Source organism: Kryptolebias marmoratus, linkage group LG4 (assembly GCF_001649575.2).
Source record: "Kryptolebias marmoratus isolate JLee-2015 linkage group LG4, ASM164957v2, whole genome shotgun sequence".
Lineage (NCBI taxonomy): Eukaryota > Metazoa > Chordata > Actinopteri > Cyprinodontiformes > Rivulidae > Kryptolebias > Kryptolebias marmoratus.
Genome location: NC_051433.1, coordinates 9,475,013 through 9,617,457, shown reverse-complemented (window position 1 = coordinate 9,617,457; position 142,445 = coordinate 9,475,013). Strand labels below are relative to the sequence as shown.

General features: G+C 39.7%; 9 protein-coding genes across 15 annotated transcripts in view; 6 read left to right on the top strand and 3 right to left on the bottom strand.

Moving 5' to 3' along the window:
* Positions 1–3,931: 3,931 nt before the first annotated feature.
* On the bottom strand, positions 3,932–13,241 carry dusp7 (dual specificity phosphatase 7). Its single transcript, XM_017408890.3, has 3 exons — positions 12,723–13,241; positions 10,300–10,728; positions 3,932–6,405 (listed from the first exon to the last, which is right to left on the bottom strand). The coding sequence occupies exons 1-3, from the start codon at positions 13,120–13,122 to the stop codon at positions 6,089–6,091; spliced, it is 1,146 nt and encodes a 381-aa protein (XP_017264379.1). The 5' UTR covers positions 13,123–13,241; the 3' UTR covers positions 3,932–6,088.
* Positions 13,242–24,370: 11,129 nt separating this feature from the next.
* On the bottom strand, positions 24,371–48,724 carry poc1a (POC1 centriolar protein A). Its single transcript, XM_017408614.3, has 11 exons — positions 48,432–48,724; positions 45,892–45,976; positions 45,602–45,773; positions 45,247–45,426; positions 44,965–45,072; positions 44,390–44,505; positions 42,586–42,719; positions 38,668–38,736; positions 38,378–38,506; positions 30,314–30,592; positions 24,371–25,419 (listed from the first exon to the last, which is right to left on the bottom strand). The coding sequence occupies exons 1-11, from the start codon at positions 48,435–48,437 to the stop codon at positions 25,309–25,311; spliced, it is 1,389 nt and encodes a 462-aa protein (XP_017264103.1). The 5' UTR covers positions 48,438–48,724; the 3' UTR covers positions 24,371–25,308.
* b9d2 (B9 domain containing 2) lies at positions 46,838–47,654 on the top strand. Its single transcript, XM_017408615.3, has one exon. It carries the CDS (start codon positions 46,957–46,959, stop codon positions 47,482–47,484), a length of 528 nt encoding a protein of 175 aa, XP_017264104.1. The 5' UTR covers positions 46,838–46,956; the 3' UTR covers positions 47,485–47,654.
* Positions 48,725–62,813: 14,089 nt separating the features above from the next.
* alas1 (aminolevulinate, delta-, synthase 1) lies at positions 62,814–67,893 on the bottom strand. The gene is made up of 11 exons (XM_017408532.3): positions 67,711–67,893; positions 66,468–66,702; positions 66,126–66,308; positions 65,901–66,041; positions 65,552–65,771; positions 65,002–65,186; positions 64,731–64,910; positions 64,431–64,595; positions 63,635–63,903; positions 63,353–63,515; positions 62,814–63,141 (listed from the first exon to the last, which is right to left on the bottom strand). Exons 2-11 carry the CDS (start codon positions 66,670–66,672, stop codon positions 62,981–62,983), a joined length of 1,872 nt encoding a protein of 623 aa, XP_017264021.1. The 5' UTR covers positions 66,673–66,702; positions 67,711–67,893; the 3' UTR covers positions 62,814–62,980.
* Positions 67,894–71,881: 3,988 nt separating this feature from the next.
* LOC108231464 (protein shisa-5-like) lies at positions 71,882–79,308 on the top strand. Of its 2 annotated transcripts, none has more exons than XM_017408525.3 (5): positions 71,882–72,008; positions 73,596–73,749; positions 74,371–74,492; positions 77,780–78,007; positions 78,231–79,308. In XM_017408525.3, the coding sequence occupies exons 1-5, from the start codon at positions 71,942–71,944 to the stop codon at positions 78,410–78,412; spliced, it is 753 nt and encodes a 250-aa protein (XP_017264014.1). In that variant the 5' UTR covers positions 71,882–71,941; the 3' UTR covers positions 78,413–79,308. The 2 variants fall into 2 exon arrangements, with proteins under 2 accessions (XP_017264014.1, XP_017264013.1); XM_017408524.3 differs by having other exon boundaries at positions 74,368–74,492.
* A 673-nt stretch (positions 79,309–79,981) lies between these two features.
* On the top strand, positions 79,982–85,465 carry LOC108231528 (protein shisa-5-like). The gene is made up of 5 exons (XM_017408613.3): positions 79,982–81,529; positions 81,806–81,959; positions 82,093–82,364; positions 83,175–83,318; positions 84,664–85,465. Exons 1-5 carry the CDS (start codon positions 81,397–81,399, stop codon positions 84,798–84,800), a joined length of 840 nt encoding a protein of 279 aa, XP_017264102.1. The 5' UTR covers positions 79,982–81,396; the 3' UTR covers positions 84,801–85,465.
* A 3,254-nt stretch (positions 85,466–88,719) lies between these two features.
* Positions 88,720–122,596, top strand: itga7 (integrin, alpha 7). 6 transcript variants are annotated; one of them, XR_005233087.1, is made up of 26 exons: positions 88,721–89,243; positions 103,391–103,518; positions 103,982–104,061; positions 104,190–104,445; positions 106,145–106,252; positions 109,576–109,783; positions 110,874–111,070; positions 111,275–111,363; positions 111,444–111,571; positions 111,772–111,867; positions 111,973–112,034; positions 112,298–112,467; positions 112,589–112,735; positions 113,019–113,134; positions 113,680–113,866; positions 113,961–114,035; positions 114,535–114,614; positions 114,743–114,820; positions 115,183–115,285; positions 115,505–115,720; positions 115,956–116,075; positions 116,227–116,340; positions 117,628–117,726; positions 117,847–117,972; positions 118,717–118,881; positions 120,950–121,085. XR_005233087.1 is itself a non-coding variant. In XM_017408807.3 (25 exons), exons 1-25 carry the CDS (start codon positions 89,026–89,028, stop codon positions 121,103–121,105), a joined length of 3,381 nt encoding a protein of 1,126 aa, XP_017264296.1. In that variant the 5' UTR covers positions 88,720–89,025; the 3' UTR covers positions 121,106–122,596. The 6 variants fall into 6 exon arrangements, 4 of the variants coding, with proteins under 4 accessions (XP_017264296.1, XP_017264300.1, XP_017264298.1 ...); XR_001808424.3 differs by lacking the exon at positions 106,145–106,252 and adding an exon at positions 105,372–105,503; XM_017408807.3 differs by lacking the exons at positions 106,145–106,252; positions 118,717–118,881 and adding an exon at positions 105,372–105,503 and having other exon boundaries at positions 88,720–89,243; positions 120,950–122,596.
* Positions 122,597–123,128: 532 nt separating this feature from the next.
* npffl (neuropeptide FF-amide peptide precursor like) lies at positions 123,129–127,375 on the top strand. Its single transcript, XM_017408813.3, has 3 exons — positions 123,129–125,113; positions 125,875–125,984; positions 126,898–127,375. Exons 1-3 carry the CDS (start codon positions 124,838–124,840, stop codon positions 127,016–127,018), a joined length of 507 nt encoding a protein of 168 aa, XP_017264302.1. The 5' UTR covers positions 123,129–124,837; the 3' UTR covers positions 127,019–127,375.
* Positions 127,376–132,837: 5,462 nt separating this feature from the next.
* LOC108231657 (protein phosphatase 1 regulatory subunit 1A) overlaps positions 132,838–142,445 on the top strand; it is a 27,941-nt gene continuing 18,333 nt past the window's right edge. The window contains exon 1 of the mRNA XM_017408864.3: positions 132,838–133,280. Within this exon, the coding sequence (XP_017264353.1) occupies positions 133,200–133,280 (81 nt within the window). The 5' untranslated portion in view covers positions 132,838–133,199. The remainder of the gene's footprint in view (positions 133,281–142,445) is intronic.

Genomic DNA, 142,445 nt, shown 5'->3' with positions numbered 1-142,445 from the left:
CTGAGCACAGCAGCAGCAGCTCCTCGCCGGGAGCGTTTGAACCCGTTGAAGGAGTCGGCGGCAGCTTTGTTCCAGCATCAGGAGCCGAGCGCATCCGTTTGTCACAGCAGAGGTCATTTATATGTAACTGCTTCAGATACGTCTCTCAGACAGAGGGCAAGGAGAATTTAATTAAAAGGAGTCGGGAAGGGCCTTAGTGAAAGTCTGAAGGGGGCGGTAATAAAATCATGTCATGAAGCAGCTTCATTACACTTTTAAAACTCCGTGTGATAGGTTAAAACTTTAAAACTCTGTTTAATATTGAATATGTTTTATTTAAAACTTACACTCAGCACTGTTTGAACCGTCGACATTAATAACGATGGTTCCGACTTCTCCTGAATCTTTCTTTGGAGCAAAACTCTTCACACTTTAGGGACGTGGGGCTGTACCTTTTAATACAAAAGTCTCACCGACACGCCTCGGTTGTCATATTTTCAGTCAGAGTGTAACCTGACACCTAATGTATTTAAAAAAAAATGCACATTTGAACACTTTTTAGCAAGGCAAGGTAGTAAGGTAGGTATTAAGGTAAGAACTACTTGAGCGCCTGATCTGAAATGTATTTTTATTCTTTTAGAGAGCAAAAAAGGTCCCGTTAGTTTACACGGAGGGGGCGGGACTTAAACACTGCACTGCAGCCAGCCGCATCCTTCCAGGCTTCAACTTCCAGGTTCCAGTCTTAACTTTAGTTTGAATACATCTCTATGGTTTGAACTGAAAACCCTCCTGTTTCACACACACACACACACACACAAAAAGGTTTTCCGTCATTACATTCAAGCGGCGTTTCAAACACTGTATTTTACTGGCCGTCTTTGTGCTGCCAATACGAATGACCCATTTCAAAATGGGGCCTACTAAGTGCAGGGCCTCATTACTGTAGGAATATGACTCAAACTGAGACTTCATCCCCTTTCAGGAGGTGTAATTACATCGTGAAATCATCACATCCAAATCTGCGGTGCTCCTCCATCTTCCTGTAATTAGCTGTCCCGAACTCGATTACTTTGCTGGGAGCAGTAACCTCCTGAAGAAAAGCGTGGACTTTCTCTGGACACCAGCCTGAGAAGCGTTCATTAGACACGAGACTTATTGGGACGGCGGAAATGTTTCAGGTGAAAATGAAATGTTTCATTGAAGACGAAGATGGCAGGAAACCCTGGGTTGCCAGGAAACTGATTGTCACCTTCTGGGTGTCTGTGCTGTTCAAACAGGGTGGGGTTTTCATTTCCTTCATTTCACCGCCGCTGTCGATTTAATTTCCTGTGTGAATTACTATGAATCGAATGGCTGGCTTGATTGTACCACGGCAGAGGAAGATCCTCACTAAACCGAAGGAGAGCCGCAGCCGGGGGAAGAAGAGACGAGGACAGAAAAGCGGAGATATTTATAGTCTCACAGCGATGCCGCTAAAAAGCTCCTCTCCTCCGTCTCCTCCTCACTGCCTCACCTCCATCTTTAAACGGACACATTATTTATAAGCCAACTGAAACAAGAGAAAAGGAAGAAAAAAGTTATAATTAGGCTCGTAAAGCAGAAACATTAGCTTACGTAACGCAGTGTTTTGCTGCTGCACAGATTCTTAAGTGCTGATACATATTTTAGCGGGAAAAAACTGAACTTGTATTTTTCTAAAATAATAAAAATAAATGTTAGAGGAAACAGCTTCTCTTCCCTGGAGACACCATAAATACACAACGGACCTGGTTACACAGCAAACAGGTTCACTTAGCATCAGCCTAGTTCAGTGGTTCCCAAAGTTGGGGTCGGGACCCCTCTTTGGGTCATGAAACATCAACTGAGGGTCCCCAGATAATCTCCAGAAACTAAGTCAAATGTAAAAAAAAACAAGCTTTTTACAAAAATATTCTAAAAAATTTTTTTTTTAAATGTATAAATGATTGAAAATAGAATTGTATTGAATTGTTTTATATTGTCATTATACCCTTTTGAAATAAGGTTATGATAAGATTTGTTTACTTAAGCCAGTTATATTTGGGGTCACAAGCCTCTGAAACTGTTACTTTTTGGGTCGTAAGCTGCAAAGTTTAGGAACCACTGGCCTAGACGGCAAAACTGCTTGCAGGAAAAGAAGTCACTTGATTTATGTAATTAATTATTATATACATTCACAAGATTATATTGTGATCAAAGCAGTAAAAAATATCTTTAATTTTCTTTTTTCCCCATTTTACTTTGTTCTTCTGCCACTTATAAAACGACAAGCGGGGAGGGTGGGGTTAAAAAGGGACGTTTTGGAGTTTCGGTTCTGATAATCACTTGTTGAGAACGTGACTGAGGGTCCAACTATTTAGGAAAAAACCAAAAACCAAACAGGAAACGGATCTAAACCCGTAAGACTTAGGACAGGAAATCCTTCTAAAAAATAACCAGGAGACGCGTTAAAAGGGAAAAAGAAAATATGTCAATATTTATTTGCGGTACAAACATGTCTGGTGTTGTTTCACTGTACAATCCGATTCCTCTCAGCAGACAGAAAGGTTGAAACTGCCCCGGCTTACATGCCCCTCCGTTTTATACAGACAAGATTGCATCTTTTTTTAAAAAAAAAAAAAAAACAACAAAAAACTGTTTACAGCACAATAAAAAACAGCTATTCAACGTGACTTCCAAGCTGTAACACGATGCAAGATGCATTGTCAAAAAAAGAAAATAAAATCCCTGAAGAATCCCTCACTGAGGTAACGTTTTTTTTGTTTTTGTTTTATTTATTTTTTTAAATCATTCAGTTTTCCCACCACTTCTCTGCGCTCCCCTGTCCTCACTTACACACACGTTTCTCCTTTTCCTTCCTCCTCCTCATGAACACATTCTTACCAAGAAAAAAAAAAAGTACTGTAGCTACAGGTTTAAGGACAGAAACATCCGTTCCTGGCAAAATTTTACAAACAGAGAAAAAGACTTCATTTCTCTTTCGTGGTTAGAAAGACACCGAAACGTAAGAAAGCAGCTCGAAATCAACTTTTTTTTGGTCTTCTTTTCTTCTTTAAATAGAAAAGTTGCATCCCCAAAATATGCTCCACCCTTGGGTGCGGGGGGGTCGAGTCCTCGCCGTTGAGCCGTTTGCTTCTCTTATTGTGAGGTGGGACGCGACTCCAGACAAGAAAAGTCGGTGTAAGCACGCTGAAGTCGGATTATTTTCAGAGAGGAACTTTGCATATAAATTCAAAACGTATACATATACTGAGATATACAGTATATTCATATTGAAAGGCCACAGGAATAGCATAGAGCACATTATATCAAAACATGATGGAAAAAAAAAACAAACCTAAAAGGTTTAAACCGGGCGGTAGAAGCTGTGTGTTGTGTAAAGCGGAGGCATGCTGGACCGCGGCTCCGGGTTGCGTTTCTGACGGCAGACGCACACGCCTGCGAGCTCCCGTCTCCTGCAGTCCTTCGGAGCACACGTATTTGTACAAAAGTAGATGATTTTAAAAACGCTGAGGTCTCGGATGTACAAAAGACTGCAAGATACGGTTGTTCTGTCGTATTGCAGGGGTAACAAAGAGGACCTCGTGCGACCGGCGACGGCGAGAAGGCGACCCTCGCCGTCTCTCGTTGCCGTCTCCTTGTTCAAACGACACGGAGACACTTCGAAAGTGAGATACAAAGATATCGAACAGTCAGCGTTAGAAACGAGTTAGAAAGATTTACGTAAGGCCAGCTAAAGACCAACTGGAACCCGGTTCTCTGTTTCTGCTCAGACTCTGTCCACATCTGCACTCTGGAAACCCGTTTTTTTAGGCGCGCGTCGACGCCAAGCCTCGTGCTCGTTAAAGTTCTTTAACTTTAATTAAAAGACGCTTTTGTTTTTTTATCTTTCAGCTCATAATAACTAAAAAGAAATGAAAGTAAAAGCAGGAGGAATTCCTTTTCACCTTTGGCCTCGCCGTCTTTGACATTCTAGGACTGACTTGCTTTTTTGCAAGTTGTTTTTTTGTTTTTTTTTTGGAACATCTAGCTTTATTTCTGTTACAAAACATCGTCAGGATCACACAAAATATTATTTCTTCATCTGTGATGCAAATACTGGACACTGAAAGCTCAGCGGGCAGGCAGCTTTGTTGGATTGGTTTTTTTTTGGGAGGGTTTAGCTTTGGATTTGTGACCTTAAACTGAGTGATATGAAGTACGTTTTTAGATGGAAAAAAAAGGAAAAGTTTCAGTCGTGAAGCCCAAAGCACCAACAGATGTCACCTTATGTCCAATTAAGAGTTCTGCTCATTAAAAAAAAAAAAAAAAATGCTGCAGAAGTGCTGAATTTAATCACATTTTTTGGACTCTTAAAAATCACATATAAAATACTTTAAAAACCTCTTCTTTTTTTTTTTAAGTGCTGCAGATGTGGACGTCGTCTCACAAAATGCCTCGACCACGTAACGTGCGCCGATCTGATCAGCAGCAACAGCAAGTAAAAAAAAACAAAAAACAAAACTAAATCAGGCCTTATTGTTTGTCTTCCTACACGGTAAAGCAACATCCAACCCATGGTTATATCTACGGTTACAGCACCACAGCATGCTCAGGTATACAAAATTATATCAGTTCCTTCAATATTAGCTCTGTGTTCCATAAATCAGAAAGTCTTCTTTTTGTTTATTAATATATCTATTTAATAAAGCCAAGGCTTCAGGGTGAATCAACCCAGACAAAAGTTTCTTTGATGAGATGGGTGCTCCCGACTCTTCCTCTGACGCAGCCGAGGGACATGAAGCGACTGAAGTCGGGCCCACCGGCTTTCACCCGCAGACCCCTGTCCTGGTTTCCCCGTTTGGCAACGAGAAGAGGCAGGGCGCTTCAAAAGGTAACGCTCGGTCGGTCTCAGGCTGACAGAAACCTGCGTCGGCGCAGCGCTAAAAGGAAGTACAGAGTTTGGTTTCTAAGTGAAATGAAACGAATGACTAAAAAGAGCTGGTGAAAACGGCCGGTGCTTCTCTGGCAGCTGAACGAACAGCGACACGGAGGAGGAAAGGAAGAACTAAGAGTGTCCACGCCACGATTCGCCACCCTCCCGGTTTGGTTCCTACCTGCCCGCTCTCACCTGGGCCCGCCCTGAGCCCAGTTCTCGCTCCCTCCCCATGGCGCCGAGCGGCTGTCGGGGCTCGCCGCAGCCTGGGACCGGCCTAACCCTCCGAGTGTCTCTTTATCTGCCTGCTTCCAGCTCCGGCTTCGAGCGCCAGCACGGAAATGGCTACCCCGCTGTGCAAACTGCATTACGTCATAAAAAAAATAGATCGAAACGAAACGACAAAAAAAAACAACAACCATTCCCTTTCTTTAGTTTTACAATCTCCTAAACAAGTCTAAGATTGAATTACTTTGTTTTTGGACAAAGATAAAGAGTATATACTTATATAAGGTATAGATCTGTGCGTAAATGTACATAAAAATATACAAAAATGCATATAGACATACTGAATTTGTTAAGGACTGCTCATACATGTTCTGCTATGTACGGTAACATACATACAGTACAAACATACATACTTTAAGTGTGTGTGAGTGTGTGTGTGTGTGTTAATTCCTTGGTTTTTAAAAGCTCTACATTCAGTAGAGCGAAGTTTCTGACGAGTACCTCCCAGATCCTCCATCTAACACAACGCAGCTCAGGCAGGAAGCTGCCAACGCTTGGCGTTTCCATCTTTGTACGAAGCTGTCTGTTCAGTTTCTCATTCAGTCAACCCTTGTTCGTTTGTTGTTACGGGACGAGTTGATCGGGGCCTTTAATCCTCGATTTCGATCGCGTTGCCCCCCCCGCCCTCTGGGGGTTAAAAAGAAAATCCCCCGCTCGCCTCCTTAAACGTGGCCTTCACGACCCCTCCCGTTGCTCCAGTGCCGCTCCGTGGCCAGGCCTCTCGGACGAGGCTGAAACATTCAATTAAAACCGGCCGCTCTCCTCCGGTGCAGCCGCTCGTTACCATGGTAACCACACCACCTCGATCCCCCCCCCTCGTGCCTCTTGAAAGAAAGGGGGGCGGTTAAGAGTTGCTGTTTGGTTTATTTTTTTTTTGGAGCGTTACTTTCAAGTGGACTCCAGCGTGTCCAGCTGAAACACGTTGTGGTTGGTGGGGGTGGTGAAGAAGAGCTGCTCGTGCTGCGGGGAGCTGGCGTGGTTGTCGCAGGGGCTGTTCAGGCCCAGCGTCCGCTCAAAGTCCAGCAGCTGGCCCATGAAGTTGAAGTTGGGGGAGATGTTGGACTTCTTCCGCTTGACGAAGTCGTAGGCGTCGTTGAGCGACAGGTTGAGCTTCTGCATCAGGTAGGCCACGGTGACGGTGACCGAGCGGCTGATCCCGGCCAGGCAGTGCACCAGGATGCCACACTTCTTGGATCGCGCCTCGTCTGAGGAAGAGGACAAGAGAGGAGAGAGGGAAAACCATGAAGCAGATGACGAGATCACGTTAAAACCCAGGTTTCACCCATCAGGGTCCAACTTACTCGCAGGTTCATGTGGATACACACAGCAGAGTGTTTATTTTAAAGCACAATGATCGTTTTTAACACCAAAAAAAATGAAAACTGTTGAAGTTTAGTATAAATTAGCTTGCCCCAAATGTTTTGACTGTTGCCATGGCAATCAGAAGTTGAGTAATCACATTTAAATTACATACAAACAGCCACACAAATCCCAAACAGTAAAATAAATACAGCATTTCTTTGTTTGTTCGCTTTGCATTAGAATAAAATCTTCTCTGAGAGAAACACTTATAATCTCAGAGCAACAAGATTAAAACTGAAAATCACACCATTAACAAGTCAAAAAGAAAAAGAAGAAATCTGTACAGAGTCTGTTGTTTGCAACAAATCTAATTTAGTAGTGAAGTTGTAATAACATAAAATAATCACTAATATCATCATTAATAAAAACCCTCTAAGAGCCATTTCTTTTAATTGTACCTGCTTTTTAAAAAAATTGAAGATTTGAGCTGCACAAACCCCAAACGTTTCCTGCCTTCAGCTCCTCAAAGCGTGATTTCCTGCTCTGTGTGAATTTATTTACATTTTTCTAATTGTTCTCAAAAACACCAACAGCCTCTGCAGAAATAAATCACCCGCAGATTAATCGTTTATCGCGTTCAGCTGAACTAAAACCTAATCGGACGTTTGTTCCGTCTTTATTAGGTGCACTTTAGGTTTACGACTGTTACGTAATTGCAGGAGAAGCACGAAACGTGGGAGCGTTTAAAGTGATCAATAAAACTGTATCGTGTGTGTTCATAACAGCCTTTTCTCAATGACAGGGGACGGCACCATTTCACTCCGCTTTCCAGCTTTCTGTGAATTAAAAAAAAAAACGCCTCCTGCATTATTCAGCTGCTGCGTCCAGCCACCTATCAGCTTCGAGCCCCCTGCACTCCTGCATCCAGAGGCCACTGGAGCGAGAGTTAAGTGCTTCTTTCCTTCCTTTCTTTCATCCTCGCTCTCTCCTTCGCCTGCATCTCTTGTTGGAAGATTGAGGTCAGCTGGCTCACGAGCTCAGCCTGCCGAGCCGTGGCCAAATTCAATTTAGACGGGATGTGTGCTCGCATTCCACGATGGAAGAAGGAAAAAAAAAAAAAAAAAAAACCCTGACGAGGAGAATTTCGCCAAACTCCACGAGGCTCGGAAGTGGAATAAATAACCGGTTAGTTAATCTGCCGGAACTGATCGTTAGGCTGAGGAGCTTTAAATACACAATAATCCAACACGAATCAAGCAGATTAGAAGGCAGAAAAATCAAACTTATCCCTCGTTTTTTTTTTTTGTACATAAAATACATTTTTAAATCTTTGAAGAGTTATCCGCTCACATCTGTGTTAGTTATCCTGCTGTAACCAAAAGGATGAAAAAGGTGTAATCCCCGACTAATAAACCCTATTTAAGCATCCAGCATGACACTCCCACGTCACGCTCATCCTACCTGAGCAGAATCGATACATCTCTGAAGGATCTAAGACAAAGACTCTGAGACAAGCTCCTCAGAGAGGGGCGTCACTCATTCTCTGAGAATTAGGTCAGGAAAAAATAAAGGGAAATGCTAAAAACGAAAGCTAAAATGTCTTGTTTTCAAAACATGTGCTTCCATGTTTTCTTGTCTTTTAAACTCCATCACCAAGATGGCGCATGAATTTAAACATTTCCACAAAACTAGAAACAATTTTCATGAATATTTTCCATCTTTAAAAGTAGCCAGGGGTCAAAGGGAATACAGTGGTTCAGTTGGAGCTCTAAAAAAAGCCAGACTTAAAGCAATAAACAGATTTTAAATCTCGCCTTGACAACATCAACAACAACAAAAAAGGATCATTATTTGGCGCTTATATGTTTACTTCTTTTCACGTTTGTTGGTTTCACTTCTTCAAGGTGTCCACGTGTGGCGCCGGAACGAAAACTGGACGTTTGAGGAGCTTCATCAAAGCTTCATTCAGTAAATTATAATCAGATTGAGCTGCAGTTCTAAAAAAACGTTATTTTATATGAGACTCCGACACGCTTCCCTGAGGCCATAATGTAATGTTTGGGACGTGATTCGATAAGAATACAACAGGAATAAAAAACAAAAATGTGTTTTATAGTCAGTCATTGGAGCTCTTTTCTTTGAATCTGATTTTCGGGGGCAAACGGTCAGCTCTAGTCCTCGGCTTTCTTCTGCAGGAGGGGTTTGTTTTTAGAGATGGGTGCAGAAACCCAAACTCACCTTAATAACCCTTGGAAGGAGCCCAAAGAACTCAGTCTGACCGCTAACACCGGGTGTTTCTGGACCGAACGGTTTCAAAGGACTCTCTGAGGGTTATAAAGACCGTTAGTCCCACTGCGGGGCGGCCATGTGTTGGCCTTCGCACCACCTTGGGAACTCTCGTGATTGTGAAAAACAAAACGCAGCTCGGTCAGTGCAGCCACATCCCTGCGTGTGACATTCGCCATCAATAGCAACAATAATGGAGGACGGAGCGGCGGGAGGGAACGCGTTTGATGTTTGTCTTTGGGTTATTGATTACAGCGGCGCTGGATAATGTGACACAAAGGTTACGAGACGAGCGCTCGTATGGCAGATCAGTCAACCTTGTGCTGCACATTTCCAAAAGGAGAAAACTGCAACAGGTAAGCAGCGTCTTCTCTGAGGACATAATAAAGATGGCTGAGCGTCACTTCAACAAGTCTGTTCGCCATCGGTGCTCAGTACAGCCTGGACTTCCGCATCTGCTCATCCTGCAGGTGACGTTCCAAATAATGCCATAATAATGCTGGAAGAGCTCTAAAGTTGCGCAGCCAACCAACGTGGACGTTCCTTTACGTCACTCAGCCCCCACTGAGCTCAGAAAGCGCCTACTGTACAACAGAGCTGATAAATGTAGTCACAAGGACGGCGAACAGCCACGGTACCACCAGTGTGAGAACAACAAAAAGAAACTGCTCATAAGAACTGTAAACTAGTCCCCTGTGGTCTGAAAGCACTTATCAGCGCTCACAAAGTCAGACCAGCACAGCTTAAAACTCAAATGCTTAAATTTCCCCTGCCGGCCGGCAGTTTGTGCCTGGTTAGTTGGTAATATTTAATCTTTTACACAATATATTGTCATGAGTCACATGTTAAACTGAGCCAAGTTATTGAAACACCACAAACATTGAGAAACCTTAACTGCCAGTTGATACAAAGGTTGTGCTCCAATCAGAATTATCCATTTTCTATAACCGCCTGGTTTGTGTTCGGGGTCGCAGGAAGCTGGTTTGAGTTCAGGGGTCACAGGAAGCTGGTTTGAGTTCAGGGGTCACAGGAAGCCGGTTTGTGTTCAGGGGTCACAGGAAGATGGTTTGAGTTCAGGGGTCACAGGAAGCCGGTTTGTGTTCAGGGGTCACAGGAAGGTGGTTTGTGTTCGGGGTCACAGGAAGCTGGTGCCCATCTGCGGCGGTTGTTGGACAGGTCGCCAGCCCATCCCAGGGCCACGTGGAGTCAAACAACCATAATGCTCTCCCTCACACCCACATAAATGTCGTATTCAATTGAATCTATAGATTTTGAAGTTTTTTTTAACAAGATTCAAAGTTAAAACTATAAAAACAGAGGATGGTTGGGTTCAGACACCTAAATATATGCTCTTTAGAACAGAAAAACTCCTCTGATAAGTTCCTGTAAATCTGATGTACAGCAACAACCAAACACTTGTATCCACCAAATTTTGAATAAATAAATTACTGTTCTGTTTTTCTCATGTGCTCCACCAGTTCATAGTCAGAAGTACCTCCACCTGTACTCACCAATAAATGAGATGGCCTCGGGGAAAAACTGCGAGAGGTTCTGGCTCCAGTGATCGGAGATGGGGATCTGTTTGTACTTGAAGTCCCCCTCGTGCTCAAACATGTTGGGCAGGTTGGGCGTCACGTTGAGGATGTACTTGATGTTGTACTTGCTGAGCACGTCCAGGTTGGCGGAGTCTTTGGCACAGCCCAGGTAAAGGTACGGCAGGATCTGGACGGGGAACGCTGGCTGGTTGTTGGGGAGCGGGCTGCCCTCCGACTCGGTGGCGCTGCCCGGCTCGCGGTCAGACTCTCCGTCCGAGCAGTCGGAGCTGATGCGGAGCCCTCCCAGGCCGAGGACGGAGGCTGGCGGGGAGCTGCTGGGACACGAGCAGTCCAGATTGGTCTCACAGTGATCAGGATACTCCGACTGGAACTTACTGAAGCCTCCTGGAAGACACGTAAAAAAATACATCACTGGGTGATACTAAAACGTTCATCCATTCATTTATTTTCTTTGTCTGTGAAGGGTTGTAGGTCCAGCAGTCATTAGATGAAAGACGGGGGACACCTTGGACAGATCGTCAGTCCGTCATAAAACCACACACAGGAGGGGTTCCCAAAGCTTGGGTTGGGACCCCAGTGCAGGTCACCAAACACAAAATGAGGCTCCATTTGAAAATGATTGATTATGGCAGATTTTCACCATAACTGTGATAATAATAGTAGTAATAAGTAAAAAAAAAAAAACAATATATGTGACCCGTGTTGAGTCACAACGAGAAGGTTATTGTTTTCAAATTCTGCATCGCAAAAGCTTCAAAACGAGGCGTAGTTTGTTGAAGTCTGGCGCCGTTTCACCTAAGGACAAGCTAGTTTTGTTTAACGGTTTGAAAACTGGGTTCTTATTGGTCTGGAGTGACGTCATCAGAAAGGGGAATCCTCAAGCTTCAATGAAAACATTATATGAAGGGATTTCCCAGCCCAAAGGCTCAATTTTAAAGGAAATGAAAAGGAGACATACTAATTAGAAAGCTTTAAGGGAAGATCAGAGAGATTATCGGCTATTTTAGTGATGGGGATGATGTCTTTATGGACTGATTAAATAAATATTTTGGACGTTTTTGGCGCTGCAGCCTGCGCTCATTCTGACTCACTTTGCCAGCACTTACACCGCGGATGATAAGACTGTTTATGTCGACGTTACGCCCATGTTTGATGAGGTTTTTAGCAGTTAAACCAGAAGCAGGCGAGTCGCGGTAATAATAACTTTGTGGATCGGGAGGTACGAAGTCTAGGAACCACTGACATGGGGACAAACAGGACAGGAAGACGGACAACTACAGCCGCTCTCACGGTTGACCTGACATGATGGTTTGGGTCTGAGGCAGGAAACCAGAGCCCGGTTTCGAACCCGGAGCCTCCTGGCTGTGAGGCGGCAGACCTGCCCGCCGCTCCACCAAACAACAAAAATCAAACCAATTCAACTTTTACACAGGTTGGAAAACTTTAGGTAATAAGAAATGACTCGTTTTGAAGCAGAACTCTATCAAATAAAACACACTCTTACATTTAACCCTCTTTTTTACATCATAAAACAGAAGCAGAGGAACTTGAAGCGGTAACAGGTAAAGGGCTGAACATTATAAGGCGGATGGAGGGGTAATAATGGCTGGTTTGGGACGGGATGAGGAGGAGGACAGGCAGGAGGACGCGCTCCATTGATAAAGACGGACTTTTTGTGAATGGCAGCGAGGATTGGGACTCCCGTCCTCCGCGGCTCGGATTGGCTCGTGTCCGCCGTGAACGACGAGCTAAACTCTGCCTCTGTGCCTGGTGTTTGGAAGCAAACCGGCTTTTAATCTCCGCGTTGTTTAAAAACACGTCGTTTCTCTGTTCATTCATGAAAAAATAAACTAAAAAAAAACGACTCTTTCACCCACCGCCGCCGCCGCCGAAGGAGCACAACATGGCGGGGCCGTCTCAGCAGCATTTTTATTAAAAAATAAATAATACTCCACTTGGCTAACTAAACAGAGGGGATTAAAAATATTAGATAAATAAAAACACAGCTTCCCATCGAGTTTTGGCTCTTGTTAGAACTAATTGTGGAGCCGTTTTGGTCTGTGAAGGAGTCGCGTCCGGAGCGAGAAACATCTGGCGAACATGGAAGTTGAAACACTTTAAGCTAACAGTTAAAAAATGTGGAGTCATTTATATAAACTTTAGCTTGTAGATAAATGATTAGTTACTAAATATGACAGGTGCCACGATTCAAACACCTATTATATTAAAGATTAGTGTTTTGGTTTGCCACGAGTGGCTGTAAGCGGACTTTGTTTTTAAAATGGCGATTTTTTTTTTCTTTAATCGAGTCCGACTGAAATGAAACGACTCGCTTCCCTCCCTCTGGGAGGTGAAGTGTGTCTCCCCCCGGAGCTCACCTTCCAGGTAGAAAGCCTTGCAGCCGTCGTCCCGGAGCTTCTGGAGGAGCAGCCCCATCACGGAGCTCCCCAGCCCGGACTCCTGGCGCTCCGGCGCCGCCTCGTCGTACAGGAGCACCACGTCCGTCTTGCACCGCTTGACGAACTTCTCCTTGTCCTCGTTGTTGGGGATGATGGAGCGGATGGGGAGGTTGCCCTTCTTCAGCCTCCGCAGCATGAGGCCCGGGATGGCCAGGTTGATGGCCGACTCGATGTGCGACGACTCGTACAGCTCGTGGGGTCTGCAGTCCAGCAGCAGCAGCGAGCCGGCCCCGGACTCCAGCTCGTCCTGCAGCCACTCCGCGCTCTTGCTCGACATCGTCACGATCGCTGAGCCTCCGCGCGCGTGGGTAACTCTCATCAGGGAGGCGTTAATCCACCCGCGCCTGGTCGCGACATGATGGCGAAACAGAAGTGGGGCGAAAAGAGCAAAAATCACGGCGCTCCACTTGGCTTCCCGCGGCCACCTCCACCTCCTCCTCCACCACCACCTCCACCACCTCCTCCGCCGCTCCTCCTCCTGCTGCTGCTGCTGCTGCTGCTGCTCCCGCGGACGCGACACACACCTCCGCGCGCGCGCACGCACATCCAACACACCGAACCGCGCGGATGCCCCTCTGGTCGGAGCGGGAGACTGGAACATGCAGAGCTGCGCCTTCGCTGACGGGACCGGAGGTCAGTCCAGTCCATCGACGTCCATCAAGGGGGGAGCCCGGGTCCGGGTCCAAGTCGGAGCTCGGCCCCCCTCACCCCCGCGGACGCCTCGCGGCTGGTCCCGAAGCCCGCGGTCGCTGGTGTTATTGTCGGGCACGCCGCCGGCCCACGGAGCGCCTCTGGTTTGTCATTTCCTCTGGACGCGTTAAAGACAGTCTGCGGGCTGCGGACGGGAGGACGGGAGGACGGAGGGAGGAGCGCAGGAGCGCAGGAGCCCAGGAGCTTAAAGGCGCAGAGCTCCGGCAGCTCACGTGACAGGAGCCATTCATTCAGACACGAAGCGAACACACATGAATTCATGAATTCATCCACCCGGGTTCCAGCTGCAGGTTCTCCTCAGGTTCTCTGTCCCGAGCGCCAACATCGGCTCTGCAGTCACACGAGCTGCAGATAAAACACCAGGAAAAAAGCTGCTCCCAGCGGCGCATTGTGGTCACCATGGTAACCACGCACCGGGTGTCTCACTCCCTGACAGCAAACTGAAACCTAGAGGGATTGCAGTTTCAGTAAAGGCTGAGAGCTAAATGACAAACGAAGCCGAAGCGGTGCTGTTAAAGTCTTAAAAGAAGCACAACATGAGCTAAAACCTAACATAAACTAAAGGCGAGCTACAAGACAAAAGTGGCAAAACACAATCCCAGAGCTCAAAGTAGCTAGCTTAAATTTAAAAGTAGCAAAACAGTAGCTAGAAGCTAAACTCACAAAAGGCTCACTAGAAGCTAAAAGTAACAAATTGTTAGCTATTAGCGAAAAGTTGCAAAATGTCAGCTAAAAGTAGAAAAAAGCGAGCTAAAAGTTAAGTATGTAAAGGCTAGCTAGAAGCTAATAGTAGTAAAAAAGAAAGGCTAGATAAAAGCATCAAAATGCTAGCAAAAGCTAAAATTAGCCGAAAGGTAGCTAAAATCCTAATATGGCAAAAGGCTAGGTAAAAGCTAACATTAGCAGAATGGTAGCTAAAAGTGAAATGTAGCAAAAGGCTAGCTTAAAGCTAACAGCAGAACGGTAGCTTAAAGCTAAATATAGCAAAAGGCTAGCTAAAAGCTAACATTAGCAGAATGGTAGCTAAAATCTTAATATGTCAAAAGGTTAGCTAAAAGCTCAAAGTAGCAGAATGGTAGCTACAGCTTGTAAAGTAAACAAACAAACAAACAGTATATATTACATTAGTTTTACACATAGAGCCACTGAGCTCAGGCTGCTGGAATAAACTGACTCAACTCTGACTCTGAGTGTCCGACTGAACTTATTCACAGTAAAGATAAACATAAAGATCCAATCAACACAGCAGGAGTGTAAGCTGAGGGCATCGCTCCTGCTGACAACATCGAGAGAATCCGTTCTGTGCTAAATAAATGTAAGAAGTTTAACACCTGAACTCTCTGACGACAGATCCACACCGGTGCACTTGTTGTTCAGCGTCGTCTTCCAAATATCTCAGATTTAAAATTAAATATTGAGTTTACACATCTGAAGATTTAGTTTAAATGTTATCTGGCATATATAATCTTTTTAATTCACTTTAAAATGCTTTTTTCCCATATTAAATGAGATTAAGGGGGAGAACAGTGTACCTCATGGACATATAGATACTCTGATCTCAGTATTTGCTTTTCTTTAGCCTTTTCAAACCGCTCACTCCACCCACCTCCAACCATTACACCCAAACTACTTTAGTCCTCTACATGGATGGAAGCAAACATGGAATAAAATGACAGTTTTTACTGTGAGACAGGATCACGACCAGCTTAAAAATCAAAACGGCTTATATTGAGGTGTATTCAAAGGTTTTTACACAGAAAATGAGCCGTACAGGAACATTAAAGATTTTAAAACTTCCTTTTGAGAAACAGAAAAGGAAGTTTTAAACCTTTATGTGCGTTTCCTCAGTAAGAACTCAGACTTTTTGAATCGTTCTGGATGCTGTACAGTCGGATTGTTCTTGGAGTTTTTGTCTTTATTGAACATTCAACGTGTCCTAAATGAAAAGGATCAATTAGAGCACCCTGCGACCTTTTTAATATATTATATTATTGTGCAAATATTGAAGCAATGAGCAATTACGAACACACAGTGCCAAAAAGTTGATGATTTTTGTCTGAAACGCAAAAGATATTTTTTGACAATTTAAAAAAAAAACTCCAACAATGTTGGAGTCAAATACCCGTTTCAAACGATGCAGCTCCTATACAACATTAACTTTAAATTAAACGCCGGTTTACTAAACATGGCGGCGTGTTTGAAGCCCTGTCAATCACTGCTGATGGTGAATAATATCAGCTCTATTTTTACTCTTCCCATCAAAGTGGGCTGTCACGGTGGTGTTATGTCTGATAGTCCACCGTACGCAACAGCTCGGCAGTATGCCCACTACTCCAAACAAGCCATCGCTGCACATCGCCGCGGATGACCTAATAAGGCGTCAGCAGGTTGGGACAGAGGCGGCGAGGAGGAAAAAAGAGGAGCGTTTGATTTCCTCACAGCTGCACAGAGGAGGAGTGGGGGACGAACCAGCTGCAGACAATGGCTCTTTATCCCCTCCAGTGACTTACACACCAACACACACACACACTTCAACTTTAGGGCTCTTGTGTTTCCACTCCCTTCATGGACAACAACAGGCTCTCTGAGAGAGGACGGGTTTGTTTGTCAACAACCGCACTCCATTACTAAACAAAACCAGGAAATCTAATCTGGAACTTCTACGCCTCGCTCAGGTTTTATTCTTTTGTTTCCTTGATCGTACACCAAGTATGTAAAACAAGATACAACACTTTGTCTAAATATTGCTGCTCCTTTTATTTAAAAAAAAACATGCTGTAAGTGTCTGAGTGTTTGATTCTGGACACATTTTAATGAAACTATAAAACCACTGTGTGTACATCTACAGCTGATTCACTTTTAGAGTCGACCTGATTCAAGATGGCCACCAAAGCTAACCAAACTTAAACTAAAATCTGGTGTGATGGGAGTTGAGAGTCATCCCCATCACACGCTCCAGGCGTCATCAGATCACGAGATCTTCGCTTAAAAAACTTTGGCAGGCGACTCACATTCCTTCATGGAACAGTAGTTTTTATTTAAATTAAGACTTTTATAAGAAAATCTCTACTTTTTAAGCATGTAAGCAACGTTTAGTCGGTATTTCTACGTTTTCCTCCTGACTGGTGTGAGCATGTAGCTGCTGTGTAGCTCTCCTCTCTGTACGCCACTTTTTTCACCACGTTTCACAAAGTATGAGTTTGTTTTTTCTCTCTGGGGGTAAAAGGTTGATATGCGGATGGAGTGAAGTGTATATCGTTCATGTAAATCCTCATTTTAGAGCAGTGGAAATAGTTAAACAGCAAATACACTCGTGAGCTGGGAATGGAAGTCCAGCTAAGCTAATTAGCCTAGCTTCCTATGCTAACCTAGTTAGCTTAGCTTGCTATCTAGGCTAAGCTACTCCAAGACTAAAAATGTCAATGTACAACCATTAGATAATGCTTTCAATTTGTTTTTTTTGCTGAGAGTTGGGGATGTATGTGTAATGACTGCAATGAGAATCATTTTCTCACTTTAACTTAAAAACAGAAAAAGTAGTGCATATTTTTCTCTGAACAAAAAGCTAATCGGCCTGAGCTCAGCTAGATTTCCCTACCCGTGGATAGTATTAAACGGATGATTTCCAAAGCAGAAAACCTGCTCATATCTCTGGAAAAATCGCTCTCTGTTCTACAAAATATTCAGAAAAGACAGTGAGACATCCCCCGGGGATTTAAAATTTATGTTCTCGAGCCTGAAAAGTACTTGTTCATTAAAAAAGCAGATGTAGACAGAATTCATCTTTGTTCCAGGGTTTGCAGGACTACTTCGTCATGATTAAATGTACAATAATAATCAAATACGTTTTCATCTTTTGCTTTGAGTTGCATGCAGATCATTTGTTCTCTAAAGTAAACAAGGTTAGAAAAAAAAAGGATGAATGAAGTGACTTGTTTCTTGTTTGGGGTTGTGGTTTCTTTAAAGCAGCACACTGTGGTTTAAACCCGCTCACCTCAGCGGTGGGGAGACGAGACCACCTCACTCCCACGCCATCGCTGGCATTTCCTCCGCCGTTTCCTTCGCCCCCAAACACACAGAGGTCATCACTGCAGAAAAACACAGGCCTGGAAAACCAATCAGGGAACCGGCTCTCTCCTCGTCCTTTAATTTAAATCCATTTGACAACAAAACAGAACCAGACGGAAGCAGAGGCATGCTCACGGTTTCAGGTAAAAATGTAACCTGCGCATTTTTCATTTGGTAATTCTTTAAACGCCTAGTTTACACAGTCATTCAGATGTAACGGATGTACTCCTCCACGGAACATGTTAGCAGTTTTAGTTAAAAACAAACGTCAACATGTACAGCAGAGTGGTGTTTAATGGTTAATAAAATGGCAAACAATTACATGAAGCTGCACAAAAAGACGTTAGTCACTATTCAGGACTTTAACGCCTTGGTCTCCCACCTTCCTCTGAACTTATCAGTCCAAATTGGGCATATCTTGTCGCAGAGTTGACTGCGACAGATTATATTCTTCATTTTTAACCTGCTCCTGGGAAATATTATCAGAAGATCAGCTGTTCAGAGACTGACCCATTCCCTGACGCGATCCACGTTCAGATGTATAAACAGCCAGTGTCAAAGTGTTGAAACTGACATTATGCATGGCTGTGGCTTGTACTGGGGCTACTGACACAAACACAAATAAGGTGCTGCAAATAAAATCATGAGAGAAACATGACCTGAATATAAAAATATACGTATATGTGTTAAAAATAACACTAAAATCTCAGTTTTTCTGAACACTTTCTATCATTTTGCCTGATTTTACGAAAGCTGCGATACAGAACCTAACAGTAATTAGGATTTCCAGAGGCTGAAGAACCAAAGAGGCTGAACATGAATGGGCTTTAACCTCAGACAGTAGATGAAAAATGTCAGAATGTTCCATCAAAGACAAACAAACCGTGGAGCAAAGACAAATCTGGCGTTCATGCTGACGACCTTGGTCAGTAAAAGACGACGTGAAGCTGTGTGGTTTTCAGTGTTAATTCTTTATATGTACTGTATCTCAACTTACTTGCATCTCAAACGCAAAGAAAAAAAAAACATTTCAGATTTATTCATTATTAACAAACGGAGAGCCAAATGGGCACAAAGATTGACGAAAACCTAAAAAGTGCACTTGAGAGAACAAACAATAATCACACAAAATAAGTCTTTAAAAGCAAAAAAACCTCGATGATAACATGAATAAAAATCATTTTTTAATCTTGAGATTTACTTAAGCAAAAACCCACGGGTAAGGAGTTACTTAAACCTTACACCTCACCGGTACGTTCTTTGAAACGAGCACTAAATTAAAGATAAGGGGTCATCGCTGTCAGATGCAAACTTTGTTGAATTAAAACTGAAGTGAAATCTTCTAATAATTCTGTTTTAAATAAGAGAAAAGCTCCTTTTTGTGCCAGTAGTATTGACAGAGCAAAAATTACAAGGCAAACGCAGCCCCTTAGGTGGATTTATGATTTATAAATCCCAGATTTCTGAGTCACAAAATAGCTCGACAGGCTGCTTAAAAACAGGACTTTACTGTCAACATACTCTAGAAATCGCACAACAAAGTCAAGCGCACACTCTTATAAAACGTCACAATAACGAGGCCCCTGCTTCCTGTAGGTGGCTCTAGGCTTCACGGTGCTGTCAGTGCTGAGTAAACCTACGGACACGTTGACCTGACGGGTCCCACCAGGTTAAAGCTCAGAGTTTGGAGCTCACAGAGAACTGAAACCATCTGGGCGCAGGAGTCCCACCTTCACCGGACTGAAGTGGTGCTTCAGTCTACAAACCAGGTCGGTCGGAGAAAACCCAGAGTAATCAGAGTCACCCAACCGGTCCTTAAAGTCACCAAACTGCTCCCAGTTTAGATCGCCTCCACAAAACACATCTGACTGATTCGAACCGACACAAGACTCTCCTTAGATCTGTTACTTTTGTTTTTGTAGAGCTCATCCATAACTGTTTCAAATCCACAAACACCGTAAAGGACCTGCAGTGACTCACAAGTCACCTCAGACTTCACCTCCCCATCGTTTTCCCTTTTCACACTCAAGCCTCCATCCTGGCCGTGACGGCTCAAAGGCAGGACCATAAAGACAGGCGGTCAAAGGTGGACAAATCCCACTCAGCGGAGACAGAACAATCGGTCCTGTCTCCTGCCTCCGTTTCACTTCAGATTATTCCTGACCAGGGCGCGTCGTCTGACCAACCATCAGCGCATTTATTCAACACAACAATCACAAGAATCAACTCGGCTGAGTTGTGCCGAGACAAAATATGGACCCGAACGTGGACAAGGCCCAGGAGGCTTTACAGCATAACTCTCTTCTGCAGGACAAACACATTTATTTGAATCCAATAGGCTGAATGTTTCTGACCAGTGCCAGCAGAATAAACAGCTCACTCACAGTTAATATCATTTTATCACAGCTCCACGTCCTAATAAATTGTAACAGAGTATGGATATATGATCTGGATATGAACAACATCTAAAATAAAAGCCTAAACAAAAAGTTATCTGGCTTGTATTGTCAGGAGTATCTCAGCAGATCTCATCATGAAAGCAAAAAAGCAAAACAGACGAATATTTCAGGCCTTGGGGACAGTTTTATCCTTAGTTGTGGACAAATGTTTTTCCAGTTTGTTCCAGTTAACGTCAGACATTAAAGATTGTACAGCTGCCGTCACATTATTTAGTTTGTGTAAACACCTTAAATTTGGCGTCTGGTCGCCGCTAACTTCATTTGTTTTCAAAGATAGGAGAAATAAATCTGACACCGCGCTAATCAGGCACGTCTGAACAACAAAAAAAGAATAACTTTATGTCTTAAAATAAATAAATTGTGGGTTTTGTGAAGTAAAAAGACACGGCACAGACTGCCTTATCAGTAAATTTGTATTTAAAGATACAAACATGAGTCACCAGTGGGGTGAAAACCATGAATATTTTTAATAGTTGAATTATTTTATGTTTAAAATAAATGACATTGGTTTAAAAAAAAAAAAACAACAACAAAGATCTGTTTTGGTTTTAGGTTCAATTAAAACTTTCTGTTGATACTTTCTGTATTTTTTATGATTATACACTTCAATAAAGGAACAGCTACAGAAACTGTTACAGCTATATAAATGAAAAAGATGGAGATGGAAAGACAAATATTCAGGAAAACGTTGACTGATATTTGTGTGTGTGAGTCGGGAACAGATTATTTCTGAATTTGCTGCAGCCAGAGTCATCCTGTTTGATTGGTGGATGTTAGACAGTGACAAACGTTTCCTCAGGAGCTCAACATAAACTCTGGTTTATTGTTAACTTCAGTTCTAGGTGTGCGTCACACCTTGGGAGAATCGGGCGAGGCGAGGCTCTGAGGAGGCGGCGGCGTGTGGGGGAGGATGAGTTCTCCGACTTATCACCGGGTTTGTTTTATGGGCTTGCCCGCAGTAAAGTAGGCCATTATTTTAAACGCTTAGCACACACCTACACACCTTAAAGCATGTGCAAGCTGTGTCTTTGTTTGCGTTACCTGGGCAGCAACCACACACGTCATGTCAACGAGTGCAAAGGTTTCATGTGGAAGTAAAACTGGAGCAGCGGCGATGATGTCTGTAACATATCTGAATGTGTGGACAGAGTGAAAGCCTTTGTCGAGCAGCAGATGAGGAAGATCCAGACCCTTTAGGGCCTCCGGTGGTGGTGGAATAAAAGAAAAAAGGGGGGTGAACCAGGAAATGAGGATTCGAGGAGTTTTGCCAAAATAAAGCACTGGTTGGAAACACAGCCGGACCAGTTTGTGTGAAGTGCTACACCTGTTACAAGGCTGCCCTGTTTACATGACTTCATTTATCTTTTAGCACTTTTAGCTACAGGCAGCTAGAAGGCTGACGAAGATGATAAAATAACAGGACAAACAGTTGGTGTGTCATGGAAGAAGTCTGTGAATTAGCAGTCGTAAAGGTTTACCAACGGAAAAAATGTCAGGGGTGAGAAGGGAAGGAACGGGACATCTTTCTACAACAAACACGTCTAAACCAGCGGTGTCAAACCCTGGGCCTGGAGGGCCACTGTCCTGCAGGTTTTAGATGTTTCCCTGCTCCTCAGCAGGTCTTCAAGCTCAGCAGAAGCCTGTTAATCTGTCAGAGAAAGGCCTAAAACATGCAGGATAGTGGCCCTCCAGGACCAGGACTGGACACCACTCGGCTGAACTGGTAAAAAATACGGGAAGTCCCTTCTCATCAACTAGAAGACAGCCAAAGAGATAAGAACTCAACATTACCTTTCACTGGTCTTCTGTAAAATGATGCGTTTTATCGTTTCGCCTTTTTAAGGTAACTGTGTGTGTCAGTTTGCTTGAGTGTTGTGAGAGGAAAAAATGTCTCATGAACTCCTGGACGGATTTTATCGAGACTCTTAGCTGGAGGTCACCAGTGATGAACGTTTGGAGTCAACTCGGTTCAAGATGGCCTCCGCAGCTGATCGGCTTCAGAACGAGGAGCGACTGTGTCACAGTTAGTTTTACAGATGTCGAGCTAAAGCTCGGGGCGGTAGTAGCCGAGAGTCATCCCCGACACGCTGTAATACTTACTGCGTGCGGTCAAGCTTCGTGTCGTTTTCAAGATTTGACCAAGAAGGCTCAGGTTTGGTCCGTTTTCAAGAGAAGATGAGATGCTAAGACTTTAATTATGTTTGCGATCAGCCACAGTAAGATCCGTCTTTAAAGCGGACAGAATGGAAGTCGTGGGAATGACGAGCTCTCGTTTTAGCCACGTTTGTCATTTTCATTTAATTGCAGAAAATCCTTTAAAAAGGGGTTGTGGCATTACTCGGTCAAACTCTTTTCAAACACCTCTTTAATGCTCTCCCTGCTTGTGCCGTGCCTTACATTACAACCAGCCCTTCCCGGGACTTTGACTTAGTTTCTCTTCATTTCTTAGTTTCTGAGAAATGCAGATGATTTCATATCAGACTATCTTACATGTTTGTTTTTTTTTTTTTTTTTTTATCTCGGACCTACAAAACCGCAAGTTTCTTGTCAGTTATTAGGAAATGTCCACCACAGTGATGAAATGTCTATTTCAGTCTTTTAGGCAGAAACGCTGCTTCACGGTAAAATCGCTTCAACTTGTAGTTCTAAGAATACAAACGGCCTACAAATACATAAAACCTTTGAGTGAGTCACCACTTCCTGCATATGGACGGGCAGCTCGTATCATTTCTGTTGCATAAGAACGTCAGAATCTAACATAAGGTTTGAGGAAACACGATACAAAGAAGAGAGGGCAACAGAAACCAACACACACACACACACACACACAAAGACAAACAGCAGCGCCAGCCGCAGCACACCAGTAAAAACATATCCAGATGTTCTCCTCATAGGGTCACCAACCCCCTCTTACACACACACATGTGGTCACACATGGCCTACACATTACAGCGGCTCGCTCCTCAGCTCTTCTCATACACAGGCTGCTGCGAGGAGCTCTCCTTTTTGATTTTGTTTTGTTTTTTTGGACACTGTGTGTCCCTGAAGGCCCTGCGACCAGGAGGAACATCTACATCCCCAATAAGTCACAGCCGTGTTCCTTCAGGTACAATCATAGAAGACCGGTTAGTAGACTTATTAAGAGACAGTTGTAGCTTCCTCTAAGAGAAGACCTTGCTGCTCTGGGAAGTTCTAACTAAATAAATAAATAAAGGTGTTTGAGTTGAAAATATACGAACAGACTGACCATCAAGAGGCCGATTTAATCAGCTGAAGGTTTCACCTCAAAGCTGGACCCCGAATTAACTTCAACTATAAAAGTCTAAACAGCCCAGTGAAAATATTCCTCACTTCACTACAACAACCTCTAACATGTTCTGAAAGGAAACCTGGTCCTCATAAAGGCCGGTATTAAAGAGTGCTCCCACAAACACACACCAGTGACTGAGCCTCCTCTTTCAGCTCCTCCTCTCCTTCACTGCAGCTCCTGGCAGGCCGTCTGCTTGAGGCCCATAGTAAAGGGAGCTGTTTTCTCTGGCTGGACTGTGTGTGTGTGTGTGTGTCTGTGTGTGTTCGTGGGCCCCAGACAGGAAGGAAAAGAGTGGGCCCGGCAGCACAGCTCCAGAATTCCGGTTTAGTTTTCCTTCTTTTTCCATCAGCGCAGAGGCAGAATGGGGTCTTAAAGAAACAGTCGGTGTTTTCTCCTCTCCGACGCACACACACACACACACACACACACACACGGCCCTCTGAGACCTTCAGCCCACGCCTCCCTGTGACTCACCGCTGTAGTACATATATAAAACCATATTACCAGCTCTTGAAAGGAAAAAAAACCCCGAAAAGATGAACACTTATGGTTTGGCTCAACAAGCTCACTGAGAAAGTACAGTAAGCGTCAGAGCGCAGCCTCTGGCTCATTTTCATTGAAGCTTCTAAAAATAAAAGTTCCTGATCCAGCATCAGCGGTCAGGTTACGTAAATTACTCCGGGGGTGAAACATAAGGATTTTGGCTACAAAACAGGCCGGGGGTATTTTGCTTCCACCCACATGCTTTTCCAATAAATCATCCCACAAAATCTGGCAGAGAAAGGGTTGAAAATGACTCGCTGTGAGCAAAGGATGACACAACTCACAGCTCATGGTCCAAACATCTCTTCTACGGACAATAAAGACAGGAAGGTCGTTATTTCGCGGGAAATGCTGGGGCTCAGGCGGTCCAAATGTAAAAATAAATAAACAAATAACCCGTGACATCATTAATTTGGCAGTTCTGAAAAACAAACGTTCATCCACTCGACACACAGACTGCGCTCGTTGCTACGAAAAACAGAATCTCGAACATTTTTATTGACTAGTTTCACATCGAGGTTAGGAGCGTAAAACATTTATAAGCAATAACCTACTTCAGAGCATAAAAAGTTTTAGAAACAGTAAAATTGGGGTGGTAAAAACAAAAAAAACAACTAATAATCCAAACTACAACAAAGTCGGAGGAAGATGTCATTTAAAGTGTTCTTGTTGTCAACAGTTCCCCTGAAGATAAACAACTTACTTCATCCTGTTCTGTCTGCAGCACAAAGCCCAAAGCTCAGCGGAAACACAAGTAAGTTGGTAAGTAATCGAGAGTTTAAGAAGCGTTAAAGAAAAACCGTGTAGATAAATAACTCTGGGGCAGCACTATCCATGTTGGAGTAACAACTAAAGATTTATACCGTTACAAGAATCATCAGGGATTGTTGGTGGCATCAATAAATGACAAAAGCTGCCATGTTTTCATGGGATCTCTTGACAATAAAAACAGAAATCGTCACCAGATTTATAAAAAAATAAAGGCACTGCAGCGGCTCTGCTGGGTGTTATTTATCAGCTGGTATACTATTTATACTACAGTAATACTTCCAGCGATCCCGTACCTGGCTCTGTTTACTGTATACTGCATCTGGACTTTGCGATAACCAAGAACATCCGATCTCGCTCCGCTTGTGACGAGCTGAGATCAAACTGAAACGTGAACTCGTGGAGGCCCTCGCACGCGTTGACGCCTGTGCAGGCACACATCCAGCGTGTGCACGCATCCAAGCAGGCTAGTCCTCTGTCAGCAGAACGTGGGCTGCAAACTCAGCACTACTGAGGAGGAACTTCTCTAATATTCAGCTCCTTCAGCCCCGATATCTCTGTGTGAAATAAGCAGGCCGCTTATTTTCGGTGCGTTAAATGTAATGTTCTTATAATGCGACCACCTTTGTCAACTTCTCCTCCGTCGTCAGGCGTCCGCCTTTCTCTGGAGATGCAGTCCGATCTCCATCTGGTTCTCCAAGCACTCCTTGAGTTTGTCTTCGGTCAGCGTCAGCCGCTGCTCGAGGATCGAAACCGTCTGGATGGAGGGAAACAAAGAGATGGGGAGGGCGCAGCGGGAACAAAGGGCACAGAAAGCAGGGAAGGAAGAAGATGAGTAAGAGATAAAAATGTGTGTTCGATGGGGCCTGTGTGGAATTAGCGTTCCAGTAATGAGTTCATGATGGCGGAGGTTGTGCGTGCAAAAGCAACACAGCCAGTTATTGTTGAGAAATTTACTGCTTTGAACGAAAAACACCAGAGCCAGTGTGTCTGGCGCGCACCCTTTTCTTGTTTTCCTCCTCGCGCAGTTGCATGAAGACACCCGTGCACGCAGGCGACACAAGAAAGTTTGTTTTCTGAAAAGAAAAAGAAGGGCCCAGCATGTGTGGGCAGTGAGATCACAGCACAACATACTTTCCCTCTGAGCACCATCCAGCACTGACGGTGTTCGTTGAGTGTTCGAACCCGGCGCCCCACGAGCCCGGCGAGCAGAGGTGCGTCCAGGTGAAGTTTCCACATCAGACACAAATCACCAACTTTTACTCTTCATGTAGTCTGAGCTTCAGGAGCCACCCAGAAACAGCTACTTCATAAAATTCCTTTCACTTAAAAGAAGGAGAAGGTGGAAAAACACCAGGCTTAAATCATGAAAAACAAGTTTGTTTTCCGGTTTCCAAACAGGAGTTTGGGCTCCTGACATCTTAGGAACTTAAATATATAACATAAAGATTATTATAGGCACTGAAACGAGTGTGTGGATGCAGCTCTGGGAAAATTTACCAATATAAAATTTATGGAACAGGGTCAAGATTTCACTTACTTTGGCTTCCTTGCGCTAATCCTATTTTTAAAAGGTGTCTTCTGAATTTTATTTTATTTATTTAATGTTTTGTCAATTCAGTGAACTCTAAATGGTATAGTCATAACACTTCCAAGAATTAAATGCAAGAAATCTGAAAATTTATGTCAAAACTATAAATGACTAACAGATTTTCTGCTTTAAATGCTAAAAATCTGCTCATTTGTTGTTTATGGTACCCTTCTGTTCCTGATATTTATGCCGAATTAGTTCAAACAAACACCAACATCAGCCACAAATAAAACCAGGTCCAATACTTTCAGCGCTCAATCAATAAAAGTTTGGGTCATCTCTGGATTTCAATCATCAATTTAAAAGTTTCTACGACTCAAAACTTCCTGTGCCTAAGATCCATCACAATGTTACATTTTTTAAACTTCTTTCTATGAATATGATCTTACTTTAGATTTGGATTACTAAGTTGCCTACATAACAGTGCGTTATTAGTTATAAGATCCTGATTGGGTTATTTTTGTCAATATGATTCAGAAATCTTGTGATTTTGGCTTTTTAATCGAGAGAACAGAAACAAGGTGAAGCGTCTCTGAATCCACTGTTCACGTCAGTAAACAGGTAACGTTCTGGTAAAGACAGACCTGCTCATCCTGCAGTGGAGAGCCGGACTTCTTTTGTCAACAATCCCCTCTGCATCACTGCAGAAACTATTTCCCTGAGCTAATGAGACACAAAGTCCAACTACTGCTGCGGGCTGTTGATGGAACCAAGTCACAAAATGCAGATTAAAAAAAGGGAGCAAACAACGTCCCCGGGTGGATGAAGCTCTCCGGCTTTAGTGCGGCAGAACTGGAAGAATGTCAGCTTGTGTTGACCTGTAATCCTACGATATGTGGCAGCGATTAGAATCGTGACATTCCTTAGTCCTAGAAAGCAGCTCGGAGATGAGTCACAGACAAATCACAAAAACAAAAACAAGTTTTATCATTTTTCCACTGCTGTTTGAGATAAATATATATATATATATATATATATATATATATATATATATATATATATGTATAGATGTATAGATTTTATGTATTGGTTTAACAGAAGCAGAGAACCTTAACGCTGAAGCAAACAACACTTTGTTACAAATTCACTCCAAACAGGAAACAAAATTTTAACTAATTACACCTAATTTTACAAACATATGAAACTAGCAACTGAAAATACAAAGTTAAAGGGACAGCATTCACCTGGAGAATAAATGAAGTGAGAAACTCGATAATCTTCACACAGACTTTTAAAAAGTCTGACTCATTTCTTTGCAACAAAAGGATCGCCCCTTCTGGACCGCCAGGAAGAATCCAGGTTTTGAGACGCAAGAATGGCTTCATTTTTCAGACCCTGAGGCTGAAGCCGCCTTTTTCATCCAACACGTCTTTCACCCGCCTTTCTGAAAATCCAATACGCATATCTAGGATTTGCTTTCAAAATGTTAAGACAAAAAGTCCGTCCTCCAAGTATTTTAAAGACTGACTTCTGTAATGACATTCAGTGTGGAAATGTGCAGGCCTTTTAAAACGCTAACTGTAATAAAACAGTAATGTTGCTCCAAGCAACAAGTGGGTGGCTTCTGAGAGACGAGAAATGTAATGAAGTGGATTTCGAAGGAAATCGTCTTTGTCTTGAGACTAAACAAAATAAAACGCAAACAATACAAGTTTATCAAGCAAATCAGTCTGAGTCAGACTGTCACAGAAATCCCAGCAAATCGTTTCAATATATAAATAAAATATATATATATTTTAAGCCTGGAGTGGAACACATACATTAACACAAAAGGCAGGATTTTATTTCACATGTAATAAATGATATTAGAGTGTTTATTAGCAGAATAAACTCACTTTATAATCAAATAATATAACATTCCAGAGCATTGGTTGAATAATGTGTGTATGAGGGATGGTTGTCTGAAAGGATAAGATCTTCTGCCATTTCACGCTTAACGTGAGCGCTTGTATTTTCACTCCGCCCGTCTCCATTTTCAGATCAATATGACCCCGTTTATCTCACCAGCCTGATGCAGAGAGCTATTCCTCAGCACAGCCAGCGACTGGTGCCTGTGTGTGTGTGTGTGTGTGATGCTGGATGAATCCCCCAGGCAGCAGCAGCAACAATATACAGGCCGATGGTTTTCATCTGGAGTGGAAACCAAATCTTTATGCTCCTAAAATTAGAGCGAGTCGGTTTTGTTTTCTCTCCAGAACAACATTCCACCCCTTTGCCCTCAGAATTACTGCCCTCTGGTACAAAGTCACACGACTTAGGTAAGAGCTGGGCTCCAAGAAAGTCTGCGAGTCAAAGGAAAACCAATCGGACGGTGAGACGCAGGGTGAGAACAAAACGTGGTCGGTTGATTCGACAACAGGACAGAAGAGCGAACGGGAAAACAGGAACGGACCCAAAGAGCTGGTGTTAATGTAAAACCTCCGCAAGCTTGATCAAACAATGAAACAAAACGCTGACTGACGCCAGGACAAGGAACGTCTCAACTCCTAATGTCTGCAGTTTTATGTTGTAAAAATGGTGGTTCTGCAGAGTTATGCCAGGAGCTTGTTGGCACGTCTGCTGTGTCGAGGACTGTAAACACAGTATGTCCTTAGATTGCTTCTGTTGGGAGCATAAAATCTATTGAGGCAGCGAAAGGTGTTACAACACTTTATGTAATATACTTTGCACACAAGGCAATATTTTTACACTGGAAGGAGAGACAGATGGATGCTGTTTCTTTAAAAGAAACTCTGAGAAAAGGATGAATGATGCTGCGAGTTTACTGGAACGAGGTGGACCGCACAGACACACTATGACCAGGTAGATGTTTACACCTGCTATCTATCTATCTATCTATCTATCTAGATGACCTACAGGGTAACTAACTACTGTCATTAACTGTGTTCAGTAGTTATGTCAAAATTTGACGATGTATCAAGAAAAAAATAACTAAAGTTTATAAAAACTTTTCAGTTTTTGTCAGTAAATCCTACACTAAGGTCCAACTTTAGTTTTACAAATGAAAAATAATTAGAAATAAACAGTAAATCAGCCCTGATATATGATCAGCTATTTTTACATTTTACCTTTTTTTATTAAGATGATTCAAAGTAAACCTGGTGGTAAGATTATGCATTAAAAAAGGTTGACATTAGAAACAAATGAGAGCCTAATTAATATTAAGAGTAAGTTTCCATCATTATACAATAACTACAAACAGTAAGAAGTGTCAGTATATTGTGTCAATGTTAGGAAAGGAGTAACAAAGAGGGGCAGTTTGGTGCAAAGTCGCCACAAAAACGATTGGAGCAACACCAGTGAAATGGGATCAGGTATTTAGATTCAAAGGGCAAAATTTAGCCTCCAAACAGGAAACGGTGTTTCTGTCTTTAGGTTTTTAGGAGTTGAAGCCTCAAATGTTCTCCAGCACTTCTTCCACGGGCACTAAAACCATTTATCGATGCACCAAAAACGTTATGATTTACAAAGGGACGTAAATTGATAAGAAGCAGAGCTTTTCGGGTTTAAAGTCGTCGCTGGTCCTTTTCTGCTCTGTTCAATAATCTATTTTTAGTTCAGCAGAGTCTGGCTTCAAACTGCATCTGGCCTTCACCAGATACTCACACTGAGAGCAGAAACCAAGTCAACACGCAAGCAGGGGACAGGGAAATTAAAAATAAATGTGTAAAGGGGTGATTACAGAACTGTCAAAATGGGGAGAATTAAAAGATGGGAATGAAGAAGAAATGCAGATCTTTAAAACATTGTTGAATTTTCGGTGTGTGTATTTTTTTTTTCGTTCTATGTTGCCTTAAAGATCTAAAACTTGACGTAATTTACTTTGTGATGATTTCAGCAATAAAACGACAGCCAACACGTCACACCGTCTGCAGAACGGCTGGTGGGGCAACTGAAATAAACACATGAGTTATATTTCCAGCGGTGGTTTTTGAACTCGAGAGCCTGTGTTGGTGAACCATCTCCGACCAGAGGCTTCTAAAGAAGAGGAAACCTCTTGTTGTGAACCGTGTGGGCGTGACGCTGTTTGTCGTTACAGACCAGCACATCTTCTGCTTACCTGGGTGAGAATGTCCAGCTGACCCATGATGTGCTCCAGGGTGTTTGTTAGACCAGAGGGAACCCTGCCGTCCGAGGCGGGGGGCCGAGCTTGATCCTGGTGCGACGGCTGCGGTAAACTCTGGCTCCGGTTCTGCTGGGTGGAGGACGAAGTGGTGGTGGGGTCTCTGTGGGCATGAGAGTGGGCCGCCCTGCTGTGGCTGCTGTGATGACTAAAACTCTGAGAGCGGGCGGTGGTTTGAGAGTCCTTTCTGTTCGTCACATCTGCTGATTCAAAGGTCTGCGGGGGAAAAAAAATGGAGGTGAGGAGGCTGTTAGAAACTCAGAACCTCTCACTGATATATAAAGACACATACTTAAGCCCCCTTCACACTTAATTAGGACCCCACTGTGCTCCACATGATCCGCATGACCTATTAGATCCGTGTGGATTCTGAAGATTTGGAAGTCATACCACATAAGACCATGATCGTGCCAAGAACAAGGCTCCATCCTCTCCCAGATGATGATACGCCACACACGTAAGACGCCGATGTTACAACGGGGTTATAGTCCAGGCATGAGGCCAGCGTGGGCAGTTCTGTGGTCCCCTTCACACTGCATGGCCACCCACTATCATGTAAAAACATAAATGTCTGCCAGAACATTCACGGCCCTTGCTTTCTACACTTACAATGTCTTGACCATAGTTATGGAACAAGAGCCTTTAAAATTGCCCTTTGAAAGAATGGAGCTATTAAAGGATGTTTCAGTGGACGCACACACACACACACACACAATCAGTCTTTCTGATGTGATCGACCACATGAAGGTCAGCAGCTTCGCACATCTGTAGGTTTGATCCTACCTCCGTCTGTCTCTGAAGGCCTGTGTGTGTTTCTCTAATGCATCTTAGCGAGAGAAAGGGTGGTTCCAATCTTCCCTACACAACAGGAAGCCTATTTTCACTCATCTGAACACATCAAACCCCATCGCTCCTAAATGAAGGCAGCTGTCCCCGGGCTCGTCACGTTTACCACACACTGAAATAACACTTTCTGTCACAAAGAGGTTCGCGCATTTTCCTAGAAACAGCATCTCATTTATTCCCGCTCCACGTGTTAGAAGCTCCGACTCTAAAAGCGGCGCAGACAGAAACCTCAGTGCCGTAGATCTGGTGACACGATGCACATTAACAATGACTAATAGCGTCTTAGCATTGGTAATTTGCACTTACTCCAGATAAAAGCAATAAATCATTACAATAAAGTCTGGTCATTTATCACACACACGGTTACTGTCGGGACAAGTTCCTGGTGTGGCCAGAGAGCGGCAGAGACAACAGAGCCGTTCTGCTGCACCTTCATCAAGACTGAAACTATCGATCTGTGCGCAGCAATTAATCACACCGCTCACAAATCACTAATTCATAAAAATGCAACTCAAGGAGACTAAATTAGGTCATGACAAAGATTCATGACATGTTTTAGACAGTTAAAGTAAAACTTTCTTGCAGTAAAATGGTTTAGACTTTATGATTGGGGCTTTCGTGGGTAACTTTAGGTGAACAATGTAATACCAAAACTAAAACGATATACTGTTCTGTGATGTCAGTCAGTGCTAACGTAAACTAGCGTGGGTCAGGGGAAACCCTGTCACACAAAAATGCACACACATGTGCAGACAAAGGACCAGGCGAACACAGTAACCTCCCATTTAATGAATCATTTGGAGTGGAAAAACCAACAGTGGAAAATTTCTTGAGGCACAAGTTAAACTCCGACACAGTCAGCCATCGATACACCCGGCGAGCCGCATACGGAACCACTCATCAGAGACACGCTCGCACAGCCGAGTCTCCGAACTGAACCGGTCCAATCCCTTCCTGCAGGAGCGACTGGCTCCAAAATCAACCTCGGTCCTAATTGGACGACATTCAGACTGAACCCGATCAAAAATAACTGACAAAGGTAAAAATAAGTAAGTACATCCTCTTCCCGTTCTACGGTCATGATGTAAAAATAATATCTGGTCCTTGTCAGGTCTTATAATTGAGTAAATACGACCTGAATAGAAGAATAACACAAATCAATAATAAAATGGTATAATATGCCATAACTCAATCAAGACAAAAAAAAGACAGATAAATAGCATGTTAGTGCTGCTAACTGAATAATGGATCATTATCTAATGTCAGCACTTCTATAAAAGCAGAATTTTTAGTAGTTTGTTAGTCTTAGGTCCATGTTAACACCAATTAGGAAAAACTTCAAGAAAATCTTCAAGAAGGAATCGTTGCTTCTCACTCAGTGAAAACGGGTTATAAGCTATAAGGTATAATTTTAAAAAAGTCAGATTATTCACAACTATGGGTTTGTTTAAAAGGGTTGCCAAAAGAAAAGCCTCTTAAAATAAAAAAAAAAACACAAGAGCAAACTGAGAGCGTCGAGCCATAATGCGCAGCACAATGTTTGTTTAAAACGCCTCCCTCTAACTGTCAGCCACGGTGGTGGAGGGATGATGGGCAGCAACGAGAGCTGGACACTTTTACCAAAGGTTACGCAGAGTAAAAGAGCCGCCATGGAGTAAAGAAGGCTTCCAGCACGAGTTGTCGTTATGATAGTCACGAGTATGGCCGCCGTTTATCAATTCACCAAACGCAACACACGCCAGACTACGGCCAAGCCGAGACAAAATCAGACTAAGTGTTTTTATTTTACATAAAGTTTAAGGCCAAAGTTGGAGTTCACGATCAGCTTTAAAAGGCTTTTCATTTGCAGAACTCTGCTCAAATCGTTAAAGTAATATGCCTCTGGAAATTCATAAATTATACAATCTGAATTTTTAGAAAAGAAGTCAACATTTCAGAACCGAAGGAGGCACAGAGTGTTACTCGGCAGGGGAGTTGTGAAGTAATATAGATGAGTTGTGTTGGACATCTCTCATTTTACATCCTATAGCTGCCTGGTGGCACAGATGACATCATCATCATCCTCACCTTCAATATGCATCCAGTACTGACCGTAAAGGCTCAGAGGTGTAACAGAGGGGGGGTTGACTTTACCCGCCATGCTGCCAGACCCCGCTTGAAGTGTTTCGTAAAAGGAGCTAATGTTTGTGGGAGAGGTTTTAGAAATATTGTGTTGACTGTAAAAAGAGACACTTCATGCCCTCCCTGCTGGACTGGCTGCCACAGGACAACCACCAGTTTCCAGCCTTCCTATTGGACAGTACTTTCTTTTTCTTGATTAAATAAGGGAGGCCGGCAGGTGTGTGCGTTTCCTAATACAACCACAAGCGAAGACAAACAGCCTCACCAGCTGCTTATATCTCAGCGGCTGTAAATACAGCACAGCAAACATTTGATGAAAAACTGTTAGTGATGTTCTTTATTCAATGAAGCCTGGGACGAGGGGCGTCTGTGTCGTTTGCCTCACCGTTGCTTTTCTCTCTTTCTCCTGCAGATCTTTTAAAAAAAAAGGGTTTCTCTGCCACCCGTTCGCTTCCTTGTGTGAGCGGCGTGACGGGGTGCGTCTTGCCAGTGATCAGGATGTTTTTTCGTTACCGTCTTTGCCTGGCTTGTAAATTTGGTCTCGGGTGTGCTCATGTTGTCTCACGTGCCCGCCTCTGTTCTCCCCGTTTCTCTCTGCCTTTAACTTCCCGCCTCACGCTGATGCTCGTGCGCTCCACTAGCCCATCAGGCTCTTTAACTCCACCACTCTCTTGTCTTCAGCAGTCCCTTGTCACACCGCTTCCCTTTCTCTTCACCCCCCGCCCGCTGTCAAACGCATTCAGCTCCTGCTGTCAGAGTAATGCCGCCTGTCTTTAAATACTCGCACAGAAACAATCACAAACGCTGTACCTGAATAAATGGCGGATATGTCCTGATTGCACTGTGGTTCACAACTTCAAAAAATAAGAATGTAACGGTTCAAGAGGAGAAACTTCAGACAGCCACTGTAGTCTATGAACCCCGCTCTCTCCATTCTGTCTGATGCTCATCCTGAAGCTGTGCTGAGCAGTGCAGAGTGTGTGTGTGTGTGTGTGTGTTGAGCTGTGAAGGGAAGCCTGCTGCGAGAGCACTGCTCGTCTGTCAGCGCACGTGAGCCGGAGAAAGACCCAGATGTGAAGCTGGAGACGGAACAAGAAGAGAGGGGTGGTGGGGGTGGTGGAGGTGGTGGGGGTTGGAGCCAATGTGATCAGAGAGAGCTGCCCGGCACTCACATCCATCCATCGATGCACGTCTGCGCTCACACGAGAAGGAAAGCTGCAGCGAAGGCGAATTAAGATGTGCTCAGCTGCTGTAAGCAGAAGGACGACCAAACTGAAGCAAACCGAGGATTTATTTTATCTTCCTTTTATTGTGTTTAGCAGCGAGGACAACACGTTTCTGATATAGTGCCCGTATCCCACGAATAAACATGAAACTTCACATCCGAGTATAGGATGAAGGATGAGCCGATAAAACTGTACATATAAAAATATGATGTTATTTTTAGATGTAGAGTTTCTTTAAGCACCACTTTAACAGGAACCCAGTTTTAAAAAGGGGCTAAATTATTTCCATGATATTAACAACTACTGATTCAAAAACAGTTTGTTTGTTTTTTTACTTCAAGTTTTCTGCTCAAACAGGCCTCCATGACTAACGTCTTATTCATCTCTTTAATTAAGTTGCAGCTAATTATTTGGATGCACGACTGGCAGAAGTGCTCCAAAGACGCCGTCATGGCTGCTCTCAGCCGAGAACATCCTGTTTACCCGAATTCTCTGAAAATAAATAAGTGCAGAAAAGCACACTGCATGCACTTTTTTTTTTTTTCCTACATCAGCGTGAGCGTCTGTTTCTTCTCTCTCTTTTAACTCGCGGAGGCTTCGGGTTCCTCACTCCAAAAAAAACGCAGCAAAGCGTCACGTTTAGGTGAGAGGGTGACATTTTCCCTCCTCTCCGCTTCCTCTCAAGCGACACGTGAAGACTTGCAGCAGTACATGAGATAAAAGGGATAGTATTAATAATAAATTATGAATGGCTAAATTATGCATGAAAAGAAAAACCTAGGAAGCACGAGCTTCCAGGTACAGATCCTGCTGTTACTTTAATTGAAGCATCTGGCAGCTGTCAATAAGAAAAAAAAGGGAAAAGTCTGGTCCAAAAGGTATTTTATGTTAACGATGTTAATGTGCCTGCCTGTTCTTGGTTGGCCACTTTTATTATCATTCCTGTTTTAGTCACAAACCTTGTTGGGACTACAAATCTTTATTGGGATCTAAGCCAGGTCGTGAAAAAGCAGAACATCATTTCTGGGGTCCTGGTTCAGGTGAAGGTTAGAGGTTGTTGTTTTCTCAGTCACCTTTTCTTTCCTGGTTCTTAAAAGCCTTTCTTGCCTCATTCATTTAGGACCAACGGAAGGAAAACCAGTTGCTCTCTTTTCAGGGTGACATTAAAGTAATTACATAGTTGTAATTACAGGATTTGCATTTCTTGAAGGAATGCAAATCGCCTGTCGCCTTTCACGTCAGCCTTTTGGACTCCGATCATCTTGATGAGCTGGAGCTGATTTGGTCAAACCTTAAAAATAAAGCTTTACACAATCTTATGCAAGATGTCACGCTAGGAATGATTCTGAGTCATTACCGCATCCAATTTAAGCTAAATGTCTGTAAAACTGACTGAGTTAGGAGTCACTGTTGGCTAATGTCGATTAGCTGTGGTGGCCATCTTCACTTGGGCTGACTCCAAAAAGGTAACCAGTCGTAGATGTACGTTCAGTGAATATTTCCTGAATGTTTCGTTAAAATCTGTCCAGTGGTTGCTCCTTTTTTTATGCTAACAGACAGGGTTGAGGCAACAGAATAATGGTGGACAACAAAATAATGTGCACGGCCAAGAATGCAGTTCTGCAGGCCTTGCACCCAGAAATCAGCCGTGATCTTCATAAACCGGTCGTTCCGAATGAGGCCAAGCGGCACGCTGGTCACAAAAACTATTTACTGAGTCGCCAACTACTGTCCAACCATTTCAGCCCAATGAGACACCAGATTTACAGGATCTCTAGAAGGAAGAGCTGAACAAGAATAACCCGAGCTCCACTGTTCTCACTACAAAAACCCCACTTTGGCTGCTGAAATCACTGTGAAACTTTAACTGAAAGAACCATAAAGATTTTAGTCTTATTCACATAATTTATCTGAGATTACACTAACACTGAATCTGTCTACCATGAGTTTACGTTACAGTACAGAACACATTTCGATGCTTTATGAAATATAGGTTGGACGTAGACACAACCGACTAAAATTTGAAAACTTTCAAAATAAAAGTTTTGAGGGGTGACACTCCTTACGTGTTCGTGTTTCCAAAGTTCTCAAATCTGCAGCTGAAGCGCAAACTGACTCTGTACCTGAATGAGATAAAAATCAAATACGTCTAACAGAACTACTACAGTGTAAAGATGTGTCATAAAAAGGCGTGTTTGTTTAAAGACAGACAGCTAACAAATAAGAGGCGAAGTCCTTTTCTAATCAAGTGAAAGTGAAGTGGTTCCACACTAAAGCTAAAGCTTCAGATTCGTTTGGAAAACCATCGAAACAAGTTTGTTTGGGCTGGAAAAGAACAAGATTTCTCAGAATTAGAGAATATGTTTGGTGCGCCGTACTTATCCCCTTTCTCCACGCGGTCCATCTAACACCCCTTTCAGACTCATCTGTAATAATAGCTGTAATAATCAAGCAGAGGATCTATTAAAATCCATTTGCAGTCCTCTCCTCGCAGCACAAAGAAAACGAGTCAGAGAAGAACAAAAACAAATGTCTTGAGGGTTCCAGGAATATTCATGTGTAATCAAGTGTTAAAAAAGACATTACAAGCTGTGTCCTCACACTGTTAAAGGCCCTTTTAGGTCAGTGCTAGGAGTAATTAGCCTCTTACAGCTGGTTCATCTTAAAACGCCGGCTCCATAACACTGTTCTCCACAGCTGGAGCCGCCCGATAAATATCTTCTGTTCTCAAAACTCGCCTTCAGGCCTGACAGAAATGATTAGAATAATGAACTCTGAAATTGTAATGTTGCAATCAAACTGCAGAAAATCAAATCAGTTTCATTTGTCCCTAAATTTAGCTGATTCTTTGAGTGTTATTAGCATCAAAGATGAAACTGCTGGATATTATTGCTATCAGATCACAGAGAAAGTGATTTACTCGTAATTAAATAAGTAATAGTTTGATCAAAAAGGTTCATAAGATTATAGAATCAACATGTCAGATATGGAAATATGCACACATTTCTTCAAGTGCAGCTTATGTCGTCCCACAGACGGTAAAAAACAAAGCTGCAAGCATTTGTAAAAGTTCCTTTATGTTTAATTTTCTTCCGTTGAACCCAAGCGTGCACGCGAACACGGGTGTGAAGGGGTGTGAATGACTGACGCATCGTTTCCAGGACGAATCTCCAGGCAGGCGGCCAAAAATAACAACAAGTTCTGCCATAAAACAAAACAAAACAAAAAAGGCCTGAAGAAAAATGGCACAAAAGTCCCGACCTAATGAGCTCTGAAGCTCCTGTGCTTCTCGACAACAACCTTTCGTAAAAGGTTTTTTTTTATTATTTTGTAATAAGTGAAATGGAATTTCCTTGATTTTACAGGTGCAGCACTTTCGTTAAAGTGCTTTAAAAGTAAAAGTTGTATCGTAAAAACATCAAACCACATGATGTTGAATCAAAACTTATATTGAACCGCATGTTTGTTGTGATTTTGGGATGACGTTTTGCTGCTTTTTGTATTTGTGAGTATTTGTGTATTTGTCAGATTGGTGGCTGTTCTTTGAAAAACGAAAAAAAAGAGACGTCAAACCCTCATTTAATGGGAATCGCCGCTGTATATCTGAGCTGCCTGGGATACACATGATGTGAGTTTAAATAAGACGTAGGAGTAAAACTGCTGTCAGGTGGCAAAACCCAGAGCTCCAGCCGTAAGGCCGAACACCACAAAGGGTTAAAACTCAACACTGGCCGACTGGACGTTTAACTGCAACAGTTATATTTCTATAATGTGTAGCAGCTGAATAACACGGAGAGCCTGAACGTACCTGGCTGCGGAGAACAGAGGGATGCGAACTAAGCGGCAGGTGACCCACGGAGCTGGCGGCACTTTTCTGCTCCAGCCTGACGCCGTCACTACGTTCAACACAGTCGAAGTTGCTCTTCCAGACCATAACCTGTTGAAAGATGAGTGTTTTTATTTATTTCTGAAGCAATATACCAACGTCAAGTTAAAGAGTCTCTAAAGTGTTGTGAGAATATTACATGTGAACTTAAACTGCTAATTCATTCGTTTAGTTTGATGTTTTTTTTTATGTTAAATGAAATAAGTCATCACCTGCTCATCAGAACCTCCGGAGGAGAAGTGCTCCCCTGTCCGGGAGAAAGCCACACAGGTGACCGGACCCTGGAGAGTAGGACATTGAAGCGGAAAGAAGTCAAATCAAGATGACAGTTTAATCAAATCGTGTCCTGGCTTTGTACCGCCGCAGCATTCCTAACTTCCTAGGAATAAATATAATCATTAGGCGGATAATTGCTTGGCTGAGCGACAAAACGGCAAGAACCCCGGAGTGAAGGAAATTGAAACAAAACAATGATGAGTCATTGTGATGATTCGGTGAAATGATTTCCTAACATCGTAGCATCTAGGTTCCAGTTTTAATAACTTTCTTGCAATGAAACTTAGATAGTGGCTAAAACAAATGTATTAATTGTGTGATAAAGCAGTCCGTATCAAGGGCTTATCCATAACATAAACATTCACAGGTGCCTCCAGTTGCCACCAGAAATCGCTCGGACTTCCCACGACATGAACAAAGAACAACCGAGTAAACAGAAATAACATTAGCCATAGATTCTTTGGCCCCTGTGGGCTGTGGCTGGAAATGTGTAGCTTTCAGGCCATTCATTCATTCATCCTTCAACATTATGCACAGCAACTTTGAATATGAATAATTAAATGCATCTCCTCTGCCAAGAAATGCAGTCAGTGTGTAGGTGTTATTTAAATAAGTGGGAGTGAACAATGTCATTTAACACATTACAAAACACGAGTTGTTTCTAATATAAAAAGACAACCAAAGGATGTAGATAAAGAGTAATGCGTGTCGCTCGTGAAGTCCATGAACGTCCCATCCAAAGAGCATGTCACAGAAACCTGTACCGAAGCCAGGAAATGTTTTTGCATTGGATGTCTTTAATCCATTCAAGGAAACAAAATCGTGATGAGAACAAAAGCTTCTGAGTGTGTGGGTGTGTGTGTGTGGGTGATTGTGGAGGACGGGTCGGTGTGTCAGGCTGCAGCTGAGCAATCGATAAAATCAACAAAAGGCTTAGACAAAGGTTGAGTGAGGTCGCACATGGTAAGAGCCAAGAAAAAAAAAATCACCTGGGGATGTAAGGGCTGTGTGTGTGTGTGTGTGTGTGTGTGTGTGTGTGTGTGCGTGCGCATGAGCCGGGAGAACAGTTCAAAACCTGAGAAATCACACTTTAAAGTTGTTTTTCCACTTCTGAGCCTACTGGCTGTGCTCAAAGGAAATGAGGGGGAAAAAAAAAAAAACTAAAGAAAAGGAGGAAAGAAAATAAAAAGGCAGGCTGCTGACACACACACACACACACATAAAAAAAAAAGGGAGAACCGGGTCCAGCGGCTGGCACCCAGACAGGTTGGTTTGAGTGAGGATGGTTTCCCAGAAGCACCTGAGAGAAGCAGACAGTGTCACCATGGCAACGGCGGTCTGACAGACAACATGTTCTGTCTCTGCTCTGACTAATATGAGCTGCCAGGCTGGCACTTGCTATTAGCGCACACACACACACACAGTCATATACCTAACTGGCACATTTTGTCTTCTGAAAAATGAACAATGATTGCAGAAAGCAGCAGACAGAAGCAGTTTGGTCCTGCCTAAAAATTACCCAAAAAATCATTATATATTCTGTTTTTCTCTCTAAAATCTGCCACCGTTTGAAGTGACGAAACTCTGCATTTCTTACTGATCCACATTAATACTGTTTTGTTGTCTCTGTTGCTCTGAAAGGAACAAAGCAGGGTAGTAAAGCTCGTGCAGCGATTATTTACTTCCCACAAGCCGAAACATCTTGATGTCAGTCCTGCATCTTAACTTCCTTTCAAGCAGTTCCCCCATCAGCTTTCCTGAATTAATAAAAATGGGACCTTTTCTGATCCATTCAGGTGCCTGAGGTCAACGTGATGTTGCCATTATCTGCCACTCAGGCCAGATGACTCTACACACACACCAAACCTGGTCCAAGACGGTCTTCGGTGTAAATAATATAAAAGTGACACAGTGCCAAAAATTACAACATGTATTGTTTTTTTTAACACTGGGCTGCTGTGGCTCAGTGGTTAGAGTGGTCATCCTCCAATGAGAGTTGGAGGTTCGATTCCAGCAGTATGCCACATGTTGAAGAGTCCCTGGGCGAGACCCTGAACCCCTCCCGTCATGTATGAATGCAATCTGAAGCACTGATTAGACTCCATAGGATGATGTATTCAGGTTAGCTTTGTAGCGATGCAGCAGAGTGCTGTGTGGATGTGTGCAGATGGATGGGTGAATGAGGGCACAGATTGGGTTGTAAAGTGCTTCGAGTGGCCTGGTTGCCTAGAAAAGCGCTCTACGAGTACAGTCCATTTACCGACTCGTCCATTTTCTGCTGCTTGTCCAGACTTTCTGAGCTGTTTGAAAGCAGCAGACCACAACCTTTGCTGCAGCACGGACCGGTTTCACACAAGACAACAGTCCTACAAACTAGCGTGGAAAAAGAAGTTTGTGTTTTTTTACTCATTTTTGCTGGATTTTTGCTAGATTTGTAGGTTTATGTGGAACATAACTGATTGAGTCAAATGCAGAAAAGAAGCAACAGAAGTGATCATACTCAGCAAGCCAATGTATATAAATTTTTGTATTTGTTTTTTCACCCTTGTACTAATGTGACAGTACTGATCCATGACCAGGTAGTTGGACACCTCCATTAAAAAAAAAAAAATAGAAATTTGCTCCTAAATAGGTGCTGCTCTGAGTAGCGGTTAGCTTGACTCCCCTGTGAGAATTCCTCCCCGATTCTCCGACCTGAAATCGCTCTGACTCCAGCTTACCGCACACAACCCCACTTACAAAAAAAAAAGGCTGAACTACTCCTTTGATTAGCATAATTTAACCCCAGCCAGTTAATGGCCTCTCGAGGCTTGGTAAACAACACATTTGTCAGATCCAACAACAAAACACTTTACATGTTTTCATATAAAGTACCCGGCACATGGGCCAACGCATAAACACAACACAACACATGTGAAGAGACGCACAAACACGTTAACCTACACACTCACACTGAACAGATGGGGGTCTCTCCCATCTCGAGATCTGCGACAGGAGAGCCAATTAGCACTCCGAGTGGTCCCAGCACCAGCAGATTGGTGGTGTCGCCACAGAGCCAAAAGAAACAGAAACTGAGACAAAGTATAGAAAATGACAAATCTGCAGGTGGAGAGAGAGAGAAGAGGGAGAAAAAAATGTGCTTTTTTTAGCTCCACAAAGAGAGGATTTTTGGCAACTGGATGGAGAGAAACACAGGTGACAAAGACAAAAGGCAGAAATGAAAGACAGGCAACGCATGCAGGGGGATGGATAAACAGACGGACCACATGTGGTACTGGCAAGCCACTGATTTCCACAACTAGCCAGCAAGCCAGTCCATCAGCTGTTCAAATAAACAGACACAGTCAGCGCGCCGTCCGGACAGCAAGTCCAGCCAGCAATGGGAGTCCATCAGATGTGGGACAAGAAGAGGTGAAGGAGGGAAAGATGGACTGAGAGAGAGAGAGAGAGAGAGAGGGAGGACTGTGCTGAGGAAAATGGCGAGACAAAAACCAGAGAAGCAAAAAGGAGGAAGAGAGATGTTCCACAGAAACATAGTTCTGTTTCCTTCCAACAATCCTAAAATGAGTCATCGTGAGTGGGCTGCCCGCTCGCCAGGCAAGTACTAAAATACACCAAATACAAAAACCCGGCACGATACGCACACACACACACACACTTAAGAGTGTCAAACATGGATAAAGAAGGTGTCAAACACTCACAGTTCACACCAACACACCTCCTCTATGTGCATGAAAAGCTGAACAGACTTGACCTATGCTGGTCATGACCACATAAACGAAACCACAAGGAGCTTAGGATATAAAAATAGAGCCTACAGTATATGTTGTGGGTTTGTGTATGTGTGTGGATACCTGATGTCCATGCAGCGTATACAATAATTTGCCCTCCACAAGGTCCAGGATTTTCATTGTAGAATCGCTTGATGCAGTGATTAGAAAATTACCAGCAGGGTGGAAAGACAAACCATTCACCACGCCGCTGTGGACTGAAAAAAGAAAACAATTAGTTATCTTATTTAATGTGAAACTCTCATTTTATTCCGTGTTTATCTCCAACTGTTAAATGACAAACAGTGAGATTACTTTGACAAAAAAAAAAAAACAGGACAAAGACAATCTTCAAATCACTGTTCAGATTGGGACATGGAGTTCTCAGCCTTCCCGAGACATCAGCGTTTACCAAACGTTCACCTTGTAAAGAACATATTATTAGGTTCAGGTTTGAGTTTTCTTTCAAGAATCATTCGGAGGAAAAACAAAGTGCAAAGTAAACTTAAATTTAACAAATGTAGACTTTAGGATTATTAAGACTCTTAGACAAAAGGGCATTCAATTATATGAACAATATTAAAATTATAAACAATAATTCCTAAAAGATTTGGAGTGACTAGAGGGAAACATGATAATAAACGGTCCGTTTTTTTTTCTGACATCTTTATTTAACGCAGTAAAAACTAATTGTACTGGATAATGGGGACGTGTTAATAAAATTATTTAATTAATCCAAATGACTAAATAATGTAAACAAGTGAATTTACTGTCTTTTGAATTAAATGTGTAATAAAAATCATCACAACTGATAATGTGGAAGAATATATGACTGATAATTCTGAGCACAAACAAATGATCAGATTGGTTGATTTTTACATTTCAGCTCAGTGCAGAGATACATCCCACTGTTACAGCTACTGTTTATGAGAGTGGCTTAACAACTACTTTATATTACAACAAACCATATAAGTATAGCATAGTAGCCTTTAGTAATCAATCAGACCATTCCCTAGCTTGAAATCTTGAATCAATAAAAAGAGAAGTTATGTAATAGCAATAGGTCCCTCTGCTGGCTGAAAGGTGCTACAACATTCCATTATGTGAAACTGAAAAAAAAAAGAGGTATATGTGAATGAGAACAAGAAAAGCCATAAATGGACTCTTTACAATAACAGAGGTTCATTCAAGTGCAGAGAGCTTGAGTTAGAACTGAAAAAGGCAACAAAAACAAAAGTTAGACTACCATTCTACCTTCACACTACCCCTCAAAAAGCAAGACATACCTGTAAGTTATTTTAATGCAGCAGCTTTCATCAAACTTACAGTTCTCTGCTAATGTATATGATTTATGATTACTATAATTCCCATGTGCATCTAATAGTAACTGCACAACATTTCAACAGTTCGTCACATCAAGCAGACTAAACTGGTAGATACAGGAGGAGGAGGAGGAGCGTTTATCTCCACGCTCAGTTTCCTCGGGCAGATGTGATTATCCATTATTAGATCTCCCAACTAAAATCCTTTTAGGAGAAATGATTCGAACAATCAGCCTGAGTGGCAGGCTAACAAAAAGGCATCAACGTTCTGCGTATTGATTTAGTGAGAAATGATTCATCTGGATTGATACTCTCATTAGAACATTTCGGTCTTAGATGTAACTGAAGGTTTATTTAGTTTAATTCTGTTGTCAGCCTAAACTGCATTAAAAGAAGGAGATTTTCTTGGGTGTGTTGTATTCCCCAAGTATAAATTTATTCTGGTTTAATAAGTAAAAGGTGTTGGATGGAGATGAACTGATTGACCAAAGGTTATTCTCTAAACATTAAAGTTTGCCTTTATGTCTTGTTATGCAAACTCCAGTTTGTGTTTTAGGTGTTTTTACCAGGGTAGTGTTGAAGCATCTTATGGGATCTGATGTCCCACACCTTAACAGAGTGGTCAGTACTAGCTGCAGCAATACAGGTTCCGCTGGGATGAAAGTCCACATAGTTTGCAAAACTGGAAAAAAATAAATAAATAAACACATGGTGAGGCAGTTTTCCACATTAAATTCATGTTAACTCATGTAATGAAGCATCTGAACACACGTTCTCTTGAAATCAGTTACTCCAGCTTACTCTGTGACTTCAAATATCAGTTGAAAAGACAAGATCTTCGCTTTAATATGCTTCAAAAATCAATTACTATTAAAATAAGATAAAATCTTTAAGAAGAACATATAATGACAGAATTTAGGGAGTAAACGAAAAAACATTTTTAATAGAACAACTCAAGACAAAGGAATAAAAGTCTCATTTTTCTGTACTCATTGTTGTCGTATACAAGTATTCATATTACAACAATACATAAAAACTATATTTTAAAAAAACCCCAGATGATTTCTTATTTCTTTAGCACTCATCAATACATGTCCTATACATGTTTCTCTAATTCATCGTTCTGGCTTCAAGAGCTTACCCAGCATGTTCAAAGAAAGAATGAATGCACTCTCTGCTGTTCTTGTCCCACAGTTTTATGGTCTTATCATCGCTGCACGACACAATCAGACGATCATCTGGAGAAAACCTGATTTAGAAACAAAAAGCAGCCTTTTTAAGCAACAAATTAGTTGGGCGGCAAATGCACAGAAAGGATGAGACGTAACTGAAACATAATGTAACAGGCCACACGCAAGTTCAAAGTACTGTAAAGAATACCAGATTCTACGGGAATAAATAACGATGAATGTGTGTGTCATACTTGGCACAGCGGACCCAGTTGATGTGCTGGTTGAGAGAGAAGAGAAACTTCTGTCTGTGGACTGTCCACACTTTGATGGTTTTGTCATCAGATGCCGTGACCAGAGCCTGTCCATCAGCAGAGAAGTTAACGGAGCGCACAGTGGCAGTGTGAGCCCTGAACACTGTGGAATCAGCCTTCCTGTAAACACACAAGACATTGCTAATGTGTAAAGCAAACACCCACCCAACCCCACTGTGTATTCATAGTGCCTTCTGCTGGTGAGAGGAAATGAGGAGTAATCAGCAGATCGTGTTTATAGACAACGGGATAGTCTTCTGTAGTGATCTTAGGATGAATGAAGTTATGAACGTACATGCTGGGCACCCAAAGGCGCACGGTCTTATCTCTGGAGGCTGAGGCCACCAGGTGGCCCGATGGAGAAAACTGAACACAATTTACAGCTTCTTTATGTCCATCAAAGCGATAGGCTCTCATCTGAGGCTTCATGTTCCAGATCATCACACAAGAGTCCCTGGAGCCCGTGGCTGGAAGAGGAGGAGGAGGACGAGGAGGAGACACAGCTCATTATGACCACAGAGAACACAACAAAATGAAAGACGACAAATACAGACACACAGATGATTACATAAATGAGACGGTTACCAATCTGTTTCATGTTGCAGCTGAAGTCCACACTCGTTACGGTGTCTCTATGACCCTTGAAATGTCTCTCTAGGGTTGGATCAGACTATGTGGACAGAGACAGAGACTCGTTATAACAAAAACAAAGTCAAAATAAAAACGCTGAAAGGAAAGTTTGACACGTTTACAGAAAATAATAGAGATGCACACCAACAACTCTGCTCTCTCCAGCCAACAATGTGCATAACAAAGACATACAACCTCAAAAAGTAGGGAGGCCGCATATTATGAGTATTTAAAAGCGGGAATTGTGAAACCTGAGGAAATGTCCATGCAGGTGATTATAAAATAAGTTACTGATTCAGGTCTGTCAACTAGCAGTTCAGTTGTCTTCATCATAGCTGTATTTACTACAGGGTATATGTATGGTAACTACGAGTGTCCTCATTGATAGCGTAAATAAAATAAAATAAAATGAAGAACAACTACCCTGAAACTGTAAGTATTAAGTAAGCACCCTGAGTGGAAAAAACCAACAGGTTTCTGCTGCAAAATTACTCAATATCTGGACTTTTAAGTAAGAAAACCATCAAGTCACACTTTCACATTGCAAAAATAATCAAATAAATGATGTTATTACAGTTGATTGTGTAGAAAGGTTATTAGGAGTGAACTATTTATCAGCTATCAGCAAATATCCAAATATTTTTATAAAATTAAACCCTGTGTTTAGTCTGTCAGGTAGAAAAATCTAACTTATGTAAGAGCTGCCAGACGTCACAAGTGAAATTAGCTACAGTTCGTGTATATTTTTACTGACTGACAAACAAAACATAATTGACACTAGATTAATAATTAGCTAGAGACGGTTTGAGTGTTTTATTTGTATCTGGCGTTGACAGGAAGTGTTGCCTGTCAGACCACGCTCAGGGTGTAATACCACAGGGACGGGGCGGGGTCAGGCTGGGTTGCCAAGGAGACGGGAGCTGTGTTGCTGTGTAGCCGTTAAATTAGCCGTTAGCTCGGAGGACGAAAAGAAGAGAGCTACTACCGCCGTATGTTCAGGTCAAAGCGGACAGCTGTGACATGGCGGAGCTTCACATTATAGGGCAGATAATCGGGGCCAGTGGTTTTCCGCAAAACAGTCTATTTTGCAAATGGGGGATTCACACGGGAGGAGCATGGCGCCTTCTCTCGGGACTGAAGGAGGGTCAGACCCAGGTGGACATCCCCCAGATCGGAGAAATGGCTTACTGGAGTCACCCGATTGATCTTCACTACGCGACCAAGGGGCTCCAAGGCTGGCCGAAGATCCACGTGCAAGTGTGGCACCAGGACTCGTTCGGCCGCTGCCAGCTGTACGGATACGGGTACTGCCACGTCCCCTCCAGCCCCGGACAGCACCGGATAAGCTGCGTGACCTGGAGGCCGCTCGGCTCCTGGCAGGAGCAGCTGGGACAAATGTTTGTCGGCGGAGGTCCCCAGCTTCGCAACCCGGACCTGATATACGGCGGGGCGGACAGATACAGACTGCACACCGAAGCCATGGGGACCGTGGAGCTGGAGCTGGGGGTTATCATGAGACACTTCGACAAATATGGCGTCGACAGCTGAGACAGCATGGATTTTATATATATATTTATATATTTATGTTGTCAAGGCAAAGACCATGTAAAAATTACATAAACGCCAAACTTTTGTACATTTTTCTAAACTTTTTACGTTTTTACACTTGAAAACACACCAATTTGTAAATAAATCAATATCAACGAAGTTGGCTTCTTTTTTGATATGTTCCACATATTCTCAAGTTATATTTATTTACATTTCAGTACCATTTTCAGTTCATGTTTAAGTACTTTATTGTACATATTTGAATCCTGACCTCAGCAAAGATTTACCAGTTCACTAATACAATTCAAAAACACTTAGATAAGATTACTTATTAAAAGGTTCTCATTGCAAACTATGAAATCAAACAGGAAAAAAGATCACCCTGAACTTTGTTAAATGGTGCAGTTTAAATGAGTTTACTCAAGTGGCTTTCCAGATAGACTCGGGTACGCAATCAATGTAAACAAAACCCATTTCACCTGCATACTTCACTTTGATAATCTGAGGGTAAATATGTATAAATACATCAAAACTTGTCTGCCCATGTGGACATAATGATTAATAACAAACTCACTATGGATGTTATATGCATGAACAGGTTGCACAGAAAGATTAGCTTCAGTAGCCATGGGATTTTTAAGATACTAGGATGAAAATGAACTTCATTAGACCTGGAAGCTGATTAATAAATCACATAAAGTTAAACAACAACTCCTCAATCATGACCATAGCTATTGTAGTATTGCATAAAAATGCAATTAAGTCGTCCTTGTTAAAACCTTGTATTAAAGATGAAGAATGCTAATGTAAAGAGTATCAATCAGATGGTCATATTAGCATTTAAAGCTGCTAAATCAATGAAAAGTGAGATTTCACTCAAAACAAGTAACACACTGCGAATAAGAAACGTACTTCAGTCGCTCCAACAAGTGTTTAGCCAAACTCACCATCATTTTTCCTGATTTTTAACTTTTTATACGCGGCGGGGAAGAGGCTCGTTGCTGCTGCGACCGCTATGACCGAAACGCAGCCGTCGTTAGGGGAGAAATCCGCTTCAGTTAGCTCACCGGTTAGCTGTAGCGTTAGCTCGAAGCTAGCCGGTAGCTGCTAACAACAACCCGAGTTCAGTTTACGCGCCGCGATTGGGCGCTGAGCCGTTGGTCGGAGCTCTTAAAGGGGACGTCGGACCGCAAGCGACTTTTGAGTCGGAGCGAAACGTAGTTTCAAACTGGCAAATGATGTCAAATCACATATAAATGAATTTAGAATAGGAAAGCGAATTGCTCTTTTTTTTTAAATTTCCAACAAACTGAAGTGTAGTAACCCGACGCCGCCACAAGGTGTCAGCAGCGGAGCAGTTTTTAGATCAGACTCATGCTGCCTTTGACGGCAGTTTTGCAGAAGCTTTTATTTAAAAACATTGGTTTAACCATGAATTTGTGTGTAGAGGAGTATACTGTACACACTTACAAATTTATCAATGTAAAATAAACATGCATGTGACAAATATAAAAGTCCTTTACAACATGGAAACATTCTCAAAAGAGATTGCCAAGAGGATGTATTGAAGCAACTCTTGAAGGCCCTTAATCACATCTGGTAAAGCTTAAAACAGGCTATATCTTCACTTGATTTAATGTGCACGGTTCAGCAGGAAACCCTCTAAGTCGTAAGGCTCTCTAGGTCACCTGGCTCTGTTGTTTAGCTGTGAGACAGAGATAACCTGGCTGAATGTAGGTCAGATTATCTGAACTAGAAAATGTTTGGTAACATGTTCTCCAGCTTGGAATAAAAATGGTGATTCTTAGAAACCAACAGGCTGGAGATGTCTCTGCTGACCTTAGCTCAAACATATACTTTAGCTATATCCTCTTTTAGACTATTCCATCTGTAAGGTTAAATATGTCAAACAGCAAACAAGTCGAACCACAACACTTTCATAAGTCACCTTTCTTAGGCCATGTTTGTGTGAGTTCACCGGCTGTAATCATGCTGGTTCAATCATCATTTGCTGTGTATGTTGTCATAGGTCTGGTTTTAGACTCTAATCACAAAAGCAACCAGTACTTCGTCCACCAACCCAGGAGGCATTTCGCCGAAATGGTAATTAAATACTTAAAAACAACAGAATTATGTAAAGCAGAACTCATTACATTGTGCAAATGTGTTCTCAAGAGTTGATAAACTTGTTCAGATGTGAGGCGTTTTCTAATCGTAATCAGTAATCAAATGTTTGAACATTCTGTAAGTACTCTTTTTGCTCCGTATTAAATGTGTCCAAAGATGATTTTTGTCGCTCATTCATTCAGATAATGTCCCAGTATATTCCCTCATGCCTTCTGTGCTCAGTTCCAATCAGATGATGAAAGCGTTTCTAAGCAAATGTGAAACCTCTTGAATAGGAAGTTGGAAGAGAATGATCTGGACTTCTTCCTCGTTTCGTAGCTGCAAATGTCAAATGTCTTCTTCACACAGAGCTAATTTTATTCTTTACAACGATCATCACTTCAGCTGCATTTAAAGATCAACAAGCAGAAAAAGAAGAAGGTTGGAAATCATCTGGACCTGCATGGACTTGTTTGCCTTCTTGATAAAAAAAGGATGTTTTTATTTTATTTGAGGAAGTTCTCGATTCATTTATGGCTTTCAGTTACTGACATTTTTGTATTTTTTGTGTTTCATGTTTGTCCTGCTGCACTGAGAATACCTGCTTACCGCAATTCACACCTTATTGTGAAACCGTGCACATTTTAACCCTGAGTAAATAGCAAGCAGCGCATTCTTTTAGCACAAAAACAAAAAAACTTTGCTGCATTGTTTGTGTCGCGTGAGCGTTTCACAGCAGCATCCTTCTTCCTTCGAGAAATGCGAAACGGGCACGCCTCAACTTCTGTCAGTTCCTTCAGGGTCAACGAGCTTTGAAAGAGGAAGATTTCCTCATTGTTCTCCAGCTGTAAGGTGCTGGACAGGAGAGCTGGTTTATATTTAGATCAAACAATGAGTTTGATGAATGAGGAAATGCTGACCTCTTGTATATTCACTGAGCAGGGACAGATTGTACAGTCTGCAATGGTCAGAGTGGGTTAATAGCAACAACCTAATTTGAAAATACATAAAGACTGACAGCTTTAGTCAGAGATAATCATCTTTTTAAAATCACATTTTTATTTGAGGGGCTTTAAACAAAATAGGGTATAAATATTGTCTTTCTAAAATGAGCTTTTTGTTTGAGTTTTTATTGTAACTCAGTCATTGAACATTTAACTTGTTTACTTCTGAAGTCAGCCTCATTTAAGATGGCTTCCAACATATTAGCTAAGACTAAACTCAAAATTTGGTGTGGTAGTAGCTGACAGTCATCCTCAACACATGCTCCCAGCATTAACATATCTAATGAGATCTTGAAAGACATATTTTACAAAGTTTGACTTCATCACTTCTCAAAATAAGATGCTTTGAGTTTAAAACTCTGGCATGAAAGGAAGCGGGCGATGTGCATCTTTTTTTTGTTATTATATTTTTAGCTAAAATCAGGATGGGGCTTTCTGGTTCATGTCACTAAGACTCTGCTCTGTTCTGTATTTTCCCATTTTCAGTCTGTCATGAGTGCACTCACCTGCCTTGTTACGCAATATTGGAATTCCCTCCAAGAACAAATGTGAATCTGAAAGATCCACTTACACAACAGTGTGTTTGTAGCATAACTTCATCGCTTTTGTATTTTTGTCCTGCGTCTTGGACAAGCCAGTGCAAATGAGCTATCTATTCTGTTTATTTTAATATGCTAACCTGTAAAAGCAAACATAGTTTGACCTGCGTCTGTTTTAAGGGGGACCAGATTCCAGCCATTTCTGTGTCAAAGAGACAAACGGTGGACAAAAGCTGATTTTATTATACTACATGTGTAGTACTATGTGTTACTACATGTTACACATCAGACCTTTAACAGTGGACTGATCAGACAACACTGTTTTATCTGTGTGCAACTTTCTCAACAGCAGAAAAGCGCTAGTTGTTATTGTTGTAGTTTCAGTGATGCTCCGTCCAGGGCTCATTTTGTGTTTTTTTTTTTTAAGTGCACCTGACCCACTTACAGTACTTACAGTTTGACTGATGCTCGATAAGGCCCCTCTGCTTTCTTCACAGCCATCAGATGAAAACAAGAGCTTAGAAAACCATCTGTCTCTGCGGTGCCTGACTTCTGCAGAGAGTCCACAAGCAGGACGGGGAGGGGGGGTGAAAATGTTGTGCAGTTGTTCACATAAAATGGTCACTCTAAATATGAACTGGCCTTGAAATTCACAGCTAAAAAAAGGGTTTAGTCACACTGACTCATCAAGCTTTGGAAATCTGGCAGGAGAACATTAGAAAGTGCAAAGTCATCGTAGTCTGGGATTTTCTGGCACAACTTTAATTATTGCAAGGTACACAGAGATAAAAAAACAACAACCCAACAACAACTGAGCAGGTAAAGACTCCTGCAACACTTGTACGGACGACACAAGTCGAAACACGTTGGTCAGTCATTACGAAGCGTTGCTGAAGTCTTCACCTGCCCGAAGTGAGAACTCCTGACTCAAAATAACGACTCTCTGTAGAAGGAGCCGCGTCCGACAGCCATGAGAACAGATTTCTTTAAACCCATTAGTTTCAGCAGCTCACAGACACAGAAGATTTCATTATGAAAGCTGGAACAACACAAACACTCATATAGAAAACCCATCTGTTGCACTTCCTTCTTTTATCTTGTAATATTGTTAAATTAAGAGAGATTTTTCTGTGTATTTTTCACTTCTTTGCTGGACTCGTGTTTTATCAGTGAGCTCTAATGTCTCTGATCTAAAATTTAAAGCTTTAAAGAGAATTAGGTTTGGGTTAGATTATAGGTTATCTTCACTTGCTTTGTTTAAAATCGAGAACAGAATTGTAACAAATAAAGCTCCTGCTCGACTGTATATGAAAACCAAACATAGCATTTTACTTTCACAATGAAAGCAGTTTGAGTGATAAAATCTGTAATAATTTAAAGAAGAAATGAAACACTGTCCTTGTTTTGACAGAGATGACAGCTGTTTTTGTCTCAGGTGTTTTTCTGCTGCTGGATGTTTCTTATTCATGTCACTGTTATGGGCCATTAACTTTACAAACTGTAGTAGTACTAGTTTCGTTTTAACGCTGTAATTTTCTTCAAGTATTTCCAGTTCAGGATCAGACTTTTGATCTTCAGTTCATAATCAAGCTGCCCTGTGCTTATTTTATTTTATTTTTTTATTATCCTCTCTTTGCCTCACCTTTTTTCCACTTTTAGCTCCTCTTCTCTGCTCTCTGCCAGAATTAAATTTTTGTTTCGCCTCTCCACTGGCACGAGAAGTATTTAAATTCCCCTCTCTGTTAGGTGCCTTAAATGTAACTCGTTTTTTTTCCTGCAAATCAGTGGTATGTTGTAAAAAAACAAAACAAAGCAAAAAAAAAACCCATAAGAGCCTCGATCTGCAGCTCTTGTTTTCACATAATTTTCACGAATTAGGGAAGCCCGCTTGCTTAATATCTGGGATCCTCATATTTGTGAATCAGAAAATGTTGACCAAGATTATTACTAACACAGATTAGACATTCAGTAAATTATTCACAATAACTATATCTAGAAGTGTCACAAAGGTAGTCATAAACAGGTGGTTATCATCTCTTTTATGACTTTAACCCCATGTGTTTGAGCCTAAACACTTTTATTGTCCGATACCCTTTTACCTGCTTGGAGTGGAGACTGCAGGACAGCCTTTACTCTAAAATTAAAGTGAAATCTTTATGTCACTGACCTCTTTGATGCCTCTTCACCTACAAAGTTATCAGAAGGCTTACACACACACAGAGCACAAAGGGTTTCGTCTGAAAGAATGTTTTGTCGATTGTAAAATTATTCAAAGCGCTCACAATTACGATTTGTTGTTGTAATGGTTTTAGCAGCAGGGAATGAGCTGTGTTTTCTTTTGTTATCAGCAGCCCTACAAAAATAAAGGAAGGCTGCTGTGTTTGTTGGCCCACGGAGAGGAAAAGGAAAGACACCCCGGAGCGGCCGCTATCTGTTTATCAGCGTCACGTACGCTCAAACACAGAATGTACTTCAAATAAAACAATCCTTTTGCCCCTATCTGACACATGCAGTCAAACATACAGCAACAGTTTTTACGACTTTAAAGCTCAGAAAATGGAATCAGCTGCTCATGTTTGAGTTCAAGATGTTTTTTTTTTTCTTGTTCTCCGCTCTCAGTCTGAAAACATAAAAAGGGAGAGGTCAGGGAAACTCCACCGAAGCCTGCCAAGTTAATCGCTGCCGTGGAAAGACCGAACTCTATCAGTGGTATGCTGCTTGACATCCTTGTTCCTCGTCTGACCTCGCATTAGACTCTGAGTCACATTTTTTTTTTCATTTACAAACCAGATGTTGCAACATGCATCAAACATTAGGAGGTAAAACCCTTAATCCGAGCTACAAAGATTAAACCAAATAAAGCAGCTGAAATCATTTTAATAAAAAATGACTTTTAAATAAGATTGCCATCCTCTGTTTAAACCTCTAAAGTCAATAATATGGGGAAGTCTTTAAAATGTGCTTTAATAAAGTGAAGCTGCGCAGCTGCAGCTTCTGTATCAATGGGTAAACTCTAATTATATCATATATTTATAATGTGATGTCAGTGGGTTCCCTTATCTGTCTGTGCAGGTGTTTCTAACTGAGGGAAGTGGACATGAAGGGCTGCAGAGGAGCAGGAATGCCCAGCTGCTTCAAAGTTTTTTGTCCTTCATCAACATCAGTGCGGTCCAGAAACCTCGGACTCCTCATGCTTTGCAGCCAACTCATTTTCATCCACCGGGTTTTAAGGGTTTTTGAATGTCGAACAAGAAACCCGTCATAAGTCTCAGGTCTTGTCATCACTTTCTTATGACAAGAACAGGACTGCTTAAAAATAAAAAAAAAGAATTTTTGTTATCAGTAACTGTTGGATAACAAAACCATTATATTCTATAAACTCAGAGTATTTAATGCTGCAGTATTGTTGAATATCACTTGAATAAATATGGCATTATAAATTGTTTAATCTGTCCTAGAGGGACAATATGAAGCAAAAACAAAACTGGCCCCAACATAAAACCTAAGCAACACCACAGGTTAGCAGGATTTAATCTGTTAGAAAGGCTGTTTATTATAGTTAGGTAATAAAGAGTCCTTTATTAAAATTTGTGAGTTTGTAAAGTAATGTTTTTAAGGTACTTTCATGAAAACAAACATACTGTACACGTCAGCCTCAGTGATTTGTCTCACAAGTATGGCTGTGGCTTTCACAACTTGTATTTACTGTCATAACATCAGCCACCATGCGGGAATGAGTGTTTTTATTTCCTCTAACAATGCGGTCAGGGAGGTGAGCTGGGAGCAGCGTGCCAGCCCTTATGCTCCGGTAAGCTCTAAAGGAAGCGTTTGGAGTTATTCATAGGCTATCAGTAGACCGGTGTGGTTGCCAGTCACTGGAATGCACGAGTGGCATTTTCTTTGCAGGGCAAGTCACTAACAAATTACTCGACACAAAACAAAGACTCACGTCAGTGTAGGTGATGCAAAAAGACAACAAACAAGCGTTTCAGTTCAAAGGTCTACCTATCAAAGCTTCACAAATAACTAGAATAATGAAAGAAATATCTCAGCAAGTCTAAAATAACATTTAGTGCATTACAATGTGCCTTTATTTACTTAACAACAACAAAGCCAGCCTGCAGGAGCAGTGTGTGAAATCAGAGTATATTTCACCTTTCATAGCTTCTCAAACACCTGATTATTGATCTTATCTGTCACTTTGGCCTTTTTCTTTAGCATAATGTTGCTTCAGTTATTGCGGTTTATGGATTTTTGTCCCACCACATCATTTCAAATACACTGAACTTTGGTCTTTGTAACATTCAGTTTGTTTTTTTAGACTCTCTTCAGTATATCTGCTGCTGTGTTTGGGTTCATTTTCCTGTTGTGTAACCCATTAGGTCTACATACTTTGGTATGTGAAGAAGGTCATGGTTAACTAATTGGCAGAAAGGTGCTCCGGTTCTGGGGCTACAAAACAAGCCCAAATCATTAGCTGTCCACCACCGTGCTTGGCAGTTGTTATGAGACGTTTGTGGTAAAATGCTGGGTTTGGTTTTCAGTGAATGGGCTGCTGGGCTTTATTTTCTCATGTCAGCTCTTCCAAACAGGCCACACTTGTTCAGTTCTTGTTCAGTACAGTCGGACATCAAGGTTAAGCTTTTCGGAGAAAGCTTTACACCTGGTTTGACTGAATCGTTCTCCCCGCAGAACTTTGACTCCAAAGTTGTTCTTTTTTAGAAACGGCCTTGAAACCCTTCCCAGATCGAGACCGACAACTTCTTTTTGAGCAGCTGTGTGTGTTTTTTCTAAACTTTCTCCAAACCCCTGCAATGTTAGGTTAGTTTGAAATTCTAAATTGTCTTCAGGTGTGAGTGTGCACGTTTTTTTTTTTTTTGTCTTGTGTGTCTCTGCTGGCCCTGTGATGGACCGGTGACCTGTATACAGCGTTCACCGCCTCTCCCCCCCGTTGACCGCAGGGATAAGCTTGAGCCTCCCTCGACTCTGAAAAGGACAAAGCAGCTTCAGAAAATTGCCTTTCTAAGACCTCAGCTGATGTCCTACTTCGTTGGCGTCCTGTTAACACACACCTGCCTGCCCCTAACCAGAAACCTGCTAAAGCTTTTCAAACTGGCTGACAGCAAGGTGCTGTCATTTACCTTCTTATTTCCTGTGGAAGCAGTCAGGCTGTAGATAGATATTTTTACATTCTGTTTCTGCATTTATAATGCAGCATAATGTGCGTTGCTGTTCATCTGAAGGTATAAATCCTTCATTTTAAGACCTGATAAGATTCAAGATGTAGATTTGCTTATGCTGTATAAATAATTATGCCTTTGTAACTTTTCTTTTGTTTACTTTCATTGCTTAACAATCTCAAAATTCCCCTTTTTTATTTTTTTATTTTTTTTGCCACATTAAGGGCATGCACACAAAAAAGGTTTTGAGTTTTTGCAGTTTTAAAGTATGTTATTCATTTCCAATGAGTGTTTTTATTTCAAAGGCCTAAAAAAGTTTTTAAACCACTTTTCAACTGAGACTTAAACTTCAACTCTTTGTGCCACTATTTATGAGTAACACTAATTATACTGTACGGATTTCCAGGAAACTCGCTTGCCCATCTTTTTTTTTTTGTTTGTTTTTTCAGACAGGAAGACTTATGATTCCGAGAAGATTTTCTTCGGTATTTTGCTGCTGTGTACAAAGGGCTGTCAGACATAATTGTGCAATAAGGGGAGAAAAAAATGATTGTCCTTAGTTTGCAATTTTCAATAATCTAGAAAGCGATGAAAAGTCAGCATTTTCAACATCACAGACGGTTGCTCAGGTTTCACAAAACTAGGTAAAAAGTTCACCAGTAGTAGATTTAATAAAAGAGTTGTTTTGCTTTTCTTTGGTGCCATATTTGTCAAAACGGTACTGTGTTATTTTCTATGTTAAAACCAGACTTAAAGTGCAAAAACATAGAAAACCTTTTACTGATTTGAATAAAGTTCACAGCAGAATTAGGCCTAATGTGCTATAATGTTTAAACCATCATGATTTACTGGCCTTTGGAAGGAGTAGATGGATGTAGTTTGTTCTTTCTTTTACGAACACTTCGGGAGTGATGGGGCGTCTATAAACTATGATGTGTTTTAGTTTGTAGAGGACAGGTTTTCACCACCGGCATGTTCAGAAGTTATTAGACGAGTATTTTATTCCACATAAAGATGGAGATTTGCGAACACAGTGAGACTGACGGCATCATCAGCTTATATCAAATGAAAGAAACAAAAAGCCAGGAAGTAAAACTATAAAGTAACTTGTGTTAAATGGGTTAAAAACATCCTGACGGGAAAAAACAAAACAATTAATGGACAACTGAAATTGCATGGTCATAATTTATTGCAACTTGTTAAAAATTGTAAAACTTCAATGTATTTTTTTTTTTTTACAATAATAACTTTGTGGCCCTCATCTACCCTGTCATGTACACACAAACAGATGTATGCGTGCAGAGAAACAATATGGCCTCTGCTAAAACAGTAAAGCAGTCAGAGGATAAAATTCCTGGAAGCCCCAAGGACCTGCAGATATCTGGACCCTGATAACCGACTCTGATCCTTCAGCACAGACACAGATTGTGTGGTTTGTGTCAAGGATAACCAAGGCCTGGGAGCAGACCAGGCAGCCATATTTTAATAACTTTTTCAGGTGTCACAGCACACATTTTGCCAGTTTGTAATATTCGAGATATAAATGTTTTTGTTCGGTCATCTTGTCCGAGCGGCACACAATCTGACACTCGTGGCTCATGTTTCTGTAAAACGAGAGCAACACACCGGGATGAAAGGATCTCACGTTAAATTTCAAAGAAAGCTCCAAATAATGGATGCATTGTTCCCAAAACTCAGGTGCAACCAGGAACACTCCCTGAAAACTGGAGAATGTTTGTAACCTCGAAACTGAATCCGGTTTCAATCAGATTCATATTGAACCAGACGGGCTCATGATAGCATGGATGCTGACAGAAGTTTAATAAGAGACATAATATCAAGAGGTGAAGCTGGTGTGAGTGTAAAAAAAAAAGGCTAAAGATGTGTTTCCCGCTCTTGTTTACGACTGCTTAATCGCTTATTTCCTCGCTTTCTGTGGAATGAGGAAGTGAGCCTGAGAGAGATCTTCAGATACCAGGCTTCAGTCAGCTGACCGTCCCCAGTCATTTCCGAGCTCCGAAGAACAGACTTGTCTGTTCGGCTGTTTCTGCTGAGCACTGTGCTCAGGTGTTAACACGATGACTAAAGCGATCATCATTTAAAAGCTCGACGTGTCCCACCCAGTTCAGAATATGCAAATCAGCAACACGCTGAAAACAGAAGGAGCAGCAAAAGATCTGCGGCACGTTTCTCAACTTTCCTGTCCTCATCGGGGTCTGCAGGCCTTCTGTTGCTGCTGAGTCCATCCGGCACAGTGTTTGTTGGCTCTTAGACCTCTGGGGTGGTTATGAGAGGTGGATGTTATGACCTGCAAAACCCAAAAATGATAGTATGACTTCGAATTTAGAAATAATAATAAAATAAACCAGAATAAGTTCTGTGTTAAGCAGCTTATTTTCAAACCTTTTTTTCAGTGCGCAAAGTAGTGTTTTGTGCATCTGAGCAAAGTTACGTGATCAAATCCAAGAGTTAATCTTTCTTAAAGGGCACACTTAAAATGCCTGATTTCCCTCAAAAGCAATCAAGACTGTTTTTTCTTCTTTTCACATAGCTGCATGATCCCAGTGTCGTGCTAATTTGGCACAGCCTCAAACTTTTTTAACTCTGGATACTTTTGTTGAGACAGTAATTATACTCCTCGCACATTTTGCCCTCAGGTCTTGCCTGCACAGTGCAGCAAATCTTTCTTAGGACAAATTATGAACTCCTGGAATTGACTGTCAACACATTTGCATGTGTTTAAACGACAAGCTCATTTTTTTTTCTCTTTCCCTTCACATTTGGCAGCAGATTGACTTTTATATTTCCAACTAAACTTCTGATGTTTGGCCTAATCCACCATATTTGTTGACCTTTGACCTGCCTGATGCGGGTCAATCACGTGACTCGAGCTTCCACAGATTCTGTCGAGTCCTTTGTTTATATTGAATGCGTACCCACATTTCAGACTTGCATATCACATTTATAACGTTTATATTTTAGTTTGCAGTGAGTAAGTTTAATACTTGCAGAATCAACTTGCCTCAGTAATAAGATAAATACATATAATCATGATTTAGACATTCTTTCGAAATAAACACCTGCCTGTTTCCATGTGGTGACTGCCAAAGTACAATTCAGCTTTTTCACAGAGAAGATAAGCACAGCCATTCAATGTGAGAACGACTCAAGTCCTAACAACCATTGCGAGCTCCCTCTTTCGTTGCTCCTCGCTTTTGTCTGAACCCTGAGACTTGGCGGCCGTACAAGACCGAGCATTCATGGAAAAAACAGCCTCTGAGGTCGGATTCCACACGGGACAAACAAACGGGTCTCTCTATGTTATCTCGCTGGAGACTTTCCCACAAAAAAAGAAAAAAAAAACCCTCAAAATATCTGTTGTTTTAACAAAGCATTGGGCCTGAATATACTCAACGATGAGGACGTTATCATCAGAGATAAATGGTGACAGCAGGCCTCGGATTGATGAAGAACTGAGCAAAGTGCAGAAACCTGAAGCAAAATGTCAATTTTTTTCTAGTTTTCCCTTTAAAAACACACACACACTTTTAAATCCTTTGCATGGTTAATTCATTTATCTGCAAACCACCTTTCAATTTTTATTTTTATTATTTTTCATTCATTTATTTCAATATGTAACTACGTAGAAATCATATGACAACTTAAACCACAGGATTTCTTTTTTTACGTGTGCAAATGTATATAGTGAGACGTCCACAAAAGTCACAAGTTTAGAAGAAAAATACCAGCTGGTTAAATGATTCCCTGTTAAAAGTGACTCAGACTTCCTCTGTTTTTCTCTCATGAGTAAATGGACTGTTCTTACATTTCTAGCCAATCAAGCCACTCAAAGTGCTTTACAACACAATCTGTGCCCTCATTCACCTGAATAAACCATTCTCTAGAGTCTAATCAGTGCTTTAGATCACATTTATACACCAGCAGTTCTATTTTCTTGGTTCAAAATGATTTTTTTCATTTACAAATTTTACGCAGTGTTTAGGATATTACGCAACACAACTGTTTTGTTGCTGACCTGTGTGGAACGTGTTCACGTTACCTCGACGTTTGAATCAAAATCAGGGACTAAATCTTTCTGAGGAGCAATTATGCGTACACGTAAAAAAACAAAAAACAAAAAAAAACTGCCATCTTAGAGAGCTGCAGCGTCTTCTAACTTTTCCCCTTTCCTTACGACTAAAATGTGTTTAAACCAGCTTAAAAAATAAATCTTTTTGATATTGAATTAGTTTCCTTTATTTGCTGAATTACTTCCTTTTTCTGCAGTCTGTAACTGTGCAACTTTTTTCTTTTTTTTTCCTGGTTGCTTGTCCTGTAGGTCAGAAGTTGAAACGTTGCAAAAAAACACACTATTGTCATTTTAGGTGCATTTCACGGTGCACTGCAGATGGATTATATATAAAGCTCTAGAAATATTTTACGTAATTAAAGAACAGAACCAGACACTGTGTCGTAGTTGCAAAAATGAAACAATTTATGGTCCATTCAGAACATCTTTATATCTTATCTAAAGAATAATCTTGAAAGGACACAGCACTCCTGCGCCTTGCGTGCCAAGGTTTTAAACTCAGAATGAGTGTTGGGAATGACTGTCAGCTACTGAAGCACCAAATCTTAGCTCAGTATCTGTAAAACTGGCTGACTATGTTTGTGTTTGCTGTGGTAGCCATCTTGAGTCAGGCTGACTCCAAATGTTAATCAGTTGATGATTGATTCTCGGATGTTTCCTTAAAATCCAGCCAGTGGTTCATGAGGTATTTTGCTAACAGACACAGAGACATGTACACACACAGATGCAGTCACATCACATCATCACCCACCTGTGATATTGTAAATATTGCAAATTGATGTGATAACAACGAGCATTTGAAACATCTAACCAACTCTGATGGGTTTGTTGTTGTTGTAGAGTCTGTTTCTACGAGCAGCCGGACAAAAAGTCGGTTTGAGGTGGAAACGTTTACGCAAGTGGCAACCTCGGTTTTTTGAAACCCACTTCCACTTCTGTAGTTCTGCCTTTTTATGACAGATTTTAGCGAACCTGTTGGGAAACTGCTGCGGGACGAGGTTGTGATAAAAGCTGTGTAAGCTGATGGGTGAGCTGCCAAGCTGAGCGCTGTCTTTGTGGGTGAAAAGTGAGAGACGTCTGTGGTGTGGAGCTGAATGTGTGTTTTTATGTCACCCTGATGGTTATTTAGTGAATGTGGGTCACCTTTATGTCATCTTTGCCTGAACTTACAGGGTATGTCAGATAACACCCAGTAAAACAACACGGAGTCTTCTTTTGAAACTGAGTATTTATAAAAAGACTTTAAATGGGCCTTTTTCACTTTAATCAACTCTTCTGATTAAATTTTCATTCTGTTGTAAAACCACACTTTAACAGACTGCATGATGAAGGCTAAATTATCATTTTTATGCAACATTTTTATGAACTTATTTCCTCTTCACTTATTTATATGTACAAAGGAAAAATCATTTAAAATAACTGGACTGTGTCCCAGTTTCGATAATTAATTTTTCAGTCACCAGTGGGATACCAGGATTCAACCTTTGTGTTCTGTGGACAAAAGGTGACCTCATTATGGTGACCTATTTCTTCTGGGTTTATGAAAGTGTCCAGTTCCACTTCAATAGTGTTACTGAGCATCACTTATCTGATGATTTTCTCACATTAACATTTGGACGTGCTTGCAGCTGGAGCATGATCCCCAACACGCACTCGGAGCACAACACATTGTGCAACTTTTTTTTTTTTTTTGGCCTAAAACCTTCACATTTACCAGTTGGGGTAACGCTGTTTGTTTCTGTTAGCAAAATATTTCAAGAACCAGTGGATGGATTTTAATGAAACTTATGATACGTCTACAACTCACTGACTTCCCCTTCAAGATGGTCACCACATCTAAATGACATTAACCAAGAGGAAAATGACTCTAACTCAGTTAACTTTACAGATGAAAGTCATCATCAACACATTTGTTAGATGCTAACAAATCACAGAAAATTATGATTTTAGTTTAAAACTCTGACTCTGAAGCCATTTGAAGCACTTTTCTTCTTGCTTTTTCCCCTCCCCTCAGTTTTTTTGTCTATAATAAGTTGATCATTTTGCTCCTTAACCTTGTCATGTACACAGTCGGACTGTTTTGACCTGAGGAGCTGGCTCAGCTGTGAGCTTATTAGGTGGATTTTAAGAGCTCGTCATTAAATGCAGATGCCATTTAATCTCCTTTTAAGGAGCAACTCCTCACGTGTTGCTCAAGGTAAATAACTCAAAGGTGACTCAAGGTATCAAAGCTTAACCCTTCCCCCCCCTCCCCTCCTGTTAGAACAGAACTAGTAAAGCGTTTTTGTTCCAGCACTTAGGAAGGCACTCCTAGTCGTGCTTGTGAAAGTCCCTCTTATTTCCTGCAAGACTGAGTTACAGTACGCTCTGTCAATCATTTGTTCAACTGCAAAAAGCAAACAAACAGATCTTTACTTTCTCGTATATTTATTTGAAGCTTATAGAACATCTGAACATAGAATATTTTAAATAGCTCATATAACGGGACTTATCAAAAGACGATTGATACATTCTATGACAGTGACAGTGGAATGAGTGTGTTATGTGCCGTCTCGAGCCAGCAGTGGTTAAGTAGTGCTATGCGCAGGCGGAGACGCGGTGGCTGAGGCCGCTGAAGTAGGAGATTTCCCTCTCGCTCATCAGCTCAAAGTGCAGCGGCTGTTGACAGAACGTGCACTCTGCCGATGAATGGGGCTTCAGGTCCAGACCCATCTCCTTCCAGGTCTCCACCAGCCTCTCTGAAGAGGGAAAAAAAACAAACAAACAAATAAACAACAGATTCATTTAAGAGAGAAATATGCAGCCACAGCAGGTTCTGTGTATCATTTCAAATTGAAAATGAGCTTTATTTAATATTAAACAACTAAAGATATATGTTTGATATAATTATAAGAAGCTAGACAGTTAAAGAAATGAAACTTGTAATTTAAGACTGCTTCATCATCTTACCAACAAAGTATTTCATCATTTCCGGGGTGTGGTGAGGAGTCGGGGCGATGCGCAGGAGCTCCTCTCCCCGTGCGACAGTGGGATAGTTGATGGCCTGCACATAGATGTTGTGGCGACTCATCATGACGTCACACACCGCCGTGTTTTTCTCAGCATCTGACACCTGACATTAAAAAGAGAGGGGGGGGGGCAAGCTAATTAGTGGAGCCATTAAGTGTCTCTAATGTACTGCTAATTCAGCAGGGTGTACTTTAAGTGTTTCTGTATTAAATCCCAGCTTACCCGGATTGGGATGATGTGGCTGGGGCAGTGCACAACAGGCAGCCCCGAGTCCATCAGCATCTGCCTGAGCAGCTTCACGTTGCGCTGGTGTTTACGTCTCAGCATGCGGCCTTCTTCACTTTTCAGAATCTGGATGGACTGCCTGGCTCCAGCCAAAAGCATCGGCGGCAGAGACGTGGTGAAGATGAAGCCAGCAGCATAGGAGCGCACCGTGTCCACCAGCGCAGAGGTGCTGGCAATGTAGCCGCCCACACAACCGAAGGCTTTGCCTGGAAATAGGGGTTGAGATAAATGGTTAGTCCTTGACTTTGGCTGTTACCACGGCTCTAAAGACATCATCGTCAGGGTCTTGTTGAAACTTAAAATAAAAAAACCAAATGCAGTTGTAAAAAACCAATAACCTTCCTCAAATGGCAGTTAAACAAGAGCTGCAGAGCTGCTGGGTTAGACATAATCATCCCCTCAGCTTGACAGCGACACAAAGTAACTCAATAAGAGCGCAATGAGAGCCCGCAGTTTCCTAGCAACAACAGAGCTGCTCCCACTTCTTCAAGCTCTCAGGCATATTGAGTGACTCAGCTGAGGTTTAATCCTCAGGATAAGACGAACACAAAAAACAAAATGAGTCACGATGAGAGAGTTGGTTCAAAATGTAAATAAACAAAACTAAAGCAAAAGAAAACCATAAACCAAAGGCATACTGGCACAACAATCCATCTGTTTGGATTGTAAGCGGCTTAAGAACATTGTGGAATTAATTAAAAGATCTGAACATCGCTTTAGTGAACATGCTGACCTAAAGTTCCTGAAATAATGTCCATCTTGTCCATGATGCCGTCCCTGTCGCCGATGCCGCCCCCTCTGGCACCGTACAGACCCACAGCGTGAACCTCGTCTACAAAGGTGATGGCACCGAACTCGTGCGCCAAGTCGCACATCTCCTCGAGCGGACACACAGCACCTGTGAGGCACAGACACGAGCACAGGCCGGGGCATATTAACCATCTGGTCAAATCAGAGGGTTTTTGTAGGAGAAGTAAGAGTCTGTAAAATACAAGTGCTATGATAAATAAGAGAGAAAACTACTAAAACTGACCATCCATGGAGTGGACGGTTTCAAAGGCCACGATCTTGGGTTTGGAGGGGTCTCCCTTCAGCAGCAGCTCTCGGAGATGAGCCGCGTCATTGTGGCGAAATATAAACTTTTTTGCACCGCTGTTCCTGATCCCCTGAATCATGGACGCGTGGTTGCCTGAGTCCGAGTAAATCTCACAACCTAAAAATCGGGAAAAAATAGTAAGTGAGAGTGAGCCATCTATAAAATAAAACAGTTTGTTTTTTAAAGATCCAGAATAAGTTTTATGTACCAGGCAGCATTTTAGCGAGGGTGAAGAGGGTGGAGTCATTTGCGACAAAGCAGGACGTGAAGAGCAGTGCTGCGTCCTTCTTGTGAAGGTCAGCCAGCTCGTGCTCCAGTTCCACGTGGAATTTACTGGTTCCAGAGATATTCCTGGTTCCTCCTGCCCCTGACCCATGCTTCTGTAAAGTATCCCTGGAAACAGACATTACGCAAACAAGAGAAAAAAAAAAATGTTATTCAGTCATTCAGAATTTCCAAAACTGCAGTTAGAAAACTACACATTTGTTGCATCTAGTACACATCTACTACACTCCCCCATAAACAACGGAGCAAACACTCCTGTGTGTCAGGTTGTATCCAATCATTAGGCAGTGTTCTCGTTCTTTCTGTCTAAGCTCTGTTCTCACAGTGGAACAAAAACTACATGACAATCAGGAAAAACAAACAAAATCAAAAGTAGTATTTGCCTCATTACATAACAGACTTTGACCCAAGAGAACTGGATCAAATGTCGCCCTTTGTGGACTACACATGCACACTACGCCTCTATCACTTACATGATGGATTGCACAACTCGAGGGTGTCGACTCATGCCCAGGTAGTCGTTGCTGCACCAAACGGACACCTCCCTTTTCTCCTCCAGAGAGCCTGTAAAATCGTCCGCCATTGGGAACTCAGTGGCCAGACGGTTCACGGTCTTAAACACGCGATATGTGTGGTCGCTCTTCTTCTCCTCAATCTTCTTCTCAAAAAAATCATCGTACTGATAGCGGGACACTGTGACAGAACAGAGGGAGAAAACTTGCTCAACGTGGCTGGAGTGTTTAAAAAGGCACAGTGATCCATAAGAGCAGCTTGAAATGACACAGGACTAGGTGCAGAAAGAGGAAAAAAAACAAAACATACTTCTACCAAGCAAGTTGTCCTGCAGCAAGTGGGTGACCCTCTTAGGACGCTGCTTCCAAAGAGTTTTCATTAGATTACTCTGTTCTCCGTTTTTGATTGTACTGGCCAAGGATGGCTGCTTCAGCTGGGCTGGAGTAACTTCTGAAAGAGGTTAAGAAAACCACCAAACTGTTAAGTAAAGCATCAGTACACTGAGCGAACACTTAATGTGTAACAACTCTTTACCTTTCTGGACAGTGCGTACTTCCTCCACATCCTCCTGGAACTCCATGGTAACCTGGCGGACCACACCACTGTCCTTCTGGTTCATCTCAGCAGACAGGAAAGGGCATTTTGAGGCCATCACTTGGCCAGAAGGTGGCATGGGATGACCAACAGGTAGCTTAGACTGAGCTTCCTGCTTAGGAGCTTTAAGAGAAGAAAATAAAATACAATTAGGAATATCTACATGTATGTCTTAAAACTCACATAGATGCAAATCTGTCAGTCTTTCCAACAGGGAGACATTTGTCTTAATATTATGTGGCTGCTGTGTTAATGAGACCAGTAATTGTCGAACACACTCACCATCGCTCGCAGCCTTGGTGTCAGCCTTCTGATAGAAGGAAGAGGAGCAAAGGGCCCGTGCCATTGAAGGTGCCATGGGTTTTGAAGCCAGCTCCATCATGATGGGGCATCGCTGGGCATACGAGACCAGGGACTTTTTGGACTGCTGGAAAAAGGCCTGGGGCGTACCAGCCAAGAATGGGCAACGACGTACTATCACATCCATTGTCAGCAGATACGGTGATGGTCGACAGATCTAAAGAAGACAGAGGAAAATGGCATTTACTAAAACAGACATGGGGAGAGAGAAATTCAGCTTGCTCTGTAGCTCAAATGGGTCACAATACGAGGCTGAAATGTCTTGAAAATTCTTGATTGGAGGGGTTCATACTAAAGAGGCAGTCAGAGATCTTTGTAATCAAATTTAGGTCCGTTTTATCTGAAAGCCATCTGCAAAGATCTCTTGAAAGGGAGCTATTTTTCACCTTTTGCTACCCTAAGAAACTTCCACTTCCCATTTTGCTTGCACATTGCAACAGGTGTCTGATGATGACACAGTAATAAACACAAGCAAACTTTCTGATGGTTTGTTTTAGCAGTTTTTGAAACCCTTCCTTGGCTCCGACAGACTCCCCTTCCTAGTCCACATTCCTGAAAAGAAAACACTCCCATTTTTCGTCAATACTCAAAAATAAATGAATAAAAAATAACCCACCAAAGCCAGTAAAAGCTAAATACTAAAAATAACTGGATTAAAGTTTGTGAAACATCAACTTGTTATGCTTCTTGATGCCTTTGTTATAACTAAATAATTTTAAGCCCGTTTACTAAAGCTCTCAAAATGCTCACAAAATCCTTACAGGCATATTTACACAGACACCTAGGTCTGTTCTGATTCATGCAATTTAATAAAATTGAGATATAGTGTTTTTTAACCCTAAAAAAATCTAATTTCCAATCACCATCAAACTAAAACCTCCTTACTAAATCTGTCATTAAACGCTTATGATCGCGATATTAGCTAGCGTTGGCGACATGTTAAAAATAAAAAATAGAAAAAAAAATTTTTTAGTCTCTGATGTTAAAATCATAGATAATAGCAAATGAGTTTAATTCTAGGAAAACCGACTGTAACTAAAGACAGTTTTAATTTTTAGGAGTCTTCCGGTGATCTTTGCCGGTTGACCTCGCCTAGCGTTAGCTAAACTGCTAACTTCAGCTAAGCAGCTAAAAGAAAACGAACATTAAATACAAAAAAACCTACCTTTAAGATGAACTCAGGATGGTAAAACCCTTAAAGGCCGTGTGATGAGCAGGATAACTGCAAAACAAACAAAAATACGGCGCCGAAAAACACGCAGGAAGAACAAGTGGTCTTTTTAATGAAGTAAAGATTGAGACTGTTACGTTATCCTGCACTGAGGACGAACGAGGACGACGAGGACGTAACTGGGTTTATAAATCCTTACGCAATGACGTGTATTCGAAGATACGTCATTACGAACACGGCTATTCTTCTTCTTCTTTGGTGGTGGATTGGAGTCGATACGGTTCAGCAGCGCCCCCACAGTCTGCCACAAACACTACACAAACAAATTAATACCCTGTTTACACAGGAAATGTTAATGTTTTTTTCCCCAATGTTTATTGTGGCGAATCAATAAGAAAAAGAAACATCGTGTTTACATGGATATGGCTGCAACAACTGAATCTGCTGTAGTTTCCACGTCAAGCAGGGTTGCCAGATAGGAAATGACGAACATCGCTTTAAAGGTGAAATTAAATAAAATATAAAAATAATGAGTTTTCATGTTTTTCCTTTCGTTAAACACTATCATAAAACACTCCAGTGGTACATTTATTTAAGTTAACATTAAGGATTTGCTTTTAGAGTTTTTGTGTCAAACTCCCAATGTGGGGTGATTGTGTGGGCGGTCTTACCTCCTTGGTTGACGATATATTCCAGCTGTGGCAGACCGCTGTAGGTCACTGGGGAGGTTACTGTCGAAGTGTTTATCAGGGGAAATGGAAGCAGAAGAAGATGGTTTTGTTAACAAGAGTACCGTGTGGGTGGGTGGGAGTCAGACAGCTAGAGGCGACATGGCGTAAAACGAAACATAACACTAAACAGGCACTGTTACACGAAAAGTATTTGTGAATAATAATGTCAGATAAAAACAATGGCTTCATCAGCAACATGACTGCAACTTTTAAACTCCCAGCATTAGCATTGCAGCTAACAGGGCAGAGTTACTCAAAAATAACTAAAAAAAAGCTAATTTCATAATGTAAGAAACGGCACTTCAAGCACTTGTGCTGCTATGGTAATGGGCATAGAAATCCGTGGGAAAGTAGTCTAAAAAGAAAATTGTATAACATTCAGAAAATCTAAAGAATTGTTGAACAAGATCACTTTAAAAGATAACAAGTTAGTCTAATTTGAAGTAAAGCATAAATAAATAAGGGTTGGAAAAAAACCTTTGCACAGTACTGTTAATAGAAGGTAAAGATGCCATATTTGCCCCTGGCCTTGGTGTGGATTATGGGTATTTAAGAAGAGACTTTTTTTCTTTGAAAGTATGTATATCACAATTGTTTTTGCTCTTTTTTACAGGAGAACAGACTAGCACTAGTGACAGCTCTGGATGGTGTAAAAACAAATATTACAACACAGAAAGACTTTCAGTCAAAGGTCACTTCAGTCAGTCAACTCATGTGTTTCAGATCAGCAAATCATCAAAACCTTTAATCTTCAGTTGCTTTATGTTTTTTTCTGGATGTGTCAATGCAAAAAAACCTCAAAACAAAACAAAAAATTAAACATTTTATGTTGTTCTTTTTTTCCACTCTTCGCAAATGAATGCATTTCTATCGTCCAACACCCTGATCTGACTGAAGTTTCAAAGGAACAGCTGTCTGCCTTACTAAGTTACTTTCCCCGGATGTTTTTGTGTTGGCCTGAATGCCTCTTATGCACTGCCTTATCTTACATGTCATGTTTACTGTGAAAATAGTTAAGTAATGCTTTCACATATTGATCTTTATTTTAATGTTGAACCCTTTCCCTCAAGAGACTTTGCATGCTACCAGGTCATCATTGTACACAAAAAAAATGTAAGTTTAACAACTTACAAAAAGGTTAAAAACAGACGTCAATTTAAAAGAACATGAACAGATCATTGCTTACATTTATTTTAGTTGCAGCTTTTCAAAAAGTTCCTTCAACTGTCTTTGAGAAGGTAAATTAATCCAGATGAAGAAAAGCATGATAAAGAATAAATTCAAGTTCAGTAGACTGGTTAATCTGCTGCAGAGATTTTCAGTCATAACTTGATTCCTAACACGTGACATTGATCCTAAATTGGTCAGGTTGCTCCTAAAATGTTGTCTTAATCTCAGCACACATAAAAAGGTGTTCTCAGTTGATAATATTTTCTTTATTTAAATATGACGTGTCAGTACAGCAGTCACAAGTCCATTCAATCAGGATCAGGATAATTCAATCTTTTTATAGTCTGTCTTTTCTAATATGTGTTTCATGTCCAGTAATATAACACTTGCCCATTCAACATTTAGTACAGTCAGTAATACTACTAAGTCCACCTTGCAAAGTTATTTTAGATATGAAACTCAAAATAGACTTGGTATTTATGGTATTATGGTATTTATGGGATAAAAATAAACTTGATAAGTTTTCATATTTTCACTGTTTATGCTGTTGCAGCCCCTCTCTGCAGCTCCAAATCATTTGGTAAAAAGAGGACTCAAACTAAACTCACTGATGAATACATCTTTAAGATTTATTTTTGTGCTTTTTGAAAGCGTTTGTGAAGCTCACAGTCAGATCCACGGTGATCTGCTGCCCTCTGCTGTTCGGATTAGGTCTCGTTGTATGATGTTTTTCCTTCTAAATTTAGCAAAATAGTTCTTCAAAGTTAGAAAGTTGACTAAACATCATGTTGGAAGAACTATGAAGTAATTAATTTATATGTATGTAACATTAGTATAGTTTTATGATACACAAATTTCTAGGAAAGCTTTTTTTCCAGGTTTTCTCATGTTTGGGATTCAAGTCTTCTTCTATTTTGGTGAAGAAAATGTGAGTGTCAAAGAAAAGGCTGATGAAGACAAACTTCATGACTCAGTCCTTGTGCTTCACTTCTTAATTCTGAGGCTTTTTAAAGCCCCAGTCTAGTGATGGAGAGTCCCGGGTTTTAATATCTGATCACACTTGGCCTCATGTGACTCTAACTTCTACCCTGACCGTCACTGTCGTCACTCACAAACCAAATATTTCATGAACAGGAGTGAAACACCACGAGACTTTCTGCCCCGCGGTGATTGATTTGCTGCTTCAATCAATTTTTTTAGACCTATTCATTTCAAACCATCAAAAGCCTTGCAGTAAAAGTTTTGACTACTTTAAATCAGTGCTGAACTTTAACACATTGAATTTTAACATTTGGGTTTATTGTTCACGCACAAAGTTAGAAAGAAAAATAATAATATTTTACTGTAAATCATAATGAGTGGCAATATTTGTTTTCCTTTATAACAAATCCTAAATATTTTGCTTTTTAATTCTAAATACAGATTTCTTACATTTTTTGACAATACTTTTTTAAAATTTAGAAATATGTAAAATGTACATTTTGTTTGCAATGAAATCTATTTATTTCCTTTAAAACATTGTTGTCTTTAAAATCTGTGTACTTGCGCTGTCTTTCTCTTCTCAGTTTCAGTTTGTATCAATGGCTCTGCTATTTTTAGTTACTGTTTTGCTAATTTTAGCTTTTAGCAAGTCTTTTGCTTCTTTTAGCTGACCTTTTCCTATTAGCTGTCATTTGCCACTTTCAGCTAGTCTTTTACTAGTTTTTTTTTCTAACCTTTTGCTGCTTTCAGATAGCATTTTTGCAACTTTTGTCTGTTAGGTAACATTTATTATGTTTTATTTTTTTAGCTTTTAGCTAGTGTTTTGCTTATTTTAGCTTTAACGCCTCAGTTTCGATTTCTTCAGCAACTTTCAGTTTCTATAGTTTATTGTTAATTCTTTAACAACGTATTTGGACCCACGTATCCTCTGGCATCCACCAGGGGGTGCTGCAGAACCATTTGCACCCCTCTTTCCCATGGTTTCTAGTTAAAATAACTTTTTTTTTTTTACTTTATTTAACATATGACAATACAAAACAAAAGGTACCAGCCTCTGCTATGAAAACGTTGCATTACAAAGAGCAATTTGGTTAAAATAACTAATTAAAAACAAATATGTAAGAAATGATTTATCATTTCTGGAAAAGATCGCCCTATTATGTAAGGACGCCCTTGGGAATTAGAGAGTTCACGTTTTGATATCCATTTCCCAGACACTGGATATTCGGTACCACCTTAAGTAAACACGAGAGGTGGGCGGAGCTTCAACGCTCCTCTCCTTCCGTCCGTCTGTCTGTCTGACTTCCAGTTTCCGCTTTAACCCTGGGATCGTCAGAGTAACCATGGCGCTAGGGCTGCCTGCTGTATTTGTGTTAGTACTCTGTGCCACCTTTTCCACCTGTGCGCTCGGTAAGTGTGGCTTTCGTTGCCTATGAGTCGTCGTTTTTTGTCCGACTCTTGGCGTCTTCGCTGACTTTGCAGTTAGCCTAAAGACTCGGGGTTAGCTCCGGACGTTAGCTCCGGAACGGGTCCCCGCACGCCCGGGACACCCTGCAAGAACTACACCCTGCTGGTTATGAAAGCCTGTTCCTAGATATAAAATCATCCTGGCATCGAAACATTGATTTATTAAAGCTAGATTTAATGTGGCTTTATTGATGTTAACTTTGGTTGATAAAAAGTAAAACTAGCCTTTCACTTTTAGTCGCTCTCATAAGCATTTTAAGGATTATTTAGTAGGAATAAACTATGTGTAAAAGGTATTTTTTTAGGTTTTTATTGCTTGCCTTAATTACATTGTGGAAAACTAGTTTTTGGGATTTTTCTCAAAACACTTAAGAAATAAAGCTGTGGAGAAATTATAACAAAAGCTCAAGATTTTTCACTTGTACTGAAAAGAAATGGAGAAGTTTTCTTTCTATTTTTTTATTTTTATCTCGTTTGTGATTGGATCCGAGCCCCTAGCAACAGGTTAATGTATTTTCCTGTGTTCTGTGTTCCTGGTCCTGTTCAGGCGCAAGAGGATGCCATTACAAACAATAAAAGAAATATATTACCTTGTTATCTCTGGTCACATGTGGAAAATCAAAAAAAAAAAAAAAGTCTGGACCTTTCATGTGACTGTAGATGATCACATGAATGTGTTGCAAATGGTTCACAGTCCCACAAGGAACACTTGCAAAACGCGTCCAGATGTCTTGACACAGGCCAAAAAAGTTCAATTTTACATAAGAAAAATGGATAAATAACGTTTACTTCATTCTTAAACTGTCATCAATGCAGTATTTTAGTGAAAAGACAAAAGTAAGTTAATTTTGGTGGATAAGGAGTTTAAATAATTGTAGATTCAAAACACACAAAAAGCCTCTGAAACATTTAAATTTATTAAAAGAAGAGCATTCACTCGTTTGTTTGGCTATTTTTTTCTTTTTTGTGTTTGAAAAGTCCATCTTAGACTGTTCTCAGGAAAAAAAAGTGCAATAAAAGTCACTTTTCTTAGAACATATTTAGCCAAGTTTTATAAATAGTCACCTAAAAGTCTGCTTTTTGGTGAAAGTGGGTGAAGGTTTGTGGTCCTCTTCACCAGAAAATCGGAATAAGAATATAGAAAAAATATTCAAAGTGTTAATTATAGATGAAAACCTTGTACTGTACTTAATATTGTACATTTGAAGCAGATTTTTTTTCACCCAGTTTTCTGTTAAACCTAGAAATGCTAAAATTGTCACCTGTAAAATTTGGAAAACTTGTCCATCTGGATGAACCTCTTAAGACCATATGGACACCCTTCTTAAATCCCACAGAATCCCTCTGAGGACACCCCTGGTATGAACTTTAGACATCGCAGCTTTCAGTAAACTAACACGTTTTAAAGTTTTGTTTCCATTTACCTTCTTGTCCTCTGGTCCCACGTTCAGTTCCCTCACATATTGTTGGATCAACATTACAAATTTTTCTTGAGTGGTAATCCGTTTCTCTGTCTGTCTTCTGTTACAGCATGGGGTGACTGTGAGTCCTACACCGATTCTTACGGCAAATACCATCGTTCTCAGAGCTGCTTTCTTTCAGGTTTTTGCTGCGGTACCTGTGAGAAAAGGGAGTGTTGTGATAATTTTAATCGACAGCTAACAAAAGATGCCCAAGACAACTGGTACTCAATTCTTTTCCTTTTAAATTTTTTTTTAGAAGAAATTAGCGTACCTCCTCAAAGCAAATTGTCTCACATGAAAATCTGAAGTAATTTGTAATTTATACATGTAGGCGTGCAGTACAGATTTGTGGCTGTCGCGACTTTAGCAATGAAAGCTCACAAATGTGCGTCTAACTCTGCATGACCGCTTACATAAAGGTGATTCTGTGACAAAGTGCCACCAGAAGATGACCCACTCGTACAAATTTAAAACATGGATTAGGTGTACACGCATGGCAGTCACCAGGAAAAAAAACGACATTCTGCTCACTGTAAGAGGCTGAGATCTTACAGAAACCAAACGTTCAGCCCATCTAATTAGCTGTTGTCTTTAGGAGGGATTGCAGTAAGTTGCAATGCTGGAAAAAAGTGATCCACTTTGCATCACTTCTAGTTGAGCATCATACATCCTTGCTGCTGGTGGTTGTAGTTGTGAAACATATTTTGAAAGTGCATTTCTTTATAAAATGTCTTGAACTGTCTAACTCCTCGGCTGATGAAGTCAGTGTTTCTGCTTATTGTTCCTTTAAAGTTCACAGATGTTTTTTATAAAATGTTTAACTGTTTTTTTTTTTTCAGCAGTTTTTCTAGTCCCCTGCCAATGATCGTTGGTATTGTGTTCAGCATTGTCTCGCTCCTTGTCTTCATCTGCTGCTGTGTCTGCCCGTGCTGCTGCCTGTACAAAATGTGCCGTAAGCCTCAACGTAAGTAGTCCGTCACTTGACACTAACGCTTTCGTGTCATTTCTGGTAATGGATTTTTGGGAACTGCCCCTAAAAGATGTAAAACGAAGGAAAGGATTTAACCATCCATCACATAATATTTATGGTTCTTCCCTGAAACTTTTATTTTTGGTGGAAGTTTACAAACGGCTCCTGTAAACTCCGAGCCATCAGTGATGATTTCTCTGTGATGTCCGTCTTTGTCTTCACCCTCAGGGAAAGCTCAGAGTAATCCAAACCCTTTATTAATCCTAAACATTCGTATCCTCTACATGAAAATTAGAAAAATAATAAATACATTTGAGCTAAATGTAAGTCTTTTTTTTTTTTTTTTACACACATTAATTAAAGTTTTAGATACCAGACTAGAAATATATTGGCATACCAAAAACGGAACAAAAAGCCAGTGACAGCTCAGGGAATTTGTTGAACAAAGTCTTTGACAGCTAACAGGCATACTGACGCTGCTGTGTCTGCAGCGCGCCGCTGCACATGAGTAGGTTCCTTGTGCACAACCACATTTGCAAGCCCCTCAAAGCTTGCAGCCTTGCACTATTTGATGTCGGTCTTATTCAGAAGAAGCGTTCACACTCTTGGTTTCCAGTGTGGTGGAGTGCTTCTCTGTGCAGTTTTGAAATGGAACATCAGGGGACTCATTTTAGGACTGTCGGCCCACCCACCACATGACTTTGATTACCGCAGGGTTTGGGCTCGCCAATTACACAGGCATTAAAACGCCGAGAGCAAACTGAGCTAAGGTTTAAGAATCACTAATGTGTAAGGCATGATCGGCAAGACTGTGCTCAGTAAATTTGGATTGATGCATTTAGTCATCAAATATAATTACAGCTTGGGGTTTATGCTAAAAACTGGCTGCTGCTTTGTTTTTTTTAATGTTGTGAATTTAAACGTTTGTTGAAATTTCTGACTCTTTGCTGAAAAAGAACAAAAGTTTCCAAAAGTATTATTCCCGTTGTTCGTGTAACTAATCGGCCACTTTTAAAAATGAAAGCATATAAGTATTATTTGTTTTAAAGAGGCCAAGTTCCACAGACAGGGTTTAAAAGGTGGTTTCACTCTTTTCACGAGGTTTCTCAACAACAACAAAGATGAGGAAAATGTTTCTGAGAAGAGATTTCAGATTAAAAGTCTCAAGCTGTGTCTCTCCTAATAAACAGCTTTATTTCAAAACTTTAGTAGTTGTTTTGCTGTCCTGTATATCTCACTTTCTGTCTGAATTAAAGTAGAGTAAATAACACATTTACATATGTAAATACAGTAAATGCTAGGCTTTTCTGCTGTTTTGATTGAGTCTCTAAAAGCCCCACAGGGCTGACCACAGTTCTGCTTGTAGACTTTATATAAGACAGACAGACTCAGCATTTATGCACAAAGATCCCCTCCAAAAGGATGCATATTTATTTAACCTTTCTGGAAATTGGCTTCACTTTTAGAGTTTGAACCCAAAGCTTCTTTCTTTCATAGATGACAATAAAACCGTCATAGTTTATGCCTCAAAAATCGGCAAGGCTCAAAGCTGGATCCATCACACTCTGTTAACGGTTAACCGCACGAAACTGTAAACTTCATCAACTTTAAAAGGAACAAAAGTCAACAAAAAAGCATTATTTCTTTTGTTTACGTGGCTCACGACATAAATCAGCAGGACTGAATGGCATCATAACTTCCTGCTCTCTTAATACATGAATAATAATGTTAATAATGAAGATCCTCACTTAAGTTCCTGTTCTGAAAAACACCGTCACGAAATATTATCCATCGCAGTAACAAGCTGGTGAGCAGATCGTTCATTCTGCTCTGACTTTGTCTTGGTTACATTTTGTATATTAATGTATTTGTTTCGCCACTCAGGAAGTTTAGTTCATTACTGGATTCTTCACATTCTTTGTGAGTGTCTTGAATTGCTTTGTGAAACATTTTTATCGGAAAGGAACTCTTGACTCCAACCCCTTTGCATGCCATTTGTTTTATGAGCTTTGAGCTTGCTTCTCCTCTGTTATCTTTAACAGAAAGGGAGTCTGGGCTTCTTAACCTTGAACACATTTTTTTTATTTTTTCTCCTCCTAAAATTTAGTGCTCCACCCAACAATTTGTCCATCCATCACTGATCCAGCCGGGGGAATTGTTTCGACACAGCAGCCAATATTAAAAACAACACTGCGAAACGTAGCATGTACAACATAAAAGATGGGGAGACATAATAAATACGAACAAATGGGAACAAAATGTAAAAGTTTGGCAGTAAGCATTCCTCTCTGCTTGAGGAAAATCCCTGGAAACTGTGTTTTGTTTTTCAGTCAATAGATGTGACTTTAGTGTTTTTGCCACATTGTTCGAATGAAGTTAAGTGATGAGAACGTTTTGGCGGAGGAGCTAAAACGCTGCGAGGCATCCTGGACTCAGACTGTTGTGGGCCGGGATCAGATCCAGGAATGATCAGGGGATGAGTCACTGTTTCCATGACAACCACCGAGGGGGATGGGGGGGGACTCCAGGACATTTTACGTCATTTACAGGAAGTGGTCGTGATGACTCGCACTCTGTTGAGACACACACAGCCAGCTCTTTCTTTCTGCTCAGTTCTTCCTTTTTTTTTTTTTTTCAGCAGCCCTCTCTTAGTTCGACTGAATGTATGTAAAAATAGCTCAACACTTAAAGTAGTAGAAGTCTTGAAAAGGCTCGAGTGATGTGATGGAAACATTTGATCGAGACATAAAAGTGTATAATTATCTTTTCCGCACATTCAGAAATATTTTGGTGTCCTCTATATCTCAGTTTTGGCAGGTGAGGATAGAGAAATGCATGAAAGAATAAACTTTGAAATCTATCCCCTTTTGAGGGAAATAATAAAAGAAAGTCTTCTTGTTTACCAAATAAAAGGCTGAAGACCGACATTTCTTTTCCATTTAACTCCAAGTGAAGTCAAATTCGACTGAACATTTAGATCATTGTTGAATTCATGTGATTTAAACGGTTTGATAAAAGCAGAAGTGGTTGTCTGAGTTCACTGCTATAAATGGAACAAATGCCCGACATCTTGTTTATTTTAATGCAGCGTGGCTTTGATCTTATTGCAGTCAAAGTGAAACTTGCTGTCTGTTTTTCTAAGATTTGGTGGTTTTGCCCTGAAAGTTAGTTCCTTTTAAACAGGGGGATGTAAAGTGGGGGCAGTTGTACGTTTGTCTGTTAACCACAGACTGAAATCCTGCATAAAATATATTATTTATATTTCTTCTGCATGCTTCCAGCTGTGTTGGCGACCACCACCCACACCACGGTGATTACCGCAGCCCCTCAGCAGTACCCCCAGCAGCCAAGCGCAGCGCCTGGTCCTTCTCAGCCCTACCACGGGGTGCAGTATGCGCCTTATCAGCCTATGCCAGTGCAGCCTGGTTATGGAACTCAGGGCATGCCTACATCACCCCCCCAGGGACAGCCGTTTATGCCGGGACCACCACCAACGTATCAGGAAGCCAGTGAGTGGCAGGAAGCATCCCATTCTGTTTCCCGAAACAGGCTTGTACTATTTATAATGTTAGGCCGAAAAAAAGCTTCATTGTTATGTAAAGTAGTGCTTCTAAATAGCAGAAGTGGAGCTGCTTTAAATAAAGTCGGGTCGTGTCTGCGTGTAAAAGAGCTACAGTTGTGGTCAGAATGTTTTTAGACCTTCAGTTTTTGTGTTTGTCTTTCCATTTCCAGCCGGTCCTGCCTACCCGCCTCAGCCGATGCCTTACAGCCAGGCGGCTTACGGCCCGGGACAGCCACCGTACCCTCTACACCCGCCTGCCCAGCCACAGCCAAACGTTCCCCCACCTCAGCTGGACTACCAGGCCCAGCCCGCGTACAACCCGGATTATGTTGCTCCACCCAAAATGGGATAAGAGACCTCGGCCTCAAACATACTGCGACATTTTACTGGAGAAGAGTTCTTTTATTACAGATAAGAAATGCCCCATCTTGCGTCATTCAGTCTGATGGTAAACTTGGGAAATGCAATGATGTCAGCTGTTACGTTGAGTTGTCGCTGCGTGAAAACGTCGGTGCCTTTCGGCTTGTTTTGCACGGACTTGCAGTATATTTGCAGTATGTGGTGAGATTGTCTGATGCCATTTTTTTTTTTTTTTTGAGGCTCTATTTGTTTTTGTCATCCTGGCAAATGAAACATGAAACCACTCTGTTTGATTTTAGCTTTTAAAGTGTGTTTTAATTTTTCTGCCTCAGATCTTCCTGTTTGCCTTGTTAATTTTCTGATTCAGTGACAAAACTGGAGATGTTTCCAGGTCAGAGCCAGTCGTCTCTTAAATATCTGCCACTGTGTTGCAGAAGTGCTTTAAACTTTTTATTTCTTCATGTAAACACATTCTTTTTCTAGTGTTGTAGTTCATATTCAGTACTTGTTACTTTGGGAACAAATCAAGTCAAATACTTATCATTGTTGGCAACTGATGCTCACGTTACCAGAGGGAATAGTTTGTTTCTAGTGAGCAGGTCCATTTTAAACGCTTCAAAAACGTTAACTCAGCAGACGTTTGCACGCAAGGAAAGGTTTACTTTAGTGCTTATCTACATACTAGGCTTGACACAAACTGTTATTCTTGTTTTTTTTTATTCACCTACCAGCTTTCGTCTCACATCTGAATGATCCAAAAGGCCTCGGCAGCTTTACCTGTGAAGATTTCCTCCTCATCAGTCTACCAAACACTTTGTCCAAACCAAAAAAAAAAAAAGGAAAAATGTTAAACGTCTGTTTGTGCCTTCAACGCACACAAGTGTTTGAGTTTTAGAGCACTTTAAAATATTTTTGTTCTATTTATTTCTGAATGTTTAAACTGTCACCGTCAGATGATGTGAGTTTTATTGTCCTTCCGGCTTGTATTCGTACTATTTAAAAAAACAAACAAACAAAAAAAACCCTGTTGTTTCCAGTTCCCTCTGTTAGAACACAGATTTACTGCTGCAATTTGTTTTCTAATAATGTAGATGAAGCACCACCATTTTTGCTTTTTGCTTTGCCCACCAAAATAACTTGGAAATATTTTTTTTTAAAAGTGACATTTTTCTTGTGATTCAGGTGAACCCAAAGAGCAGACATTGTGACAGGCCAGACTGTGATCCTGTTAGCATCTACGGTGAAAACTCGTATTTCTTTTGTTTCTTTTGGAAATATTTAGTCATTGGTCTGTGTCTTTTGTCTCAAAGAAGCCTTAATCGTCACACATTCTTCTGCTGTCAGTTGTTTGCTGGGTCTTGATTCACATCAAGCGTTTCATGGTATCCTGAATATATATATATATATATATATATATATATATATATATATATATATATGTGTACCATTTGTTTTACAGCTTTTACAGAGTTTCTTAAAATATATATATTTATATGTTTTTGTTTTCCTTTCAGTTCAAGTTCTTGTTCAGTTTTCCTGCATGGAAGGGATCAATGTACGTCCTCCACAGCTCTGGGCTAAAGTGGACAACAAAGTAACAGGGAATACATTAAAAAAAGACCACTTAAAGGAGTCGAGTTTTGGCTTAATTTCTTATTGGTTTGGTATAAAATGGGACCTTATACGTTAATATTTAACTTATTAAGGAATGCTTTCCTGAATTTTTTATTTTTTCTTGAGCATGTGGTTAGCTGAACAAAATGAAACCCCACACTTAATTGGACTCTAAGAAGGACTTTTTTCATGCATGAACGATAAAGTTCTGATGTCATATCTTCACTGGTCTTTGAGCAAAAGATGAGGAGTCTGAAATTATACAGGATCTATGGCAGGAATCATGGTGGAAAAAACAAGAAAGAAAAAAACATTTTGGGAAAACTATAAGTCTGATGGTCACACGTTCCTTTGTGTAGAACGAAAAATTAAAAAAAAAAATTTGCTGAATAATAAAAGATTTGCTGAGTCACTGGTTAAACTGGTGATTCCGGCCTTTTCCGGGGAATAGAAGGGAAAGACTGAATGGATTAGATGTAAAGGATAACGTTCTGGTATATCTTCAGTGGTCATTGGGAGGTTACACCTGGACAGGTCACCGGTCCATCACAGGGACACACTGAGGGACAGTTTAAAGCTGCCAAAGTTTTTAGACAGTGGGTGGGAACTGAGGAATATGCAGACTCAAACCAACACGTAAGTCTATTCAGATTCTACACCAGGTTTGATTGGTCGGTTTATTTTTTTTTGCATGATCTCCGTCACTCTGAATGCGTTTTCTCAAGGTACTCTGGTTCCTTTCTTTGGTTAGGAAAGCAAAAGACAAAGTCCACACAGAGAGGCCTTAATGAGGATTGGAATAATTAAACCTCAAGTGGGGGGGATATAAGGGGCTGTAGCCCTAAAATCTCAAGAAGAAGAAAAAACCCATTAATATCCTGTTTTCCAAGGAATAAAATTGCACTGAAGTCTTTCATGGAGTTGGGTGGGACTCAGTTTAAATATCTTCAGTGCATAAAAACAACATACTGTATATAGCAACTGGGTGGAGACAAAAACAAGTTCAGAGCAAATCTGCGTGGAGTCAGTCACTGCAGTCAGGTGATGCACATTTAAAACAATGTAGCAGCCAAACTGAAACCAAACTGGGTTAAGTTTCTGTATGAATTTGATTTACTTGTCAAGTATCTAATTTCCTGACAGTACTGTGTTGGGTAAAACTGAACTAAAGATGTAAAATCATTGACAAATATAACATGTCTGGGAGTAGTCGATCAGACAGACGTTTGGAAGATCAGTAATGATCAGGGTCAATAAGAACAGCTCTCAGGTACCTCTGATGACTCTCAGGTATTGGGAAATCCTTCCTATGTTGTTCAGGAATGTTGTTGGGTCGGCTGTTACAGGGTGGGATAGGCACACATGTTTAGACAGTTGTCTCTTTGTAGGGTTGAACGCATTTCCGTCGAAGACCGGCTCATAGAAGTCATGGTTTCAGGGTTTTGGTCCGGTGTTTTTTGTGTTTTTTGTTTGGTCGTGGTACAAGCAGCTTGGGGTGAGTGTGCTTTTTCCTAATTTAGGATTTCATTACAGTAAGCGTACGTGCTTTCGACAATCTTTGGTCACGTGCCAACTATTGCGAAGTGAAACTAAGCTGGAGCTGTTGAGTTAAAAATGGCTTGAAAACCCCACTTTTGTGTTGTTTCACAGGGTTATGTCTTAGTTCTGGTTCAACTATCAGAGGTTTTTAGATGTAACTTTTATTTCCCCTTAGTTACTTTTCTCTGTGAACCAGTGTGATGTTTATTTTACTAGTCTATGTGTCTTCCAGCTGATGACTGCACAAGCTACTGGGACACAACCAAGAACTTCCACCGGGCCCAGCACTGTTCCAAGTACTGCTGTGGAGACTGCAGGAACAAATACTGCTGCAATGACAAGAAATACCACCTAACTGAAGAACAACAGCAACTGTGTTTACAAAGGTGTGGCTCTGTTCTAAAAATCATTTATCCTCCCCAAAATTCAGTGGATGAAATATACTAAGATATTGGAAGAAGTTTGATTATTTAATCGTCATGTCCTTTAAAAAGCCTGTTTCTTCCCTCCCTTTTCAAGGCCTGTCGTCTCTACAAACACTGATTTCCTTCCTTCAGCTAACGTTTTACGCCGGGTGCGCTCCCTGACACAACCTGGGCTTGAACCTGCAACCTCAAGAATACGAGTGCGCCGCACAGCCCACCCCTGTAAAGGATTTGCTATATTTGTGGGAATCGCAGTTGCTGTCGTCATTTTCGTCGTTCTTTTTGTGGTTCTTCTTATCTGCTGTTTGGTCCCTTGCTGTGTTTTGTACCAGTGCTGCCACAGGACAGGCACCCCAAGGCAGACAAGTAAGGCACAGTTTTGATCTCACCTTATCGTGTTCCAGCTTTAAACAGACGCAAACAAAAATGGAGTTTTCCAAACTGTCCAACTTATCTATTTGTTTGACATTGAAAAAGTATGTTTGTGTCCCCCGCGACAACCAGAATGGAGAAGCGGGTAAAGAAAATGGATGGATGGAAGTCTATTGGTGTGTCAGAGGATTAAATATTCTTTTTTTTTTTTTAAAAAAGTGCTCATCCAAATCAGCATTCCTGTAAATCCCACATGTCAAACTCAAGGCCCGCAGGTCAGATCTGGCCCTTGTTAACATTTTATCTTTAAATTCCGTTTTCATTTCTCAGTAACCTTTATTTTGATGTGAAAAAAAAGCTTTAAAGAACGAACAACTGGACAGATCAAACTGTTGTTAAACTTGCAGCTAAAAGAAATGTTGTCGGGCGTTTGACTTGAGTTAAAGTGCGTCCGAGTAACAGCAAGTCTGCTTTAATGTACGTCTTCTTTTTCAGTTTTTTCTTCTTGTTTTAAAGTTAAATATTAGTTGCTGTATGTTCAAAGATTTTTTTTTGTAACTGCTTTATTGAATTGTGATAAAACGTATTACTAAAGCTGATGATAGAGAGTAAGGCATAAGAAATGAATTCTAATGACGTCTCTTTTTAAGTTTGATCTATTTTTCCTTGTTCGTTAAAGCATGTTTGTCACTGGGAAAAGCCCTTGGCTAAGGCCAAGTTTTGAATTTTTATGTAACTGAGTTTGACACCCTTGCTGTAAATCATTTCTCAGCCAAATTAACTCCGTGTGATTTTCTCGTACAGCTGTAACAAACACTTCGTTCAGCGCACGTCAGCCTCCGTACTCTCCGTCTGGACATCAGCCAGCCTATGGGGGCTATCAGTTTGTGCCAGGAAATGCGAGGCAACCCATGCCCACAGCACCACCCCCACCATATCTGGAGATTAGTAAGTTGTTAAACATTGCTATTTTAAAGCATCACTTTAAGGCTTGTTGATAAATATTTATACAGTGGCACTGAAGAGTCCAAGACAGTCCACATGGTGAACTTTGTTTCTATGTTTATATGGACCTGCTTTTTTTTTTAAAGAGAAACCATGTGACTTGCAGCCTTGTTTTATATCATACACCAACAATAATGATCATTTTGAAACAGTAAACCCCATCCAGGCAACACAGTAAACTGGCTTCTCTTCTGTAATGAGGTGTTTTTAGAGCTCTTGGTTCATTTATGCAGCGCCAATTCACATCAAAAGTCATCTCAGTGCACTTTTGATGGATAAAATGCCAATTAGTAGAAGTTACCTAAGAAAGCCAACAGATTGAGTCAAATCTTGACTTTGTTGCAATCGGGCCATCATGGTTCGGTTCCCTTTAAAAAATATTATTACCTACATTAGGTAACATATCAGTATGAACTCTAATTTCCATATATGAGAACCACTGAAGCAGTGAGTTTAACATTCTGCAGGGTGATCGAGGGTATGCTCTGCTGGGTTTTAGGACAGCTCAGAACTTGAATTTCCACGTCAGTACCTCAAATTTACAGTTTTATGTAAATCTGCACAAAGCTTTGCACAAAATCTTTATTATTTTTCTACCCATCTGTTTTTTTTTTGTTGTTGTAAGAACTTGTTTCTTGCCAGGTTCAGGTCAGGGCTGACCTGAGGGTATGTCTCCAACAGTTACCAACAAGAAGCAGGCTACACCCTTGACGAGTCACTAGTTTTTTTTGTAGTTTTTTGTTATTCTTATTTTCATAAACTTGGCACTTTCTTCGATTAAATAAATTGCAGGGTTGTTGACAAGCATTGGAAAAATAGTTTCTTCAGTGAAGAAACAGCAAAACAGACTTGAATGTATTCATGTTGTGCGTTGAATTTACAAAAGTAGAAAAAAAAACTGATTGTTGACTAAAAATATATAAATAAAAAGGTTAGAATTGTCCCTTAATGTAATAAAGGTAAAACAACTAAACATATTTATTGGGAAATAAAAGAAGCAGAGCTGCTTTTGGATTTAAATTGCTTGTTTTTTAAGTTGTTCTTCTTTTAATATAATATAGAATTTATGATAATAGATCATTAATGTGTTAAAGAATGAAATTTAAACCAAATTATTTTTAATTTTCAAATCTTTACTCAGTTATTTTACCACCGAATTTCATCAACCCGTCTGGCTGCCTGTGTTTCTGTGTACAGAAGCCTCCCAATAAATTGAAAAGTCAGCTTTCTCAGAAAAAAAAACAAAAGCAACAACAAATAAATAAATAATTGTACTTTATCTTTCCAGATGATCCAGTTTACTCTCCAACTGCATTCCCACAAGTGCATCCCCCCCACCCCCTCAGCCAGCCTCAGTCACCTCCTCCTTATTCAGAGGAACTTGAACATCCGCCCTACAACCCGTCTTATGGACCACAGCCATGAAAGACTTGTTTGAACTTGATGGATCATGTCGTGTGAATCCTCAGGGAGACTTACTGTAGGACGTCAATTTAGAATCAAATGTTATCTGGAAGATCTTCAGCTTTAATGTTTAATGTATTTCAAAAAGAGTGTCAATTTTGACTGTTTTTTTATTTTTATTTTTTGGCTGTATGTCAATTCAATTAATACTTTTATGCTTAAGGTGGATTTTCTTTTTAAAGAGGGCAATCAAATAGAAACCCCAAACCCAAAAGGCACATAAAATCGTAAAATTTTTGCACAAAACCTGGAGCGTTTCAAGTTTAGTTAACTATTTGTTCCCATAAAGATTAGAAGCTTTTTTTTTTTACTTCATTCAAACTATGACTCCCATTTAAACATTGCTGATAAAAGTTTAAAAAACAATAACAGTTGATTACATGACCTGAATGTTTGTTTTTCATCAATCATCTAAAACCAACCACCAGAGGTCGCCCCTGACCCACTTTTATGTGTACGGAGTTTTTACTTGTGATTTACTGTATTTTCCTCAGCTTCAGTGAGAAGAAATATAATGTACAGATGAACTATATACTAGTTTGTCCGAAACAGAAATCTCTTGAATGTCTCAATGAGACTACCAGTATAAATAAATAAATAAATAAATAAAATGATTAAAATACTCATGTTGCGGGATGATTTCATAGACGATTTATGCAACGATTGTGCTGATTTATATGAAATGAAATAACCTTAGTGTGTTATAAGATTTTGATGGAGTTAGAAACTTGATCAAACACCTTCCTGAAATAAAACCAGATCAGATGGAAGTGGCTAAAACGTGAGTTTTCAATTTTCACAGAAACAAATCTTGATCCAGTACAATGCAAATGAACTAATTTTGTGCTCAGGTCTGTGGAGGACTTAATAACCCATTAAGAGAAGAAAAATGTTTTATAAGTTTGTTTAATAAATGGTTTTGCTCTGAAGTTACATGAGGGTTAATGCCATTTTCACTAAATGTTATTCTTACCAACACAACAGAACCTCTGCACTAAGTTAAGCCTCTTCCTGTGGGGCTGCATGCGGTCAGATAGCAGGAGTGGGTTTGCATTTAATCCCATAATAACCAGCACCACTCCCTGTTATAGCGCTGTCCATTAATCAATACAGTATTAGTGCTGACTGCAGCTATCTTGGTTATTAAAGGGATGGGAGGGGCGAAATAAAGAGAAATGACCCTGGCTGTACATGCCACTGCTGCCATCTGAAACAAGTCCTCTCCTTGAAGGGCAGCTCAGACTGCTAATGAGCACTTCTACAGAGATGCAACAGTGGCAGATAATCTTTATAGGTAGCCATCTTTGCAGGGTTTTTTTTCCTTTTATTATCCATTTCTTCCCGTTTTCCTTCCTCTACCTCACTTTCTGACTGTGCTTTGTTCTGTCTGCATGCTTTTTTTTGTCTGGCCTGCTGCCCAAGCAGCCATTATGGTATTTTCAGCTTTTTATCCTATAGGTCCTTTCTTTTCTTTCTTTTTTTTTCTCTCTTCTTGTCAATAGTGTCCTTCGGGTGTTTATATCTCAAAGTGGGGATGCTCAGCACACAAATAACACTGGAAACGTGTAACAGACTTAACAGCACTCATGCACACTCATGTTTATGACATGAAATAACAACCACATCACATGAAGGTACCATTGATGCTAAATGTTATTAAAATAGTTTCTGGGCAATACATCCTCCAATCCAAACTTAGTCTAAAACACTGAAAGTCAGAGGGCGATATGCATTCCTTGAAACAATATGAAGCTTTTATTTTATTTTATTTTATTACAAAACAGCTGGAAGTAAATATCGCTAAACATGACAAAATTAGCCTAAATTGGTTTTAATTGAACTATTATAACCACAACATTTTATAGAATGTCCCAGCTCTTTTGAAAACAAGGTTTTAAAACTTCTCTTTTATAAATTAAAATGTCTAGCAGGAAGCAGACAGACAGTTCAGCACCAGAAACTGCTTCGTGAAGCCAAATCACATGAGAAGAATTTCACATCTCTCTGCAAAAACCTGTTGTACTGATGATGATGTCCAGAGACACTAATCTGAAACTACAATCTTTCTTATCATGCAAGTTTTGTAAAGTAACTCCAACTCTTTCTGAACTTTGCTGCAGAACATCCAGGCATGAAGATCGCATAAACAAACTTGGCCACCTCTGGGGTCCTTGAACTTAAATTAGCTACAGTTTAAGATGTCTTTAAATATAACAAGAAGCTGTTGCATAAACAATACGAAGAGAAGTTACTGTCAAAAACTTTTACTGTTGTTTGAAAAAAAAGAGGACCCAAAAACAAAATCACCAAACAAAAAAGCAGAGAACAAAACAACAAATCTCAGAGGAGAGCTTAAGGTCCAAAGATGAATAAATGTAATAGCAGTTTGTACAGTTTTTTGTTCTCAGTTTGTTGCCTGTCACATTTCTATTCTATTCTATTCTATTCTATTCTATTCTATTCTATTCTATTCTATTCTATTCTATTCTAGCAACCATCAAGAGGAAGGACAGGACTATAAATACTCTGGGGTTAATTGGACCTGGGTGAACACAATGAAACAATCACAGAGTCAGAAAGAAAACTCACATTACTTAAAACTAAATTTGCAACACAAAGCAAAAATAAAAAAAAAAATCTTCAAAATAAAACTGGAAACTGGCTTTAAACCTGAACCAACAACTTCTACCAAAAAAAAGAAATTAAGGACAAGAATTATATATATAAATAATGATGTTTTGCTCTTTTTTTTTAGTTCCTCTAGGCAACAAGGCATCCACTTTATGTCCTTAAATAATCAGATAAATACTGAAGCTACACTGAGCTTCACTGGCTAAATAAAATCCTCTCCTCCTGACAGTCAAAACTACTCCAACCAATTGTGAAACAAAAGGGTGAGAAGGAGCTCCCGACAAGCATCTCCCCTGTTTGTACGACTGGTGCGCAGCTGTTTGTGTGAACTTTGCTGAGTCAAACAGTCCAGGTGTCACACCGACAGCTGGTCACAGGCCGACCCGAGCGAAACACAGATCAGCTGGTCAAAAGCGCCACCTTCTCTGCCTCTTGGTCCCTCATTTTTCCTCGTTGTCTCAGCTCTGCCTTCTGGAGTCTCGCCCCCTCCACGCCCTGTCTCCGCTCAGTGCCTCAGAGTCAGCTTCCTGTCCAGACCTCTGCTGGTCTTTTTCACATGGCCAACATTACCAGACAGTTAATAAACAGTACGAATACTCTTTTCTTTCCTCCTGTCTCTGTCTGTTTGCTGTCGTAGCTCCAACACAGCTATGAGTGTAAGCCCTTTATAACTAAGAAGGGTTAAAAAGTTAATTAAATGAGAATAAGGGGATGATATGCTTAGTTGTTGCCCTACAGTCCTAGTGATTCTGTTGGTATTGCTTTGTCACAGCACATATATTCTCCCATTTTATTTTCAGGCGACCTAAAGAACTGTATTAATGTTTCCTGCTACTACAAGTAAGATGTTACAGCTTTTATTGTGGGGGGGAAGCCTTTCATTCCTTTTATCTGCTGACTTTTTGACCTTCAAGACTCAGTGAGTCAGTTTTTCCCCTTTATGTCCCTCAGTTGCACCAAGCACCTGCAGCAATGAGCAGCAAAAAGAGGCACTTTGGATCGTGTGAACTCGGCAGATAAAACAGTCAACTGTCTTCTTGCCCTCCTTCCTTCTGTTCAGTCGCCTCCAAGTATCCTGACAACCTTGCCTGGTATTTTGGCTCAAGTCCCCTGAGTGTTGATGTCAGCTGAGTGAGAGGAGGGAGGGAATGAGGGTGGAGGGCCTGAAAGAGAGGGAGAGAGGGGGGAGGAGGAGGAGGAGGAGGAGTGAGCGGGCTATTCAAGGCACTTGTCCTCTTGTCTCCCTTTGAGCATAGAGGAGGGGGAGGCGCAGCACATGCATTGAGAGAAACACACTCACACACAGAGTAGTAGCAGCCGCATTTCCACAGCCTGCTCTTCAGACTGACAGCAGCAAACGGAGCTGAGAGGCAGCACCACAGAGTGAGGCAGAAAGAGCAAACAAGGAGCTCATCTACAGAGCAGAGGGACGAACAGGAGACCCACACAGGATTTGCTGCATTTTTCTCTTTCACCGCTCTGGGGGCCCTGAAAGGAATCTCCCCTGTGCTCTTGTTGGACTGAACTTGTTCTGCTGGAGGACCTGCACTCTGCTATGGCAGCCCTGATGGGACATAGACACACATTTCCCCTCTCATCTTGCTCCTCTCATCTCTGGACTTTCCTCATTGGGGCTCTGTTCGCTCTCTGCAGTCAGGTCTTCTGCTTTAACCTGGACACTACTCACACACTGCACAAGTTAGGAGACCATGGCACTTTCTTTGGTTTCTCTGTGGCACTTCACCAACAGCTCAACCCAGAGTCCCAGAGCTGGTGAGTGGATCATGAAGCACTAAGTTTGTCCTGTGTGACCTGGGTGTTTGCTTTCTTGTATCTGCACCTGCTTTTTTTCCCCACCTCAAAACTCCCCCCGATACTGTGGGACTGAGCTGTGTTCAGTCAGTGTTTCCGTGCTGCAGCAGTAGCTGATTTGCCAAATCATCTCTGAGTTCAGCCCGAGTTCTGAGTTAAATGAGAGTGATTTATAGAACAAATGAACACACAGGATTTGATTTCTCTTTAATAGTTTAGGAAGTGATTGTCTGGAAACAGATGCAGATCCTGTCAGAGGAGATGTGATAGAGGAGTTCCCCTCGGTGTACTCGGATGTGTGCATGTGGATGAGTTTTGATGTGTTTGTTTGTCTGTGTTTGCTCTCCAGCCATCTCTTTGCCAGCAGCTGTTTTGATGCGTCTTTTGGTGTTGCTGGAAATAAGCTCTATTCCTGTCCTCCAGAAATCATGAATAAATTATAACAACAGTTCTGCTTGTAAATCTTTTGAAATATTTGCTGCAGGACTGTAAATAAGAGGCAGCTCCCCTGAAGCTTTGCCATTAATATTGTAGGAATGAATCCTGACATCCCTCCTGATTTGTTTCTGTACAGTGCCATCTGTAAGATAGTGTTGAAGTCATGTGTTTGAAAAAAAAAAGTACAAAGATGTGATCACAGAAGTACTTCAAATATAAAAGGATTTTGTTGGGTAGGGTCAAATATGAATTCATGTTTATACTGATTATGGATTTAATGTGATTACCTTAGAACTTTTTAAGTTCTTACAACTTTTTGGTAACACATTAAAAACTGATGGGTGGTTTTGATAACTCAGTTCCTGGATTAAAGCTGTTGGGTCAAAGGTTGGGTTGGTTTGACCAAATAGTTGGGGTGGGGATTCTTCACAGTCTGCCATTTTAAGCCAGACGTTGACCAAGTTGGGCCTGACAGGACCTCTGCTTTAGGGATGTAATAAGTAGACGTTTAAAGCTCTAAAACCAATTTTGGGGTGGAAAACTTAGCGCAGTATGTTGGGTTAAACCGATAACCCAACCCTGCTGAGCTGCAACTTCCCGGTATTTGCTTGGCTTAACCAAATTTGACCCAGTGCTGAGTCACAAATTGGGTCGTTTTTAACCCAGAAGTTTTTAGTCAGTAGAGGAATCTAAGACAGGGAATTAATACTATAAGATTATTTTAATTTTTACTTATTTTTTTTATTTATAGACTATTTTTAGTTCTCGTATAAGTAAAAGTAAAGTTCAAACTACAGTATTTCCATTTAAAATCTAGTACAGCATAAATTTTAAGTGAATATTAGAGTAAAAACAAAGGTTTTAGGATGAAGGCATTCATGCAGTTTGGACTCCTGTTTTAGTGCTCCATATTTAACCGTTGGCTCCTCAGTTTACCCGTGCAGGAGTCGTCCTGACGCCTAGTGAGGCCGAGGGCAATGACATCAGGCGGAATCATGTCACCCCCTCTCAAAGCCTTCCCAGCAGCAGTGCTCTAACTTATTTTAAAATCCGACTATAATAATAAAGTACTGTATTGCTCAGTGCTGTGGCCCGCAGTACACAGGAGGGATGACTCCGGAGAAACTGAGCATCAGTGGTGTTTGTGCCAGGAGACGGTCAATAAATGTCTGAATTGAAAGGCTGATGTGATGATGCACCAAATGGAGAGGAGCGGCATGAATAATGCTTCTTGTACACCCTGACATCAACTTCATCTTTCGATTACTTATGATGATTTCACCTCTGATCGGATGATGTTCAAAGCTGTAGTCAGGATGACAGAAATACTGTTTATCTCTGCCCAGTCCCGTCTGTTTAAAAAGAAAAAGTTTCAAATTGATTTTAGTGATACGGTTAAGTTCTGGTGTTCTTTTTAAGGTTTGTGAAAATGTATTGTATATGCATTTTTGTAGAAAAGTAATAATTCTTAAAGAATTTGATCTAAGTAATAACAACATTTATCTATGTTTGATTCAATCAGAAATGAAAAGAATTTGAAACCACAACATTTTTATAAAATTGACTAGATATTATTAAGTAAAAACTTGTTAAACACCTGATTTTACACATATCGTACAGAAGAACATTAACAATTTTCTGGCAAATGAAATTTCAATGTTTACTCTTCTTTAGCTTTAAATCTGAGCACAAATTCTGCCTCTTATAATACTCCACTTGACTGTCTGATGTTTTATCCAGAACTTGTGGTTTACAGTGTTTTTTTATTTTTACTTTTTACCCAACAGTTAAACAATAGGCTTAAGCTCAACGTAAAACATTTTTATAACCCAGTTTATATCATTTTCATTAACTTTAACTGAGGCCACTTGTATCAGATGTATTTTAAATTTGTTACATTCATTTTGTGCTGCGAGACAGAAGACAGAACAAAAGTTCATTTTTTAGTATTTATGTTATGCCCACGTGAGTTTATCCAGGTACTTTGGTTTCTAAAAACATAAATGTTAGGTTATTCGGTAACTCTAAATTGTCCCCAGGTGTGACTGAGAGACCAAATGGTTGTTTGTCTCATTTGTCTCTGTGTCCCTGTGATGGACTTGTGACCTGTCCAGGCTGTACCCCATCTCTTGCACAGTGACTGCTGGACACAAGTCATCCAAATTAAATATCACAATTTGTTGTTTATGCGAATACTCCACAACTACAGTGTGCATTTTGTGGTGCAAAAAAGTTTGGAGCATAACTTATACATATGGAAACTCTTCTTACCATCCAGCAACACTGTTACACCAAAGAAAACATTAAAATTAAAATTAAATTACATTAAAAGTGAAACAGTTTGTGTCTAGATACGTGTGTAGGTGAATCTGCCCACTTGTCAGTAGTAACCTTTTATTAAGCTAACTATATATTGTTGAATGTAATAAACACACTCTGCTTCAGTTTCATTTTGGTCTTTGGCTAAAACAGTATTATTTTGAATTTATTTTAACATCCACGTCATTTTCTCCACATGTCAGGAGTTTGAAACTTTCTGAGATGATTTCATTAATCTGTGCACTTATTCAGACAGCAGCATAGCAAACGTTCCTCCCGCCTGAATAAAACATTTCTATTCAGCTCTATAAACGTCCCGTCTCTACGTGGCTGCCAGTGTTACTTTGATTGTCTGATAAAAAGTCTCTGAACAATCTGCCTAAAACCTTTTGTAATTAAACGCTCTTGACTCTTTTTCTTTTTGGTATCAGGCACGTTTGGGTTACTGCTGCCCGTGGCCATTCTGTTTCATGCTCATTGTGTGTTTTATGTCACCTGATTCAGTTGTGAATATGATATTGCTGCTTTGATGCTCTGTTCTGTGCTTTTTTATGACAGGATCACATGACCTGTGATGAAAACAGAGCTCATAGAGCTCAGCTTAGTCATGTTATTATCCCAGGACTGTTTACTGAAAGCATGGCCTCTCCACACAATGTCTCATTTCTATTCTCAGTTTTGCTTTACATCTTTATTTGGTCACCTCAGACCCTACAGCTTGTTTGGCAACAAATGTCAAGGCAAACATGAAGCCATGCATCCCAGTGACCCCCTGTTCAGTGTAAGAGGATCCTGGTCAGTGTCATGACTCGAGGAAGTAAAAGTATGCCACCCTCAGAGAGCCTCCATCTGTCACCCCTGACCTGTAAACCTTTAACTTTTTCTATCTTGGCTGTTGTGAAGCAGAACCGCCCGTAGCTTTAACTGATAGGGCTTCACCCACCACTGCTACTGCTGCTGCTGCCAGACTGAGGATAAGACGAGAGGGTATTTGAGTCTGAGTTATGTGTTTGTCAGCTATTTATATTGACATGAGAAGTGCTTCCGCTTATAGTTCACAGACTGGTGAGGACAGGGAGCCCGATAAGCCTATTCCCTGATCCTGTATTGTTTTACAAATTTGGCTGCTGTGTATTTCTGCATAAATGTAACAGAAAAAAATAATGCAGATAAATACCAACCATAATATTTAATATTTATTTATTGTCTGATGCCAAAGGTGATAATGTTTTTGCCTATGTGTGTTTGTTTCTCTGTACTGTTAGCAAAATATTCCATGAAGCGGTGAATGGATTTGAATGAACCTTAAAAAAAAAACTAATTTCTTGCAAGTCCAGTAAACACAAAAATTGCAATAAGTCAGCCAATTTATTGATTTTCAGCTAATTTTTCATGTGGTAGCAGCTAAGTCTGCCCAACACACACTAACTGAGTAAGGTTTGTTTTTAAAATGTTGCATTTTACAACATGGAGCTTACTTTGTTTTGTATTTTTTTTTTGCATATTAGTCATCTTGTACCAACTCCAAAGGAAAGTATTCACCTTTAAACTGTCATTTTTATTTTTCTGTAAGTCATACTGTGTCTCATAATTTAGTGTTTCATCGTTTTTTTTTATTTCCTTTTTGTTTCCCTGTGGTTTGACATACGTAGGGGGAAAGCAGCTCCACTCCGCTGCGTTCATGTGGGTCACAAATCATCCATTATTGTTTCGTGCTGAAAGATCTGCGCCTGGGCTTTATAACATCTATTGTGCTATATCCCTAGTCTGACCCAGTTGGCTCTTTATGTGATATTTTTGAAATTTAACATTTTTTAATTGACCAGTGGTTTTCTTTGACTAATTATTTAACTGTAATCAATGAGTTTTTTGTTTCAAACCTTTCAGTCTGCAGCATAGCCACGTGTAAAATTGTTAAAATCTTATTTACCTCGCCGCTGATTTTAGAATTAGCTGTGTTGCTTTGCTGTCAGAGAGAAAGCGGGAACGTCTCCAGTTGCAGCGAGGTTCGTGTTTACATGTGGGCTTGCTTTGGTGCCTTTGCTAGCAGAAACTCTCAGGATGGCCTCAGGTAGCCAATATAGTCCCAGACATCATGTCTGGAGTTTGGTGTCAAATTAACTGCGAATCTGCAACAGAGATTTCTGAGGCTGAACAAATCTTCTCATTAAACTAAAGGTTTCATTCAACAGCTTTAAGAACATGACTGGCGTGTGGCAGGGACTTCTGGTTGATGTCCAGAAATTGCAAAAGAAGTCAAGTGCAAAAGACGAGAAACAAAGCAATCAGCCATAACCTCTAAATCGGTGCCAAGTAAAATGAATAACATGAGTCAATTTTAGAATACAGTATTCTATTGAAAAACATTGAAATCAAGGAATAATGAGGATTTTATTTAAACATGTTTCAACAATATTTACACTTCCAAGTCAGCTCTTTTCTGTACCAGCTAGCAGAAAAAAAGAAATCTCCTAAAAATATTTTCAGAGAGCAGAAAGTCAAACAAATTAATGTTTAAGCCACTTCAAAAGGTTGACAGTTTTTACAGCCTCAGAGCTAAGATGTTTGTATCTTAGCTGAGCTACTTTTCTTAAAGGTTGTATCTCACTGAGCTACGACTGTTGGGAAACTAGTCGGTGACTCAAAATTGTAGGAAAAATGCAAGAAAATATGTCAATTTTTTGTTGCACTCTCACTGAATTTTAAGTGTTTGCAATGAGGTGACCTATGAGGTGTGTGGTCACGTATTAAACAGACATTTTCTGAAATTTACAGCCTATTTTCATGTGCCCAGCTTGTAAGTAACTGCATTTTTGTTTGTGTACATTATTTTGTACCCACCTTGGCAACAGTCATCAAGCAAGAAGTCTGTGATCCTCTGCGACTCACTTGAGGAAGTTGAAAACCCTGCGAAAGCCACAAAACATTTTGGAGACATTTGGGAGACTCCTTTATGAATTCCCATCTTCCAACTAATCACAATGAGATTCCACCTTAAGGCTGTCGCACTCAGAACTCAACATCAGTCATCAAGTCAGTACTCAGCTGCCAGGTCTGCACAACTAACTCACAAGTGGAAAAAAAAAAAGAAGTTTTTCACAAATTTATCGCAACCCTGAATTTTTCAGGACAATATTCTCATTGACTGTGAAGGAAAATGTCAACACTTTCAGGCATTTAAAAGAGTTTATTTCTTTAGATACTTGACAAAACAGCTGTGAATATTTCTAAAAATGATCTCTTGCTGTCACATGCACTTATGAATGGGTGACTCTGTCTAAAATCAACAACTAACTTTTTTTTTTTTGCCCCACGGCTAAAAATGTCATTCATAAATGATGAGTTACAGTATTATACTGTAATGTGGAGTAATGTTTTATGTCTTGGTTTCTGTGTGTGTTTAAGATACACAGTCAAGTATAAGTTATTACTTTATTATCATCTTTTCTTAGCCTTTTTTTTTCTGTAGCACAGTAGCCAACCGTGGGTAGTTTAGTACATGCTTTTTGTTTTATTGCAACAATTTTCCAAAACTCTTGATTAGTTTGTGTGGTCATGAGTCAAGAACAATATTCGAAAGCGTTTATTTTTCATTGAACAAGATAAATGTGGGGTTCAGCAGACCTGCCTCACTCATTCATAACACAAAGACAGATTTCTGTGTGATGATTTACATTACAATGGTCAGATAAAAGCTACTTTTCATCCCCAGCTTAGGAGTTTAAAATGAACCATCCCCCCCTCCCATTTCCCTCCATGAATTCAATTCATGATTTTTGTTCTGCTCACTTTTTCTTTCTTCCTTTTTAGTTGGTCCAACAGTAACTATCTTGCTGAATTTCTCATCAGGCATTCATGAGAAAGCCTCATAAATATAAGAACTGCTGCAGTTCTCATATACAGGAGAGATCAGAGAGAGCAAATGGTGAATAGAGAGGGCTTTACAGTCTGACATGCACATTCACGCACGCACGATTGATGCCTTTTCTGCCTCCCTCTTGCTCTCTCTTTCTATTTAGCATTCTTCCATTCCTCCGCTGTGCTGCTGGGGCCTGGACAAAAGCTCAGTGGGAAGCGAGGCTGACCTGAGGGAGAGCTTTCTCGAATATTACTTTGCGGGCCACATGCTCGCTGAGAGCACAGGGACAATCTGCAGAGTCAGGAGGAAACATCCAACTTAGATCTAATGGGATGGAGGATAGAATTTACGAACGCTGGAAGAACTCAACCTGATTCTGCATGTAAAGTTCAAAGACAGCTGGTAGATCATGAGCTGAGGTTAGACAGGAATGTTAGGATTTCTCTCATTTTTAAACGTTGCCTCAGTTAATTATGATGATCTGTTGAGGTTTGCTTTCTGTGTTTCTTGGTAAAAAGCTCAGCATTTTCTTGATTTACCTCCATCATCTTATGATCTGTGGGGGGAGGTGTGGAGGGACTGATGGAAATGGGGAGGCTGCTGGGATGAATAAATCATTGCAGGCTTCCCATCTGATTTAATATGTGTGCGTCTATGTTCGTGCGTGTTTGTGCATTGAAGCAGTTTGGATGAAAGTGATACAGACAGTTTAATCAGCCAGCTCTATGGGAACTGAAATGATTTCTGACACAAAAAAAGCAGACAAGGGAAGGAAATTACATGGGAGGGGGAAGGTTTTTGTTTGTATTTATTACAGAGATCTGCTGTTTGATTTGCCACAGTTTGATACAATCATTTACATAATATAAATGTTTTAATAATTCTTCTAATTGATCTCCTTTTTCTACAGCTACTTGCATCTTATGTAATTTCCTCTGGCAGTTTTAGGTGTGGCTCTAAAGTGACCTTTTTTTTAAACATTTTGTGGAAAACATACATAATGCTGCTGTTTCTGTCAATAATTGGAGAGTGGGCAGTTGAATCAAAACCTAATGCAGGGCTAAAATAGAAAATAAAATAAGGTGCAACGGGGCAGCAGAAAAGGAAGACTGACAGAGAAACCAAATAACAGACTTAGGATGAAAAAGCAACAAAAATGTGATGATAAACCAAACCAATATGATGACAACAAAACAACATTATAGTAAAAAGCGAAATCCAACTGAAAGCCTAAAACAAAAAAACAAACAAACAGACAAAACATGTAATAGATTTCTATATTTACTTTTACCTTTATTTACATGCAAAGCATCTGAACCAGCAGATTTTATCAGCTACAATAAATATGAGATTCTGCTTTATTTTTTGCAACATAATCCAGGATGGTTGGGACTGAGGAGTTGCAGTGAGATAAATGATAATAATAATAATGTAATTTTAAACAACTGATGACAACAATTGTGATTTGATACAAGGGCAATATTCAGTCTTTTAGGATTAACGAAGGGCAGAGAATCAGTTGCTTGTCACTAAATGTGACCAAATCATTAACAATTCAAAGCATTTGTTCTTTATTAATATCATCTGAGTGTCCACTCACATACCAGAAGCAGAGCATTGGTTCCTAACTCATAGGAATAATAAGTTCCAGCAAATAAATCCATGAGAAATAACAGTAATGGTAAAAAGAAAAGACCAGAGATTCCCTATTTTCAGACTGACAATAAGGTAAGAAACTGAGACAATGAAATTGAAAATTAAACACTCTAAGCTCTCAAATTTTAAACCAAAGAAAGATTTCAACTTCAAATATTTCTCTTCTTAAGGTCCGACACAGAGTAGTACTTATGCAAGACATCCTCTAACAATAGATCAATAGATGGACGAGTGGATAAGAAGGGAGACAAAAGAATGAGATAAAGAGAAACTGGGGACAGTTGGTGTTGGGGTTGTGCCTTACACTTCAGACCTGAGGGCCAATCATTACCTCGACTCTGTCTGAAACTGGATGTTCACTTATTGATCAGTGGGGCAGGTGGTGATCTTAGGGGCTGTTAAAGATGCATATGCAGTGAGGATAAAGTTACCAATGCCCTTGTAGTGTAATCTCTTTCTGCCTCAAATCGACTCTCTCTGCAGTGTCGCAAAATATTTTACTTAGTTCCGTAAACGGTCTTTGGGATGTCCAGAAATGAATAATTTAGGCAGGAAGTTGAGTCACAAATACGGGCAGAGAAGCACATCATCCCATAGGACCTTTTGCCCAGACATGCAGCTGTTTCTGTCTCTCTTTTTGCTCTTTTTTTAACGTGTTGCCCAACTGTTATTTCTTCTGCCCAGAGTTGGTCAGATTTGAGGTGTTAATAACGTGATGATGCATAGCTCAGTCACCTCATTCTCAGCTGTTGTTTTCCTCCTCAGCTTAAAAGAAAGGCAAAACTGGTGTCAGGTGTGAAAGCTGGATTTTTGAAAAAGACCCCTCAGCTTTGTGAGACAGTGAGGCGGTGCTGGATCTGTAGTTCACACAGCTGTTTGCGCAGCTTCCGGTTGTCTGATAGGCATCTGCATGAGTTTGTTTATGAATAAATATTTGAGCTATGTGTGCACTTGGGTTCTTATTAATGTCGTTTCTTGCACAAATAGTCCATCGCATGTATGTTTGTATGAATGTGAGGGAGTGTGTGCTTAGGTCAAAGGTCAGAGTCCTGCTCCAGGACAATAATGGAGGTCTTAAAGAGCTTTTGGCCTCATGCTGATTGTTTCGAGCCACTGTCCACAAAGAAACAGGTTCACACTGCTGCGTGATGGACAGATGTTAATGAGTGTGAGCACACAGTAGATGAGAGCAGGACCTTTTGGAAATGAATTAAATGTTGGTGTGTTTAATTTAACTTTTGTCGACTTTATCTTTATCTCTATCTTGCTAACACATTTAAATTATAAAATGAACCATAACTTTGACTTTAATTGTTTTGCATGCAGTCATTCTGAAGTCCCCTTTAAAACCCAGACTCCTCCCTTCCTAAATGATTTTCTCCACTTTTTCTCCCTTTTTAGTTGAATGTCAGTGTAACAAACAAAATAGAGCTCTCAATTCTCTTGAGAATGCAAATGTTTGTGTGTTGATTTATATGTTTACAGCTGTTTATATGCACTAATGGAGCTTTTGCTCAGCTGCGTAAACTCTTTTTTGTAGCAATAAAAGAACAGTTAGTTTAGATTTTTTTAGGCTCAGTGTCGCTTGAGTTTTAAAATTGATTTTGAAAAGAAAATCAAAAGAGTTTGGGATGCTAACCCTTGGCAGAGGAAATGCAGAGGCATTGGTAAAATTTCCATAAACAGTTTATCAAAATGTAAGTGTGATGGGAGCTTATCTCTGAGAAAGGTCAAGACAGAACAAAAAGCTCTTTTACATAACTTGTTTTCTGCCATTTTTATATTTAGTGAAGAATAATCTTAATCTGAGTTATTTGTGTGGTGAACTGTCTTTTTCTACTGGTCTCAGGACGACTGTTTTCAGGATTGATGTGATTCCTGATTGCAGTGAAACAGTTGTGTGTGTTGGGAGGTTATAAGATTGCGTGCACGCATTGGGGGTAAAGAAATGGGGGAGGGGTGGATGGGATTATAAAGAGAAAGTGTTGGGGTCACTGCACATGCTCCCCTCAGTAAACACATCTGTGTGATGAGTGTATGTGTTGTTTCTGTGGTGATCCACTACAGAAACAATGAAGACTGCTGTGGAGGAGCAGGGGTTATACATCACAAATCACTGCAGAGGCATGCTTAAGCAATTTAAGACCCCTGACCTTATACCAAAAATTAGTTTTAAAAACATCATGAAAGTAGATTGCACTAATTAACCCATGTCCTCCTTTCTACTTTATCTTTATATAATGACATTACTTGATTAAAAAATGATGGATAGCTTCATTCATCTGATGATTGATTGCTTCTTTTCTCACCTCATTATTTTTTTTTCTATTTATCATAATGTAATTGGTTGTGTGTGTGTGTGCGCACACACATGTGGATGTTTATTTGTTTCTGAGTTGTGTTAGCAAAATATATCATGAGCTAATTAAAAATATTCAAATGAAATAATCAGAAAAAAATCAGTGGATGCCCGTCCATCCATCCATCCATCCATCCATCCATCCATCCATCCATCCATCCATCCATCCATCCATCCATCCATCCATCCATCCATCCACCCGTCCGTCCGTCCGTCCGTCCGTCCGTCCATCCATCCATCCATCCATCCATCCATCCATCCATCCATCCATCCATCCATCCATTATCAGCGTTGGATCGTGAGGGCAGCAGCTTGAGCAGGGAAGTCCAGACATCTTTTTCCACAGCCACTTCTTCCAGCTCTTCAGGGAGAACTTCAAAGCGTTCCCAGGCCAGCTGAGAGACATGGTCTCTCCAGTGTGTCCTGGGTCTTCTCTGGGGTCTCGACATGCTCGGAACACCTCCCTAGGGAGGTGTCATGTAAAGAGGCCCTTTGGACGCAGTGGATGTACATCTACAATGAATTAGCTTTTGGAGTAAACCCGATTCAAGATGGCTGCCCCAGCTAATCGACCTTAGAAAACAAACAAACGAATGGCTAATACAGTCAGTGTTACAGATATTACAAATAAAATTTTATGTGATATTGGCTGAGAGTGATTCTCAACAAATGAGCTTGTTCCATTCTCCGCAAGGACTGAGAAAATTGTTTGTTTTCCCAAGATGTCAAAAACAAAGTTCGTTCTGGTTTGGACATTTCATACTTCACAAGAAACGTAAGTGCAGAACTCCTGAGAAATTCTCGTGCAGGAAATGTCAACATTTCCAGTTTTTGTATTAACCATCCCTACTTTAAATTTATGATTGATTAATCAATATTTACCAGACGCAACATTAGAAAAAAAAGGTGCAGACCTTTAAAGTGTCCTGGGTGTGACTAAAACCCTGCAGAATAAATGTATTTACCATTAACCTCAGCAATCTAAGATGGTGAGAATAAAAAAATAATCTTTTTTTAACATCAACATGTTAAAGCTGCCATTTTGGCCCTATTAGCATGCTCATATTAGTATAGATATCTGCATTGCTGTGTTTAAGAACACCTCTGGACTTGTTTTAATCAGTTTGTCAGACATGACGGGACCAACAGACAGAGACCAGGTCCTTTATCTGATCAGTGTGCTCATCCTGTCAATGTAATCCACAAACACTCTCCCATGAATGCTGGTACTGGCTTTGTGGCGTCAGGATTCATGTGGGTTCTTCAATAAACACCCCCATCGTCACACTCAACACCCTGGTATCTTCTCCAGATTCAGTCTGCACTAACAAGAACCTTCCCACCCATGTCACACACCGCAAAAACTACACACACCATCCCAAATGTGGATTTACTGGAGACTGAATTCATTAAAGGAGATCATGATGATACAATCTGAGTCAACCCGAAACAATGAAGTTGGCTCAGATATTAAAAAGAACTAATAGATGAAAGTATTACTCAGCCGTGGTGGTTTATGTGTGTCAAAGCCTGGACAGGTGTTCATGTCTGTCTGCTGAGCAACAGTAGATTTAGGCTGCTTCTATTCTTCCTGTTCAAATTAATAGTTTTTCAAATTTGATATGTTCAGAGCTTCAGAAAATTGAAATAATGTAGTTAAAATATATACATTTTAGATGGATCACATTTGCTCTGTGACTATCTTTGTCAGACATGTTTTGTTTGATATAAATTTAACATTACCTTCATTTAGACACTGAATTATATATAAACAGAAGGGCTTAGACGTATTTTGTTGTTGATCATTTAAATTTTGAATGCAATAGGAGGTGGATATCCCTTAATGACAAGGATAATTTTAATTCCCAGGTCTACAGAAGAATAATTCAAGTTATATGCAGTATCTTTTACTTGATGAAGTGTCGCCTCCAGAAAGAATGATCTCACTTCTTGCACAGACTTGCACAGTTTAAGAAATATACGCATTTGGAGTCATCCTATCTCTTCTCCAAATAATGCTGGTTTGACAGATTAGATCTTCCAGCCTGACATCCTGACACCTGCATCTGTACATGTTGGAGCATAAAGAGGTATTTTTTATACTCCCAATCCTGTTTACGATTTTGTAATTTTGTTCTAAAGTTTAGTTAACTGTGTAAATGATGGTGATTTGCAGAGTTATGAAGTTATATAAAAAAGTGTTTAAACATCACTCTGTTGAGGTACAGTCAATGTAAGTTGATTTGAAATTAAAGTAGTTTTTTCCTTCTACCGTCAGCTGTTATATGGTTTTCAAGTACAAGTTTTTATTGCTCACTGAATTAGATGTTTTTAAACCTAGAGGGTCAGAAACTTGTGAGTGTTTACTTCAGACCACTTGTAATAGTTTGACTGGTTGAACACACATTGACAGGTCAAGTTTCACTTTTAATTTTGAGTAACTTCTTCAATGTTTGGTGACATCTTCAGATATTTTATAGATCAAGACTTTAAAACCTAAAACTGAGAATTATGCGTTGCATAAGACAAAGAAAAGCAACAAATGTTCACAATGTGTAATTGGAACAATGAGTGCATGACATTTTTGCTTATAAATATCACTGAACCATGAAGGCGACGCTTCTGCACTGTGGGTGATATCAGCGTCATGTGTTTTGCATAATAAATCATTTGTAAGACCAACCAGGAGGAAAATAAGAACAAAATCCCTGTAAAGGACAGCTGATTTATTCACTTTCTGTCTGGCTAATGAGTTAGTAAAATTTTCTTAACAATATATAATATATATAATAATATAAAAAAACAGTTATTGTTTTGTAGGTAAAATGTTTTGTAGTTACAAAGATATCTTTAAGTTTTGACTGTAAAATGGTGGATTTGAGGGGAGCTGGTGGTAAAAACCTTTTAGTAAAGACAGAGCTAACCAGTCATTACTGAGTATTCTGGGTTTTATCACAACAGATCAGACTGCTGTGAGATGATTACTGCTAAACTCACTCGAGGATGAATTTCTGTTTTTGTTTTGTTTCATGTTCTGTATTTTGTTCTTCTCTCAGCCTCCGTTTCCTGTGCTTCTCGCTGTCATGCTGGTGCCGCAGCCGATGGTGTTGGGTGGAATGAAGCTCAACACTCAGTTTTTAAATAGCATCTGAATCAGCCATTCCTAATATGGCAGAGGGCAGTGACACTGGCCCCAAAATATCAGCCACCACCTCACTGAAAATAAAACTTTTCCTCGCCTTGATCGTAAAATACAGTATGACTAATTATGGCTGTAATACAGAAAAACAAACCTACACAGAAATATCACAAAGCTGTTTAGGTGAGGTAGATTTAAAGTCACTTTTCTGAGCAGGATTTGGTAGTTTCTCCTGAGCTGCATGGCGTCAATACGAATAGATTAAAGCCTGTTGCTTTGAATGAATTTATAACTACATTGTAAACTATTAGTCATTGTTTGTATTGAATTTTGTTTAGGATCCTTGTGGGGGCACCGCAGGCAGCAGGAAAGGGCCTGCTGAGAGGAAGTCGACCAGGAGCCCTTTTCAGGTGTCCAATCACACCAGAGGAGTACGACTGTGAGAGGGTCAATATCGACGAAGACAGTAAGTTTGTGCTTCCAGAATTAAAGGATCTACAAAATTACCAGTTTTGATAGTGAAACATAATGCTTTTAGCATCAATAATTGATTTCTCAGTCATTTGTAATATCAGGTTAGGGCATATTGACGTTTTCATTATTTGTTAATGAATAAAAAACATTTTTGGTTCTAAGAAATCAGTCCTGGTGACAAGCTGCAGTCCTGTTTTGGACGTTTATAAAATCATTTCTATTTTGTTGGTGCAAAACCAAGCGATTAATTGTCAGTGTACATGCAACAAGTTTCCATTTCCATTAAATCTGGCTACAGGATATGTGGTACTTTTATTTAACTTATAAAAAACTGAAAATCTTTAGATCTTAATAATGCACTGCATGAAAAGTGTTGTCTTCTGAGTCTGAGCTCAAGTTCGGTTGATTTACAGTTTGGAAACCATCATGATTAATGCTTCTGTGTTTTCACTCAGTAAGTCCCGACAGAGAAAGTAAAGACAACCAGTGGCTCGGAGTTACAGTCAAGAGTCAGGGGATTGGAGGCAAGGTGGTGGTAAGTACTGAAACTATAACTATAAGCCAGTAAAGATAATTTTTAAGCAAGTCACAGTCAATGAATGTCAAACTGTGTAAAAATTAACAACTGGTATCCCACACATGTGATTTCTTACTTTCCAAAAGACCTGCGCTCACCTGTACGAGCTGAGGCAACGTGTGAGTCAGTCTTCAGAAACTCGAGACCCCATTGGACGCTGCTACGTCCTGAGTGACGACCTGACGAGGCGAGACGACCTGGATGGAGGAGAATGGAAGTTCTGCGAGGGCCGGGCGCAGGGACACGAGCAGTTTGGTTTCTGTCAGCAGGGCCTGTCTGTCAGTTTCAGTCCGGACAAGAACTTCATTCTGTTTGGAGCGCCAGGAACATACAACTGGAAAGGTAACGTGTCTGACTGAGAATGACAAAGGCTTCCCTGTTAAAGTCTAGAAGTTGTATGTTTTTTGATTTTAAACATCTCTAAGAATAATCAAGTATAAATATCAAATGTAGAAAGCTTTGCTGGAAATGGCATTTAAAAGATTTCCAGGTAACAGGTAAGTTGTATCATTACAATCAATGTGCTACTGCTTTAAAGGCTAAATAATAATAATAATAAATAAAAATCTGTTGTCTTGTAAGCTATCAGCAATAAAAGCAATGCATGCAAAATGTTTAATTAATGTATTACTACAATTAGAATAATTCTTGAAATTTATGGACCTACTAACTGAACACAGACACAAACAATGATATTCATTTATTTAAAAAAGCTTTTGGAGTTACAGTATCTACACAAACACCAGTGTATTAATTTTACTGAGAGATGTTAGAAATTCAAAATGTCCTTTGCTGCCTGTTTGCCTTTTTTTATGCATTTCGGATTCTAAGAAGTTGTCAAATAATTAAAAAAAATATTCTAAACAGGCTCACACAATGCGAATTTGCACTAAAGCAGTAAACAAATGGCCTGATGCAATAAGCTTAATCTTGTTTTTTTTTCCTCCTGGCTGCTGTTTCCTAAACCAAAAGGAGGTTGTTTGGTTAGCTGAAACTGCTAACAGCTGAAAAAATATATCTTGAACAGAAGCAAGTTAAAAGAATGTCTGAAATCGTAATCAAACACTTTGCAGCCATTTTAAAAGCAGGTTTAGTGGGTAGTTTGAAAAGGTAAAAACATAATTGTCTTTTGTATGCTTATAAGTTCAACTATACGCTGTGCTGACAGTAAAAAAAAGCTTGAGCTCAGAGTCTGCTTGTATGATGCCTGTATGCTGTGATATGTCTTTGTTGTTGCCTTGCTGTGCCTTCACCTGTTCCCTTTCTAGGTGAGATGCACGTCCAGCTCCTAAACCAGACTCTGCTGGACCTTGGTTTCTATGATGACGGTCCGTACGAGGTGGCAGATCACAAAGAGCATAATGCCAGGCTCATTCCTGTGCCTAACCACAGTTACCTTGGTAGGACTCGCCCTCCCTGCTCACTGCTGCCTGTGCACAGGAGAGAAAGAGAGGGCTGGGGGAGGATGACACCACGGCTCAGACTGTAACTCGGGAACAGTAGCAACAGGAGGGGAAACTTGTTTTAGTGTCGCTCTCATTCCCTGAGGATTATTTCTGGGTATGACTCATAAAACCCTAAATATGACTCCCTCTTGTTTTGTGAGAAAAGGCTCACAAAAGTGGGTGGACATGGCAAAAATGCCTTGAGCTAACTGGGGCCTGAGATGAATTCTTATGATGCCTCTTTATGAGGAAACAAGGAAAATATTGTATGTTCTATCCCCACTACAGTGATGTTATCATCATTCCATCTTCCACCCTCGTTTGAAGGCGGGAAAACTTGACAAACATTGTAGTGGACTGAGTGCAGTCTGAGCCTGAAATGTCATCTGTCCACCAGGAACCCAGTGGTTCTGCAGGAGAAACTGCTCCACGAAAACAAAGCACCAACCAATCACAACCTGTCTCACCTGCGCTCCCCCCCTTTTCTTCTTCTCCCCCTTTTTTTCCCTCCCTCACCATTTCACCACTCCATCACTCCCCTCCCACACTCCTCCTTCTGTTTCTTTGTCTTTCTTTTTTGTCCTTTTGGGCCATAGGGCTCTTGTTCATGGCTAGCGCCGTGGAAGATGCACTGCTGTACAAAACTCTGGAGCCCTCCAAGAGGCCCACCCCGTTTGAGGATGTAGCTCATAATAGCTACTTAGGTTTGTAGGCGTGCAGTGTTTATGTTTGGACCAGACTGGGCTTGTAGTGGACATGATATCTGTTCTGTCTTTGTCTTTGTCTTAACTGAATGCTTCCTCCTGTGTAGAGTTTTATTAAGTCATATGTGTACTTTGTAGGAAGTTGTCTTTCCTGTCATAAAGAGACAGCCATCCAAAGTGTATTTTCAAAATTCTGAGTGACTATTTATTTCAATTTTTTATCTTTTTTAAACAAATAACTAGTTATTGATTTAAAAAGATGGTTCTCTCTTTGATTGCATAGTTGTAGGGTGTTTGTCCGTCCTGTCTGTAGAACTGTCTGTAGTGTGTTCAGCCTATTTGTCAGTTTGTGTGTCTGTCTGGATGAAGCTTTCCAGGGGATCTTGGTGGTGGTTTTCCCGTTGATTGTTGGAGTTTCTTAACAAAATTGTGTTAAAGAGTCTAACTAACAGACAAGAGTGAGCCTACGTCCATTACTGCAGCAATCTCAAACTCCACTTACACACATCTGATCTTGCAACAAAATTCTGTCAATAACATGTTCACAATAGTTTTTTTTTAAGTTTGTGCATAAAAGCATTTGGATGTAAAACTTGAGGAGGTAAAAACTTTGGTGTGCAAATACGAGGTAAAAGCAATTAAATCTCCTCTGAATACATTTACGTTTCTTTCCAAAACCCTTGAGCGGATGTACTATCAGTTGTTCCCAAATGCTGAGTATAATATTCTTTGCTGTTCAGCCTTACAGGTATTTGAATTTATTCAGGCTTAGTTTCGATCTGATCTTGTTTGCCCTGTTCTGCTGCATATTTACATTTTAGAATGGAAACTTAGATCATTTAAAACATTCAGATTTTTTGCACAGTATCTTACTATCTGTCATCTTATTGTAGCGTTTAATGAACTAACCTTTGCAAGTGTGAATAAAAAAGTCATGAACACACTGGAAAGAAGAATTGAATTTTGCTATCACAGAATCACCCACTGGTTTGGGAACCTATCTTTCAGGAGATTTATTATCTTTTTTAGACTTTAAAACTTTTGTTTAATATTAATAAAATAATTACCTGCACACTGATCCAAAAAGAGATGAACCTAACAGAACCTTGAATGTCTTCAAAGAAATACAGATAGATTCAAGATTTTATAGGAGAAAGAAGAACTACCTGATCTGCTTAAGAGCTTTTTATACAGCGTTCACCAGTAGTGGAAATAGTGGTTTATCTGGTGCTTCTGTGTAGGGTTTGTGTATCTGATTTTGTAGCAGAACTCATCGATTGTACAGTTTATAATCATTTATGGGATTTATAAAATCAGTTTATTTTTGATCAAAGTATTTTTTTAACATTAAATCATGAACTGTTGGTGGGTTGATATCACAAATTAGTTAATGACCAATCTTGGCCTAGTTATTCTGTTTAAAATGAACAAAAATAAAAATAACAGAAGTTAATTTCATGTTAGAGGACGAGGAAAAGCCAGAGAAGTCTGAAAATATTTGACTGATTTTCTGGTTGTAGAAAATTAATCACAATTTTAGATTCACAAGTGCTGGACTGAATTTACCACCTTAAGAACGGCATACATATAAAGGAGAGATATTCCTTATATTTAACTTAAAGAAGGTGATGTGTGAAGCGTTTTTAATGACTATCCTAATATTTATTGTGTGTGAAGTTAATGAGCCAGCCTCTGTTAAACCAGATCGGCTCATTTTTATTGTTGGGGTCCAGTTATCACTCTTCACTGTGTGGATCTACCATACATCTCTGCATTCACATTCCTCTAAGCCTGCTTACCCTTAGCATATTGAGCTGTCTCCTTGACAACACTAATTCTCTCATGACCTTTTAGCCCTCTTTTATAACTCACATGCTTTCATTGATCCTAACCAGATGAAGCGAGTGCCTAAATGCCTATCAAGATGACAGAACCTGTTGAATAGATTTGAACCTGCTTATCATATATTGGTCTCATTCAAAGAATATAATATTTCATTCTGAAGGTATAATCTTGCTGAATAACAAAAAAAGTAACAAGGGTTAAAGCTAAACCAAATATTCATCAAATTTGCAGGATAAAACCAGATTTTATAAAGACTACAGGGTCTACAGGGTGGCTACATTCTTATAAAGATAGTTAAAATGGATGTAAAATAAAAAATAAGTAAAACACTGCCTGTAGTAACTTTGAATTTTACCTAAAAATAGAAATTTTGATTGTTATTATATAAAATAGAAGATAAATATGGCCTGTTAATTGAACTTATTTTATTGTTTTAATCAGTGGTCATGATGACAAAAATGCAAATATAAATATAAGAAACTTGTAAATTGTTCGGTAAAGATGAACTAAAGTCTTTATGTACTGTTTTGTGTGTATGTAGTAAAGTAATGAAGTAAAAATGATGTAATCAAATAAAACCAAGCTGTTTCTTTAGATTCCCACTGTTGGTTCACTCTTATTAAGTTTAGTTTTACAGCGTTGAGCTCTTTGGAGGCCTGCTTGCTGAAAACCACCTTGTAAAGCAAAAAGTAGCACCTTGTCTCCATCCAGCTGCCATGTTACATTCCACACCTGCCACCCCGGAGCTGCTCTTTTTTTTGTACCTATTTTGTTTCCTTCGGCATGTTTACTCAGAACTAACAAATGTCCTCAGTGTCCTCCCTTTTCTCACTCTTTGCATGCTTTTAACAGAAAAGCAAAATGCATGTGCTCGCTTGTGTTCATGTAGAATATCTGATGCGGTTTGCATTATTTCTCCCAGCTTCATTTGAAACTTCTGACACAATCTCAATATGAAGAAAACACAACTCCACTCCTCACCTCTTTGCTTTGGTTGATTTACATGCAAACATGTTCCCACATTCCTTCACACACACACAAACATTCACAGAGATGTAAATTCACACACACACACACACACACACACACACACACTACAGAGGAGATCTTCCAGGTAATAAATCTGTTTAATGTGCTTCTACTTTATTTACATACTGACCTCAGTCGAGGCAACTGATGCAAAGCTGCAGCTTCATGAATCTCAAAAGACGAAGGGCAATACATCTCCTCGTGTTCCTGTCGCAAACAGCTCGTTTGCTTTTATCAGCAGATGCACAGATCCTTTACAAACCCAACGCACGACATTTTCACCCATCATGAGTTTGTCATAAAATCAATAGTCACTTAGGGCACACATTTCATTAGGAAGAAGATGAGCAGAACATTGCACACTGTGAAGAGCGGAGCCACAAAACCTCACATTCAATACAAAACCCTGAACCCTCCTCTTCCTCTTCCTCTTCCTCTTCCTCTACCAGGATTTTCTGTAGACTCAGCTATGGGCATAATGAGCCTCGGGGAGCTGACCTTTGTGGCCGGTGCACCTCGAGCCAATCACACAGGAGCTGTGGTGCTGCTGAGGAAGGACAACGTGCACCGACTGGTGCCGCAGCACATCTTCTGGGGGGAGGAGCTGGCATCCTCATTTGGGTATTCAGTGGCCACTGCAGACCTCAACAACGACGGGTGAGAACAGAGCTAAAGAAGTCATCACAACATTATGAAGGGCCAAACATGGAAATTTTAAAATACAACACTGTAAAAATACAAGTTTTGCTTTAAAAAAGGAGCAGCAATGGTAGATCACAACCCTGTTAAAGGCCAAAGCTTATTTTATCATTTTAAAGAAAGTGAATTGAATCAGCAGCAGATTTTATTGAGCTTTTTCTCTGCCCATCCTCCATCTCTCCACTGAACTTCATAAAGTTCAACATTTGCATAGCCTTAATAAATGCATTCACACTAAAACTTGGACAGATACAGGGCTTGTGTCCCTGTGGATGAAATTGGATTGATGCCTGAAGTCACAAACTATGGCCTTTTAAAAACTTCTTACCTTTAAAATAATTCTGTTTTTATATCCTGTAAAAAAAATAAAACAAAGTTGAAAGAATTTCATATTTGATTTAGAATAAAGTGTATTTGTAAGTGAGAAAGAAAATTACCAAATCATAAAAATTACAGTTTTTTTTTTTTACAGTGGAATTAAGAAATCTCTGAATGAGCCCATGTTATACTCATTTTACTTCATTTTAATTGGACGATCTAGTCGAATATATTCAGCTGCTTTGAGCTAATAAAACAAAAAGTACCATTCTGTTTATTGCTTCTCTACCTTTTGTCCCCTTCAGTCTCAGATGACTTGCTTTAGGTTTTGTTGTTTTAGCCCACTTCACAAAAGGCTCAGTCTGCTCAGTGGTGTGATGCAGCTAATCATTGTTTGCCCATTTGCAAACACTGCAGATAAAATATGTTACATGACAATATACATTTAACACATTGTAGTGGTACAAATACTGTATCTAAACAAATAACAATGCATTTCAAACAATCAAAATTTATCTGTGGGTAAAAACTTTCTTTGATGTGGCCTTAAATAAAAAATTAAATGACCAAAGAAAAAGAAAACCTTACATAGCATCTATAAAACGGACATCAAAAAATGACTGCAACCAAATACAGAACAAAAGTGACTGTACTTCTTTACTTTTAATCAGAGATGAGTGGATAAAGAATGAATATCTAGGCCTAATTTCAGTTTTTTTTCTATTCATAGTTGGACAGATTTGATTGTCGGAGCTCCAAACTTCTTTGACCGTAAAGCAGAGATTGGTGGGGCTGTTTATGTGTATCTGAACCCCTTCGGTCACTGGGACGATCAGGCTCGACCAATTCGCCTCAACGGGACTTACGACTCCATGTTCGGGATGACAGTCAGCAACATCGGAGATCTCGATCAGGACGGATACGGAGGTGTGAGCAACGCTTTTTATTTACTTACTAAGTTCATGAGTAAATCATAAATCTAAACCAGAGACGTCAGAGTTATATAACATAAGGTTATTACTGTCTTATACAGAATAAGTGAAAACTACGCTGCAGTAAGTCATTGTGTTTGATAGTTTCTAAACATCTGAGAATTTTAAGAGTTGCAAATAAGTTTTTGTTTTTATGCAGATATTGCTGTGGGAGCGCCGTTTGATGAAGATGGAAAAGTTTTCATCTACAGAGGCTCTGATGCTGGAATTGAGACTAAACCTGCTCAGGTAAATTTAGCTAAAAAGGTCGTATATAAATAATAGAAGTTAAGGGTGACTCTGAGTAAATGCCGTCTTGATCCCTTTAGATTCTGGATGGCCATGACTTTGACGTCAGACGTTTCGGATATTCCATCTCAGGGGGTCTGGATATTGATGAAAACCAGTATCCAGATGTAGCAGTTGGTTCTCTTAACGATTCAGTGGTCCTCTTCCGGTAAGTACAGACTTTTTTAGAAATCAAAACAAAATGTGCAAAGATATTTCTGTAATAAACATCTGACTAGAGATTTTATAGTTTGAATTTAAGGCTACGTCAAAACATTTTAGCTTTTTTTAAAAAATCTAACTAAGCAATGAGGAAATGCCATCATTTAGTCATAATTTTCTTTTCTGTCTCATTTCTTCGTCCTTAAGGTCTCGCCCAGTCATCCATGTGATCAGAGACATATCAATTGACCCTCAATATATTGATCTGCAGCATTACAACTGCAAGGGAAGAGATGGAGTCTGGTGAGAATCGATTATGTGGCCATGTTTAGGAAAATATACCCCATAAATTTAAGAGCATATGTTGTGAATCATTTTGTTTAAACACCTCCCCACACTCCTTTTTAGTGTTGAGGTTAAGGCCTGCTTCACCTTCACAGCCTACCCAGACCACTATTCACCACATATTAGTAAGTTCAACTCAACTTTTCTAATATTGTTTTTAACTTTTTCATTTGGGATGCCAGAAAATGTCAGGATTTATATTTATTTGCATGAAAAATAACATTATCTATGGAGTTACTCTATAATAAGAGTAAAATCAATAGTTCAATCATTGTGTGTCCCCTCCATGATCGTTCCTGTTCTAACCCTGTTGTGATCTTTAAACGCTCTCCACCTGTGTCCTGTTTTTTATACATCAATGTGTTACTCCTGTTTTGTTCTTCCCAAGCCCTCGTGGTGCATTTTGAAGCCGACACAGAGCGGAGGAAGCTGGGCCTCCCACACCGAGTCAACTTCCTGGGTCGCAGTTCACTGGAGCCCGAGTACACGCAGACAGAAGAAGTGGAGCTTCACCGGCAGCGTCACCCTGTGTGCACCACCGCCATCTTCCAGCTGCACGTCAGTAACTGAAATCTACCTGTTTTACTGCATGTTTATAGGGGATAAAGAATGCACTTTACCAAACTCTCCTTTTCAGGACAAAGTTTTTGACTGTCTTACTTTCTGTTTGTCTACTCAGGACAACATTCGTGACAAACTGCGGCCCATTTCATTAGCGATAACCCACACTATCAAACCTGTGCCGCCACGCAGACACTCTGGCAAAAGACCACTGAGGCTACCGCCTGTACTCAATCTCACCCCATCTAATACGCTGCACTCTGAGGTCTGTACCAAAAAGAAAAGGAACTATTTTATGGCAGGGGATTGCTGCAAATACATGTTAAAGCTTTCTGTCAACCATGTCTTTTTTTATTAATTGAGAAACTCAAGGTTTAGATAAAACCAAACATAAAATATGAAACATGTCAAGCTCAAAACAGTGAATCCCGTTCATTTTTAAGCTCTAGAAATTGGTTCACAGTTGGTTTAGTTTTGTATCAAAAACCTTCGAGCTGTTAAAGGACACACAATCGATGTTTAACACTTATCTCGCTCTATCCCTGAAGGTGAACTTCCTGAGAGAAGGATGTGGCAGCGACAAAATCTGTCAGAGCAATCTGAAGCTGAGCTACCAGTTTGGAACGCGACCTCTGAACTCTGACTTCTTCACCCCTCTGCCAAGGTTTGTCCTGTAGTGTTTCAATTTTTTTTTAAGTGAGCTGGTGAATTTATAAATATCACCTGAAAAACAGTTGTACGGCAACCTCAATTGAACCCAATTTTTGTGTTTAGCTGTAATAATATAAATTTATAGATATATTTCTATCTGTTTGTGTCAGCACTTTAACAAAAACCTAACAATTGATCTCAAATTTCCTAAATTCTTTTTATAATTTACCATTAAACAAATATTTACTTTTGATTTTAGACCTGTTATAAGGTTTAGGAATTGCAAGTTTGTTTATTTGACTCATAAATAATTATCCTGAAAATAATAATCATATTAAAGAATACCTTTTGGCCAGGATCTAAAAAGAGAAAGTGTTATTTTGTGGAAAGATAGACATCTTAAAAACACTTTGATGTGAGATTACTTGGTTAAATTTGAATAGTTTTACATGTAATTGTAACCAGCATTCAGTATGTGCTCATATACAATTTGAATTTTATTTTTCAAGCAACTTTTAGCTATTTTCTAACCCCCATTTTCTCTTTGACTTCATACAGAGATGAGGATGGCTTGCAGGTGTTTTCTCTGTCGGACCAACGTCTGGTGGTGCTGGAGATCACCATCACAAACATGCCCTCTGACCCTCTTCAACCCGAGGAGGACGGTGATGATGCTCATGCTGCTCAGCTGCTGATCAGCCTCCCAAATATGCTGTCATACGCCGGGTCTAGGGTCCCATCACAGGTCTTAAACTAATGATTTAGATGTTGTATCACGCACCATCAAGCCTTATATTTCCTCTGATGGGTTTTTTGTTCGTTATCCTGACAAACTGCAGATGAGATGTCAAGCAAACCAGAATGGCTCCCAAGTTGAATGTGATCTGGGAAACCCTGTCAAACGAAACACAAAGGTAAAAAAGATGAGTTTTCAGTTTACATACCTTGTTATATCAACAAAGTGTGGTATAGGAGGATTTTGATCATAAGCTTAACACTTTCTACTGTAAGAAACATCCATGAGGTGATTAAAAGCCTCAGTGTAGAAGCTGAAATTAAACTAAAACAGGGGTCTCCAATCCTGGTCCTCGAGGGCCACTATCCTGCATGTTTTCCTTGTTTCCCTGCTCCAACACACCTGATTCAGTGGTTAAATTACTTCTTCATGTTCTGCAGAAGCCTGTTAATCACCCATTGATTCAAATCAGGTGTGTTGGAGCAGAGAAACAAGTAAAACATACAGGATGGTGGCCCTCGAGGACCAGGATTGGAAACCACTGGACTAAAACTTTGTCCAGTCACATTAAATCAACTCTACAACAATAACAGCTAAATACTGAATCCAGTTTTCCTTCTGTGTAAGTAATTAATGTAACAGTTCAGCTGAAACATTCATGTGTGTTTGCCCTTCAGCTAAAATTCACCATCAACCTGAGCACGGCTAACATCACCGCAGAGACGACTGAGTTAACCGCAGATCTCCAACTGTTGACGTAAGTCCTCCTTATCCCCTCGGTGACAACACAGATCAGTGTTGGACCACTCACAAGTTTGTCTTTATTCGATTAAAAGAGCTGTGGTTAAATAAGTCTTTGATCTGTTGTTATCATTTCATCTTCAGCATCAGTGAGCAGCCTGACCTGGACCCCGTCACAGCTTATGCTAAAGTTGTGATAGAGCTCCCTCTGTCTGTCAGCGGGTGAGTTAACATGGTTTGAAAAACTGAGAGGGTGTACATCTGCTTGGTCTTAGTTTAAACTTGACATCATTGTTTTCTTTTTTGCTTTAGGGATCTTTAATTCATAATCTTATAATGTTTTGCATTCACTCACACTACTTTATGTTAAGACTCTTGATGTTTACTTTTAATATGTGGGTCTGAGAAGTCTTGCAGATCATAACCTAATCCAGAAGTAGAACGGACATCCTGTGGTTTTAAATAATGCCCTCAGTCTTTGTAGGAGTCATCGGTACCTTTGAGAGTCATGTTGGGATTAGCTCTGCTTATGAAGCTGTGTGGGAAACATGTGTGCAGCTGATCTGATTATATTTTTCTTTAAGACTGGCTCGTCCTCAGCGGCTGTTCTTCAGTGGGACAGTGAAGGGAGAGAGCGCCATGACCAGTCTGGAGGACATCGGCAGCCCTGTGGAGTTAGAGTTTGTGGTGAGCAAAGACTTGTACACTTAAGAGTAACTGTGGTGTTTGACAAGAATATGTTGCTGTGATTATCACCATTTAATCACGTTGTTTTGACTGAAAGAAGAGAGATGAATCATTTATCTTACCTGCACATGAAAAAAAATTGCATTTATTTAAAACAAAGAACAATAAAGAGTGATTGATTCTTTTCCATCATGCACTGTATTTATTTGGTTCGGTCAGGTCTCAAATCCTGGGAAAGCTCACCAAATGCTTGGCTCTGCCTTCCTCAACATCATGTGGCCCAATGAGCTGGCAAACGGAAAGTGGCTCCTCTATCCTGCAAGCATGACGTTTGACGGCCACCCAGGGACACAGTGCACCCCGAAAGAAGCCTTAAATCCTCTGAAGCTACAGAGCATCTCACCTGCAAACAATTCACAAGCTGCTGGTCAAAAGGTCGGAGCAACTACTGATTTCTAACAACCAACTTTTATCATGTTAAAATCATTCTACCTGCTAGAAGATGCATGTTATGGTGCATCTTCAAAATCTTTTTTTAGCTAATATATTTCCTCTTAACTAACAGAATGATCAATTACATACAGAGATGGAACACATTCTAGTTTAATTGAATAAAAATGTAATAGTCACAGTCATAATATGCATGCAAACATGAATGCATCGCTCTCAGCAGGTGGGCAGAGGTCGCCGCTCCTATCCAGAGGAGGAAGATCAAGTGATGAGAAAAGGCAGCGTGGGGCGAACCACTCCAGCTGTGGCAGCTTCAGAGAGACGCAAGTCGCTCAAACTGGTAAGAGAGACAACAAATGAACATGAAAATAAGGTCAGTTTGTTAATTTATCACTAAGGTAACTGTAAAATACAGATGCATAATTGAAGAGATGTGTTTTTGTAGCTTTTCTATTCATCGGAGCATTCTGAGCTGTTGTTCTGTTCTTCAGGATTGCCTCCTGGGCTCGGCACGCTGCATTCTGTTCCAGTGTCCTCTCCACAGCTTCACAGGTCAGGCTGTCCTCAACATCCACGCCAGGCTGTGGAAAAGCAGCTTCATAGAGGTAAAAAAAGATCCATGCAATCCAATTAGAATCAGTGTTTCTCTGAGCTTTCATTGTCAACTTGTAGTTTCACTTTCTCTGACTTTTTTCCCTCAAATTTCTGCAACTCATGTTCATCTAAGTACAGCGGTGGATCTGGAGCTCTTTTCTTAGGGTGGTAAAAGTGTGGCATGAGGTTCCAGCAGGGGGGCAAAGTTTATTGCAGCTTTTATTAGGTAATGAAATGGGTACGCTTTACCTGCTGCTCCACAGATTAGAGCTTTTCAGTAGCCACTTTGATAATCAGGAGGAGGTCTTGAAACTGTTTTTGCTGGTGAAATTTACAAGTCCTGGTCCTGGGATCAGGTTAAACCATTTTGAGATTCAAAAGGGGGTAGGCAAATTTTAAATCAGTAAAGAGACTGAAGTTCTGTGGAAACATCCTTGGCTTTCAAATTTGTACTAAAATATTTTATCTAGGAAATATGATGTCAACTGGGGGGTGGCATGATATCTTTTTTTCCAGTGGTGGCTGCCACTCTGTGCCACGCCCTGGAACCACCACTGCCTAAGTACACAATTAATGGAAGTGAAGACTGAAAACTGCAGTGAGAGCACACACAGGAGGAACGCTTAGATGTTACAGGAAGCAGCAATCTGAGTCACATAAAATACAATATTTTGTCAGAGAACCAAGACTGACTCACTCAGTGTGAGGATGGTTTGTTTTCTTGTTCAGTAAAAGGCTGAATGGAATTTATTTAAATCCCTTTTGGAAATTAGAAATGATTCACATCCACCATTAAAAGTTAGGGAACCCCTTTTTTCACTTGACTTTTGTTTTGAAACATTTTGGCTGAAATATCTGATTATCCCTTGGTGCTGAAAGGCAGACAATGTTTTTTGCCTGTGTTTGTGTGTTATCAAAATAGTTATCAAAATATTTCATGAACGATGGATGGATTTTAATGAAAGTAACCATTACATGAACTGTTACGACACAACTCAAAATAGCTACCACAACCAACTTAAGGAAACACAAAAATGGCTATGACTCAGTCAGTTTAATAAATGTTGTGCTAAAATTGTGGATGATTGTCATTCACAACACATATTCCAAGCACAACTAAATATTCAAGATCTTGGCTTTGAATTTCAGCAGTAACTGTTATCTGATAATTGTCATGCTTTTCAAAGCAGAATATAGAACAAACACACATCTTGAAAGAAGATTTAACCATATAGCGTCGCGTTTTACATCATAAATGTGATGTTTGATCTGTGTTTTACTGCTCTGCTCTCGCTCAGGATTTCCCAGCAGTCAGTACTCTGGAGCTGCTGGTCAGAGCCAACATCACAGTCAAGTCCAGCATCAAACACCTGTTCCTCAGGGATGCAACAACACAGGTACTCAGTTCACCCCCTCCACGGAAAACTAAATTACAACTATATACAATAAAAGAGTATTTGTTCAGCTCTTGCAGTGATAAATATTAGCTTGTGGTATAATCCGCTCTCCGTCAACAGATTACTGTGATGATTTACCCAGAGTTGGGTCTTGCTGATCAGTACTGGATCCCCTGGTGGATCATCTTAATAGCCGTCTTGGCAGGCATCCTGCTGCTGACTCTCCTCGTATGCATACTGTGGAAGGTAATTTATACGTTCTTATCTCTTTCATTTGGAAGCAAGTGGCCTCTGCATACACCTATAAGTCTGCACTCTACTGGATTTGAATGTTTAAAGTAAAGTCTTTCCTATAAATCACTAAAATGGTGGAAGAATTTATACAAAACCGAGTAAATGACAGATAAAAAGTGCTTTTTTAGTTACAAGTACACCAATGTTCTCAATCAAATGCATCTAGTTCAGTTGTTGACAAATACATGACTTTAAATCAGATTTTTTTTTTAAATATATTGCTTATGTTCTTTATTATTTTTTGAACAAAAAAGCCTCAAATACTAATTTTTTGAATATACCAAACATGCAGACTTTTTTTGTTATTGTAGATGTCTAGGAAGAAAATTAATACAATTTTGTTTAATTTTCATTAAAACAGTGTTTAAGATTTTTTTTCCTTTCCTGCCTTTATGCAGTTTCTGAAGGCGTCACTAAAATTGTCACATTTACTTTAAAATTTATCCTCTTTCTCCTCACATTTCCTGGCATTCCAAATATTTCTGTTCTACCCTGCACTCATATGGTACATTTCTAGTTAATCCTCATTTTTTCATTTCCTCTTCTATGCTTATCTATGCTTATATTTGTTTCTTTTCTCTCATTCCTGTTTGTTTTGTCTCTTCTCCACTTGGGCCCGTCTGTCCTTAAAATCGTCTTTCTGTCACATCTCTCCTACTCGCCTCCACTTTTCCCCGTGGTGATCTGATGCCTCAGTGCGGGTTCTTCAAGCGCAGCGAGCGGCGCCCGCACTATGAGACGGAGTACTACCGCGCCCATTTGGGGGTCCAACCCTCGGAGGTGGAGAAGCAGGCATCAGAACTATAATATCAAAGCGTTTTACATCTGGCCTGCTCTCCCCTCCTCCTCTCCCTCCAAGCGGTAAAATCCTTCAACCCTGACTGTTTTGCTCTTCAGCCCACTTTAAGGCCGGTGGTGTTCATCACAGCCTAACATCTGAGCACAGTTTGAGCTCAAATGTCACTGCAGTAACATCTGCAACTGAGAATAATGTTCAATTCATTTTAATCATTAAGATGATACATTTTCTATTTAAAATACTCATAATCTATGAATAATTGTTTCCTTCATATAGGCAGAAAAAGAAGCTGGTTGTTAATTCTTTGTTAATAACTACCAAGATTAAATAAACAAAGATGACTATTGGCTACACAAAATAATTTCACTACAATTTATAATAAAAGATGATGACAGTGATTTATTTTTAAATTACATTTCAGTTTCTGTAATTTTACAGTTCATTAAATTATAAAATCTAACTTTGGAGTGGTAGTTTCTATATAAGTTTACATTTACTGTTTATTTACAAAAAGGAAAAAAAAAACACTTTATTCTCATTTAAACTATTTGATAAATTCCTGTAAATTAAACAGGTGGAAAACCAGGACCAATTTTTAGATCAAATTAGTCCCACACCACAACTTTGTGCAAAAATGAGATGTGGAAATTGAATTTTTATTTAAATTTAAATATTTAAATCTTTTTTCCAATAATTTAGGTTTTCCTAGCAGAAAAGTTCTGCTTTTTAATTTCTAGGCTTCCCTGGAAATTGACCACTAAAGAAAATAAGTCAGAGAACGAGTGCACTTTGTAAGGAAACATGGTTTATTCTGATAAATTACAGTTCTTTTCAGATTTTTGGTAATGAACACAAATAATGGACTTGTTTTACAGTGTGGCTTGTTAAAGGCAGTGGAATCATAAAAACATCTCTGGTTTTTATTTATCCTGCTCTGTTTTGGGACTTTATTTAAGGGCACAATAAATAAGACAAAACGGGTGGTGAATAACTTTTTTCCTCATATTTAAAAAGAATAATATTTACGAAATACAGTTACTAGAGTATAGCTTCTAGTCAGAGCAGAGGACTTGAAGGTTTCTTTGCCAGGAGGATCTGATGTAACATTTTGACCCCTCAACACTTTCCACCTTCTCTGTTCCTCGGTGCTGTTTGAAAGCTGCAAAGTGGAACAGGTGATTAAATTTAATGCACCTCTGAGACGACATTAGAATTAGTCACAGAGCTGAATCGAGGTGTGTGTGTGTGTGTGTGTGTGTGTCTGTGTAGGTAATGGACAATGCGACGCCTCTCATCTCTGTTCTGATTATTAAAGGCTCTCTTGCTCTCTGTAAAAAAACTGCTACTCCACATTTATTCAATATTAGAAGGCAAATGTGTGCAGAAGTGACACAAACCAAACCGAAGTTCATATTAAGTTATTACTGATACATTGCATGGTATAACATGAAGTTACATTAATAATGAAAACCCCTGATACAATACTTAAAATTCCAGGAGATTTTTCACCCTTTTATTGGATCATTAAAAAACCAACAATGAGGTTTTAAGTTATGGTTTTAGTTAATTGGTTCCTGTTGAACACCATCCAGCCGTGTCCGCCTCAGGGTTTGACATGCCTGCTGTGCCGTGTGCGGTGCCTCTTACTGTTTAATTATCTTCACCTGTTCATTCTGGCATCGCTCTATGAAGATTTTTTTACTTTTTGTTTTAGGTTGAAGTACATGTCATACAATTTTTTTAATCGTGTTTGATTTGCATTTCATGATAAATACCAGGTGCCAGAATGAACTTGCAATTAGAATCACTGGGTGCGTTTGTTCATTTTAGTGTGTTTTGTCTAATGGTGTTTTAATGCATTAATCGCTAATACTTAATGCTGAATTAGAAACATGGAGCATGGCTATGTGCTTTTGTGGTGTGTGCTTTGCAAAAAGGAGATGCAGAAGGACTTTAAACTAGAAAATAATTGTTTAAGGGCAAAATAAAATGATTTGTTTTTCTTAAAAGGTGTGAAATCTACTTTTAGAGACAAAAGCTATGTTTATATTAGCACCATCAATTAATTTAATCTTTTTCTCCTTCTTCTTGGCTTCTCCTGTTTCTTTTGCCTCTTTCGTTCGTGGACAGTGTGGCTTCTTTCGACGCGGCCACTACAAAGACAAACTTCCTCAGTACCACGCGGTGAAGATTCCTCGTGAGCATCGGCCGCAGTTCCAGACAGAGAAGTCAGGAAGTGTCCATAAAAAGGAATGGGCCACGCATTGGAGTGACGGGACCTTGTAACGTTTGAAGCACTGTTTGGCTTGAACAAATCAAATGTGTGACACTCACTGTAACTAACTGACTTAAAAAGAAAAAACATAAAAGTGCACATAGACTGGGATCATGACATGTTGTGCACACTTTATTGTGTCAGTACATGCATAATGGTGGCCTGTGACCAGATCTGTGTCCATCATCCTGCAGCTCATCAACGACCGGCCTCAGTCTGTTTGTGCTGTGCGTGTTTCGCAGCTTGACAGTGACTACTGAAGGCCGACAACAACGTTAGAACAAGTCTAGCTGCTCATTATGTTTCACAGCCTACAATAGGGAGCCCTGACACGTTGCTGTCTGTCAGCAGTTTGAAGGACTGAATGTCAAACACGCATGAACGCACACACAGGGCAAATTTAAATACAGACTTACTGATTTTTATGGCTGACATGTAAAAAAAGAGACTACTTTTCCCCTTAAATTCTGTTAGACTGAAATTAGTCTAGGCAAAACAACAACAACAAAATGTTTTTTTTAACAAAAAATGTTTGGAATTCTATTCATTTTGTTAGTTATTTAGGAAATTGCCAGTACACAAATTTAAATGTTTAGCCATATCCATAATTTTTTCAACCACATTAGTCTTTTTTTTTAAAGACTTTTATAGTTATTATTATTTTTTTTGTATTATGTCAGTCACATCCACTGTACATCTCGTGTCTACTGCCTGAGTGATCTTGAATAAAACCCTGAAACGTGGCCACGGCACTGATGTTGCATGAAAACCAAACGTGTCGGAAAAGCAAAAGCAATATTTCATCTGCCCATTGTCTGTTTAGGAATTTTAAACCAAATATTAATTTTTACATTGATTTCTCTCCTATAAAATGGGGAAAAAGGAGACTACATTAAAAGTGCTATGAAATGAGACATTTTTAAAACAGGAGGTTTTCAAGTTGCTCGTAGTGTATTTTGTTTTTCTTTTCTGAAACTGATTGAACAGTATATGGTACTGTATATAAATACTGCAGTTTTTAATGTGTCAAGTTGAATTATCTTGCTTCTCACACCAGTTTGGGTGAAACGGTGCATTAATTCTGACATGTGTAGTTTTGAACATGTGCCTTATTGTAAAAGTGGCAGATGGTAACAAACACAAGGCTACTGCTAATTAGATGCTGCTGCCCCGAGACATCTGTTGGACACAGGTGGACGAGTAAAACATCCCTCCAAATCTGAAGCAACACAAAGAGAGAAGGAAAAAATCAGAAAAATTGGGGAAAAATATCTGATTTCTTTGGATCTTCTCTAAGTTGTGGCTGTAAAGCATGACAAGACAGCTTGGTTTATTAGGTATTGCTGGACAATCATCTGTTATTGGCTGCATGAAGGTCCTGTTGCTGTTCTGTAACATCCCCAGTTATTATTTTCTGTCATTTGATTTATTTATTTTCTTTCTTTTTTTTGTTTGGCTGGACTGTTTCAACATTGTAAATAAAAGTAAAGGGAGTTGGACAAGTATGTCTTGGGTTGGCGAAAGCTGCAGTTCACAAACACAACATGAGAGGGTGGCAAAACTGAAAAGTACTGACAAGTGACGATCATCTTGTCTTTGCACTGTTTTTGTAAAACAATAAAAATGCACACAAAAAAACAAGGCTCATCTAATGAGTACACACAAAAGGAACAAAACAGACACCAAATATAAGTGTTACAATAAATTACAAACCAACAGAAAAATCTGAACTGCATGATAAAAATGATGACTTAAGGGAACATCTAATTTAATCTAATTTTATTATATTTGCTATGTATTTTCTAATAAATGTGGTCCAATACCTAATAGCCTGATCTGCTCAGGTTATACTAAAAATATACACTTTTTAAAATGTATTTAAAAATATAGGTTTGTTTTAGTTTTTATTATAAATATTCATTGAACAGGATGTTAAAAGATGAGTTTTTATTTTTATGGTAAAAATGGATAATAAAAAATAATTAAAACTTATATTTTACGGTCCAAGAAAACAAAACCAACATGCTGTATTTAAAAAAACAACAACAACAAAAAAAATATCCCTTCAGTGCAAGATTAAACTCACCTAAACAAAACATTTAAATTTATCAAAACAGTAAATCAGCAGCAGGTGTGATGTGTTTGACCTTGAAATTTTGACATTAAAATTACTCCATTTTTACCAAAACAGTACAGACTGAACATAAATGTTGCTTTTAATTTTTCATGTCAGAGTGAGCAAATGAGGTGTTTCCTTTAATCCAGAAGCTTTGGATCCCATTATAGGAATAAAAACCTAATTCCCCTCTGAATCCCTCAGATGTCATCCTGGTTGCCATGACAGTTAAACGGTGCTGGTAAAACTCTAAATGTGTTTAAGCCGATTGTTACCCATTAGGTTCTTTGACGAGTCCAATTCCAGTTTTGTGGAAGTGAGTAATTATAACCCCCTCCCCCCCCCCCACACACACACACATACACACACATACACACACACACACACACAGACAACGTGAGCACATGGCTTCAGTAAAACCAGAGTCACTCTCACTAATAAAGAAAAATGAAGTCTTTATTTGAAATAAACACAGATATGAATGCTGACATTTATGAGATGATGCCTTTCAATACACACATTTATTTGTGTCAAAATGTGTTTATAAACCCTTTTGACCAAAATGTTAATTATCCAAATCATGATGGCTGTCACAGCTGATCAACAACAAAAATGGCTCTAACTTCCTTGATTTTCAAGCTAAAATTTGGCATGATAGCAGCTACGAGTCATGTCCAACACAAACAACAAGCACTACATATTTTGTAACATCTTTGCTTAAAACTTTGGCATTAATTGTTAGAGTCAACTCTGTCTGTCTGTTAACAAAATATCTGTTTAATCACTTGACAGATTTTAGAGAAACTCTCAGAAGGTAATCACTGCCTGTATTGCTGCAGCTCATTTACATTTAGTCAACCCAATTCAAGAGGTCCACCACAGTTGATTGACATTAGCTGCCACAAAAATGGTTATGACTACATCAATTTTACAGATATTGAGCTAAATTTTCTTTAGCAGAAGCTCAGAGTCATCCCCATGATATGCATTCTTTCAAGAAATGCTAAGTTCAGTGCTTTGATCACCTTTGTTTTGTTATTTTCCATACATTTTTAAGGATGATTTTGGACATCTCTACCTACAAACAGTTCTTTAAATAAAAGTAAATATCCGGAACATTAATTAATTGGACAGTCTTTTATAAATTGGTAATGTGGTTTCATTTTTCTGGTTTAAAAAGTTGATTTACTAATGCATTCACAAGTGTCTGTTTTGTGTTAATGTGTCGATTTAGTCCATTAATTTGCTGCTCAAATTCACTAAAATCATCCCAAGTAATCTTTCATATTGATGCATGATTTTGTGGCTCATAAATGTTTTTCTGTCTGTACATTCAGTGTGAACTGCGGGACAACAGGGACCGGTGAATCAGGTTCCATTTGCAGGGATTTATCTGTTTAATAACTGTGAGAGTTGTCTTGTTCCACCCTGAGGACTTCATAATAATGCACCATGGCTCCCCGTCGTCGCTAATGCTCCACCAAATGGACCTGCTTAAGGCTCGTATTTTTCCTCCATCAGGTCCCCTGTTACTTGTTGTGCAGTAGCATATTTCTCCAACTCTTTGGGGTTTTTCCAGCCGGCGACATGGAGGTGTATATAAGATCTAGAGAGCCATCTCCCACCGATGAAGAGAAACCAAACCACCATCAGGTCGAAGTCCTCTTCTGTTTCGGGAGCCTTGCCTGCAAACTGCTTCTTCTTCAGCATTCAGCATCAGTCTGACCTCCTCAGACCTCTCCAGCTTCAGATCATGGATGCAGCTGCGGTGGCGACTCTTCTGGCCCTGATCATGGCGATGGCTGGAGTCAGTCAGGCTCTTCGTGTCCAAGGCGGTTTGGATAGAAATGACATCCAGCCTGGCAGCTCAGAGGAGAACATGGCCGATCACCTGCTGGGGCTGGTGAGACAACAAATCACTCGCACATCTGAATTGCAAATTCTTCATTCCAGTTATCGAATTGGTACACTTTGACTCTTTGACTTATTCATTCTGCTTTGAAATGCAAATGTATGCGTTTGTAGGCTTCATAATGCATTTATGAAAACTTAATTCCTGTCAAGTTCAAACAATGTTGACATCTACAAATGACAGTCTAATGTTGAAAGGCATCTTTGGCACGTGTCATTATGTGATAAAAATATTTTAATTTAAATATAAAATGTTACATTAAAGTGAATAAAAGATTGTGTGAATAAACAGAAGTCCAGCTAACCTGTTCAGAGTCTGTCACTTTTATGTGAAGCAGAATTTTATTGGAAAGTGAGCTTTTTATTATTTAGATTTTAGGAAAAACCTCTTTTCATGCAACACCATGAAATGCACTGTTACATAAACAGACATTCAGTGTCTGAGTCTGATAAAGGACATCGATTCAGATCACAATTTTAAAATATGTATATTTCTTTTTGTAGCATGCAAGAACAGACAGATCTTGGTTTAGTTTTGCCAAAAAAACCACACAGAATACAGTTTATTTTTTTGCCTTTGTGAACTGACATCTACATTTCAAGGTCTCTTGTCACAGCAAGACAGAGTTGTTGGAGTTAGCGCCCAGGGGAAGCTGAAACTGATGTGTTTCTAGGCTTTCATTTAATTACAGAAAACAAGCTTTGCACCTTTGTGGATTTGGGTTTGAGTTATTGTAAATGTGTTTGCTTAAGGAGGGTGAAAGCAGAGACATTGATGATCATCTGCTGGCCTCAGTGTTAAGATCTCTGCTGCTTGAGTCCCAGAGAGAAACGAGGGAATCTGTTCTCCATCAGCCACAGAGGTCAGTGCATTTACTGTAAAATGCTTTATTTGTCTTAATTATATTTCACAAAGCAGGTACTTCAGTCCATATTTGTTGCCTAGGTCTTATGCACATATTCCAAAACATTAGGGTTGAAAATGACAAAAACTATTCCCTTTTAATGTCATGATAAACACGATTCATTGTCATGTTTGGTCAAAGCTATTAAGAGCCACGGCTGAGGAGCTGAGGAGCCACATGCAGCTCCGTAACCACAGAGGTTGCAAACCCCCGCCTTGAAGGATCCTGCAATTGAGAGTTTGGTATAAAAAGAAAACCCATTAAACTATTTGCAGCTACTCCCATATCTGCATTTTAAAATTTGAAAATGGCACGAAGTGGAATGAGCACCATTATTACTCATATCACAGAGATGCCCATTTGGATAAGTGGTTCGAGAGATAAATGCTCTTATTACAGCAAAAATAGGAACTTGTTTTTACCTGTAATAATGGTCTCAGGCTTGGAGGTTTAAACCTTGGACTGAAATCCTTGACTGCAGTGCAACTTTTCATCCTAACTGTAACTCTAGAGCGCTGTTCAGTGAAATAAAATTAGGACTTACTAAACACAATTAAATACACATTATTTTCATAGATCTGCGGGTTTTGATGTGTATTTTGTGGGTTCAAGTTAGAGTCGTTAAGAGACTGAACTTGTGAAAAAAAACACTTCTATTTCAGTAACTTCACATTTCATGGAAAGCTTAATTTACAACTTTGAACTGGAATCATTTGTGAGCATTTATTTAAAGCTCAGAAGCCCGATGACTAATTCACCATGAGACATATGATTTATATCACTTTTAAAAGTAGTAAAATAACCGTACAAAAGCTCCTCAGAATAAAACCATGTATAAGCTTTAATTACATCTCTTTCTCCTCTCACGCAGGTTTGGCCGCAGCTCCAGAGGGCAGGTCGTGCTGGAGGATCAGATACAATCCCGAGACTGGGAGGTGGCCCCCGGTCAGATCTGGAGTATGGCCGTTCCCCAGAGATTTGGCAAGAAATGATCTGGCAGGCCGACCCGCACACTCCTCTCCTGGTACAAGGCCAAGCAACGGGCAGATGTGAATAGACTGAATTTAAATGGAGTATTCTGTATTTGCATTTCTCCACTCTGTTAAATAAAAATCGTCAGGCTTCATTTTGACACTTGGATTTCATTTGAGAATGGCATTCACTTCTTTTTAATAAGATTTTTCCTCTAATTCCTAACCCTGAAAAGCACGTTAACTGGTGCCTCCGAGGTGCTTTGAGCAAACCTAGTTTGTACCGACTGGAATGTGATCAAGGAACAAAAGTGTTTATTGCTAATTGATTGCCCCTGTTTTTGTTTTTCCTCTGTTCTCTGGTCAAATAAAACAGCTTAGAATTGAAAGCCTATGTGTGTGGGTTTGTGTGTGCATGTGTGCGTGTTCAACATGATTACTATTCACAGATCAGACTGAAAATTGAACTAAGAGAAAGAAAGAAAAAAATGTTAATGTCTTAAAAATGCATGTTTCAGCTTTGATAACTGTGATTATTGTTCAAAGAAAATAAAGAAAAGGGGTCAGAACTTTGATGATGAAATTCAGAAGAGCACAATGTGTGTCATTTCCCACATTCTTCCTGCCCACTGTGGCATCTTTGAATGTCCTCTTCTGTACAACATAAACAATCCCAAAACATCAGCTTGTCTTCAAGTTGAAGCTTCCCTGACTAGAAAATATGTCTAAATAATTGAGATTTGTCAAGCAATGAACTTGATTCTTTTGGCCCCATTACTTCTAGCACTATTTTAGAAGTTTAAGATTTTCTCTTTTAGTTTTTTTTTGCTTTTAAAATGTTTGAAAGTGTGAAAACCATTGCTTTAGTAGTTTGTCTTGTCTGTATTAGAATTAATTAAAATGTGATGCTGGGAAAAGCTTTTTTTTTTTGATCAATTCTCTTGACATTTGCATGACTGAGATTCTTTGGTTTCCACCCTGATCTAAAAACTTGCATGTGAAGTTAACTTGTGTTGTTTGTTTGTCTTGCATGTGTCTGTATTAGCTGGGTTGGGGTCCAGCCTGCCTGCAAGTCTTACGTTTTACCATTTTACTCTTCCACCAAACTCATAACATTGACAATATACATAACAATATTGATCTTGTTTGTTTTAAAATCTCCTTACTAAGCAAGCTGAGAATATAGATTGCTACTCTGCACCATAAATGAGCACTGAAGGGGCAGAGTAACCCACTGTGTTCATAAACCCCTCAATATTTACGTCCACAGTCTAAATAATAACAGTCGCACAATAAAAGCTGATTCCCGAGTCACTTACAGATTATTGGTGAGGAACACTTGGCACATTTGAACCCTCCTTGTGGAATATGATGTGACACTTTGTTGGATCATCTACCAGACCACACACATTTTTGAAGTTCATTTGTAGGACTACAAAAAAAGTGACACCTCCTTTGAAAAACTACATAAATAAACACTGAGTTTGTTCATTTTTGCTGTATTTAGCAGTGTTATTATGAATCTGGTTTGACAGGATAAGAGTGGAAATAGCTTAATCCTTTATCTCTTTAATGTAAACCGATGGTCGGTCTTTGTCCACAGCCACACAGAGGCTGTTGTCTGGGCTGGATTTACAGGCACCTGGGGGGAACAGCATGCAATAAGCTTGAGCACTAATTAAAACACAGCAACATGCAATTACTCCGTAAGTTAATGGTTTTCACAGCCAATTACTGGCGAGGAAAGCATGTCAGTCCCTCTTAGCAAGAGTCTTTTATTAAAATGTCCTCCCATTCTTTTATTTGAGCCTAGGAAGAAAAAAAAAACTAACTGATGCAAATTTGATTCAGGTGACATCTTGATTTTATTACTTTGTAATGGGTAATTTATGGTTTAATCAAGCTGCAGTGTAGCAACATCGGTTTCTTATGCAGAGCATGTTTAGATTTCACACCAGTAATGGTACTTTTCAACACTGAATTTTCAGAATAATTTTCAGCAATTCGCAATTTAGAAATTTAAAACCGTGAATCCTATTAACGAAACATCATCACCACAAGCAGAATGACAGGATGGTATATTGGTAAAAATAAACATTTATGCATAATGTCTCTATAATAGCAACACAATGTTCAGTTAAATTGTATAATGCTGATTTATGTGGATTAATTTCCGTGTGGCACACTCTAGAAAAATACTCCTTAGATACTGATTAACTATGAATATTAATTTCTGTTATTCCAAGGTAAGAACTGAGACAACCTGTAAATTCTGGTTTCAGCCTAGCAGACTACGACTGCTTTATTATTTATGTTGACAAATGCAGAATTCACATTTCTCTCCCTGTCTCTCCTGGAGCAAACCAAAGTCGCAACAGTGTTTGTAAAAAGTCGAAGAAGAAAAAAAACAGTTTAGACAGCATGCCAAAAAAATGGAGACTGTTTCCTACAATTAAAAGAAAATAAACGTTTGCACTTCCAACCCCGAGGGTAACTGAAGATGAATTTTGTGTTAAAGTCTTTGTATCACCGCTGGACCTTGCCTGTGAGTAACATATACCTTCAGAACGAAACAGTAAAAGAAAAGACAATAAAATAAACTGATTGCCATGTTTTTATAGTCCCCATGCAATAACGAGTTATTGATTGGTGTCAAATCTTCTCAGCACCCAAAGGCTACAGCCAATAATGTCCTGAATCCAGTGTTAAAATGAGAAAATGGGAAATGTGTTTAGAGATGTGTGTCTCTGCACAGAAATCCACCACCACATGCTGATAACAGATTATATCATGTAATAGAGCTAAGTTACTTTTGTAAGAGTCTTTTGTTTTTTTTTTAGCAGTACTCTGCTTCTAATGTTTTAATGCAGAACATTATTAAAATAAATAACAAGTAAAATCAAAGCTCTGCTCAGGATAAAGTGAACATATTTTGGTTCAGTTCACAGACATTTGTTCTAAGAGTCATCATCTGTGACAAGAAAACAAAAGCAGTGAATACGATGTAGCATAGGGACACGTTTAAGAAAGGCAGGGTGCTCTTTCTTATAATTTGAAGCATCTGATCAGCACATCTGGGTTAAAGAAAGACTCATCTGAATTTCATGAGTCTGCAGGGGGGCAGAGTCGTGTGCAGTGCAGAAACAGACTGAGAGATGCAAATATTTTCATTGAAACCTTCTCTGCAAGCTTAAACCATAAAGCCTGAACTGCATTTTGATCTGTGTCAATCCATCTGAGGCTTGTTGGCCTTTTCTTGACCCTCTAAACTCCCTCTTTACCTCATGGTCATCGTGTTGGAGGGCAGCCATCTTGAACAGGAAAGAGGGAGGTCTCAGTCTTCAGGAACTATATGGCCATGACACAGCACAATTTGTCACACCTAACAGGCTTTAATGGCTGCTGGGGAAGGGAATAATCAAGGGGAATGACATGGGTAAACTGGGCTCTGCTGCACAGAACAGAGTTTAGATGGTCTAACTAATTTTACACAGAATGGCACAAAAATAAGCGTGAAAAATTTCATTTTTTTAAAGACTCTTAAAGAACTCCTTTATGAATGGTTTTATCTATTTTAAAGCAGGTCATGGACACCAAAAAAAATCAATAAATCACATATATTTCATTTTGAAACTCAGCTATCATTTTATAAAGAACAACTGGCTGAAAATAATGCAATGTAGTAACTCATTAAGGTTACAACACAATCACTATGAATTTGTTTTACTTTAAAGTTGTGTTATGTTTGAAATGACTGCTTTGCAGTGAATGAGTGTAAAAACTTTCCTTTTTCTCTATTTTTTTCTGCAATCACAACATAGAAACTAATAAATTGTCACTGCACAAGGCAAGTGTTTAAAAAAGTTAATAATTTGTAGTATATAATGCTAAAAAAGTCTTTAAGAAGTACATAAATAGCAACATTATGGTTGTTTTTACATTTGAATTTGCATTTACATTTTACACCATGACTGGTAGAGACTAAAACTAAAGCCTTGTTTACAATCAGCTGCACACAGACAACTTCAGGCACTATGAACTTATTTCTGTTTTCATAATACTAAATAATTCTGAATAACACAAAATGTAATAATTTGTCTTCAAGCTGAGACCTACAGCACATACAAAATATAATATATCCACCACAGAATTTAATATCTTACATGGGAATGTAAAATATCCAGCAATGCTTTAGTGTTGCGTGTGCATTATTTAGCAGCAGTTTCTCTGTTTTTACTACTGAGAGGAAACCTTCCCAGATCTTTATTTTTTTCCTTCAAGCTTAAACAAAGTGATAAACTCTCTGCTGATATTAGGACTTAACAGATGATGCAGGTTTTAATGGTGTTCTGTGGTCAAGGTTGTTTTGGAGGACATGCAGCTGCCGTCAGCTCTCTCACACACAAAAGCCATATGGACTTTTATTAACAGTTTCCCGCTTTCGGGGCGACATTATAATTCAAGAAAAGCTCCAATTACGGTGGCAGCTTTTCATTATCATCCCCCACTTTTGCCACATTCAGCTGTGATTCAAGAAAAGGGAAATCTGGCTTGTTGTTGTTGTTGTTGTTGTTGTTGTTGTGTAGGCAGATCAAGCAGAGCACCAACAGCTGAAATAAAAAAGAAAAAGAAAAAAAGAATTATCTTTGTACTTTAAGTCATGATATTTACAGTTGATGTTGGACATTTAAATGTCTCAGATGATCATTTCGTCATGAGTATGTGTTGGAGATGATGCTCAGCTACTACCACACAAAAATATAGCCTAATAACCATCTTTGTGTTTTATAAAATCACTTGGCTCTGGTGGTCTTGGATAGAGTTGACTCCATAGGTTAATCAGTTGTTTATCCAATGATTGTTTTCTGAGTTATAATGAAATATGACCAGTGGTTTGTGAGATATTTCGCTCACGCTTCAGACAAACAAACACACAGACATGGGCAAAAACATCATCATCGCTTTGCCTTCAAAGGTGAGTAATAAAAACGAATTAGGGATTTTTCTTAAACGACTAAAATATTTTTATTTTTTACAGCATTGGGGTCTTGCTTTACAGTTGGCTTTCAATTGCTGTTGGCTTTTTTTCCCCGAAGGGAGTGCCTCGTAGTATTTTACATTCAGCACATGAATCTCATCTATCAGATCCAACTTCACTCTTGTCATAGGAAGTGGAAGGCCAGACTTTTGGAAAAGGGATGCTGATTTGTTTGCTTACCATTTGAAATCTGTGCAGAGTCCAAACACATCATGACCAGTATTTATTTCTACACAAAAGTACTGCAGAGCCACCACACCATATGCTCCTGGTGTCGAGTATCAGGGCCCAGCAGACGTGTGATATAGGAACACTCAGGCCAAGAGACGATCAATAAAGACACTGCTGGCCAGGCGATACAGAGATGAAGTCTGGTCAAGATACTATAGGCTCAGAGAATTTCACAGCTTTATTTTCTTTCAGGCCTCAAACAAATATAATATATACTGTAAATATTGACTCAAGTTAGTGTACAAAATCTAGCCAAAATGCCTTAACTTGCTGTGTGAGACACAAATTTGTAAACCGAACTTAGAGAGGATCACTGAAATACTTTGTGAGTTTAAAATACACGGTCGGTTGCTTTTAGGCATGTGTAGGCTGGTGGTTTTAAACATACTCTCACAGCAGCGATCGACTCGTGCATTTTCAGTGGAGCTAGAGAGAGCGTGTTTTCGTCATCCTCGCTCTGCCATCTGTGCAGAGGCTGCAGCAGCACAGCTCTGAGCTCAGACAGCCAATACAGAGAGACAGAAATGCAAAGAGAGGGTGGGGCTTTGCATGAAGGGGAGTCTGATGCAACGAATGGGAACAAAGGAGAGGTGTCCCTGGCTCAGAATGCCCTTGGCTGAACACTGGGAGCTGGGAGAGAGGCAGAGAAGAAGGAGAGGGAAGCTGGAATAGACACACCAGCAGGTGTCGAGGAAGTCTGAAGGATAGAAATAAGTGACCAAGAAGCAAGGTGGTTAGGAATAAAGGGTGCTAGATAATAAAAATAAAGAAGGAATAGAGTTAGAGTCTGCTTATTTTTGGGGGGAGCACAGCTGAAGTCAACGTATTTTATTTTTTAAGCCACACTTTTTTCCTCCTCTTTACGGATTCTCCGTTCTTGTTCATCTGCTCCTCTTCCTCTTCCCACTCTGCTCTCTGATTGTCAGTGCCACCATGGAAACCGGGAGCCCCAGGAAGATACAGTTCACCGTCCCCCTGCTGGACACCCACCTGGACCCAGAGGCAGCAGAACAAGTAAGGAAGAAGGTGGGGGGGAAGGGTTAAGAAGAGGAGCAGGAGGTGTGGGCAGTTTGGGACCTTTGAGATTAGGGGATTCTTTATGCATCATCTTTGAGAGAGTGATGAAGACTACCTTTTCTTGTAATAAAAAGATCCATGAAATGAAAATCATTTTACACTTTACACCATTTGTTCTAGTGTCTGAGCAACTCAGCATATTAAAGAAACCACTATTTTAGCATCTTAACTCTTTAAGTTTGTTGTATCGTTTGAATGCAGATCACTTGAGAGCTCAATGATTTTAGGATCAATTTTTCCACCTGCACTTGGCAGATTTTTAAGAGGCACTCAGTATTTCAGCTGTGTTAAAATGATGTGGCTGTTCAAATGTGTCTCCAGGGGTTATGCTGGAGTATTTCTTTCACTCATAGCCTTAACCTATAAAATGCTGACAAGATTTTTTATTGCTGTTATTAATATGATCCTTAACATTAATGTAATTGCTAAACCTGACTTTATTTACACCAATATTTTACTATTTCTAAATAAAAAACATAAAACACTGCCACAAATTTGGATTTCTGATTTTAATCATGTTTCATGAGAGCAGAAAACTCTGAACTGTGTTCAGTTATCGTGCCTGTGGAGAATATGGTGTAAAAAAGTGCCCCATTTTCTCATTTTATGAATATAAAATAACCAGGACAGACCATTCATATTGAGCTTTGAGTAAGGCCAGTAATGATTTAGGAGTCTGCCTACAACTTGTCTGCTTCCCATCGTTTTACTTCTTTTATTTTATTTTCATGTCTCTTTTTGCTGTTCACTGTTTTCCTCACTTTGACTGAGAAACTCAGGGGAAAGTGGGTGCTTGGAGACTGCTTAATGGGAGCGACTTTTGTATCTGGGAGAGTTTGTCTTTGTGAGGAGATCTCCTGGAACTGTTTTTTGGTTTGGTTAAGTTAATCTTAAGACAGACAGAACTATGGGAACAGTTTGTTCTAATATGTTATGATATCAAGCACTTTCTGCAGAACACTTGACTTTGTTGGTGTGTTTGTGTTTTTCAAGACAAGAGTGATTAGTTTTTTTCTTCTTGCATATTTATGTTGTTCCAAATATGATCATGTTTTATAAAGAGCAAATGACTACCTGCACAATATATAGAATAGTTATATGTCTAAATCTTGCTTCACTGATCTATATTCAACTCTACAAAAACACTACATGTTTGACTCAAGAAAATAGGTTTGAATTTCCTAACTGCACAATGTGTTTTGTCAGGTTTTATTTTATTGTTTAATCTTTTGCAGTTTTATAGAAGGGAAAGATTTCTTTTGATATTTTCCCCATTTTTCTATAAATATCAAATAGACTTTGCCCACATCAGTTCAATTATTTAACAACAATATCTGACCTGCCTTGATGTATCTGTACAGCTGTTTTCAGTCTGAGCCAGCTCACAATAACCTCATGTAATCGATCACCATCTTCACAGGAATGATTTACCACAGATATCCCAAAAGATCAAAGTTATTGCTTTCTTTTTATGGGCGGTCATTGCAATAACTCTTACTTCACGTTTGTTTCTAGTAAAACATTTCTGCCACTGAATTACAAGCACTGAGATATTTGTCTACCTTATGGTAGCATGTTATATTTTCTTTTAGTCAAAGCAGCAACCTTTTAAAAAGTTAAGAATGGCTTTAGTGTTGAAAAAAAACTAGGTTAATGAATCAAATCAACAGACAAGTGTTTTTAGTGTTGATTCACAGTACAATAAGTTAATAAAATAATACTACTATATTTAGTTTTATACAAGTAGAGTATGTTTTACACAGTTTTTCCACCTTTTAAAGTGACATCACAGCTGGATCATTATTTCAGCTTGTTTTTCATTTCACAATTACTGCAGCTTGACACACACTGTGGGAGCTGCAAGTCTTTCAAAACCATCTCAAAAGCCAAACAGAGACAATAAAATCGAGAATGAATGATGCACTCTTTATTATCACCCACTGCAAAAGGCTGTAGGGTAAAAGCCAAAAGCAGCAAAAGACTAGTTTGAAGCTAAATGTAGCAAAAAGGGTATCTAAAAGCCAAAAGTGACAAAATGCTTGTTAAAAGCCACAAAAAGTGACCTAAAAGAAACAAAAACCTACCTAACATAGCAAAAGGATAGCTAAAACCTAAAGTGGCAAATGGGTAGCTAAATGTAGCACAATGATAGCTAAAAGCTATAAGTAGCTAAAAGTAGCAGAACTGTATAAGGACAAAAACAGAGTAAGTATGGTGGAGCAGATTTTAAAAAGAACAATGTTTTTGAAGGAAATGAAGAGATCTCAATGCATTTCTATGAGGAACATGTTTTGTAATCAAAGTTAATTATTTTAAAAAAGATTAAAAGTAAAAAAAAAACAAAAGTCATAAAACCTATCTCCTGAATGAGCTGAAATATAAGAGTGGCTAAAATACCACAAAGTTTGCAGAACTACTTAGATCGAGGGAAAAAAGTTACAGAAAAATAATTAAAAAAAAAAAAACAATAGTGTCAATGCTGAATCCACAGTCACAAAAAGTACAAAAAAAGATAATATTATTAATGAAGGACTCTCAAATAGAACAATTAAAAAGCACACTCTACTGACAGAAAATGTTGAATGATGTTGTTTTTTCTTTATATTGAAAGAAAGGACTCAAACTGACAGTGACAGAGTTTCTTTTTGGCAATCATGATGATGGTTTTACTTAACTCAGAGAGTGAGGCAAGCTGGATCTCTCTCTTTAAGAGTAGCATCATAATCTTTGTATTTATGTAGTTATCTCTAAGGCAAACAGGACACTAAATTACATAACAAACAGACGTTATCTTGACAAATGAACATGTTGTATCAATGATAGATGTTCGGGCTCCGAATAATTTTCTCTGGGTAATTTTGACACAATACCGCAGTTACATCTGCCTTTTCCAGCCTCAACAATGTTTTAGGATTCACGAATGAAGAACGCAAGTCTAAATAACCCAAAATGTAAAATGCATATTTATTTATTTTAAATATCATCACCTTGAAATGTTCCTCACCCAGGAACTTCTTACTGACAAAAAGAAAATCACAACTGACAAGAAACATTGCCGTTTCCAAAAACAAGTGAAGCCAGAGCAGCAATGCAACAGAAATGGAACGGCAGTAAATGCTACTCCCCACCCCCAAAAATATCTGCAGCTAAGTGGTTCATACTTCATTGATTTAGGTTTTCCAGCGTCTTAATAAACGAGAGGCTCTGAACCTGACAGGTTTCCATGTCTTTTCCAATCTGTGTCAACAGTTCTGTAATTTACCCACACACCGAGGATGGAAAGTGGGGCAGCACGTTAGCTGCCTTTTTATTTTGAGACTAGGATGGGAGCTAGCATTGAATATCAAAGAGGCACACAAATTTCAATGGTGTTGCACATTTCTTTTTTTCTTTTCTGAGGCGCTCAAAGACATTCAAGGTGTTGTCACTCGAGATTTTGCAATCTTTAAAATGTGTGCAGACATGTTCTGTCTTGAAAGGGTGTCATAACCACCTTCACAGTGGTACTGACTCACAATATACATTAACATGTTAGTGATGAACTGTAGAATAATGCAGACTGGAAATAGAAATGTATTTTTGGTGTTTATTTTCAACGTTTTGTATCAGGTCTGCGTCAGGTTGTTGCTTCTGACTCCTGGCTCAAACCCATAATGGCTGCTTTTGATGTGAAGCAGTGTTACAAGGTGTTACTGTGTGGATTTCTCAAAAATATGTGTCATAATTGATGAGAGAAGATGAAGAAGGAGGAATTTTAGTTCTTTCATTTTCCTAGAAAATAAATTAGGTTTCTGATGAATAATAAAAGGTTAGCATACCTGTTCTTGAAATCAAAGTAAGATTATTCGGCTGTGTTAGATTTATATTTTCTCTGGTCTATCAACTACAGGATTTATCTTCGATAAAACTGAATTGGTAAACTTAAAGGTTTGATGAGTTATGTTTTTTAATACACTACAAAAAAAGCTATACTCTGGATCTTGTCTTCCTTTGTATGTGAATCTGAACAGTTCAGGTGTAATTTACTTTTCACAGGTCATCCTGTGTGTCCTGTTTGTGTCTGAGGTGTAAGGTGGCTGGTCTGTAAACCAGAGGCATGTCTGATCCTGGCTGGAGCCATTTAATGTAAAAGCTCCAAATAACACCTCCAGCCTTGTTCACCTGCCTCTCTTCACCAGAAAGACTGCTCCTCTCTCAGCCGTACACGACTAAAAATCAGTTTTCTTTTTCCTCAAAGACCCAGGAGGGCTTTTAGCTTGCAACCTCAATAAGTATGACCCAAGCTGGCCTTATTGCCACTGTGACTTTTCCCATTTTTACAGTATATTTTAAATTTGTTCTACAATCACTGTTAGATGCCTGCTTGTTCTCAAGTGGCCATATACAGTATATTAACACAAACCTACTTAGACTGACAGCCAGCAATCAGTCTAAAATGAAAAAGAAAAACAATGGAATCTCTAAATATATAATAAAAAAAGCATGTTTATGAATGTAACAACAGGGGGTTTCACTCATGGTTCAGTCATTTCTGCACCCTGACACCTCGTGGTGCTGCGAATCAGCCTCTGTGGAAAACTACATGTCAGTCAAGACCACATCTCTGAACCCTGAAAGCAGCAGAAAAAGACTCATCTTCCAAACAAAACAATGTGTGTCACTGATATCACAACTTTACATAAAAGCAATTGTGTGTTTTTTTATCAGCCCAGACTGATTGTTCCTGATAGAAGTCAAGACCTAATGGTGTCAATGAATGATGTGAAGATTACAGCAGACTATTTTTTATTAAATAAAAAAAAACTCTGTGTGATTACAGAGTTTGTGTGTACAGGGGAAGAGTTGAGAGTCTAAACAAGGACATAATTGTGCTACTAAAACAATTTCAGCTAAAAGGGCACATGAGCTGCACACGCCTCCATTGATGCTTCATTTCTACATTTCAACCTTTTCTTTCTTTCTATTTGTTACATACAGTTAGCGTGAACATCAAATCACTAGAACAGGCTCCTTAAAACTAACTTTTCAACAGGGAATTCTAAATTCAGTGAGAGAAAAGGTAAAGACAATGATCTGGAGTCATAAGGGAGAAAGATATGGTTTGCTTTGCCTTTTCTGGTTTGCGTTTTTTGTTTGTCTATTTTCTGGGCCAGTGTTTTTCCTCAGGTTCCCTGTTTGCCTTGTCACACACCTGTCACTCATCTGTAATCATCCCAGCTGCATTCAATCACTAATCAACTCACCCTCTTATAAACTGCACTCATGTTAACAGAGTTTTGTACACAAGTCTCCTGTTCAGATCTGTGAGTTTCGTTTTGTTTTATTTGCATGTCTGGTTTTGTTGTCTTTTATTAAATTATTTTTATAGATACCTGCCTGCACTTTTGGGTCTTCACCAACCACTAAACATTACATGAATCACTAACCAAAAAACTAAGTTTTAGAATTAAACTAAAAAAAAAATCAAGCAATATGCGAAACAGAAATAAAGCAAAAAGCAAAGAACATAATAAAACTAAACCTAACCTGACTGGGAGAAACGAAATAGGAAAAAAACCTCAAGCTGCGACATTGGCCTCTTTAAATTTATGGCTGACATATCAGCCATGAATTTAAATGTCCAATGTGTTTGCTAAGTCAAAAGAATGGGTATTTTTATAACCCCAAATCAAAATGCTGTTAAAAAATAATGACCTTACTCATTTATCTGCAAAGTGAAATTAAACTCATTCAGACGAAAAGTGATTCCTAGAAGAACTACAACCCCAAATGAAGAAAATGTATTCCCTGCTGGGTGAATCACGATATAATGAAGGAATTTTCATTTTATTTCAGATAATTTAGGGCTAAAATTGTGTTCCTAATAGTCTACTTGTTAAATTCATTTTGCTTTTCACATTGACAAGCCAATGTCCTCTGTAGTGATTACCCAGCTATGTGTTTTCTAATGTGCAGATTTTCTTTAAAAGTGTTTGATCATAAAATAGTTCAGCCTTTAGGTGAGTTTTTGAGATAAATTTTCAAGGGTTTAAACTTCACCGCATGAAACATAAAGACATAATGGTTTTTCACAAGCCCACAGAACAAAATCTTGCAACATTTGTCTTGGGAATGAAGGTTTTTGTCTTCCTTCAACTGAACTATCATAATAAAACACAATAAGGAAATGTGGCTTACTCAACGTTTACATTCTGGCTCCCACATAGAGCTCATTATGTTTTCCTGCATTATAAATGAATAAAATTGGCTTTTGTGATTTCTTTCATCCTAAGTGAGTAAATTCCAGGATTATGTACCAAATAAACCCACCGTTCATGTTGTGCGTTCAGCTTCAAAGAGGAGGAACGTCAAGGGTGAAAATCAAAGCGCTGATAGAAACTGACAGGGTGGCTGAGGAAGGCAAAAACAAGGGTAAGAAAATAGATGTCAGTGACTCCCAAAGTCTTGTTACTACAGTAATTCCCTTGATTCAGTTTAAAATGAGACCACAGATGGAGATCATGTAAGGATTCATTATGGCTGAGCTCTTGTCTGATTAATACCAGAGTCATATATCAAACTGACAGAATGAAAACAACGTACTGGAGTTCTCCTCTGCCTAGGAAACTTTTGGGGGAGGCTTGTTTTAACTTTTACTTGTGCAGCAATTCATTTTCCCTTCAGGGTCTGAGATTTCTGCACCTTCAGAGCATCAAAAGTTAAACAGTTTGAATTTGCACTTCTTAAAGTAGTTTAGTTCCATCTTTTTAAATACAATAAGTGGCAAGTTTGATTAAAATCTACAAAAAATCTGCAGAATCAACAAAATCCAATCAACAGCTGCATTCCTTTCCTGCTCTTCTAGATCAAGTCACATGCAAATGGAAATAATAAGATATTTAACTAAAACAAAACTTAATCTTGCCTAATCTGCTTGCTAATTATTGACTTTACATCATTTTAGGAGTAAAACTAATTATCTGTTTACATAAGGAGTCAGTTACTTTTTCAAAAGAATATACAACAATAAAATGCACAACCATTTAGATTTATATTAGTGAAATAGTGACTGGACCAATTTGTCACAAGTTAACAAGGGGTTCAGCGGTTCACAGTTTTCTTTGGATTAAGTTTTTTAAAGCATATCTTAGTCACCATTTGGCTGAATAACACTAGACCAGCTTTTTACTAATAAATTTTGGTTTATTTCAAAAGGTGGGTAATTCCACTACTGAATTTTCTTTATAAAAAGAAGGATTTTCCTAATATTATTCCTCCTTTTGCAGAAATCTGTAAACATTTCATTGTACAGCCAAGTTCATACAATAGAGTCACAACTCCCACGTCTCTTGGCTTGATTTAAATTATTTTCCATCTAAGGGTATTTTGTCCCACACAACCAACAAGAATATTCCGCATGTGCAGTTCGCCCACCCGTCGCTTTCAAAGGCGCTTGTTGTTGATTGTGAGAAGTGCGTTTTATACAGACCGGAGGTGGAAAGGCGGACACAGTGGTTTTGAGGGGTGAACCCATCCAGTGAGCGCTGGTACTTCTGTGAGTGGAGGATCAGGGAGTTTTCTCTGCTGCAGGGTGTGAAGAATAACAATGACCCTGGTTATAATCAGTGCTACACAGCCATGGTTTGTTGTGCTTCAAAGTAGGCCAGACGGGTGGCTTTCTGGAATGCAACTGAACACACACACATACACACAGACAGCCAAAAAATAAGTACTGTGTAAGTAATTTAAGAATGCTTAATGTCACATTTTTATTGCAGCTTTCAAATCATGAGACCACAATGCTTGTTAGGACATAAGGTAGGTTTCAAATTTGCACTACAAATCCATTATTATACTATAAAATTAAGTTCAGCATGAAAAAACTGGATAGAATGTCACACAAAACCTTTAGGTTTGTGCACATAAAAAGTGTTTCAGTATCAAATTATCTGGCTTTTAAAATGTCAAAGGGTACGCAGGAGATATTTCCCAGAAAATAAAAGTAACTGTAAATAACTGTAAATTTGCTTAAAGTTGTCTAAATTAAGAAATGAAATGGAAACTGTCCCCTTAGGGATAAAAAAGCCACTACTGAAAACCGAACTTTTGTGTTGGAGAGAGTAGATATGTACAATTTCACTTCTCAAAGAGATTATGAGAAGCAAGCAGACAAGATTTTAGTGCTTCATTTGTTTGTCTTTTTGTAAATTAAACTGTATATAATAATATGTATATACTTTTTTGCAAAGTTAGCTTCATTTTGGAAGCTGCGTGTACGTGACCATTTCACGACGTGAACATTTTTCAAAGATGTTTCAAGAAATAGTCATAATTTGCTTTCATGCACTGGGTGCAGTTTAGTAACTGGATCCATATTTTCAAACATTATTGCTATCATGCAGCTTTAAATTAATCTATGCAATTATCTTTGTCTCAGTCATTTTTACCTGAAGAGTAATGGAGCATCTCAGGATCAAAGGGAAGCTTTTAGTGCTGTGGGGAGGAAACAGTGAAAATCCGACATGTGCCTCTAAATAAGGTCAGCGATTTTCTCAGAAGTCAAGTGTTTACTGCAGTCACCCATCTCTGTCTGGCTGCTTCGGAAATTACTACCAGTTCACAGCTTTTCAGCTCTCCATGGCTGTATTTCAAACGAAAGCCTCTTTATATCTGAAAACCCAATTAGGATGTGCTACTAAGATAACACTGACTCTGCTCAGTTTTCATTGCTGGGCTGTTTTACGTCTTTTGTCACATCTGTATTTAATGTCATGAGTGTGAAGCTGATTAACTTAGGTCTATAATCTTGCAATATTTCCGCAGCTAATGTGTTTGTACATGTTTGCTCAGGAAGATCATTTTGCTGAACAGATGCTTGAATTGAAAGAGAGAATTATGAACTTTGAATTAATGCCTTGGTATTCCTACTATTTGTTGCACATTTTTTCTAAGACACAGCAAAGCCTCAAAATCATTACAGCCCCCACTGACTCTGATTCAAGGCCAGTGACCTAAATTCAATATTTTTCAATCAATAAAATAAGCTATCAAACCACACATTAATTCAGCCGAAGCATGACTCAAAACTCTAAATTTTAGCTTGGGCTTCCTTTTAATAACACA

Bases quoted from the DNA above. Each gene is read 5' to 3' on its own strand.
- LOC108231464 (XM_017408524.3), top strand. From the start codon at position 71,942: ATGGCGCTAGGGCTGCCTGCTGTATTTGTGTTAGTACTCTGTGCCACC. The intron at 72,009-73,595 runs GTAAGTGTGGCT...CTTCTGTTACAG, and splicing joins CTTTTCCACCTGTGCGCTCG to CATGGGGTGACTGTGAGTCC. The intron at 73,750-74,367 runs GTACTCAATTCT...TTTTTTTTTCAG, and splicing joins AAAGATGCCCAAGACAACTG to CAGTTTTTCTAGTCCCCTGC.
- npffl (XM_017408813.3), top strand. From the start codon at position 124,838: ATGAAGAGAAACCAAACCACCATCAGGTCGAAGTCCTCTTCTGTTTCG. The intron at 125,114-125,874 runs GTGAGACAACAA...TGTTTGCTTAAG, and splicing joins CCGATCACCTGCTGGGGCTG to GAGGGTGAAAGCAGAGACAT. The intron at 125,985-126,897 runs GTCAGTGCATTT...CCTCTCACGCAG, and splicing joins GTTCTCCATCAGCCACAGAG to GTTTGGCCGCAGCTCCAGAG.
- dusp7 (XM_017408890.3), bottom strand. From the start codon at position 13,122: ATGAGAGTTACCCACGCGCGCGGAGGCTCAGCGATCGTGACGATGTCG. The intron at 10,729-12,722 runs GTGAGCTCCGGG...CGTGTCTTCCAG, and splicing joins CAAGGCTTTCTACCTGGAAG to GAGGCTTCAGTAAGTTCCAG. The intron at 6,406-10,299 runs GTGAGTACAGGT...CCTCTTCCTCAG, and splicing joins CGAGGCCATCTCATTTATTG to ACGAGGCGCGATCCAAGAAG.
- itga7 (XM_017408807.3), top strand. From the start codon at position 89,026: ATGGCAGCCCTGATGGGACATAGACACACATTTCCCCTCTCATCTTGC. The intron at 111,071-111,274 runs GTGTGAGCAACG...GTTTTTATGCAG, and splicing joins CGATCAGGACGGATACGGAG to ATATTGCTGTGGGAGCGCCG. The intron at 112,736-113,018 runs GTCTGTACCAAA...CTATCCCTGAAG, and splicing joins CTAATACGCTGCACTCTGAG to GTGAACTTCCTGAGAGAAGG.
- poc1a (XM_017408614.3), bottom strand. The intron at 42,720-44,389 runs GTAAAAACACCT...TTCTTTTTTCAG, and splicing joins GATGCTTCAACACTACCCTG to TCCACAGCGGCGTGGTGAAT. The intron at 30,593-38,377 runs GTACGTTCAGGC...TTTCCCCCGCAG, and splicing joins CCTCTGTTCTCCGCAGCCAG to ACCTTTGAATCAGCAGATGT.
- b9d2 (XM_017408615.3), top strand. From the start codon at position 46,957: ATGGCGGAGCTTCACATTATAGGGCAGATAATCGGGGCCAGTGGTTTT.
- LOC108231528 (XM_017408613.3), top strand. From the start codon at position 81,397: ATGTTTAGACAGTTGTCTCTTTGTAGGGTTGAACGCATTTCCGTCGAA. The intron at 82,365-83,174 runs GTAAGGCACAGT...TTTCTCGTACAG, and splicing joins AGGCACCCCAAGGCAGACAA to CTGTAACAAACACTTCGTTC. The intron at 83,319-84,663 runs GTAAGTTGTTAA...TTATCTTTCCAG, and splicing joins CCCACCATATCTGGAGATTA to ATGATCCAGTTTACTCTCCA.
- alas1 (XM_017408532.3), bottom strand. From the start codon at position 66,672: ATGGATGTGATAGTACGTCGTTGCCCATTCTTGGCTGGTACGCCCCAG. The intron at 66,042-66,125 runs GTAAAGAGTTGT...AACCTCTTTCAG, and splicing joins AGTACGCACTGTCCAGAAAG to AAGTTACTCCAGCCCAGCTG. The intron at 64,911-65,001 runs GTACATAAAACT...CCCGATTTTTAG, and splicing joins CCTCGCTAAAATGCTGCCTG to GTTGTGAGATTTACTCGGAC.